The sequence below is a fragment of the Melospiza georgiana genome, chromosome 12, assembly GCF_028018845.1.
Source record: "Melospiza georgiana isolate bMelGeo1 chromosome 12, bMelGeo1.pri, whole genome shotgun sequence".
In the NCBI taxonomy this organism is placed as follows: Eukaryota; Metazoa; Chordata; class Aves; order Passeriformes; family Passerellidae; genus Melospiza; species Melospiza georgiana.
In genome coordinates, this window is record NC_080441.1 from 19,584,124 (window position 1) to 19,719,611 (window position 135,488).

Here is a 135,488-nt window from a genome sequence, read left to right on the forward strand (position 1 = left end):
TCTTCACGCTGCCAGAGGAGGAAACAAAGCAGCAGAAACGCCTCTCTGAAGGGGTCTCAGCCCCACAGGCCTGGCCTGGCACAGGGTAAGGGGCTGCTGCCATCTCCTGGCCATGGCCGGGGCTCAGGGCAGCCCACGGGCAGCACAGCACAGCACAGCCCTGCACAGCACAGCACAGCCCAGCCCAGCACAGCCCAGCACAGCCCAGCACAGCACAGCCCAGCACAGCCCAGCCCAGCCCAGCACAGCACAGCCCAGCCCAGCCCAGCACAGCACAGCCCAGCCCAGCCCAGCCCAGCACAGCCCAGCCCAGCCCAGCCCAGCACAGCCCAGCCCAGCCCAGCACAGCACAGCACAGCCCAGCACAGCCCAGCCCAGCCCAGCACAGCACAGCCCAGCCCAGCCCAGCCCAGCACAGCACAGCACAGCCCAGCACAGCCCAGGTAGCTCCCGGCCGCCCCCTGCTCCCAGCTCGGGCTGGGGAAGGAGCGAGGATCCCACACCACCGCCCCCCGGCGCAGCCGTAGCAGCCTAACACACATCCACTGGGAACTGGGACGGGGAACAGGACAGGGCAAGGCCACTGCGAGCCCTGTTCCAAGGGGCGTATCATAGGGCTGTGCCAAAGGGCAGCCATGGGAAGTGGGTTCAGGTCACCTTTGAGTACCCGAGCCTCTCCAGGGACAGGCAGCCTCACCTCCCCAGGTAAAAGGGACAGCTGGGGCTGCAACACTGAGGTGTCACCTCCTTGGGGACCAGGATGGTCCAAACAGCACCTGAGCCTGAGAGGGTCCAGGCCGCGGCATAGTGCTCTGCCTCACTTTCCTGGCCACCTGAAGCGAGGGCATGAGGCACGCATTGCTCTGCCATGAGCAGAGAACAGGCGATGCTGAGAATCCTGAGAGGGTGCCCTGCTCCTTGTTCCTGGCAATGGTAGCGCTGGGAATAGAGACTCCAGGCTGTGCAGACAGAATTCTCACATTCCCTCAAGTTGCACAAAGTCCACCCCACAAGGGGAGGCACCATTACTTGATCAAAGGGAAGGCCATTTTGCCACAGCTGGTCCCAATATCCCTCACTGGGTTGCATCACACCTCCCTTCCAGCTGCTGGAGCATCCCAACCAGTGATTAAGGGTCCCAATTCCCAGCAGCAACTGGAAGCTTCCAAAAAACTACAGGGAGAAATGCAAGGCTGGTCTGAGGCCAAATCACTAGCACAGGTTTTGCCTCTGTCCAAGGGAGTGTGGTGAGGGCCTGATCCTCTGTCTGAGGACCAGGAGACAAGCACAGCATCATGGAGTCTGCTCAGACCCCTCTCCCAGTGCTGGAACACTGGGGATGAAATCTTCCCAGGTTGAGACTGAGCAGCAGGCAAGGAGCAGTGTGTGCTGTGGCCCAGTCAGGAGCTGGCACAGGTGAGGTGGGGAAGGAAAGCAGTGTGATGGCTGCCCTGGAAGGAGAGGGAGGCAGCAAACCCAAGCAGTAGAAAGGACAGGCAAGAATGGAACAGAAGCCAGTTGGGTACAGAGAGGACAATGCTGCAGACTTGTTAAGGCTGGGGCTCACTCAGCTGAGGACATAAACAGGACAGACCCAGAGCCCTGTTGGGCTCCAGATGCTTTGGTCATACTGTGTGCTATGGTCAGAGATGGTGCGGGGAGCCAAGGGTGCTGCAGGGCATCATGCCTTGACTCAGGGCACAGTCCCTGTGCACAGGGCAGAGCAGGAGGAGTGGGTGGCCCTGGCACAGGCAGGTGAGTGAGCGTCCATGGGGCAGGGTCCAGATGCCTCTCGGAGAGCTTGTTCTGGGCACAGGCAGCCCTGGGAGCCTGGCAAGCGCTCTTCCTCCCTTGGGTGCCCAACTTGTGACACCATGGTCCTATAAACTGCCCCAGGGCTGGCACAACCTGGAGCCAGCTTGGAGCCACCAGGTCCCACAAAGCAGCTCTCCTGCTGCTCACTTGCCTTCCCACGGGCAGGGGCTGGGGAGAGCCCCAGGGCTGGCAAGGACAGCCCTATGGACTGTGCAGGCAATGGAGGGAATGGGGTGGGACACGTCCCTGACAGGTTTTAGATAGGAGGGCAGGCTCTGACAGCCAGTGAGGTTTGCCCTCACCTAGGAGAGAGTCCTGGAAAATGGTGCACCTGCCATACCATGCCCAGGGTGAGAAGCCGCACAAGAGCTGCAGGATCATGTGCTTTCCTGTAGGCTCAGGGCAGACTAGATTTCGACCTGCCTGACACAAGGGAAGGTTCAAGCTTCAGCTCTGGGGACAAACCTGGGACTCCAGCTCTGCTCTGCATCCCCATAGCATGCCCTCCATCCACTCTCACACACTCTGGCCTGACACAAACCACCTGATTTTCTCTGCTCGCTCATGACTGCCACGCACTCCTCGGAAGCCCCTGGCAGGAGCACAAGAGGAACAGGCCAGATGCATATTCCAGCCCACAGAATTTAAAGCACTGAGGTCAGACTCCTGTGGAGCGCAGTCCTTCTCATCAAGGCCCCATGCTCCCACCCACAGGACTCCTCCAAAGCTGTCAAGATGCTCAGTGCTCTGGGCTTTCCTGGCATCAGGAGGGCAGAGCCACCCAGACTGCTCCCTGTGGGCTCAGGAGCAGCTTCCAAAGGCAGGACTTGGCTGGTTGGACATCATAATAGAGGTCCCCTAAGGGATGTGGCTGCTCTGTGCTGAGGAGGAGCAGAGCCCAGAGTGTTTTATTTACCACTTTGCAATCACGTTGCTCCACCGGAGGAGCAGAGCCATGGCCACGACACAGAGTGAGAGATAAGCTATCGCTGCTGCAGCTGGGCTCATCAGAGCCACCTCTGCTACTCCAGGCCTGCAGGTGTGTTTGAGGTCAAGCAGAAGAGAGACTTCTGACATGGAGAGCACTTGTCTTGGTTGCTATCCATGATGGGGGGGGCCCAGCAGAGCTGTTGGCTGTCCTAAGCAAGCTGCTCCTGCCCCAGAGAGCTGGCCTTGCATGCCACAGGAGGGACGGGATGTGCTGGGCTTATGCCGGATCCACTTGACTAGACTCTGTAAATGATTTTGTATATAACTGTTTTCTGGTTGCTTTCAGCACCTTCCAAGTGAAAGCCACAGGCATCCATAGTCTGCATGCCTGGCTGTTATGAATGGGATGAAGGGGTTGGTTCCCTGCACTCACTGTGAGAAGCTGCCCATTCCTGCAGTGAAACCTGGTGAGGCAGCAGCGATGCTCTCAGGTCAGACCCAGGGCAGCAGCATAGTGAGCAGGCTGTTCCCATTACTGCCACACAAGGAGCCTACCAGCTATCCCACAGCTGCGATGGCCCAGGAAGGGGACATGCACAGCCTGGCTTCCCTCACTCTGCTTGTTTTCCCCAGGCTTTGCCAGCCACATCCCTGCTCCCCACAGCAGCAACTCCTGGAAGCCCGGTATCCCAAACCTGCAGTCAGTGGCACCAGCTATACTCAGTATATCAGGAGAAAGCCCATCCTACTATCCTCTGCAGGGGAATGACTCCTGGGGCCACAGGCAGCTGTCCACCACAGGCAGTGGTGGAGAGCATCCTGCTGGTGTAGGGAGGGGTCCCTGCATCCCCACTGGGAGCTTGGAGGAGTGCAGACCTTGGATGTGGCTCAGGAATACAGTTCCCACACGTTCAGCCCACGCAGGCAGCAGCACATTGCTCCTGCCTGCAGGAAACCTGGGAACATGGCTGCCCAGGCTGGCTCCCTGCAAGCAGATCTTATTTTAACTCTCAGTTCCTCTCTCATTTTTGCCAGGCAACGACTGGTTCTGCTGTTGGCTAAGCATTAAAGAGCCCCCTTTTATTTTTCCTCCCCCTTTTATTTTCCTCCTCTACTATTTCTAGGTTATTTTTGGGTTTTTCTCAGTGGGTCTTTGCCACAGACACTCAAAGGGCTGGCAAAGTTGTCTTGTTTTGCCCAGAGGAAGGGGAGCAATGTGCAGGGCACAATCCAGATGGGGAAGCACATGCCTTGGAGCACCTGCTGCCCTGTGTTGCATAGAGAAGCAAGCGCCTCTTCTCCCACCCACCTGTGCTGTGCAAGACTTGGCCTTCCACAAGGCAGTTGTGATGCCCACATCTTCCCAACTGTGGCAGCAGCAGCCTTCACCTCTCCAGAGCCCAACCAAGGCAGCTCCTCCATGTGCTGCTAGTGGGGAGGTTCCTGTGGTGGTCCTGCTGCAGCCCTGGGCAAGGTGGGGTGCAAAGGCATAGAGAGGGACTTCTGCAGAAGGGAAGTTGATGGGACAGGACGTGAGCTTAGGGTGACCCCAGAGAGGGTCACACATGGCCATAGCAGTGCAGGAACTGCCAGATGGAGCCGACAGAGCTGACATCAGCCACTGTCACATTCAGGTCGGGGATACAGACGAGGCCCCATGAGGGGGAGAGAAGAATGTGAGGGACACAGAGCCTGCCAGCACTGTGGAGTACCTGTGCCATGGCCAGAATCCTCCCACTGAGAGTACTGATGGGAGTGATGCTGTTCTCTCCCCAAAACAGAGGACATGAGATAGCACATCCCGAACCCCTTGTCATGTCAATGCTCAGGAGAAGGAAGTGCTCTTTGGGCAGCAAAGAAACAGCCTGTGTTTGCACCAGGCAGGGCCATTCCCGTTTAAGGCTGGGATCCTCTGCATCCCCTCCGCAAAGGTTGTTTCGTCCCTGGGGGCAAAGTACTCTCCACTTGGGGCAGGAGGTGTTACTTTGTGTGGCCCCACAGCCCTTTGTCTCCCAGAAAATTGCAAAACCCTGAGCTTCGCTGCAGCTCAAAGAAGCTCAGAAAGAGACAGAACCTGCTAGAAGGCAGACGCCCATGTTGGCACTGGGCCAGCTCGAACTTTCCAGGCCCTTCCAGAGCCACACAGCTGCTTGGCAAGGACATTGCCGACCCTCCCACATCACAGCCCCAAGCAGCCTGGGCCAGCCGTGTCCAGGCACTGGGCTGCGGTTGCTGTTTTTCTGCTTTATCTCGCTGAGCCGGGCGGTGAGTGGGTCATGTTTGTGCAGCCTCACGGTTATGTAAGCCCTCGGGGTTACTCCGGAGGCTCGGCCGGCCGTGCCTCCCGTGCGCATGCGCGCGGCCGTCGCGTTCAGGGCCGGCGGCGTCCGGGCCCGCGCTCCGCCGAGTTTGGCCGCCGGCCCGGCTCGTCACGGACCTGCACGGCGTGTGCCGGGCTGCCGCGGTGCCCGGTGCTGTCAGGCTGCATGCCAGGGGGCCGGGGACCGCGCCACGCTCTCGGGCAGCGCTGTCCGAACGCTGCAGCAGCCGTGTTTACCCTGCACGGGCTCCCGACGCGGCGCTGCTCCGCTGCCAGAACGCCTGCGCCTGCTCCAGTAACCCAGCTCCTGAAGGTCGCTGGCTGGAGGCCGGGCTCGCGTTCCATCTGCTTGCTTTTATTATTGATTGCTCTTATCGGCACTTGAGAGAACGGCATGTCCCAAACAGCCGGGGGCAGGACGGGGCTCGCTGCCGCTGCTGCTGCCGCCTTTTGCCCAAAATCTGTCTCTCCTGAATGGAGAGGTGCAGGCACCAAAAGCTGCGCTGCCACTGTCACTTCTGCCCACAGGCACAAGCCATGATGGCACAAGCTGGGGCCAAGAGACAGCAGTGTTCCCGTGTGTGCTGCCCTAACTCTCTCTTCCTCTTGCCACTGTCCGTCCAAAGCACAGGTTCCCACAGAGCAGCAGACCCCTGCATGTGCCTGTTCCCAGGATGTGCTCCCAAAAGGACCCTCAGCAAGTGCATCCCATCACTCTGTCACTGTCTCGGCTCCCACAGTGCCTTGGTCCAGTACCCAGTGACCTGGAGGCTGAAGGGACATGGGGACCCTGATCAGTCACAGCAGTGGTGTTGTTCCATCACAGCCCAGCTGGGCTGGGACTGCCACCATGCATAGCACAGGGCAGCAGCCAGATGTGAAATGGTATGAGCAGCCCATCTCTGCTGCTGCTAACCCAGATACCAGAAGGATAAGCAAGGGAGCGCCAGGGTGGCAGCAGAGGTATGGCCAGGTGGCAGCAAAAGAGAAGCAAGGGAGAGAAATAGAAGCGGAAGGCAGGAAGGAAGGCAGGAAGGAAGGCAGGAAGGAAGGCAGGAAGGAAGGAAGGAAGGAAGGAAGGAAGGAAGGAAGGAAGGAAGGAAGGAAGGAAGGAAGGAAGGAAGGAAGGAAGGAAGGAAGGAAGGAAGGAAGGAAGGAAGGAAGGAAGGAAGGAAGGAAGGAAGGAAGGCAGGAAGGAAGGAAGGAAGGAAGGAAGGAAGGAAGGAAGGAAGGAAGGAAGGAAGGAAGGAAGGAAGGCAGGAAGGAAGGAAGGAAGGAAGGAAGGAAGGAAGGAAGGAAGGAAGGAAGGAAGGAAGGAAGGAAGGAAGGAAGGAAGGAAGGAAGGAAGGAAGGAAGGAAGGAAGGAAGGAAGGAAGGAAGGAAGGAAGGAAGGAAGGAAGGAAGGAAGGAAGGAAGGAAGGAAGGAAGGAAGGAAGGAAGGAAAGGATCATCCCACAGCTCTCATTCCCAACATACCATCCTCACAAGAGACCTGTGAGACCTGTGAGCCCCCATTCTCTGCAGGTGTTGGCTGATGTTTCGCTACTTTGCCATTGATGGCACAGTATTTGCAGGCTGTGTTGGGGGACAGGGATACATGTAGCAGCATGCACAGGTGCATTGTCCTGGGCTGTGCTGCCTGGCACACGCTTTTCATGCTTCTGTTGAGAGCACTGTGGGATGGCAGCATGGATGAAAGGAACTGCCGCTCCAGGACACACTGGTCAAATCAAATTGGGCTTTCATATGGTAATTACCAAACATTGGCCAGCACAGGTCCGAGCACACCATACCACAAATCTGCTGGTCTTTGAGGCATTTCCAGCTTGCTAGAAGACACATCTGGGCATAACTTACCCAGGCAGCTTGGAGGGCCCTGTCAAGGGTCACCCATTGCCCTCAGGGAATATGGAAAGAGGACCAGAATCACAGGAAAGCAAGTCCTCGGGACAGGGAATGGAGAAGCATATGGCTCACCCAACTTGGCCAATATGCTTGGAAAGGGGAAGCTAAGAGGCAGTTCATTGCCAGGACACAGGAATAGCCCCATGGTGAAATGGGGGTGGTGGGGTCTCCTTGGGGATGGTGGGGCCCTAACCCAGCCCTGTAGGGTGCCACCAGGCCACCCAACTGCCCCTTGCTTTGCCATGTGCCTAAGGACAGCCCTTGCATAGGGGGTTTATTGAGCCTGACAAGCCAGCTGGGACACCAGACAATCTCTGCCTTGCTGGGGACAGTCCCCCACCAGGGTCAGGCACACTTGCCACAGAGGAGTGGAAAATTCCTCTCACTGTGCTGGCACTCACTACAGCCCAAGCACATCAGCTGTCATCCTGCAGGACTTGGCATGCCCTGGAGTGTTTATCAACACCGTTTCGCAAGAGCCATGGCATACAGCCTGGCAGGGGCACGCAAGCTGCTTGGGCAACCCACTCTGCTGACAGCCTGTGCTCTTGGGAAACACTCCAGGCTGGGAGTCTGGTGTGGATTGATGTCATCTGAGTGGCCATCAACACCTTCTCCTTTCTGGTCTCCTGAGTTCAAGGACAGAGCTGTGAGCTTTGGTCTCGGCCCTCTTTCAGTCCTGCAGAATCCTTCCCTTGGTCTCCCCTGGCAGGGTTGTAAATGATCTCAGCGTGCTGGTTCCCCACTCACCCAGGGCATGCTCCTCCATCCTCACAGGGTATATGGCTTGGGGAGGGAGATAGCCCACTCCCTTCAAGGGGTTTGGAGGTATCAGCTGGAGCAACAGAGTAATTGTGGTGACAGCACATCTGGCTGAGGGCTGCCCTCCAGGCACAGACCAGCGGTTGCATGATGCCTGAGAGATGACACAGCAGGGCTAGCCTGTTCCCAGTTAACTCCAGATATGCACAACTGACACAGGCCCCTCAGTCAGGGAAGAAAGCGGGCACATCCTGGACGACAATGGCTAAACAGGCAGGGGACATGGAGTTGCAGTCAGGCCCTGGAGCCCCTGCGGTTGCCCCAGACAGGGCTGGCTATGCCCACCCAACTCCATGGTGCTGTACATAGCCATCATCAGTGGGTGCAGCAGCCGGATGGCAGGAAGGCAGTGTCGGAGTCTTCTGCTCCGCTGGAGGCACTGTGGAGCCCAGGAAATGGCTTAGCCGCTCTTGTCATTTCAAGATGCACCCCAAAGCCCTGCTTTAAGTGGGGAATGGGTGGTGGATTTGTGAGGGGTGTGTCGCTCCTTCAGGGTAAAGAAGCAAAGCATGTCCCCGCCCAGCCTTTCCAAAGGGGCAGCAGCGCCGCTTGGCACCAAGGGGACGCGGGGCACAGCCGTCTCCAGCAGACAAGGGTCCCTCCAATGGACGGGTGCAGGCACCGGGGACAGATGGGGTGTTCCTGGGCTGGGGACTGTCCCAGGAAGGCCAGCTGGCTCCTGAAGCATCGCACAGACCCTGCCCCAATTCCAGTGCAGCTGGAGCAGCAGCAGCAAACAAGCTGCGTGCAGCCGCCAAGATGTTTTCTGGAGCAGAGGCACGCATAAACATTTTGTTTAATCAAGGACTCGGAGTGAACACAGTGTACCCTGGCTCCGTGCAGACGGAACAGCTGCGGCCCTGCGGGGCAGGGCCAGCGACACCGATCGGCGGTGGCAGAGCGACCTCCCGTGGCACGGTCCCGACCCCGGGGTGCTCAGCAGAAGGAAGGCCCGCGACCCCCGAGTCCCAGCAGCCTGCCCTGCAGAGAGGCTGTGCCCGGCTGCAGGAGGTTCTGGCTGCTTCCCGGCAGTGCGTCTGGCAGCTGTGCAAGGCTTGCTTCGGCCCGGTCCCGCCGCAGACGTGCCGGAACCGAGGACAAGCCGGGAGAGCCTGAGCTGCCCTGCCCGCGCGTCCGTGGGTGCTGATCTCATGGCAGTATTGTACAAGAGAGCCCAGGACCCTGGCAGTGCCAGCTGCTGTGTTCTCACACAGGCAGGATGGGATTCCTTCCATGCCCTCCTGCCCTTCCAGGAATGAGGTGTTGGGGACCTCCTGTGTTCCACCAGGCCCCCTGCTCAGTGAGAGCAAGGTGAGGTCAGAGATCTTTATCTGCAAAGCCCCGGGTGAGCAGCATGGGCGCCCAACATCTGCTATGGATCCCGGGCCAGCATGCAAGAAGACAGCTGATGGAAATGCAGAGCACAGAATCCCTCCGTGGTGGATTTGGCTAAGGGCAGGCTTGGAGGAACTGCCATCACATTCAGGGGTTTTTTTCTGGGATCAGCGAGGAATTAAGCATCTGAGTTGCTGTGTTTAAACCTGAACCTTTAAACATCCTTTCCCACTCCCCCCATGTGCTGCACAAACCCCAGGTTTCTTTGGAAGCATTATTTTAAGGATAAGATTTGAGGGACGCCTTTCACAAAGAATTGTGCTATCAGGTTCTTTTTCTTCTTTTAATTTCCAAAAGGGTATTTTTTGTGCATGGGGGACTAGATTGAGAGGAGCTCTGGAGAACACTGTGAAGGCAGCCAGACTGTGGTATTGCCAATCAGTGCACACCTCTTCTTCCCGCCAGCCTCCCACTCAGCTGCCAAAGCCTGTTCCATGGCTTCCCAGGCAATTAGTGCTTGCAACACATCCACACAGCCAGCAGAACCACTCCAGCTTTCCATGTGTCCTTGATAACCTCTTGTGTTCTTTAACGCCTTTGGTTGTAATGAAGTGACTGAGGATAATGACAAGCATAAACTCCCAGAGTGGAAGACCTGGAAACATGTTTTTCTTCTAAGCAGCTGGTGTTCCTTGGTGGGACAGGTCTGAATGGGTGAGCTTCACTCTGTTGAGCCTCCCTGCTCTTGGCAATCAGACTGGAATTAACTGGCTTCTAAGTGTGCATCTAGAGTGGTGTTCGCTTGGTTGGCTGGTTATGGTAACTGAAAAACAATCCACATCACTTCAACCTTAGGTTTTCAGACCTTACTGCTTTATTTCTAGAGCACCTTGTATCCTATTTTTTCCATTTTTCATGGAAACAGAGCTCCACTGGGCTGTGATGAACTCTGGCAGCCATTCTTTTTGCTCAGCTCCCAGGAAACTCCTCACCTTGACCTAATGGAGGAGCAGCCTGAGCTGCTATCTGGGACAGCACTGGTGAGCAACAGGAAAAGCAGGGACAAGAGGAGCTCACAGAGAGCAGTGCAGCAGCTGATCCAGTGTGAATTCCAAAACTCTGTTCTTGAAAAAAGACAAAGATTAAGGAAGACATTTTCCAGCAAAGAAAATGCCAGAGCTTAGGGAAGGTTTCTGCAGAGCAGCAACACAGGCAGAGACCCATGACAGAAATATTTTGGTTTGTACCCCTATTTGCCAACATTTGGGCAGGATTTGAAGGGGGGAAAACAGCAAATCCACTAAGAGTTTGAGGGAGAAAAAACTGACAAAAGTTGCTGAGATTACATTCAGGAGAGTAGTTCAGAGGAGTTAAACTATTTTAGCTCTGGAAGATAGAGGACACCTGACTTACTCCTGAGCTCTGAGGGAGCCCTTATCAGCTCCTCTCCTCTCCTCTCCTCTCCTCTCCTCTCCTCTCCTCTCCTCTCCTCTCCTCTCCTCTCCTCTCCTCTCCTCTCCTCTCCTCTCCTCTCCTCTCCTCTCCTCTCCTCTCCTCTCCTCTCCTCTCCTCTCCTCTCCTCTCCTCTCCTCTCCTCTCCTCTCCTCTCCTCTCCTCTCCTCTCCTCTCCTCTCCTCTCCTCTCCCTGCATCAGGCAGGGAGCAAAGAAAGTATCCTTGATAAGATTGTGAAAAAAGAACTACTATCAAGATGACTTTGGTGTCAGCTTAGGTTTTAGGGGACAGAGGTCGGCCGATGGCTTTCTAGGGTGTGTGTGTTGCAGATTGTTCTATAAATGCTGATACGTTGACTATTCGGTCATAAAAGATTTTCACAAGAAATGTATCCCTTTGTAGCCTTGCTTTGTGCTGATAATTCAATTGCCAACTGTGTGGAAGGGAAGAGATGCAGTAATGCATACATGCTGCTTAAACCCTTGCTTTAAAAGACAGTATTTTTTTTCCCCAGCATTACCAATTCTTTTGCCCTGAGTGTTGAGGATTATACAGTGCTCTTCCTGTTTTCATAATCAAGCATCTGAACACCTCAGAATGTGTTTAAAAATAAGTGTGATAAGAGCTGTATTTTATAAGGGAAAAGCTCAAGAAAGCGGCTTCGTGTTTGTACCTCAAAAGAACATTATAATTTGACGTCAACCTTAAACTGATAGTTCCTTATGTCCCGTAGCCACGTTAGACACCCAGGAGAGCGTTTGTTGCACAGTCTGACCCAGAGGACAGGCTTCTGGATGGGGACGGGCAACCTCTGCCGGAAAGGGAAGCGTCTCCTTCCCCGTCCGGCACGGGACATTCCCGCGGGCAGCTCCGAGGCATTGCGGCGGCTGGGCTCAGCCCGGCGCCTCGGGCTGCCGCCGCAAGCGGCCAGGTGAGGCTGCCAGGGCAGCCCTGCCCGGGGCGCGTTTCGCTAAGCCGCACACGCCGCCCGTCGGGAGCGCCGCTGGCACCTGGCGCCGGCGCAGCTCGCCTGCCGCGTGCGCCCCCGAGCCGTTGCCTCTGTCCCGGAGCGAGGAGCGGGCCGGCCCGGGCGGGCAGAGCGGGCCTGAGTGCCACGCACGAGGCACACGGCGGGCGAGGCCGCCCTTCTCCCCGCCCCGCCGGGCCTGGCCGCGTTCCGGGGAGGCCCGGGCCGCCGCGGCCCTGGGCACCGGCACGGGCGCCGGGCGGTCGCCACGGCAACGCGGGCGGTGCGTCGCCCTGACGTCACTTCCGGGCGGGGCGGGGCGGCGCGCGCAGGGCCGTCATGGCGCTGTCGCGCGCGGAGCGCTGTCTCGCGTTGCTGCTGCGGCTGCTGTCGCGCGCCTGCCTCGCGCTGCTCGCGCTGCTGCCGCCGCCGCGCGCCGGCCCCGCGCGCGCCGCTCCGCGCGCCGTCCCGCCGCCGCGGCGCGCGCTCCTGCTGCTGCCCGCGCGGCGCCTCGCGGAGCTGCTCCGCGCGCGGCAGGTACCACCCGCGGCCCGGGGAGGGGGAGCGCGGGCAGCGGGGGTGCCGCTCTCCGCGCGCGGCACGTACCACCCGCGGCCCGGGGAGGGGGAGCGCGGGCGGCGGGGGTGCCGCTCTCCGCGCGCGGCACGTACCACCCGCGGCCCGGGGAGGGGGAGCGCGGGCGGCGGGTCTCGGTCCGCGCAGCACCCGCGGCTGACGGCGGGACCCGCTGTGCCCCGTGCCCAGGTGGCGTGCGTGGAGGTGGTGGAGGCGTACGTGGAGAGGATCAAGGAGGTGAATCCCCTCATCAATGCCGTGGTTAAGGACAGGTGAGCTGGAGGCGGAGGCACCCTCGAGGAGGCAGCGGCTCTCCGCCTGCCTCCCTTCGGGCCCCAGCCCGACCGCTGCGCTCCGCCGGGGGCACGGGGATCCCCGCGCCGCCACCGCAGCAGCGCCGGGCCGGGATGCCGCTCCCGGCTCCGGCAAAGACCAGGCAGTCTCACTCCCCCCACAAGCTCCTGCCGCACTTGGGGTCCACCCGCCCTGCGGGGACCCCGCTCCTGTCTGATCCAGCGCCAGAACATCGCCGGGTGCTTTGCTGCAGGTTCGAGGAGGCCCTGCAGGAAGCCCGGCAGGTCGATAAGCTGCTTGCGGAGAGTCCTGGCGATGACTGCCTGGAGGAGAAGTTCCCCTTGTTGGGAGTTCCCATCACCGTTAAGGAGGCCTTTTCTCTTTATGGTGGGTTTATCTTTATGCCTCCAGTGCTTGATGTGCTCCCCAGAGTGGTGGGTGGCTGTGGCAGGTGCTTGGAGGGAAGTAGTCTCCCTTTCCCTGGTTTGCACCAGGCTCTGCCTGGGCTTCTGCGTTTGTGTTCATTTGTAGCACACAGATGCTACAGAGCTTGAGGTGCTTCAGAGGAGCAGCCCTCACTGGTAACCTGCTTCCTGCAGCTCTGGGTCATCTCAGGGCACTGGCCCTGATGCCTCCCTCCTATTGACCTTGGCACCACAGGGATGCCCAACACCTCTGGCTTGGTCAACCGCCGCAATGTGATCGCCACCTCGGATGCCACTGTGGTGGCACGGCTGAAGCAGGCAGGTGCCATCCCGCTGGGTGTCACCAACTGCAGCGAGCTCTGCATGTGGTACGAGTCCAGCAACAGGGTCTACGGGCGGACCAACAACCCCTACGACCTGCAGAGGATTGTGGGCGGCAGCTCAGGTGAACCCCAGCACCTCGGCACGGTCCTGCATGAGTGGCAGGTTACAATGCAGTGAGGGAGAGTTCCAAGTCTCTGCACACAGCTATTAACGTGTCCCTAGGCTCTTGCAGAGCTTACAGGCCTCTTTCCTGCGCACTGCTGTAGGCTGTTGGGAGGTCTAGCTGCTTTGCCTCTTCTGGGTGTTTCATTTGGCATTGCTTCAACCTGCCCTGTTGTACTTGGGCAGGCAAATCCCTTTGGCCCATGGACCCCAGCTATCCCCTACCCATCACTAAAGCCAAGGTGTTGTCCCCCCACCCCTCTTGCTTTTTAGGCCCCCACCCTCCCTGTGAGGTGTTCCTGCTTTCCTGGATGATTTGCACCATAAATCTGTGGGGTTTTGCCGTGTTTTCTCGTGTGCAGGTGGGGAGGGCAGTGTCCTGGCAGCTGCCGGCTCAGTCGTAGGTGTGGGCTCTGACATCGGTGGCAGCATCCGAATGCCCGCTTTCTTCAATGGAGTCTTTGGCCATAAACCCACAACAGGTAAGGTGGGTGCTGGGGTCTCCTCCTCTTCCCCACCAGCAGAAACACCATGAGGTGGAATGGGGGCTGTGGGATGAACCCCGTCAGGACACCTCTACGTTGGTCGCTGGTGGGATTGCTGTGAGGAGTCAGGTAACTTCTTGTGTGGGACAAGCCTGTTGAGGAAGCACAGCTGGGGTTGGCAGTTTGGAAGCCAACCCCAATGGCTGAATGCCAGGCACATGGGAGACAGGCTGGGGTTAACTCAAGTATGGCATCCTCAGCATGGGATGTTTTCACAAGGTTGGGATCTGCTGGGATATTTCTCTGTCTTTCAGTGTCCTGACTTGGGTGCTTTTCCTCCCATCCCCACCCCGTGAACCTTGCCATCAGCACTTGTGGGGTGTACAGTCCCTGGGGAACCGTGTCTCCGTGCACCCCAAGACCCCCCAGCAGGGCTGTCCCCATCTGGAGGCAATACCCAGGGCAGTGTCTGACTTCTCTGCTCTCAGGGGTGGTGCCCAACGACGGCCAGTTCCCCAACGCTCAGGGGGTGCGCACCAGCTACCTGTGCACGGGGCCCATGTGCCGCTACGCCGAGGACCTGGAGCCTGTCTTGAGAGTCATGGCCGGCCCTGGGGTCAGCAAGTGAGTTGTTCCCACTGCTCCAAGCTGCTGAGCTGGAGTCAGCAGCTCTGTGGTCCTCACAGTGTATGAGGCCTTTGAACGAGACAGGTCTTCACCCCGCCCAGTTGCTTGTTTCTGATTTCTTTCCTCTGCTGCTGCCTTCAGCAGGACCTTGGCTTCTGGGACTGCCCTTCCCAGCACCCACGTGCTCCCAGGAACTGGCAGCTGTGGGCAGACTGATAGGTGCCCCTTCACCAGTGAGCTGCTTCCTAGCTCTGTCCCATGCACCCTTCCCAGGGCTGGCCTTGCTCCTGGATATTGCAGCACCTTTTTTCCTGTCGTTGAATGAGGAGTTTTCCATCCCCACATCATGGCCAGTTCAGTTCCTTCAGTTTTTGGTCCGTGCAATCAAGTGCAGCCATGCTGCGTGCCAGTGAGGAGCAGAGCGGAGATGGGGCACATGGAGCACCCCTCCTTTTTGCCACAGCCTGCACACTGTTGCTCTCTCCATTACCACTCTGCTTTTTCCCAGGCTCTTGTGCAATCCCAACCTTGGCTGCAGCCAGGGTTTGTAGTCACAAGGTGCTTCTGGAGAAATGGGAACTTTCCCAACAGAAACTTGATGGGACTGAGGGGGCAGGTGAGCAGCTGGATGTGTTGTGGGCAGTAGGTGTCTGTGTCTTCAGAGCCTCACCTTGCCACTCTGGGGGACAGAGCAGGGTCTCTTGAGGACACATAACAAGCATGTGAGAACCTCTAGCAGCGGCAGAGGAGCTGGGGATGGCTTTGTGACAAAGCACCATTTCTTTCCCAGGCTGAAACTGAATGAGAAAGTGTCGCTGGAGAAAATCAAATTCCACTGCATGGATCATGATGGCGGGTCTATTTTTGTATCACCTGTGGACAAGGAGATCTTGCAGGCCCAAAAGAAGGTAGGAAGCAGCAGAGGATGGTACCCACTGGGGTGAGCCTGAAGACAGAACCTGGGGAGACGAGTCAAAGGAGCCCTGGGGAGGGGAAAGAGCTGCTCTGTGTGTGGCTCCTGCAGGAGCTGGCAAAATGAAGGGCTGGGGAGGCAGCCTTGCATCCCAGTCCTGTGCTTTCAGGGGTTAAAAAGTAAAAAGAACTTTTTCTTCTTCGGGGCTCAAGAAAACACAAGGGGAAGATCTTGCGAGTGGGTCCCCTTACTCTCTTCTCTGTAGTTTCCATGGGCTGATGGCAGGTGTCAAATCTTTATGGAAACCAACCCGTCCTTGCTCTTCCCTTCAGGTGGTGGAGCACCTTGAAAGTGACCTTGGGGTCCGGGTTCAGCATGTGGCAATCCACAAGATGAAGTATTCTTTCCAGATCTGGTCAGCCATGATGTCATCCAAGGACAGTGAGGGACAGGTGTGTCAGAGTGAGTTGGCAGAGGCACAGCTTTGGAGGCAGCAGGGAAGAAACAGCTGTTCGGGGCCAGCTGTGGAGAGCTGTAGGCTTCCCAAACCTACCCAGGGGCTCTCCCTGCTCCATGTGTCCCCCCAGGTCTCCTTTCACCTCTTTCTAAAGTTGCACAGCACCTTCTCCCTTGCTGTCCTGTGGGTTGAGGCCCTTGCTCTCAGCAGAGGAGCAGTGTGGTAATTGGGAGGGGGAAGGTTGTTGTTTTGGCACGTTGACCTTTTCCATGCAGGTTGGTAAGTCAACCAAGCAGGGGGCATCCTGCCTTGCTCTTTGCTGCACACTGTGTCTTCTGACTTGTAGGCTGGGATTAACACCCTTTGGGATGCCAAGACAGGCAGGGGACTAGCAGCTTTCCAGCAGGAGCCTGCTTGTGTAATTTTTCCCTGGCATTGCAGCTGCTGTGCTATATCTGTGCATGCAGGAAAGTACTTTGTAATAAAACAAACTTGTGGGAGTGTCATAACATATGCATTCCTGGCACAGAGGCGGTGATGAAACAGCCCAACCCCACCACACCAAGGAGGGCTTGTCTGGCTCCTCTGCCTCCTTCTTCCAGGTCCAGTCGTCGTATCACAGGAGGAAATGCCTCTGGGACATTATCCCTTGCATTGTGTCGGTTCGGTGCTGCTCTGGGGAGGCTCTTCCATCTCCTTGCTGTCTCTGGGAGGGAAAAATGCTCCTGCTGCTGCCTTGGATCAGTGTCAGCTGTGGAGCACCTGATGGGCATCTCCTGTGTGAAAGCGGGAGCACCTCACATTGGGATGATGAGATAACTGAAATTTCACTGTCCATTGCCAGCCTGTGCCTCCCTGCTGCATGTTGGCTTTGCTGACAGGGGGAGTGGGTGTGTTACAGGAGGCACAAAGATTCACAGACCTGCTGGGGGACCATGGGAAGCCAGTGTGGCCGCTGTGGGAGCTGGTGAAGTGGCTCGTGGGGATGTCTTCTCACACTCTCCCGGCTATCGGTAATGCTGGCAGGGGCCCTGGGAAGTGCACAGGCAGTGCTGGGGTGGGCAGGTTGTTAAATGCAGGTATTGCCCTTCCAATGCCCAGTGAAGGAGCTCGGGGTTTGCCCTGAGCAGCTTCAGCCTAGTTTTGAAGGCTAGCTCAAGAGTCTGGATCTTTGATAGATGGGAGTGGGTACCTTGGAGGAAGAAGTGAGGATGATGGAGCTGGGGGCAGGGTTCACTTCTGCTGTGAGCCACACCAGAACTGCTGGGGCTCAGAGGGCTCAGTCAGGGTCTGCACTGATCCTGTTTTATAGCAGCAGGTACTACAGAATCCTAATTAACACCATTGTGCTGCTGTCTAATGAGTGCTGGGGTCGTTGTGCCAGCTCTGCTCAGCCCCACTGGCTGGAAAAGCTGGAAGGAAGGGGCAGGCTGAATGCTTGTCCCTTGGCAGAGCTGGGGGAATGGTGCCCTCAAAGCTGTGCTAGGGGCAATCTGCTGTGGCTTCTGGCAGGAAGGGGTACTTGGGGGGCCACCCCAGAAGCTGGGGATGTTGCATGTGGCTAGGCATTGTTTCTGCCCCACACAGACCACAGTCCTCTCATATGCTCTTGTCCCCATTTCTACTCTTTGCTGCAGCCCTGGGACTGACAGAGAAGCTGGTGAACCTCAACCTCAGTGGGAAGGCCAAACTGGTGAGCATGGGGAAGAGCTTACAGGAGGAGATGGAGGCACTGCTGGGGCCAGATGGGGTGCTCCTCTACCCCTCACACCCCACCATCGCCCCCAAGCACCACTCCCCAATCTGCATGCCCTTCAATTTTGCCTACACAGGTGAGCAGCCCTGACTCCTGTTGGGTTGCAGCTAGGGCTGCCAAAATGATCTCCTTGTGGCAGCTGGGGTGTTGTATCCAAAGTGTTTGCGTTGCTGACAGTGGGCTGTGCAGCAAAGAGATGTGTCTTTTCTTGGAGTGAGGGTTGTCGTGCTTCATACCATGTGGCATCTTTTACCTTTTGCCAAAGGTGCCTGTCCACAGCAGGGCAGGTGTGACTTTGTGTGTGATATTGGGGTTTAGCAGGAACCTGAAGCCTGCCATCTCTTGGGGTACAGCGTGGGGCCCCTTGTGTGGTTCCCATGTGGTGTCAGTGCTGCCTTGCTTTGTGGAGTGATGGAGAGCTGGTGCCTGGCACAGGAATGTCCCAAATTTGGCATGCCACAGTGTATGCCATCCCTCGTGGATGCTGTTTATACACATGATGTGGCGCTGGGAATCTCTGGCCAGTGCTGTCCCTTGTCACCATGTCTCTGCACTGCTGCATGAAGCACCAGCTCCCAGGATCTTGGTGCTGTGTATGGCAGAGCTGCCTGCCCAGGGTGGGAGAGCCAGGCAGTGATGTATCCCAGAGTTTGTGCTCGCTCTGATCTATCCACCCTTCTCTCTTGCAGCCATCTTCAATGTCCTGGGCCTGCCGGTGACGCAGTGCCCGCTGGGGCTGGGCCGCGAGGGGCTGCCGCTGGGCATCCAGCTGGTGGCGGCCTCCTACAACGACCACTTGACGCTGGCGGTGGCCCGGTACCTGGAGAAAGCCTTTGGAGGATGGGTTTTGCCAGGGGAAGTTTAACCTTGGGCGACAGGGACAGAGGCAGTGACAAGTGCTGATGCTTGATCCCATCATGGCACTGCCTGCTCCCTCTGCATCCCCCTGCACCCTGCTGGGAGTGGCTGGTGGTGTCTCCAGCACAGGAACAGCTGGACCACTGCCACCGAGTCCTCATCCCTGTGGCACCCCCTGTCAGGGAGAGACCTGCCTGCAGTGGGCACCCACCCACCTTTTCCAGACCATGGAGTTGGCCAGCTCTGTAACCTTCCTGCTTTCAAAGCGCTGCGTGAGAGCTGGGCAGAGGACGTGCTTCCAGATTGCGGAGGGCAGCTGTGCAGCACCCCTCAGGGCTGCCTGGGCCCGTGGGGTCCTCCTTGGCCTGACCCTGCCCACAGGGCTGGACTGTGCCTGTTGCACCCAGGCTTGCTCGCCCCCCCAGTCCTCCCAGTCTCCTGCAGGCTTGCCCCCACCCGTTGACCAAAAAGGGAGGGGGGCTGGAGGAGCCATAGGCCTGCCTCACCAACAGCGCTTTGTGCGGTGGTGGATGCTGGGTTCTGCAGTGTGTGCAGCTGTCAGGCACAGCTGGGAGCATTTCAGCACTGGTATTCAGCCAGGTATTAAAGAGCTTGTCCAGTCTACTGTGGCTATGTGTCCTTTTCCTCATGGCTGTCTGCCTTCCAGCTCCTGCCAGGCCCCAGCCCCATTTCTACCAGCGATGTGTCATGGCTACCCAGCCCTGCTGGCCATTGAAGTGGCGCAGGGACAGCAGTGGAGATGCTGGCATTGCTCCCCCGGGTGGCACTTGGCCACTCCAGGGCTCTTGTTTTGGAGTGCCCAGGCTGACAGTGACTGCTGGGCCCTGGGCAGAGTTGAATGGTGCTTATGAGCCCCACAGTGTTGCCCAATGGCTCTGTTAGTCCTGCAATGGTTGCACAGCTCTTGGGAAGCACAAGTTCAGCTGTTTTGTCCCAGTGGGCTGCCTGGAGCTCTTGAGGTGGTGCAGAGCCACGTGCAGGTCCCTCATGGTCACCAGGGCAAAAAGGGGGCCCAGCCCTGTGTGCCCAGCCCGCAGCATTGCTCTTGATAAGGATAAAACCTGCTACTGGTTTGCTGGGATGTCCTGACCTGTGTCTGCCCTGCCATGTGTTACCCCTGTCCTGAGCCCTTGCTCCTTTCTGTCCTCACACCACTGATGGTCCGTGCCGGGCTAGTGCATCTGCTGGGCTGGCGTGCTGGGACAGGCTGTACCTCGGCTCTGGTGTGCAGAGGGCACTGCTGAGCACCCGTGCCCAGCTGGGACGTTGCTAATGAGGAAGCAAGGAAGGAAAAAAAAACAAACCCTGGCTCGGCAAAGGAGGTACAAACGACCCAAGTCAAATCACGCCTCCCAGCGTGGTGGCACAGACAACACGGACTGTCCCCCATCTGGAGGAAGCCTGGCAGCTGATCAGACCGTGGTAACGCTTCCAGTGAACACTCGGAGCCACACGTGAGGTTGCTGAGCTGAGGGTGTTGTGTTTAACAGTGGTTGGTGAGGTAGGTTTCTGATACTGCAAAGGGGCAGAGAGGAAATGCTGGATCAAGGTTGGGGGGAATGCTGGTGCTTCAGGGTAGTGTGATGGGGATACAGAAAAGGAGAGGATGTGCAGAGCAGAGGGGGTTAATCCCCACAATCTCAGTTAATGCCACAATGGAGGGAGAGTTGCTGGGATTTTTCCTCCGGCCGTGGCAGAAGGGGAATGGATGTGCTGGGGTTCAGAGTGGGGCTAGCAGGGACTGGCCTGCAGTCACCTTGATGCTTCAGGGAAGCATTGCCTCCCTTGTGCTGCCTTCTGCAGTGAGAGCAGCCCTGTCCCTGCCTGCACAGACAGCCAGTCCTCGGGTCTCCATCAGTTCTCCAGCTCTGTGCCTCTGTAAGCCCCAGGAACAACCCTGGAGGCTCTTTCTCCCTTCGGGCAGAAATACTGCCTCCTTCAATGGGCTCTGTGGCAAAGCCAGGAGAGTTCTTGTTGGTCTCAGCGAGGGGGGACTAGGCCAACTGCCTGTGCTTCAGCTCTGGTGTTTCAGAGGTCTCGCCTCAGCCCTCACCCACAGTTTGCAGCTGCATGTCCCTGCTTGTTGACTGCTCCTCCTTGTTTCAAGCTCTTGATCCTGCAAGGGACAGAGAAAACATGGGGGCAATGTTTTGTATCCATGTGCTGAGGTGCTTGCGCTTGTAATGGTGAAAAGTTGGTGTGAAATGGGAAGAGTGAGAAGCAGTGACAGTGGTGAGCAGCCCCACTGGTGTCCCATCTGGTCAGGGGTGCTCCCACCCCTCTGCCTCTGGAGGTGGCCCTGGGCTCCCCACCTTCATGGGGAAATGTGTCCCCACAACCACAAGGTTGGTGTTGGTAGCCTCAAAGCCCTTGCAGTCCGCTCCAGGAGAGGAAGATTACCTCCGTGACCAGCAAGGGCAGGGAAAGATTCCTGGTGCCTGAATGGTGGGGCAAGACCAAGGTAAGAAGGGACTGGCCAGGTACAGGTGCCCAGCTGGACCAGCCTGTGCTGTGGTTCACAGTGTGAGTCTCTGCTTACAGCGCTCATTGTGCCCCGTTTTGCTGCGTGGGTGATGTCGCGCATGGTGCCCTCCCCGTACGGGGAGTCTGTGGGATGGCTGGGGGTGTCCTGGCAGTGGTGTCACAGGTTGTGCCAGTGTGAGTCATGCCCAGAGCTGCGCTGAGTCACCTCCCCAGTGGCGTGAGCCTCAGGTGAGGAGCTTTCTCAGACCCACATCCTGGTGACAAAGGCAGTGTGACTTCTCACCACGGGGTGCCAGAGGTGGGTGCAACAGAAGGTTGCTGCAGCACGTGCATAGTGCCATAGCAGTGTGGCAGCTGCCCACTGTCCCTGTGGGTCCACTTACCACCACAGCCCTGAGGGTACCTGCCCTGTGGCACCCCCAGAACGCAGCAGAAGGTCCCCTGCCCTCCATAGTGGACACCCCTGTGCCACAATAGGCATGTGGGCTCCATGGGGCAGTGTCACTGGCTGAAGCTTCTGTTTTCAATCCCAGGTTCCAGCAGCACATTATGTCTGTGGGTAGCAGAACAGCTCCAGCACACCCATCCCTTTCCATGGCCCCCAGCACGGCTGTGGTAGGATGAGCCCTGCCCTGCTCCTGCTGCTGTCCCTGGCCAGCTGCTCCCTGCTCCAGGGTAAGCCAGTGCTGAAGCTGTCACCACAGTCTGGGGGGGGCTGGCTGCAGGGCCGGAGGAGGCACAAGGACACCTCTCAAACCTACTGAAGGTACCTGTGAAGAGGAGAGGCCCAAGTGGTGGTCAAGCAGTGATGAGAAAGAAAACCCCCGGGTCAGCAGCAGCTGTGTCAGGGTGTTGTCTCTCCTGTTTTGTCAGCTGTGTCTCTGCTTTGGCAGAAGTGTGGAGAGGGTGTCCTCAGTGTGTGACCAATTGAGGGGGATACAGGTGCTGAGCACCTGCTTTGAAGTCAGAGTTTGCCTGTGCTGGGATGAGGCTGAGGAACCTGTGCCACAAGGTGACCCTGCAGGACACTGCCTCATACCCCTCTGCTCCCTCCCCAGGGACTCTACTGAGGCCACGGCGCGTCAGGCTGGAGGCACAGAACTTCCACGTCTTGCTGCGCTGGGAGCCAGACCCCAGCTCACCCAGCTCTGCCACCTATGAGGTGGAGTGGAGGAACAGGTGGGTGGGGAGGAGGGGGTGAAGGGGTCTGGTCCTCTTACACCCAGGCAGAGGCTGTTGGGGACACCTGGCAGCCAGAGGACTGTCATCTGGCAGTAAATGCCACAGGGTAACAGAGCAGTGGAATTGGCAGGGATTGGCTGGTCCTACCCCTGCACATGCAAGGTCAACTCAGGAGTGTGTCCTGGATTTTGTACAACTTCAGGACAACACCCCTGGACAGCTTGGTCCCTTTCCTGGTCACTATCCCAGTAACAAACTAAGGAGTTGCTTTTGGACTGGGGTTTTGGATTTGTTTTTTTTTCCCATTATGCTAAATGGGATTTCCTGTATTTCAACTTGTGTCCACTGCCTCTTGTACTTTTGCTGGGCACCACTGACTCTGTCTTCTTCTTGTGTTGCTAAGACGCCCCCCACGCACAGTCACCTTTCTCTGAGGCTCAAGCTATCGCCACTCGCTCAGTTTCCCTTGTAGCACAGAGCCTCAACAGCCCCAACTCCTTGGGGGGCTCTCCCTGCCACAGCTGCGTGGTTTTCCATGGTGGAGAGCACAGATCAGGGCACAGTGCCAGATGCCATCTGTCCCCAGGAGGGACGCCCCTCCTCACACATCCTGGGGGTGCTGTTGGCTGATGCCTGGGCTTCCCTACGCTTTCCACCCAGGCAGGATGGCAGTGGCTGGGCTGCCCTCCCTTTGGGCTGGGAGCATGCTGAAAAGAAGCAATCCCTGTGCTTTCTCCCTGGGCAGAACCTCAAACTGGACCAAGGCAGGTGCCTGTGGGGGAAACAGCAGAAACTCCTGTGTGTGTGAGCTGTATTTTGACAGGATTCATGATATCTACTGGGCACGGGTGAGAGTGGTGGCCGGAGGTGAGCAGTCCGAGTGGGCCATTTCCAGCGAGCTGCAGCTGTACAGAGACAGTAAGGACTGGGGAGCTTCTCCAGTTGGGCTCTTCCTGGGGGGCCAATGGGGAGAGGGGACCTTGGAGAGATCTGATGGGATACAGTGGGAAAGCATATTAGGATACTGGAGGGAAAAGAGTCAAGAGCCCTAACCAGAGGAAAGGGATAAGGCAGAGCTGCTGGAAGATAGCTGGGTGAAGAGCAGAAGGACAGAGGAGGCACCGTGAGGGGATTGGTGGGAGGCCCCCAGGCCAGCAAGGCACCGTGAGAATTTGGGTCTCTGGGGAATGCAGCGAGATGGGGCAGGAGAGAGGATATGCCTCCAGGTTTGGCTTTTGAAAGGCTCATCTTCCTCCCCTGTCATGGTCTGGGATGAAGCACGGGCAGACCCTCTGGTGATCCTTTCATCCTGACTATTGTGTTTGCCTGGTGTGGGAATGTGCCTCTTCTCAGTCAGACTGGCTGTTCTGTCCAAAACACCTAGCAGTCCCCTGGAGCTAGAAAATTTTCAGGACCCTCCTCTGACCTCCATCAGAGAAGTTGTTGTAATAAACAGATGTGGTGGCTGCCATTCCTAGAGCTGGTTTCAGAGCACAAAATGCCATCAGGCAAGACCTGAGGAGCTTCTGTGCTCTGAGAGGGGAATATCAGGCAGGAAAATATAATTCCTAGGGAAACGAGATGTCTGCCTTCCTTTGAAGGCCTTAATTTTTGATTTTTTTTTCCCCTTCCCTACAGCAATTGTTGGCCCCCCCAAGCTGTCTTGGCTGCTCCAGGACCAAATCCTCAGCGTAAACATCATCACACCACCCACTCCCTACCAGAGAAGGACTGGTTCCTACAAGCCAGTCAACCGAGTGCTGCTGAAGCTGTGGTACTGGCTGCACCTGTACGAGGGGGACCTGCTTGTCCAGCAGGTCTGTGTGCTAGCTGGGCAGGGCCCAGAGGTGCAGGGCTTGCGGAAGCTTTCCTGGTGCAGCAAAGCCACCATGTCAGGTTGTAGTGGTGTGGGGGTGCCTGTGCTGCAGCCCTGCCCACACCTGGCTGCAGGTGTGAGGTGCCGTGCACCCCCAGTCTGGGGCTCCCACCTCAGCAAGGCAGGAGACCACCTCCCTCCCCTGGGTACAAAGAACTGGACTGGTTCTGTTCAGATGAAAAGTGATGCAACAGGTGTTTCAGGAGATGCTCTAGGACCTGAACACCTCCTGGGGCAAAGAACTGAGTGTTGGAGGTGCCTGGGAGGAGGGACCATGGGGCAAGTGGGATGTTGAGGCTGCACAGAGCAGTGGAGCCATGCCCAAACCCCACCTCCAGCTTCTATGGCCACCTGTTCCATCTGCTTTCAGGTGCCCTGCAAACGGAGCAGTGAGGAAGTGCCTTGCACCTTTGGGCACCTGAAGCCCAGCACACAGTACTGTGTCCGGACGGTGGCTGCAGACATTGCCAGGGAGCGGAGCCAGGAGGCTGAGCAGTGCCTGGTGACTCCAGCAGCCCCCTCAGGTGGGAGCACTCTCACCAACTCAGCTGGCACAGTGGCATCTCAGATCCTGCTCACAGCACAAACTAATGTGGAGGTGTGAATACCTCACCCCCAGCCACTGTGGTCAGGGTTGTGGCCCGGTGCTGCCCAGTGGGGACCTCTCATGGTGATGCTTTCTTGTCATCTGCCTTGGGCTTGCCTCCTGAAACATCCCAGTGTGACATGGATGGGAAGCACTGACAGAGAGTGGGCGGGAGGGATGTGCTTGAGTGATCCCTCAGCCTGCTGTGATGTCCTGCCAGGCTTTCCATGGGTCCCTGCTGTGCTGAGTGCCTTCTTCCTGCTGCTGCCGCTGAGTGTGGCCGGGATGTGCTTCGTGCAGCTGCATGTCTTTCCCAATCCTCAGGAGATGTGCCTCCCAAAAGCACTGGTGAGTGATGATCCTCCTCCAACTTCCACCTTGTGTGTAGCCATAGCCAAGCCAGGGTTCCCTGTATTTGCAAGGGTTCAGCACCTCCTTTCCTCCAACTCTCACATCACCAAGCCTATTTTGGTACCCAGGTGTCTCCCCTGCCGTCTGAACCACAGTCCCCCAAGAAGAACGTACTGGTGGAGGGCATTGGCCAGCCATGGGTCACAGCAGAGGATGAGGTCTCAGGCAGTGGAGCCCTTGGTGTTCAGCATAGTTTGTCACAACCCCTTAGCTGGCAGGGCTTTAGCCAGCTGAGGCTGACCATGTCACTGCTTTTGTTTTTGCAGGCTCTCCAGAACGGCGAGCTGAATGTGGCCATGCAGGTGCCTCCACTGCAGCTTGAGGAGGACCCACTGGCCCTGCTCCTGCAGACTGTGCTCCCCTCCCACGGGCCATCCACAGCTGTGCAGGCATCAGCCACGGTCCCACGGCTCCTGCGAGGCCTTGTCCAGGATGTGAGTGGCTACTGTGCCAACGGGTTTGGCCCCGACTGCATTGAGGGAAGGGACCCGTCCTGCACCCACAGTCAGCTGGGGCATGCCTTAGGTTCTCAGGTCCCCTCACAGCTGGAGAAGGATGAGGAGGCAGGTGATGGGGATGATTTGCCAGAGCAGCTGGTGCTAATGGGACTGGCTGGACACAGCTACATAGGTGACAGGGACAGCCAGATTCCTAAAATATGGCTCCCCCTGCACCTCCAGCTTTATTCTAAATGCCAGTGCCCAGTTCTGGGAGCAGACAGCCACGTTCCTCTGCCCGTGCCGAGCAGAAGCTGCAGCCAGGAGCGCCTGCAGGAGAGTCTGGGCACGGCTGGGCACTGGATCCGGCTTAGCTCCGTGAGGCTCCTGCCCAGCGCGGAGACGGAGGGAGGGCAGCGCCCCTGTGCTCCCCAGGCCCTGCGGGGCGGCGGGACTGACCCAGAACCGGGGGACAGCACGGTGCAGCGAGGCTCCCCGGGGCAGGCCGAGCCGTGTGCGTGCCCGCTGCCCCCCTCGCCCCGCAGCGGCCTGCGGGCAGCTCCCTTCCCCGGCTACGAGCCCCGGGCCCCGGCGGGCAGCGAGCCTTAGCGGGCCCAGCCGAGCGCAGGCCGCCTGCCGCAGCTCCCCGGCCGGAACGGCGGTCTGTCTGTGTCTGTCCGTCCGTCCGTCTGTCTGTCTGTCTGTCTGTCTGTGTCTGTCCGTCCGTCCGTCCGTCTGTCTGTCTGTCTGTCTGTCCCAGCCTGCTGGGGCGGGCTGCGGGTGGAACCGGGCAGGCTCCAAGGGCAGGCACGGGCGCGTTCCGGGCACGGCCGCCAGGGACGGGCGGGATCCAGAGCTTTCCTCTGGGGATTTGGTGCTCTTGAGACACCTAATAGGGAGCATGGAGTAACGCTGAACCCCCAAAACTCTTATCTAGAGATCTGTCTGTATGTGTGCATGTATGGTACAGTATCTATACTAATGTAACACTCATATATACATGTATATTTGTAAAGCTCTTTAATGAAAAAAATGTTGGGGTTTTTACTTCTGTGGAAATGTTGATTCTGTGCTGGAGTTGTTTTTAAACATCACTAATTTATTCTAGAAAACTGGCTTCTATATTCATTGTTTCTGTGTTACAGACCCAGCACAACCCTTCCCTGTGCAGCAGTCAGGAAAAGTACAGGGTAAACTTGGGGTTTTCCAGGCAGAAAATTGCACGCACAATCTCTGTCTTGGTCTCCGGTGGGAAAAGACTGTTTTTTAGCACCATGGGATACATTTATTATTCCTCCTGCTAGCGCTGGGGTGATTTATGGCTGAGAAGCCCCTCCCTGCGGTTTTCCCCCCCGGGATGTGTTTTGAGGCATTGCCTGAAGCTGCAGAGGTCAGGGGAAACCTCCTTGTGCTGTGTTGCAAGCTGGAATCAGTGGAGTCAAAATGCAGTGACAAATCCAGGCTCTTGGACTCACAAAATTACTCTGGATCTGGGAACAGGTGAGAAACTGGTGTCTAGTGTCCAGGCAGCTGGTGGAGGGGATGGAGGAACAGTGCTGCCAGTCTGAGGGAGCCTTTGGGGCTGTGCAGGGCCATGTTCCAACCCTGACACTCCTGGCACCCCAGCCATGGTCCATCCCTGCCTCGTACTGCAGGCTGGCCCCTGTAGCCCACAAGGGTCCGTGGGGGAGCAGAGATCCACGTGCAGTTCAGGGAGGATCCCAAAGGAGGCCATGACTCCCAAAGGAAGATCATGACTGGAGCAAGTTGCTGGCAGGCAGGACCTGTGGCCCCATGGAAAGAGGAGACCAAGCTGAAACAGGTTTGCTACAGGGGATCAGCACCTTGGAGGGAGAGTGATAGAGCAGCTTTGGGCTGTGTCTGGCATCTGGCCCAGGTCAATCTCTCACAGCCAATGTGAGGACATGTCATGTATTGAAGAAATTTAGCTGAATTAACACACACACACAAAAGAAAAAAAAAAAAGAAAAAAAAAAGGAAAGAGACAGTCCCAAGAGTTGCTTGAGGAATGCATGTATTACCCATATGCTTTTTTCTACCTATGAAGTTGGTGTCCAGTTGCCATCTCCTTTGTCCCTCACAGTCTCTGATCTGCCTCAAGGTCCTGGGGGTGAAGCCCTACATGCCTGCAGCCCTGTTTGATCAACTGCCTCACCCCCATAGCTCACAGGGCCTCCAACCCCACGCTACTCTGGAAGGTCACTGCATGGTCCCAGGCAAGGCACCTCTTAGCAGGAGCATCAGTCAGAGCTGCTGTTTGTGCCACAGGCTCATGGCAGGAGCCACATCCCAAGCAGGAGCTTGTCCAGGCCCAGCAGTGTCCATCATGTTGCTCCAGCCCCGTCCTGGGTGGTTTGCCAGGACGTTGGACCAGTGCAATGGGACCAGACTGGCTGCCACAGCTGCTGTGCTGTGGGACCTGGGCTTGCACTGAGGCACAATCTGATCACAGCTGGCCACAGCTGGCCAGACTTCTGCAAGTCTGAAGAGGACCAGCTCTGTGGCTGGACAAGGGTGCTGGGGTCCCCATGGATCATTTAGCAGTCACTCACTACAGCAGGGGCTTGCCCAGGGGTGGTTGGACAGCTGGAATGTTCCCACTCATATAAAAGAGTTGTTCCTGGGGACTGGAAAAAGACAGAAAGGTTGTGACATTTCAAGATGCCATCAGCAGCTGAAGTTTCCAAGTGGATGCAAGAGGGGGTTTCTGCTTTGCCTCAGAGGTGTGAGTAGCATGTGGGTTTCTGCAGAATCGCAGAGAGAAAGTGCAACATTCGCTGCGGGGTGAGGTCCCAGCATGTCCCAGCAGAGACCTGTCACCACTGTGTGCAGCGTGGGGCCTGGGTGGAGTGTCTGAATTAGATCCCACGTTGGTGCAGGTTGTTGTGTGCTGAACAGGACTGGACTGTGCTGAAGGATGGACGTGGGTCAGGAGTGAGCCCCCAGCCCCAGGCAGGTCTGCGCAGGACCCTGGAGCAGTCCCTCCATCACCACTGCAGCCTCAGTCACCTGCACACAGCAGGGTCCTCCCTCAGCATTCCATGCTCCCTCCACAGCCTGCAAAGGGCTGAGCCAGCGACTGGGCCTTAGGCAGCCAGCCCACCCCAGAGCACTGTCATCGTGGGTCAGGTGCCATCTCTGGAGCTGGCTCGGGCCCTCAGCACAGCGCTGTGCCTGCAGCTGCTGCTGCGGGGGCTGCTGAAAGCTCTGACTCACCACCATCCATCCCCTGCTCCTTCCTTCTCTCTGTGGTGCTTTCAGATTCTGCTGGTGCCAGATCAAAGCAACAAGAGAGATGCCGCTGCAAACAGCTCTTTATTAGAAACAGTGGGTTTAGGACTGTGCAAGAGCGTATTTCTTATTACTAATTCTCAGAGAGCAGAGCTGCCAGCCTATGAAAATGGTGTACACTGGAAAATTGCTCTTCGGGGGCTAATGGGGCTTTCACAGTCACTGAGTGGGAACCATTGTACCTGACAGCCACGAGAGATGTGGTGGCTCTGAAATGATGGGGGAAAATCAAGCTCTTATATTTTGTGGGCTGGCAGTACCCAGGACCATTAGACTTTGAAAACCATGGGAGGCAGAGCTGCAAACAGCAGGGTCTGCTCTGACCCTGTGCCCACTCTGCTCTGTCTGCTTTCTCTCCTGCCTGTCACTGCAACTGCCCTGCCACTTCTCTGGGACAGCCCAGAGCCGTGCCAAATCCTCACCGCCACCTCAAGTGCTGTCCGGCCCATCTGTGTATATGGCAAAGGCCTCAGACCTCGCTAAGGCCCTGTCACTCAGCCTCCCTGTGCAAGTTGCCTTTGTGATGGGTCTGTAGCTCCAGGTAGGTCCCTGAAGCAGCACAGAGCAGCAGCATCACAGCTGGACCCCATCCTTCAGCCCCAAAAGACTTTGTGGGTTGGCAGGTCTGAGCTGCAGCCTCCAGACCGCTGACTCCTGCTGCACCTCCCTTCAGTGGTCTGAGCTGCTTGCCTGGGTTGGGAAGCTGAGCAGGATGGGGATGGGGACTGTGAGAGCCCCAAAGGCTGGAGCCTGAGTGTGGTGTGTTTAGAGGATATGCATGAAGAGGGGTGCAGAGCTGACAGGCTGCAGAGAAGTGAATTTGGTTGCTCACACCTGTGTGGTTTCTCTCCATGCAGGAGCTTTCCTGCAATTCAGTGGATTGGGACCCAAGCAGGTTGGTTGGGACATTCAGGTCACCCCAGGAGACGGTAGCAAAATTGGTCCTACTTCATGTGCTGGTCTGGGTGTGCCCTCACCTGGGGATGTGTGGCAAGTGTCTGCACTCAGAAGGAGCCAAGGGCACCTGACAGACTCATTTACCATCTAGCTTGGTCACCAGGTCCCCTTACTCTGCAGGCCAACCTCCCCTGTCTTGTCCTCACCACTCACCACTGCTCTTCTCAGGGTCTGTGACACAGGGCCAGTTCCTGTGATTCCCATCCTTCAGATGCACGGGGATAGGGGATTTCTGGTCCTGCAGCCTATGGGAACAGCAGCTCAGCTTAACACTTTCTCACCTCCTGACACTGCTCCAGTAGCTCTCTGTCCCCTGGGATCATTCATGCTCCTGGTGACAGACAGGACCAGCAAGCTGCCCTCTGAGTTGGGTGCATATTGGCTCATGATGCACTCTGAGTTTGGGGTGGGGGAGTTGTGTGCTTCCTTCTCGTGGCACCACAGCAAATGGCATGAGCCTGTCTCCAGGATTTTTCATTCTGTGTCATGAAACCTGGCAGGATTCTGATTTTTTTCCATCCTCTATTTTCCAGAGGATGGAAAACAGGCTAGATAAAGTTTTTGTTAGGAGAAAAGTCCCATCTGGGTGGCATGCCCACTTGAAATGGATGATAGATTCATCTCAACTGTTTTCCAGTTGTATCCATGCCTGACAGATGGGTACTGGCAAACAGAGGTAACCAATGATCTCTGGGTAATGCACCTTCAACGACTCCATGAGAAATGAGAGCCTCTGTTTTGTGGTCAGCAGGGTCACAGTCAGCCTTGTGATTAAATAATAGAGGCTCAGGCTGCTCATCATCCTGTCGCGTCTTCCTCAAGAAAGTCCCACTGTGATGTCCAACCCCATAAGATGAGAGGACACAATAGACTGAGAAACGTGGATCTCATGCCAAGATTTCAGAGGGACTTTCCATGTGGCACCTATGGAGCAAGCACTGTTCAACCTGTCTGAGCCCCAGCCTCAGTGCGGGTAGGGAAAGGCACAGAACAAGTTGCCCTGTCTCCTCTCCTCCATGAATAACACCTCAGGATTTTAAGCTCTTGAAAGTTTAAAATGTTCTTCTGCCTGTCAGTCACTTCCCCACTGCCCTTAGGAAATGTGCTCAGTGAGGTAGGGCACGAGCTGCAGTCACAACAAGAAGGGCCTGGTTGAGGTCATTCTGGCTGGATTTCTCTGAATTAAAGCCTTCCAGGGGAAGAGAAGTAATTAGAAGCATTTCTGGTTGGCTGATAGCATGGTAATTTGAAACTGAAGTCAGGGGAAAAAAACAAGATCTCTAATGGGAACTGGAAAAACCTCAACATAGGAGAACTGGGCCAGGTCCCAGCAGACACAGCCAGCGGCTGGGGGCTGCCTCTGTACCTGCAGCTTTGGGAAGAGCGTGCACCACTCAGTGCTGTTCTCCCAGAAAAGCCATCTTTCATGACCCTGTCTCCTGGATGGTGTTTTGGGACGTTGGAGCACCAGCCTCCATCACTGCCTGCCTTTTCTCCAGAGAGCAAGGATGAGTGTTTCCCTCTCCAAAACTCCCCGGAGCCCGGCACTTGCTCTGAATTGTGCCACTTTGCTGTTGCTGTGAAGCCCAGACTGACCTCCCCCGTCTGCAGGGGCATCCACCCCAGGAGTGTCCCCTGATGACCCCAGCCAGGGAGCTGAGGGTTACATCAGCCACCTGGAGCTCACAGACACATCTTCCAGGAGGAACTGCACAGCCAGCTTCTGGGATGAAGAGGAGAGGCTCCTCCCAATGCCAGCAAGGTCCAATACTGCTCCAGCCAGGAAGCTCTTGGCAGCAGAGGACCAGCCTTGCCACTGGCTGAACCCTGTCTCCAGGGACTGGAGCATGCACTGAGAATCAGCTTGGGATGCCCAGGTGCCCAAAGGCTTTGTCACTGCCCTCTTGCAGAGATGTGAAAAGAGCAGAAGACACGTGGTAGCCCTCAGGAAGGAAGATCATGCAAAAAGAAAGCATGGATCCATGTGTTTTGTCCAAACCTTGGCCTCATGTTCTCTCTCTTCTGATCAACCTCCAAACCCCACTGGAGCCAGGGTTAACCTGCCCAGCCTTCCACAGCACTTCCCACTGACACAACACACCACAGTGAAGAGCAGAGCTTCTGAAAAGCCAGACCTTGTGCAGGTCAGCAAGGAGAAGTGCCAAGTCCTGCCCCCAGGGAGGAAGAGCCCCGTGCACCAAGCCACATTGGGCTGATCTGAGCCAGTGATCCAGGCCAGCAGAGTCTGCAGCTACAGCTTCACTTCTGCTAAACCTCAGAGGAGTTTCCACTGCAGGAAAGCCCCCACCACTGCACAGCACCCTCTATGCCAGCAGCCTTCGTGCCTGGCTGACAGCACACCAGAAAGGCATATTAAAATATAGTTTATTGCTATTCTTAGTTTATAAAAAACAACAAACCAAAACCCATTAGTAACAGACCCAGTCCCCAAACCCAGCACTATCCGAGGCAGGCTTGTGAGGACACACATTTAGTGCAAAGAGGAAAGTGGCAGTGAGGGCTGAGGAGGCTCTGCTCGCTTCTTCAGTTCCCACAGAACCCACCATGCCCACTGTACAGTATCCATTTGCCTGGGGCTGGTTAGGGAGGGCTGGCTGAATTCTCAAGGTCTGGTGGGAGTCCTGGGGAAGCTGGAAGTGTCAGAGGGGGAACATAGGATGTCATGGCTGTGCAGAGCAGCTTTGATGCTTCATGTCAGCAACACAGGATGTGAAGGCAAGCTGAGCCAAGGGGCACTGCCCACACCTTTCCACAGACACAGCACTTGCCAAACAGCTGCTGTCTGTTCTCCTGGACTTTCCAGTGTGGAAACCAAACGTGTGCCCTACCCTGTGGCTGCTCCCAGCCTCAGGTGCCAGAAGTGTTGGTGGGAACTAGAGGCTATGGAGCTAGAGCATGGCTGCACCCTCTGCAGGGTTTGGCGAAGCACAAAGACTTCTGAGCTGGGAGGAGCCATTGCAGCTAGCAGCACATGGCCCTGGGTGCTGGCAGTCATAGGAGGGATGCCCTGATCCTCAGCCCTTCATTCTCAGGCCCTTTGCAGCTCCCCTGACCCTTTGTTTCTGCCCATAGCAGGTCCTGGCACTGCTGCACCAGGCATCACCCCCAGCACCCACCTACCCCCATGTCTCATTGGGAGTCAGACCCATGTCACAGCCCTCAACAGTGAGCCCAATTTTTCAATGTGATGGGCAAAGCCTTTCCGTGTCTTCAGAGGGAGCTGATGTCTTGGAAGAGAGGGCTGTCCAAATGCCAGCCCCAGGTGCTGAGCAGGTTGGCAAGAGGCAAATACAAACAGCTCCAGCCCAGGGGAAGCACCGGGATCCCGCGACAAGCACAGGATGGCTGGGACCACGCAGGGCTGACAGATGGGAATGGGGAGGCTGGGCTGGCCTAGCTATTTGGGGGTGTCATCTCTTGATGAGGAAGCGCTACTGCAGGAGGCTAGTCCTCAGCTTTTCCCATGACACATAGTCACAGGCTGTGAGAAACATTTTCGGGAGTAGGGATGCAGCTACACCCAGATGGGAGCAGTATATACATTTGGTCAGCACTGCTGGTGCCCAGGGGCTGCAGCCAGCAGCACAGAAGGAGGAGGCAGTGGCAGGGGCTGTGAAGCAAGGTGCTGTTTCTGAAAGGCAGGAGCTAGCGATGTTGTAAACCCTCTCCAGTCTCTCCATCAGCTGGTTTTGGTTTTGTCAGGGCTGCAGAGTTGGAGGGCTGAGCCAGGGCAATGCTGCCACCCCACGCCTCCCTATGGCTAGGTCATCTTCCTGGCAATGCTGGCATATGTGTGCTCGATCTCCTCATCTGCAGGACAGGTGTGACTGAACTCCTCACAGGCATAGGCGTTGTTGAGGTACCGCCAGACGCCCGTCATGTCCTCTGGGATCTCGAAGTCACGGTACTTTTTGGCTGCAATCTAGAAGAGAGTGAAGGAGGAGGAGGCTGAAACTTCCAAGACCTGGGGGAGACTCACTCTCTGGCTTTGGCATGGGGACTCCCTGTCCACTCTTCTTGGAGCAGGTACCCCCCCTAGCCTGGCCCCGGGGGCCAATGGTATTACCTTGATGATGTGCAGTTTGGGCAGAAGGTTGCAATCAGCCAGAGTCAGATGGTCTCCATCCAGGAATTTCCTCTTGGAGATGGTGATGTCCTCCACGCTATCCTGGTCAATCTCCTCTGGGAGAGGAGTGTTCAGGTAAACATCCAGGCGCTGAAACTCCCGCAGCAGGGCCTTCTCAAAATCTGGAAGAGTGGGAAACCAAGAGTAGTGAGTGTGTGCCAGGCAAGCTTTAGGCTGTGCTGGGCTGCCTGAGCCTCCCACAGGTTTTGCAGAGAGGGAAAAAGCCCTCAGGGCCACACTATCAGGACACAGCATTGACCCTGGCCCGTCTCTGATCCCAGGGGACTACAGCAGCATCACCCTATGCTCTGCTGTTATCCCTGTGCAGGGAAAAGAGAACTGCCTTTATCCTTCCCCTCTGCCCCTCCATTTCCCAAGGAGGTTTTGGTGAGGCAGGCAGCAGGAACCTTAAGCCCATGGCAGGATTTGCCAGCAGACAAAAGCATTTCTCGTGCTGCAGCATGGTTGATAAGAGTCCAACAACCCCAGTCCTTACTGATATTTGCTTCTTTGCGTGAGTTCTTGATGTATGCTGAGAACTTGGCAAAGATGTCACTGCCCACATCAAAGGACTCCTTGTACTTGGGGCTCAGGTGTGGATACCTTGGAAAAGACATTTATGTCAGTGCAGGCAGGAACGGAGCAGGGATGGAGCTGGGATACAGCAGTGTCAGTTCCTGGGCCACAGAGCCCAGGGCTGGTACTGGAGGATGCAGGGGATGTTCATCTGTCTGTGGGAGAATCATGATGATGTAAATTACTGCAGCTGCCACCCTGTGAGCTGTGTCTTCTGTCTGGGTTGTTTGCCAGGACACAGTCTCAGGGCAGATACTCCACAGTTTGGGAACACTGGTGGCAATAGGACCCCAGGGCAGAGCTCTGCCTTCAGGCAGTTCTGGCCCAGCCCAGAGGACACACATTGGCACAGAGGGGTCTCAGGAAGCCAGGAGCTCCCCATGACTTCCTCAGGAACTGTCTTCTGTTTGCTGACATGTTCCAGGGTGTGCTGCAAGGCAGACACATTCAAGGAGGCAGGTGACAAATGTATTTGAGCTTCCTCTGCAGCAGTGGGGGGCCTGCAGCCACCCAGGGCATGGGGGAGGCTGGTTTGGAGGGCTCCCCAGTGGGCTCAGGGAAGACCCCTCCCCAACCACCCTATGGGTCACCTGCATTGCTGCTGTCAAGCAAGGGCATTTGCTTTCATTAGCTGAGTGCGCTGAACATGAACAAGCAATGTGGTCTCACATTCCCCTCTACCTCAAGACCAGCTGCCACAGCCAGTGGCAAACCCACCAGTGCCAGGGTCCCTGCAGGGACCTCCCCATGTTTCCCCTCTGCCCCCAGAGCAGGGGTGCAATGGCTGGTGCATTTCCTCCCCCTCTTTTCCATTCCTGTTGTCCCCGTGCCCTGCCCAGGGGACCCAGCCCCTCAGCACCAAAGGGCTGCCCTGCAGAGCAGGCTCAGGGGCTGGGGGGAATCCGCCTGCCCGGGCTGCCCTGGGGCACCTCCTGGCACCCTGCCTCAGTTCCCCAATCTGCCATGCCCTGGACAACACTGTGACAGGCCCCGAAATGGGGAAGGAGTGAGTTTGCAGTTACGTGGGTGGACCCAGGGTCTGCTCCAGGAACTCCTCAATCTTGATGAAGTCTGTTTTCAGCTCCTTGTTGAACAGCAAGAAGGGTGGGTTGGTGCCTGGTGCTAAATCTTTCAACTCTTCAGGTTTCCTGGAGCAGAGAAAACAAGCTGGCTCAGAGCCTGTAGCAGATCTGCCTCCACCAGTCCCCAAGGAAAGCAGCCACAGCAGAGGTGGGGACTAGGAGGTAGCACAGGACCAGGAACATTCCCAGCTCTGCTGCCTTCAGGGAGCTGACAAGTGCTCTCCAGCCTCTGGATCTGCCCAGTGGTCCATCAGTCATCCCCACATCCAGCAGGACAGGGAGTCCCTGGGCCATGCACACTGGCAGGTGGCCCAAGTCCGTGCTGACCCACACTTGCCCAAGTGAGGTGGGCAGTGTGTGGGCAGTGATTGTCCCTGTGCAGTGACACACAGGCTACAGAGCAGGCAGGGGGAAGAAGTGCTGATGGGAGAGCTGAGCAGGGCCTATCCCACCCCAGTGCTGGCCCAGAGCTTCAGTGCCACCTCACCTGGTCATGTCCACCGTGGTGACATTGAACTTGACCCCTTTCAGCCAGAGCACCATGAAGAGGCGCTGGCAGAAGGGGCAGTTTCCAATGTTTTCTCCATCCAGACCAGCCTGCCAGGAAAGCAGAAAAATGAAGATTTAACCCTTTCACAGACCGGATGCCCAGACCTGCAGAGCCACTGGGTACAGCACACTGCAGGGAGCCCCTCCCGACTCCGGGGGGCTCAGCTGTAGGACCCACCCTGAGCCAGGGCCCTGAGGGCCACCAAGAGCATACTCAGGATGCAAGGGGTTGGATCCTTCCCTGAAATGTGAGATCAAGCCGGGAGGAAGTGGAGAAGGAGGCAGAAAGTGTTTGCTAATGGATGGGGAGGAAGGGAGGGTCCTCTTGGCCAGGACGCCAGTCTGGAGACAGTGGGAGAAGGGAAATGAGCTCATGTTTGCCAGGAAAATAGCAATTTGTTTCCATGTGTTGATCATGTCTGCCTCCCATCTCGTGTGTGGTTAACAAACCCTGGCACTATGTGGCCAGCCCAAGAGCCACCCAGCAGCCTGCCCCAGGCTGGAGGATTGTGCCAAAGAGAATTTGTGTTGGCATCCCACACAGCACTGGGAGGAAACAGAGCGGACTGTCAGCTGCTAAAGGAACCCTTTGCAGCCCCTCTGCATGAGCACAGACACAGGCAGAGTGAAGCACATTGCCTTGCTATGTAGCAGCTGAAAATATCCTTCGCAGAAACAACTGAAACACCTTATGAGGAGTTTGATAAGAGGATACAGCAAGTTCTTCCGTTCACAAAACCTGGCTGAGATGCTGCTGTGAGACGGAAGTTGTGCTGTGGTAAGAGGTAAAATGGCTCACAGGAAACTCAGCTTCTTTAAGAGAATTACCAGGTTCCTAAGCTGCATGTGAGGTGTGGTGCTCCAGCTCATGGCCACCCTGCCCTGGCAGGGAGGAGCAGCACAACTCATGCCAGCCCTATTACAGAAGGATGCTGCTCCCTTGGAGCCGTGTGTGGTGAGACATGAGCCTTAGTGGGCAGCTCTGCACTCTGCTTTGATATATGATAGTGAGCTGCAGCCCTGAGGTTAAGCAGGAGGGCAATGAGATTTAAGAGGATCTGGCAGAGTCAAGTAGCAGCAAAAACATCCAGGGTGGGACATGGCTCCAGAGCTCACACCTCTTTTGGGACCATAAGACAGGATGGCTGAGAGACAGAGACCTGAGCCTGGTTCTCCTGGGCTGGAGGTAGGTGCTACAATTCACCACAGACACTCAAAAACCTGTGGAATATGGAGTGCACGGCTTCTCCAGGAAGAGAACACTGACATCAAACTCACCTTTAGGGGGACTGTAAAGGATCAAAACAATCTTCCAATACTCCAGGTAGTAAGCTGGAGCAGGGGTTCTGTTTTTCCATCATGCCAAGACCTTTCAGTCCTTCCAGAGGACCAAAAATTACTTTTAATAAGTATTTTTTATGTCATGAAATCTGAGGAAGGAAATGGGAACTGAGAAATGTTGATTCGCTAGGACGTGTGCCCAACAGTAAAACTGAAATCTACACATGAGGCTGGTCAGTGTGTATTAATAGCAAATACTCCCAGAGGGGCTACAGCTCAGGAACATCCTGTGTCATTGATAGCAAATAGAGCTTCTTTGGAAAGGAGTGAAACTGGGTCTCAATCTTCCTTTGAAGGAGCTGGAGGGGAGAGTCAGAGAAGAGCCTCAAGGGCTGCCCATGGGTAAGAGCACAAGGCATCTCTGCTGCCCCTCCCCAGCACCTCTGCCACCTACGACACAAACTACGGCCGTGCTGTGGAGCATCTCCAGAATCAACAGCACAGCCAGTGCTTTTGTGGCTGCCTAGCATGAGGACCAATCCTTTCCTCCCTGCTCTCCCTGCCAGCTGCACTCTCTTTGACTGCCCTGGCCTGTCACAAGGCTGGGAATCAGAGGGCTTAATTTGTCCTGTTGTGCCCCCAGGAGCTGTTGTGCTCAGCCATGGCAGCACACAGCCCTGGTGGGCATCGGGACAGCGGTGGGGCAGGGTGGGCTGGGGGTCACTGAGGGGAGGGGTGCCTGTCGCACGGCCTGCTCTGGGCATAGACTCTGGTCACCTGCTTCAGGTTTTCCCATGCTTGTCTGGTAGCTCCAGTCTCCAGTCTGAGTTGGTCAGGCCGGTCTTCCCCCTTCCCTTTTCAAAAGAGAGAGGTGAGGAGTTTCGGACTAGAGTGGAAAGAAAATCAAAATGGCCTCTGCCGGAAGAAAGAATCAGGCCTGTACCAGGATGCTCAGAGCCAAAACCCTTATCTGGAGGAACTGGAGGGGAGCTCCACCAGCTGCTGTGGTAGCATCAGGCTCTGGAAGGGCCGTGGGGGGAGCCTCGGGGATCCAGGAGCCCTCAGAGGAGCCTTGCAGCCATGTGCTGTCCCTCGCTGCCGACCGCAGAGCAGCACGGAGCAGGGGGAGTCATTGCACTTCCTTCCCCAAAGAGCCTCGGCTGCTCCTCCCGCGGCCGCAGGAACTGGGCGGGGGGAGGGCACAGACTGACATTCCTCAATCTTTTACCCTCAGATGATAGAGAAACCCAGCGTGGACTAGCACAGAATCTCTAGGAGGGTTGCAGGCTTTTAGCCCCAACTTTCTGAGGCATCACTAGGCTGCATAGGGCATTGAAACCCCAAAGCTACTTCACAGTTCCTGTGGTTTCCCCATGGTGAAACAATCTTAAATGCAGTGGGAGGAGGAAACAGCTTTGCCTGCTTGGGGCACTGCTAAATATTCAGTCCCCATGGAACCTACCACAGCTTCCACAACCACCCCGAGAGCCAGAAAGCAGCTAAATGCCTGGTGGAGCTCCAAAGCAGAGTTTCCTCCCAGGCAGGGAGAGCCTCCCAGGCAACAAGACAATGCTCTTGCCAGGGACATGGCAGGGTGAGAAACTGCCAGCCCCTTGGAAACCACCCACCCCAACCCCAGGGTAAAGTGGGACTTGCTCTGCACCTGTCCATCCTTACCATGGTAACTCCAGTGTGTGCCAAAGTGAAAGTTAGGCAGGGTGCCGTGCCATGCCATGCCATGCTGTACCAGTAGGCGCTTGTGGGAGCACCAGCTTTCCCCATGATTTACAGCTGCCACTGCTCACAGCAACAGCTGTGTCTGGGGCATTCCCAGCCTGGGGAGGTGCTGAAGGCAAAGGAAGGTTCCTGTCAGCAGCTGGAGCCACTGTGTCTTTAAAAGTAAAACTAAGTCCTGAGTGCTGGGAGGGGGAGGCACAGCATCAACTTTTCTGTGAACAGACAAACCGGGACGGTTTTTTCATGCTGAATTACAGCACAGGGGAAGTCCTGATGATGCTGCTGGTTTTCTGTTTCACTTCCCTCTGAAAATCCCCTAGAATGTGCCGCTGCCATTGCAGCCACCTCATGTGTTTTCTTTTCCAGCCGTCTCAAGGAAAAGTGTTAAGCAGAGAATTCAAGGCAGATTACTTTTACCAAGAATACACTTGTCCAGACCCAGCTCAGCAAAGCTCAATGTCCATCAAGAAGTGCTGTGGCTACAATTTTGGCACAGGGGAAGAACTCTCCAGGGAAGGCTCAGATAATCCTTTCTAGCAAATATGTCTAACTACTACCCAAGGAAGGCACCATTCAGTGCCTAGGACTGCTGGGTGCCTGTGCCAAGGAAGCTGGTGTCTCTGACCTTTTGGGCACCAAACTGCCCCAGGAGGAGAGCAATGAAGCCCATGGGCCCGACTGCCTACAGAGAAACCACCCTTAAAACCTTGATGAGGTGGCACAGAGAGGCATTGCCTCCTTCTCATCGTCAGCAGGGCCCCTGGCATCGCTGTGGGCAGACACAGTCACCGGCCACCAGCTTTGGCTCCTCTCTTTGTGCACTGCCCATGGCCACTGCAGATATTTTGAACTTGAGAGTTAAACTATTCCAAGGAAAGGGTTCAGCAAATTGCTTAACAGGAAAAAAAACCAGAAACCATTTTCAGCCAATACCCCTCTGTGGTGCTGCCCCATCTTGCCCACATGTGGAGTCCCGCACCAGTTCCCCAAGCCAGCCATGCTTGTTTCATAACTCTGCCCTCAGAAGAGGCTGAAGTGGCTGCTGCCAGCCCTCCTGCTTGTTGTTCCCAGGCTGGGGCTTGTCTTATCTGGGTTTTGAGAAGCATGTGTGTTCCCACTCCTTCATCATGCTGCTGCCAGCAGTGCCACTTCTCTGGGGTGCACAACCATCACAAGACCAGGGCATCTCTCAGACTGCTGAGTGTGACACCCACAGTCCCCACAGTCCCCACAGTCCCCACACCACCGTGTAGTCCCCCTGTTTGGGCAACCATTTAGCCCTTGTGGCGAGTGACACTGAAATCGGTACCCATCTCCAGCCTCACAGAACATGAAAACCTGCACCCAGCTGGATCTTGGTGAGGGTGAGCCAAAGAGTCACTGCCCCCCCTGAGACCCACCTTCACGAACAGCTCGATCTCAGGCTCCTTGGGGGTGTTGTGCTGCCGACTGTCCATTCCTGCAGTGTGGGGAGAGACCGCCGGCCGCACGCTGCTGTGTGAGTGGATCTGTGCCCTGCAGAGCTCTGATGGGGGGAGGCTTTCAGAGGGCCGGTGCCTTGGGCCTCTTGGCTGCTCTTACTCCGCAGAGGGCTGGAGCTCACACTTTTCTTCCTTTTGAGAAGGGAGGAGCAATGGGGTGTGTGCCAGGACCCGCCAGCAAGGGAGGAAGCTGCAGGGCCTCAAAGACGTGACTCAGCACGGGTCTATCTGGTCACATTCAGAGTCTATCGCACCCACCCAGGTGCTCCTCCAGTGCCTCTGAGCAGTGGGCTGGCATCCCCAGCAACTCTGGTCCACAGCACTGCTGCTAAGTCTTCCCAGCTGGGAGCAGGGGTCTATAGAGGAAGTGTCTTGCCTGTTGCTCCTCCTGCTGCTCCAGTCCTGGCCCTTTGCCACTCTCCCACCCTCATGCTGGTGTCCAGTACCCCAGGGCTTCTTTATCAGTTTGGGGTGAACCTGGCTGACCTTTTCGCTGCCTTCTGCAGCTGCATTATGACAGGCAGCCACCCGGAGGAAACGTAGGGCTCCTCTCCCAGCCCGGCACCCTCAGGGGATCCCTGTGTGGCTTGTCTGAGCACCCCTTGCTGCAAGGAGCTGGGCTGCACAGGGCAAGTGCTCAGGGAAGCTGAGTGGAGCAGTCTGGGCACATGTCACTGACTTTTTGAAGGTGGGGCATAGCCCTTGGGTGGGAAGGACTGCAAAATCTTAAGCTAGGCAGGAGATAAAAGATGCTGAAGCATGCCGGGGAGCAGTGGGGAGCCCCACAGTGCCCCCGGCAGCTGCCCAGCTATGTGGTGCTTAGCAGGATGGTAGGATGGGAGGTCTTCAGGGCTGACCTTCAGCAGGGCCCCATTCCTGGAACTGGGCTGTTTTGCAGGAAGGATGAACAGCTTGCTTTCCTCCCAGGATGGGAGGGAACTGTTTGCAGTCAGATCACCCTGGCTGCAGAGACAGCAGAGACAGCTTCCCAGCACACACAGGCTTGACTCTTAGGCAAGACCTGTCTTGCACCCTAGACCACATAGCTGGTACCATTGCACAGAATGGGGATCCCCAATGCTTGACTCAGCCGGCCCCCCCCAGCTCAGATAAGCTCCAGCTTTCCCCAAATAATCAACCCCTGATCAGACAGCAATCTCCCTCAAGGCAATTAGAATGGGAAATTATTTTGCAGACCCCTGGAGCTGACTCCCCAACAAAGATGTTTCCCCTGGTCCTGCTACACAGCCCAGAGTGGTGCTAACACTGGGGGTTGCAGGGGGTGGGAAATTTTTTTCTGCCCCATCAAAACTTTGGGAGAATTTGGAACTCTACTCAATGGGACAGGACACTCTGACTCATACTCCCATAATCAAGAGGTATGTATTGATAGCACTGTGAGTGTCCCCCAGGGCCATGGCATTACTTCCACCACAAGCTCAACACCCACCACGCAGCTCGTGCTGTGCACCCCAGGTGAGGTGTGCCAGCACCCACTGCTGCCACAGCCTCCCCAGCTACCCCTGCCGGGGCAGTGCTGAGCCTCTGAGAGCTGTGATGGCTCCTGACACTGCCAGCTGCTGCTGTCTCTGCTGATCTCAGCCGGGAGAAGAGCCAGCAGCTCCAGTCCACGGCATTTCCCTCCAGCTGAAGCAGCAAGCAGGGATCTAAGTCCTGCAGGTGGGAGGCACAGTATGACACGGAGCCCTCCTCACAAGGTGCCAGAATGCCCAGTACCTGGCCCCACAGAGACCGGGGGGCAGAAATGTGGCAGCAAAGAGGTCCCTTCCCACATTGTCGGGTGCAGGGTGTTTGTCTTTTCTGCAGGAACAGCCGCCTGGGAGGCACTTCAAGGAGCCTTTCCCTTCCTCCTCACAGAGTGAATGGCCGGACATTTGCCGAGATTGAGATTACAGCACACATTTATCTGGATTTCTGTCTCACCGTGTCTGGCAGAAAACTGGGGGCACTTTGGAAACCTTGTCAAGCCCTGTTCCTGTGCCCAGGGGGAACAGGCGGGAGGGAAGGGGCTGTGAGTTTCTTTGCCATCACTGGGATGCCAAGGCACGGCTCATCCGTGACAGGGTGCCCTGGGGGAAGTGTTCCTGCGCTGAGAGTGACCCAGCCGTCCCGAGCAGCCTCTGGCCCTGGGCAGCAGGCTAAGGGCGAGTGCCCATGTGCCCGCCGAGCGCCGGGACGGGCAGGGCAGAGAAGCGAGCCATTGTCCCCTGCAGCGCCAGCCCCGCCCGCCGCCGAGCCCCGGCTGGTGCCAGCGGCCGGTGGGACACGGCGGCCGGGCCATGGCCGGGCTGCTCCGGCGGGCGGTGACCGCCGTCCTCCTCTGCTTCGCTGTGCGTCTGGAGGCCAGCCCGGAGCTGTCCGGTGAGTCAGGGCGAAGGCGGGCGGGAGGGGGATGCTGAGAACTGCGCTGGTAGGATGGGAGAGACAAGCGACAGCACTTTGGTGGGGCAGGGACAAGTGAGGTATAAACTATGGCAGGCCAGAGTGAGTTTCCCCAAAATGCTAAGAGTTCTTCATCTCCGCACCGCGGTGTTCTCTGAAAACACACTGCACACATCCCACAGCTCTGGGGTGCGTGAGAGTGGCTCCCCAGCTCCGCTGAGCTCTCTCGGACGGTTTGCAGGCAGAAATTCAAAGAAACAAACATCAAGCCAGTCCCTGAGCTTTGCTGAGCATCCCCTCAGCCACGCTGCTCATGTCCTCGGTGCTGGGCAGTGTGTAGAGCTGAAGGAGCATTCAGGGCTACCCTGCCAGCCTTCCCTGCTCGGAGGAGAGGGAAGAGTTGGGTTGAAGCTGTACCTGGTCCCTAGATGGAGCTGGTGGCTGTGCCCCAGCTAGAGCACTCATGAGCAGGGGTGCTGCAGGGTCCCCTGCCAGAGGATACAGCATGGGGCAGAAGCTCTCCCCAGGGCTGTGCCGGTGAACCTTATAGGTGTAGACAAGGCAGAAATTTGGGATCCCTTCTGTCCCAGCTCTTTGAACAGTCAGGACAGGTGCAGGCAGGCTGGGCACCAGGCATTCCCCAGGGATCATCTGAAAACAGCCACGCACGCCTTCCGTCTCCTCAGCTGAGCCCAGGTGGGTGCAGGGCTGATGCTGCAGTGTGGGCTGTGGTGAGGAGGATGTGATTTCATCGGGGCAGAGCTAACGGCACAACCACAGCACCGGAGATTGAGTCAGCTGTACTGGCAGGAATCACTCACAAAGTCTGCCTACAGCCTCCTTGACATGGCTCCACCCAAAAACCATCTTCACAACTGCTCACTGACCCAAAAGAGTGTGATGGAGAAACCTCTGTACCCATGGCAATGTTTGAGCCTCAATTTTAAAATACAAACCACTGGTGCCTGCAGCTGGCATGACAGCAGAATAGGGTGGCTGCCTCAAGGCTGGATTTGGGGAAACCCATTTCTTCTCATATTTCTCCCCTGCCTTGCCTGCCATCCCTAGGATTTGTCTGAGCCCTCTGCATCCAAGGTTGCCCAGCAGTGGGGAGTTTAGGCAGCCCTACATCCAGCAGTGTTGGGTATGGGTTGGGTTTGGAGTCAGTGCTAGGCAGAGGTCAAGGCCAGGGTGGCTCTGAAACCTTCAGGAGCATCTGACTGCTGCCAGGTATGGGGCTGATGCAGAGGAAGGGGATGGGGGCTGGCAGCCTGGGCAGGGTCCTGTGCCCCTCACAGGCCCCAGCATCCAGTGATATGGGGCAACCAGAGGAGAGGGACAAGACAGTTTGTCCTGTCCCCTCTTCATGAGCTCTGCGCTCCAAGGGTCTGATCCAGCTCTGTGCCATTCAAAGAGCATCTTTGCATCTGGAGCTTTGACCTGGCTAGAGCACCTTGTCTACTGCCATCTACCCTCCTGTACTTCTCCTTTCCTCTTTCCTCCATCATGCAGAGAGGCAATTGAGGGCCTGCTTCTGGGATGCTGTGGCCACCCACTTGCTCATCCCAGTTTGTGAGGGATAATGCCAAGGGAGAGATTCACTCCAGGCTGGAGGCAGCTCCCAGCTGCACCCGCTGACATCCCAGGGAGGGATGCTGACTGCAGATGCTGAAGGGTTAGTGGCAGCACTGAAGGTGAAAGGGGCCCTTTGTGCTGCTGAGCCTGGCACCAGTTTGCAGGGGTGGGGGGGGTGCTCCCACCTTCTTGTCTCGGTTTGGAGGAGTTTGACACACTGGGGGCTGGGGGACAGGGTGCATGTCCTGCCCTAGGCCCCAGCACTGGCCTGGGGCTGAGCTGCAAGTTCCTCCAAAGACTCCAGAGCTGGGGTCTGGGGTCTGTGATCTGCTCAGCAGCCCCATGTTGCCCTGCTGCAGTCTCCCAAGCCTCAAAATAATGCTTCCCCTTTGGTTATGATGCTTCCTCTTTCGTTTTGTTTTATTCAAAGATGCAAAGTGCTTCATTCAGGGCCTACACATCACATTTTGTCAGCTTTTCTTGCTTCCTCAGTCTTCTCCAGCAACTGGTGTCTGCTCAGAGCACCTGGCAGCTTGAAAAGCTCTTACTAAAACAGACTCCTTGCCCATCCAGTACAGCCAATGCTAACCGGAGCCAATGCTGCATGTTAAGCCCTTGGAGAGACTGCACAGGACAGTCCCACTTTGTTGTCCCCTGTAGGGAAAACAACAGGTGCAGTAGTTTGGGACATGAACTAGGCAGGATTGAAAGGAAGAAGCATTCTGTGATGGGAATTCAAGGAGGGAAGGGCCAGTTCCCATTGAAAGGGTTGTGGGCCAGGAATAGTTTGCAGCAACACACTGGGCTTCTTCAGCAGAGACCTGAGGTCAGCTGGGCTCAAGTGATGACTTTGTGGCTCACACTCATCCATACTGACCCAGCCAGCTGTGGGAGCTTGCAGCAGCCCCTGGACCCTTCTCTCATCTGGCTCATGGCTCAACTTGTGACAGACTTGTGACAGAGAGCATCCTCCTCACCCGGACTCCAGGGATCATCACTGGGGGACCGTCTCTGGCTCACTCTTGTTCTCTCCTCACCATGGCCCCATAACAAGCCTAATTTTCTCTAAACACTTGACAACTCCTTACAGGATTTGTCCATCTTCTCTGACTTGCTGTGCTGCCTCCATCTTTCCTTTCCTGTTGCTAACCAGCTCAGCTATTCTGTGCTGCTTTCCAGGCTCCTAGCAGCAATGCTGTATGCAAGGTTTGCTGCAAGCCCATCTTCTCTGCTGTTCTTCTCTGATCTTGTTCACTTCATAAGTGCCTCATCCCAAGATATACTAACTGCCACCAGCACTTGGGTGCCCAAGTGCCACCACTGTGGCCCTGGTGTCACCTCTGGACAATGCCACCCCTGCTTTCCCCTTCCAGGGTACCTGCGCAAGGTGCTGAGGAACCACACTGCCCACACCTGTGATGGAGAGCAGCTCCTCATCATCTGCCCTCGCAAAACCACCATCAGCATCCTCGGGGCCTTCTATGGGCGCCGAGTGCCCAGCACCAACCTCTGCCCCAGCCCCGGCAACGCCTCCCAGGAGAGCACCGAGTGCACGTCTGCCACTGCCCACCTGGTGAGGGAGAGATCCCGGGGCCAGGCTGCACAACCCTCTGTTTCCACATCACTGAGCTGCCTGCTTGGCCTGGGGGGCTGCAGGCAATGCAGCCTCACCATTCCCTCAGGAGGTTTTCATCAGCATCAGGATTATAGAATAATGGAATCAAAGAATCACAAACACTTCTTGGACTTTGTTAGGTTTGGTGCTGAGACCACTTCTCTGGGGAGCCTGTTCCCAGCCACCCTCTGTGAGAGGAACCTTTTTCTGACATCCAGCCTAAACCTGCTCTCACACAACCCCAGCCCGTTCCCTCGGGTCTTGTCACAGGTCACCACAGAGGAAAGATCAGTACTTGCTCCTTCTCTTCCCTTCATGAGGAAGTTGTAGATTGAAATGAGGACCCCCTCAAGACTCCTCCAGGCTGAACAGGCCAAGTATCTTCAGCCAGTGCTCATAAGGCTTCCCCTCAAGGCCCTTCACAGTATTTGTTGCCTTCCTTTGGATGGTCTCTAATAGTTTCATATCTTCCTTATATTATGGTGACTAAAACTACACACAATATTCAAAGTGAGTCTGCCCCATGCAGAGCAGATGTGTACAATCCCCTCCCTGGCCTGGCTGAGCCTGATTCCCCCCCAGGACAAGGTTGGCCCTCCTGGCTGCTAGGTCACTGCTGACTGATATTGAGGTTGTGGTTGACCAGGACCCACAGCACACACCCAGTCCATACACCCAGGGTTGCCCCTTCCCAGGTGCAGAATCCAGCACTTTCCCTTGTTGAATTTCCTGTGGCTGGTGATTGCACAGTCCTCTAATTTCTTGAGGTCTCTCTATGGGACCTCCCTGCCTACAAGGGAGTCAGCAGTTCCTCTCAGTTTTGTATCATCTGTCATTCACTGTGGGGCCCTTTTCCTAGACCATTTTTGGAAGTTAAGGGTGAAAGAGATGTTCTGCCATGCATTCCAGAGTAGAGCCTGGCACAGGCGGCACTGCTGCGTCCTGAGATGGCTTTTGGAGCAATCCCACAGGAAGCAGCAGGCTCAGAGAATGCCCTGGAATCTGGGGCTGGCCTCTGGGAGAGGGGCAGTGCCATAGCCAGGCTGTTGGGTTCATGAAATGAGACAGGACCCCCTGAGATGCTGCAGTCACCCCTGTGGCTGCATCCCCTGGGGTTGGCACACACAGTAGGCAGCTGCCAGAAGCAGCTCTCATCTGTGCTGGCAGGTCCCAGGGACTGGATTAGTGAAGCAGACCAAAGGGGTGCCAGTTTGATGGCAGCAGTTGGTGCAGGGAAAGGGTAGGAAAGCAGAGGCTGACCGAAGAAAAGAGATGAAACATCCCCAAAGCTAATGCCAATGTCCCTTGATGGGGACATCATTTCATATGCTGCTTTTCTAAGACCCTGCTCCAGCTCCTTGCTAGGGCTGGGGCAAACCTGCTGCAAAGCCAGTGACTGCAGCTGCCAACAAGAAAAGGGAAAGAGCCAGTGCCCTACTTAGGAGCTCACAGGGCTCTCCTGCTTGGTCCTGCTCCAACCATACATCCCCTTCTGGGATTCTGCATGTTCCAGGAGCTCTGCAAGCACCAAGCCAGACCATGCTGGCACAGCACCAGGCTGGTCCTATGACCCATCCTGCAAACACGGGTCAGGATCCCCCTCTCTGCAGGATGGAGAGTATGGCCTGGCAGAGGTGCTTGGAAACTGAAGGGCAGGTCTGAGAGCAGGTCTGTATAGCTCAGGTTTATACTGGGTAAAGGTAGGGTGGCCATGCTGGCACAGGGCTGGAATACATGCTGCTGCTTAAGGAGCAGGGATGTCTGGAGCAGAGAGCAAAGAGAGCAAAGCTGCGGCCAAAGCTCAGCTCTGCTTAGGCAGCAACTGGGAACAGAGATTGCTTGTATTTCCTTAGTGAATTTCCGTTCTGGCAGGCAGTGAAGACCAAGCGGAGGCTCAGTCCTGAGCTGGGCGGGAGGGTCAGGGACAGAGGAGGATAATGAGAGACGAGAAGACGCTCCGTTGTGGGCGCTGGAATCCCCGGGCTTGATTCACGAAGCAGCAGCAAGGGAATAAACCTCTCCCTTCTGCCGGCAGCCTCTGCTCCGCTACGGAGCCACTGCTGTGGGACTTGTGGGGACAAAGAGGGGAAACGGAGGGGCAGGGAGCCCCACAGCCACCCAAGGCCGGGCTACCCAGGGGCTCCCGGCAGCGCCCAGGGCCCGCCTCGGCCGCTCGCGGGCCGGCCCCGTGCGCGGGAGGGGAGAGGGGCCGCGGCCGCCTCGGGCACGGGCGGGGCCCGACCGGCCCGTGGCTGAACGCTCGTCCCCACCTTGCGGCCACGCGGGGACATTGCACGGACCGCGGGGACATTGCGAGCCCAGGGAGCCGCGTCAGCGCGCGCCGGCACGGGTGTTAGAGACGCGCGGTCCGTTATAGCGTGGGACGGTGTGGTATCGCATGGCATGGCATGGCATGGCATGGCATGGCATGGCATGGCATGGCATGGCATGGCATGGCACGGCACGGCATGGCATGGCATGGCATGGCACGGCATGGCATGGCACGGCACGGCACAGTATGGCACGGCACGGCACGGCACGGTATGGTACGGTACCGTACGGTATGGTATGGTACAGTACAGAATGGTACGGTACAGAATGGTACGGTACAGAATGGTACGGTACGGTACAGTAGAGTACAGAATGGTACGGTACGGTATGGTACGGTACGGTATGGTATGGTATGGTATGGTATGGTATGGAATAGTATGGTACGGTATGGTATGGCAAGGTACAGTACAGTATGTTATGGTACGGTACGGTATGGTACGGTACAGTACAGTATGGTATGGTATGGTACGGTATGGTATGATATGGTATGGTACGGTACAGTATGGTATATTACAGTACGGTATGGTATGGTATGGTATGGTATGGTATGGTATGGTATGGTATGGTATGGTATGGTATGGTATGGTATGGTATGGAAAGGTATGGTACGGTACGGTATGGTATGGAATGGTACAGTATGGTACGGTACAGTACGGTACGGTACGGTACGGTATGGTATGGTATGGAATGGTACGGTACGGTACGGTATGGTATGGAATGGAATGGTATGGTATGGTATGGTATGGTATGGTATGGTATGGTATGGTATGGTATGGTATGGTATGGTATGGTACGGTACAGTACGGTATGGTATGGAATGGTACGGTACGGTACGGTACGGTACGGTACGGTACGGTATGGAATGGAATGGTATGGTATGGTATGGTATGGTATGGTATGGTATGGTATGGTATGGTATGGTATGGTACAGTACGGTACGGTACAGTACGGTATGGAATGGTACGGTATGGTACGGTACGGTACGGTATGGTATGGTATGGTACGGTACAGTACGGTACGGTACGGTACGGTACGGTACGGTATGGAATGGTACAGTACGGTATGGTATGGTATGGAATGGTACGGTACGGTACGGTACGGTACGGTACGGTACGGTATGGTATGGAATGATACAGTACGGTACGGTACGGTACGGTACGGTACGGTACAGTACGGTATGGAATGGTATGGTATGGAATGGTATGGTATGGAATGGTACGGTACGGTACGGTACGGTACGGTACGGTACGGTACGGTACGGTATGGTATGGTATGGTATGGTATGGTATGGTATGGTACAGTACGGTACAGTACAGTACGGTATGGTACGGTACGGTACAGTACGGTATGGAATGGTACGGTACGGTACGGTACGCTATGTTACTGGGATGCCAGCACAGGTAGTAACAGCTGTGTTGGACACACAGATCAGTGGGTGCAGGAGGGGAAATGGCTCAGGAACAGGCACTGGAATTGGGATGTCTGCATCAGGCGTGGGCAGGAGCAGCTATGGGACACTTCTGTAGGGTGAGAGGCCACTTCCCTGAGCATGGTGATGGAAGTGATGCACAGGATGTGAGAACAGCCTCAGAATTTCTCACCCAACTCACACCTGTTCCACTCTGCTCTCCAGAAGCTGCTGGCTGAGTGCCAGGACCAGCAGTGGTGCCAGTTCTCAGTGCACAGCCAGGTCTTTGGGCCAGACCCATGCCCTGGGACACACAAGTATCTCATCGCTTCCTACAAGTGCCGGCCAGGTGAGGTGGAGCACGGTCTGGGCATGGGCTCTCCCTGACCTCAGCTGCTCAGAAAGGGGCAGGGAGGAGAGCATGGCTGCTCCTGCACCCCGCAGCCCTATTTCAACCCTTCCCTTGGCCTAAGAGAGGTGATTCAGGATGCATCAGGGCACTCAGCAATGTCACTCCCTAGGGAACCATCGGGTCAAGACCGTGTGCGAGAATGACAAGCTCAGGCTGCAGTGTCGACCAAAATCCATCCTGGCCATTTATTCTGCAAGTTATGGACGATTCCTGCGGGGCAAACCAGAATGTGATGTCTTGAACACTGGAGAACCCCATATAGGTATGCCAGAATGGTTTGAGACAGAAATGGGGCAGGAGTCATGCAGAGTGTGGCCACTGGGCTGTACCTGTGTCCCTTGGCCTCTGCTGGCTGATGCCCAGCAGGGAGGGGCAAGCAGCTCTGCCCATGGGTCCATGCCTCATGTCTCTGCAGAGTGTGTGGCTCCAGATGCTCTGCGCAGGGTCTCCAAGAAGTGCCACCGCAAGGGGAACTGCACTGTGGCTGCTGACAAGGCCACCTTCGGAGACCCGTGCCTCCCTGGCATGAAGAAGCAGCTGCGAGTCTCTTACACCTGTGGTGAGAACTCCCCACAGAGCCAGGGGCACGGGGGCCACTGGTGGAGTGTCTCTGCCCACCCCATGCCAGGCAGGCAGGGGTATGGGACCCCCCAGGGAAGCAGGGACTGCAGGGGAGGAGCAGGGTGGTGATGCTTGGTGTGTGCTCTCCTTGCAGTGCCCAAGCAGCTGCTGGAGGAGGTGGGCCCTGACACCTCAGACCCTTTCCTGCTCTCGGACTACATACACGGTAATGTGGGGGGAGGAAGGTTACACCACAAGCAGTGTGGCACCATGTCTGTGCTGGGGTGAACCAGCCCTTCCATGGTTTGTCTGCATCCCTGGTACCAGCCTAGCATCCCTGTCCCATGGTGGAAACCATCCCTTGGTCAGTGCCTATTCTGAGGGGATGGAGGTGGCATCTACTGGGAGCAGGGGAGAGGAAGACACACAGGGTCATCCCTGTGGACAGCAGATACTTGTGCAGGAAGGATGGAGTGTGGTATGGGGAAGGACAGGCAGGAGCAGGCACCCGGGACACGGGGCACTGAGAGCACCTCGTGCCTGAGCCTGCACCCCCTTGTCACTGCAGGTGGCTGGTACAAAGGGCCCAGGTTCTCCAGGCTCCAGGAAGACCGCATGATTTTTTCTAGCTCTCTGGCAGCTTTTGCTCACCTTTGGGGTATGTGCCCTCCCTGGGTCTCATGCAGCACCTGGGGAAACAGGACAGGCTGGGGGGGTGGCTGACATCACGGATGGCCCCAGCTCAACCCAGGGCTCATCTCAGAGGCAGCCAGACCCCAAACCTCTCCAGCAGGGCCAACAGGCACACAAAGGAGCAGGGCACCAAGCACCCATGCTGGGTTTGGGGTGGACAGGTAGGGTGGGAGCTCAGAGGCGGAACGAGCCTCAAAGACCCACAGCATCAAGAGTCACGGTGTGGCTACAGTCCTGCCTGTGGGCCTTCCTTTTCCAACAGGCCGCATTACCCAGTGGGTCTTTTCCTTCCTGCCCTGTCTGCAGGCCCTGATGGAGACCACCTCTCTGCAGGCAAAAAATTCCCTTGCCAGAGGAAATTACTCATTTAATCCCACAAGGAATTATTCTTTCCCCTGCTCTGCCTACCCCACATCCCAGTGGAGGTTTCCTTTGGGGAAAGGCTCATTTCAGGACTGGTGGATGCTGATGAGGGTCTAGGTGACACTTCCATGATCACTGGGGCAGGGTCTGTCCTATCTCTGCAGCCTGGGTGGTGAGGGCATCCCTGCTCCCCTCCTCTTACTCCCGTATGCCTGGCAGAGGGGCTTTGCAGGCACTGATACCCCGCAGACTGCAGAGCAGTTTGTACCCCGGTGTCTTTCTTTCCTTTTCCCTTCAGGTGTCCCAGAGAAAGTTGCCCTCTACTTTCTTTGTGGAGTCTCAGGAGGCCTCATGCTGCTGCTGTGCATCATCAGCCCCAAAACAACCTTCCTCCAGGAGGTGGGGGAGGCTCTCAAAGACCCAGAGCTGGGCAGCAGCTCAGAGCTGGGCAGGACCAAGCTGCGGGATGAGCAGGATGAAGACATCCCTGATGACAGCTCCTCAGACTCCTCCTTCCGCCGCCTCACCCGCACCTACCGGGCCACTGACAGCATCTTCGGCCCCGAGCTGACGGCAGCGATGGAGGGAGCAGTGGAGCACCAGGGCCACAGTGGGGAGGAGATCTGGATGCCCAAGGAGTCAAGCCCATATGCCATACACAAGATCAAATCGGCCACCAAATAAGAACTGGAAGAAAATGGCTGGAGTGCAGCAGAGGGGTGCGGGCTCCGTGGGATCCAACATCAGAGAGACATAAGAGTTTGGGCTCCTTGGGGTGACTGGACATCCTGAGCAGCAGCAGGATGGCAGCTCCAGTGTGTCCATCAATCTACTGCTCCACCAGCTGGGTGTGACATGCAGACTCTCAGTGTGATGAGGGGCTGTGTAATGGTTCTGTGGGCCATGGGCTTCTTTGCCACAGATGCCACTAACCCTAACCTAACCTCCCTGTTCTCAGCTTGCATTGTCTGGCTCTAGAGTTTAACCCTGATCAGCTGTGCCAAGCCTATCCTGAGCCCTTTGAAGCTGCTTGCTCCTATTTCTCCTGGGGTACTGGCTTCCACTCCTGGTGCTGCAAACACACCCTGCACTTAGGCACTATGTCAGCAGCAGAGAGGCAGGAATGGCCAGGACATAGGAAGAGGCAGGTGGAGTGGGTGCGCAAGCACAGCGGGCATCACCAGCACAGCCCCCCAGGGTGCGTGCCATGCAGCCCTCTGTGCCAAGGGAGCTGCTCCCCAGGCTGGGGCCATTGGCAGCTCAGCATAACCACAGGCTCTCACTACCTGCAGGCATTCAGGAGCTCTGTCATCCCCTGTGGCTCTGTGCTTTCCTCTCTATTTTCCCCTGTGGCAGGAGACCCCAAGTTTTAACTTGCTGTGTTTTTTTCCAGTGAATAAATGCAACAGCTCTTAGGCACAATATCTCTCCCTGACCTTGGTCATTAATAATGACAAGGGGAAAAAGAACAAGGCAAAGTTCAGCCCTCCCTGTGCAGAGAAGTACCTTGCCTCTCATCAGCACTTCTGGCACTAGGCCATGGAAGGCAACAAGCTGGGCCTGTTTTACCACAGGAAAGAATAAGGGGAAGGGAAAGGGGAAAAGCAGTCCATCTGGGACCCAGGAATTATACTTCCCTGTCCTCGCTGCTCTTCTTCAGCCTGGGGCTTCCTCTCTGGCAAGCAATCCTGGAGCAAAGCTCCCCAGATACCGTGCAGAGGGGCTTCTCAGCAGTCCTGCGGTGCCAGGAAGCCACGCTGGGGCTGGGGTCTGCTCCAACTCGAAAAGGCAGCACAGGCTCTTTTAGTGCTGTGGGAAGAGTCTGGATGGAAGCAGAAACCCAGCTTTCCTCACGAAAGGGACATGCCAGGCACAAATGCTCTTGAGTCAGCACACAGCAGGAGTCTAGCGAGAGGAGCCAAGGATCCTCCCTGCATTCTCCCTGATCTGGGGGTTTGCTGGGGGAATGTCGGAGCTTGTGGAGGTCTCACCTCCAGCTGCCCCCCAGCATCCATAGATTGTGAGCAGGACTGAGGCCACAGCCTTGCCTCAATACTTGGACAGCTGGCACAGCTCCTGCTGCACACCCATGGCTTCACCTTGGCACTTCTTGCTCTCCTCATCTTTTCCCCACACACCCCACGTCCAGGGGCAATTTCAGCTTTCATAGTGGGAGTCATACCCCTGAAGCAGGGCTGGGATTCCCAAGAGCTTTTCCAGGAGCACCAGCATGGCAGTGCTTTGGAGACTGGAAAAGCCTGCTTCCCAGGGCCAAGCCTGGGCAGGATAGGCAGATGTGAACCTGTCCCAAAGCAGGCAGCTCATCCCAGCCTCCACAGGGCTGTGGGCAGACTTGGAGGGGAGTTTTGGCTGAGGATCTTATCCCACAGGATAACCACTGGCAGTGGGATGTGTCCTGGCTCTGCCTGGCTAGTATGCACCCAATCTGTATTTCTGACTGGGCTATGCACTGCTTTAACATGCACAGGGAAAGGCAGGCTCCTGGATCCCACAGGATCCCAAACCAACAGCAAGCAAGCGCCAGGGAGCACCCAGGCCAAAGAAGGAAGCAGTAACACAGGGGGAGCTGGGTCTGGAGAGGACAAATGGCCAAGGAGGGAACAAGGTGGGCTGGGGCTGCAGCAACTCTGACCAGTTTTGGGGACTGAAGGGACCCAAGATGTGTGGGACCCAGGTTTAAACCTCCACTTAACCTGTGAGCAGAATTCTGCTCCTGGCTGTCCAGGTCTTTCTGCTGGAGATGTGTCAGAGCTGCCTGCATGCAGCCAAGCCATGTGCCTGATCCTGCCCACGTAGCCCTTGGGCAGCAGGTTTAAATCCCCCCAGATGCTGGCACTGCTGTATTTCCCTAGCCAGGGGTTCATCAGCTCCACCCACAACAGCAGCACGTGAGTGTGCATTTATCTGAAAGGATTTTCTTTGGTTAAACGTAGGAATTTGAAAGGTTTTTCTGGGAATCTGGTGGCCAAAGGAAGCTCTCCTCTGCTGCAGTGCTGTGCTCTGCTGAGTTCACCTCAGCGGGGGTTCACTTGTGCTAGAGCTCAGTGTAGTGCTAAAGCCCCCAGGAGCTACTGAGGGCACAGGACCACTGCATGGTGGTGGCATGAAAGCAAAGAACTGTGCTGGAAACTCGCAAAGGAGCAGAGTGATACACTGAGCATCAAGGATACAAACATGGATCATGCGTCTCACCCATGAAAAGTGGGTGGCTTTTCCAAGACTAGTTTATCAAGGAACAAAGCAAGCTGTGGGTGTGAGTGACAGTCTCCTGCATTCCTTTCCTGATACATGAAGTTGACTCCAAGCCAACTGACAGCCTGAGCAAGCCTTTTCCGAGCTCTCCCTGCCCGGCAGCCAGGCTGCATGGCACGGCTCTCCCCAGGAACTGCAATGCCTCAAGGCTGGTCCTTGATAGAGGTACAGCGCTCTTACCCTCAGCAGATGTTCGATGAGCGGCCCGTATCTCGTACAAGCCCATATCACAGTGACTCTGGCGTGTGCCTTGGTAACTCTGACCCTGTCGCTGCGGATGATGGGGCAGTCCCAGCGAGCCTCACCCTGAACTTGGTCAGTCATGCCCGTACGACACCACATGAACGCTGCTCCTGTGCTACCTCAGACAGTGAAAGTAGGGTTAGACGAGACATAAGAAAAATATCTTCCCTGTGAGAAGTGAGGGTGGGCAGGCCCTGGCACAGGGTGCCCAGAGAAGCTGTGGCTGCCCCTGGATCCCTGGCAGTGTCCAAAGCCAGGCTGGACGGGGAGCACCCTGAGCTCGTCTAAAGTGTCCCTGCCCATGGCAGGGGGCGGAACGGGTTGAGCTTAAGCTTAAGGGACAGTTTGGTCCCTTCCCACCCAAACTGTTCTGTGATTATCCGAGCGATCCGAGCCCTCTGTTCCCGACGTTGGGTTAGGAAGCTGCACGGCCAGCACACCCTGTCCCACAAAACACCCTGTCCCCCAGCCCAGTGGGAAAGGGCAGCCCCCGAGGCCTCGGACCCACGGCTGCGGACGGGGGCGGTGGACGCAGTGGAGCCAGCCGCCCGCGGAGGCCGCTCCACCCGCCCCGAAGGACGGCAAGGACGGCAAGGACGGCAAGGCCGGGGCCTTGCTGCGGCCCGGCCGTCACGACGGCCCCGCAGAACGGATTTAAACGGCGCCCGCTCCCACCAATCGCTGCCCGCCCGGCTCGGCGCTCGCCCCGCCCCTGCCGCATGCTCGCCGTTCTATTGGTCATCGGCGTTGAATTTTAAACCCTGCCGCCCTGCCCCTTAGCAACTGCCTCCCTCTGAGCCCGCCGATTGGCCGCCGCCTGGCATCGCCTCGCACTGATTGGGCGAGGCTCGGCCAGTGCTGGCCGGCCGCTACCGAACTGCTACTTTCAAAAGCGCCGGGGCCGGAGGTGCGGCACAGCGCACCGGGCATGGGTGAGTGGGGAGGAGGCATCCCGGGCATGGGTGAGTGGGGGGATCCCCCCCGGCTGCGGGAGAGTGGGCAGCGCTGGGGCCCGTAGTTGATGGCAGGCGTGGGGACCCTGGAGGATGCAAGGGAGTAAGGGTTTCCCAGCTTCCCTGGGAATTCCGGGAGATGCAGGAGAGAGGGGAACTTTGGGACTCCCGACTCCCCCAGGGGATCCTGAGGGTTGTGGGAGAGTGGGGATCTCCAAGACCTCCAGCTCTCCGAGGAAGTGCAAGCCCTTGCATCCTTCTCTGGGAGGCAGGAATCTGGGAATTGCCTGTCCCCCCTGCCATCTCACCCAGCAGAGTGCTTTTGGTGGGGGTCTTTGGGGTCTGTGTCCCTTCTTCCCTGGAAGCACCTCTAGCCAGATTTGTCCCGAGCCTGAGCTTGTCTTGGGGCACCACCCACCTGCCGTGCTCAGGAAAGGGATCAGTACTGATGTGCTAACCCCCAGGAGGGATAAACCTCCCCCTGTGCTGCCCCAAGCTAGGAGGGTGTCCCTGGAGGCAGGTGGGCAGTAGCCTCCATCACATCATGCTTTGCCCCCAGCTTGCTCACAGAGACCGAGGGAAAGGATGCCATTGCCACGCAATGCCAAGGTGCTGAGCACCAAGCAGTCCCGAGCAGGCAAGGCAGGGCCTGCTGCAGAGAACGTGGATCCTGAGAAGGTGAGCACGGAGCCAAGCGAGGGCTGTAGGGGGGGCTCCTGTGGGGCAGCTGACCACCAACTTCTAACAGCCTCTACTGCAGGAGGAGAGCTGTCATGCCAAGCGGTCTTCGTCCTCACCCCAGGGTGGGCCCAAGAAGAGATCAGCGTTTGGAGACATCACCAATGTGAGTGCTTCTGTGAGGGTGGGGGCTCTGGTACCCCCTGTGAGCTCCCCATGGTGGGGGGCGTGCCCCATGCCCATTAGGAAGAGGAGAGGTCTCCCTGCAGGGCATACCTTGCTTTCTGCTGTGCAGCCCCCGTATGCCCCTGTTCTGACCAAACAGGCTCGCAAGAACCAGGTGGTGGCAGGGAAGAAGGAGTCTGCGAAGGTTGCTCCACCCAAGGCACAGAAGGCACATAATACCTTAGGGGTGGCCAAGAACAATGAGATCAACCTAAAAAAGTGAGTAGCTGGGGGCAGGGGCTTGCTGCAAACTTATCCCATGGGGACAAGTAGTAGGGGCTTCCCTTGGGTGATGGAAGCTGAGCCAGATGCAGGAGGGAACTAGTAGATCTTCTATAAATGGCATCAGGTTGTGGCAGGAGAGGGTTAGGTTGGATATTAGAAAAAATTTCTTCCCCAGAAGGGCTGTCCAGGCCTGGCACAGGCTGCCCAGGACAGTTGTAGAGTCACCTTCCATGGAAGGATTTAAAAGTCATGTGGATGTGGCCCTTGGGACATGGTTTAGTGGTGGGCATGGCAGTGCTGGGGGAACTGTTGTCCTCAGTATCTTTAAAGGTCTTTTCCAACCTAAGTGGTTGTAGGAGTCTATGGGGATATTTCAGGGGTGGTTTTGCCCCTTCCTGAAGCAGCAAGAGTCTCTGGAAGGCCACTTTTCAGCCAAGAAATTTGGTCTTCTCCCAGCAATGATTTATGCTCTTTTCCTTCCCAGGTCAATGAAGAAAACTCCCCCAACAGCTCCTGCAGAGCCCAAAGTGGATCTTGTGCCAGAGAAGCCGGTGTCTGTACAGGAACCGAAGCCCCCTGAGCAGAGGGTAGGGACCCTGGGCTGCAGCATTGCCCCAGGCCCATGACAGCACCGCTCTGTGGCTGCCACCAGTGGTGCTCTGGGCCTTGGAGAGACTCCAGCCAGGGTGATGGAAAGCAGGGGAGGGGAGGGCAAAGTGCACCACCATCTTCCTTCAAGAATCATCTCCTGGGAAAAAGTGAGGCAGGGACTGCAGGGTGATGAAGGCAGGTGGAAAAGAGGTGTGCAGAGGAGCAGCAGCCTTGCCCCAACAAGGTGACTGGCACTTGCAGGGCCTCCCCCTTACTGCTGCCTCTTCCATACCAGCAGGTGCCAGCAGTGGAGGACATTGACAAGGAGCAGCTGGGTGACCCCTACGCCAATGCAGAGTATGCCAAGGAGATCTTTGAATACATGCGGGAAAGAGAGGTGGGTGATGCCTGTCCAGGGGGTGACAGCCCTGGCCAGGGAAGGAGTGACTGCAGGCAGGGCCACTGACTGCCCAGAGGCTCTGACCACTGCACAGGGTGAGAAGGGGCTTGTTTGAAGGTGGAGATATTTGCCCTGTCCCTGACAGCTGGCTCTTTGGCAGGAAAAATTCATGCTTCCTGACTACATGGAGAAGCAGACAGACATCAGTGGGGACATGCGTGCTATCCTCGTGGACTGGATGGTGGAGGTGCAGGTGAGAGGGCACAGCTTTCCGCAGAGCAGCCCCTGTGCTGCCTTTGGCATGTGTGACCTCTGTGCTAGCGGAGGTTCCTGCAAGCATTCCCAGTGTGGAGCTGATCCTCCTCCTGTGTGGGCTAGGGATGAACATACATCCCTCCCTCTGAGCCTGGCCCATAGCCACCCCTGGCCTCTGTGAGGCCTGGAAGGGGCTGGCCAGGCCTAACTTCTGTCTGACACTCTGTTCTGACCCCCACTCTCATTCTTGAAGGAGAACTTTGAGCTGAACCATGAGACACTGTACCTGGCTGTGAAGCTAGTAGACCACTACCTGGTGGAGGTGGTGAGCATGAGAGAAAAGCTGCAGCTCATCGGCTCCACTGCCATCCTCATTGCCTCCAAATTTGAGGTGACTCTTTGTGTGCTCTCCTGGGGTGCAGACTCAGAGGGGCTGTGCCTCTATGGTCCCTGGAGGGGGTTTGGGGAAGGCCAGGTTACTGCCCTGAGAGCTGCCAGGGTGGCATGTCTGTCATGTTCCTCCTTCCTGTCCCAAGGGCTGCAAATACAGTCATGATGGGCTGAAACCTGTGTCCTGGTGTCCCTGGAAAGCCAGCTTCTCTCTGCTCTGCATAGACCATCAGGACACCCTAGTTTACTTAATGCAGGCATGGAGCTCAAGCCAAGGGCTGGAGGAGTATGGACATGACAAAAGTCCCACAGGGTGTTAACAGTCCTTGCTGAGTCCAGCAGCGTGTGAACACTCACAGGGCCTGCGGGGTGGCTGGGATCTCCTGAGTGAGGCCAGGATGAGCTCCCACTGGGGTGCTGAGCAGCTGTGCCCCTACAGGAGCGGTGCCCACCATGTGTGGATGACTTCCTCTATATCTGTGATGATGCCTACAAGCGAGAGGAGCTTATTGCTATGGAGATGAGCATCCTCAGCACCCTCAAGTTCGACATCAACATCCCCATCCCCTACCGCTTCCTGCGGCGCTTTGCCAAGGTGAGTGCATTCAGAGGGTGGGCTGGGTGTCCCCAGGCACCCCTTCTGTTGGCTCCAGGGGACAGTGACTCATCACTGGGGCTTCAGGCTCCCAGCTGGCAGCAAGGAAACTTCGTCCAGGTCCCCTCAAAAGAGTTCAGGGTGTGAGGATGGTGGTCTGTGACAGGCTGGGTGTGTGTAATCCCTGACCTGTGCCCCAGAGGCTGTATTCTAGATCCTAGAAAGGCTGGGAAGGGGAGCAGCGTTGCTCAAAAGGCTGAGCCTTTCCCTGCCCTCCGGCTGCAGTGTGCCCGTGCCACCATGGAGACGCTGACGCTGGCCCGCTTCCTCTGCGAGATGACCCTGCAGGAGTACGACTATGCCCGCGAGAGCCCCTCCAAGCTGGCTGCCAGTTGCCTGCTGCTGGCCCTTACCATGAAGAACCTTGGGGGCTGGGTGAGTACTGTCCCTGCCGAGGCACCCACTGCAATGGAAAGTGAGTGGGGTGATGCACTAGGGCCATGGTCAGATCTAGATGCTGATCAGGGATGATGATGACTGTCGTGTCATTGAGGACACAGCTTAGCCCCTGCTGTCCCCTTGCAGACCCCTACACTGGAGTACTACAGTGGGTACAGTGCCCAGGACCTGCACCCCCTGGTGAAGAGGCTGAATTTCCTGCTCACATACCAGCCCCGTGACAAGCTGAATGCTGTGCGCAGCAAGTACTCACACAGGTGAGAGTCATGGGGCTCTGTCTCAGGCCTGTCCCTGCTGCAGGGAGTGGCACCACCGGCGTGCACCCCGGGCCTCTGCAGGGATCTGGGAGCACTGGTGGATGGGTGTGGGTTGTGCTGGAGCTCTAAGCCAATGTGTTCCTTCCAGGGTCTTCTTTGAGGTTGCCAAAGTCACCCCCATGGACATGCTCAAGCTCGAGGAGACACTCACTAGCTCCTAGCCCTACTCTGTGAATAAGCCTGTAAATAATGGGGTACCCTCAAGCAGGGTGGTACCATGTACATAAGTAATAGTAATTTTAACTGAGGAAGAGGCGGGGGGGGGGAAAAAAAGTCATGTGTAGCTGTTAATAAAATGTGTTTGTTGTACATGCTGGCACTGGAGCCCCAGCAATGTAACTTCCCTGTGTCGTGATGAGACAGAGGGTGAGAGCACGGCAACTGGTGGGGAGCAGGAAGCTCAGGGGGGAAGGCTGGAAAGGTATTCTCAATTCCCTCCTCCCCACCTTCCCCTTAGTAATGACACTATGCAAGCAGCAGCCATCAGTATCTTCTCTCCAAATATTTACACAGCATAAATACCCACATGGGGAAGGGAAACTTTGCTTTGGCTCCAGCTTGAGCACACAGAGGGTGGCCCCAGGTGACCATCTGACCCTGATGGGGCGGGACTGGTGGTCAGACCACACACCTATCAGGGTAGACCTCTGCTTCAGTGTCTCCAGCCCCACAGGCTGGGGGAGAAGCAGTGGCTCCAGGGTCACTCGGGACAGAGTGGTAAAGCGAGGCAAGCGGGGAGGCTCCATACATATGGGGCAAGGGCAGGGACCTGTTCCCCTACCCAACCCCTGTTCCCTGGGGGCAGCACCCACCCAGCACCTGGACTGGGCTGCTGCCCTGCTGTCAGCCTAAGGCAGGTTGCTGAGTTCCTTAATGGCCTGAAGGATCCTCTTCATATGGCCCACTTTGGTGATCCCCAGGTCCTGCAGGAAAGAGAAAGAGGAGGTGATGCATTTGCAGGGGGCAGCTCTTGGCCCTTGCTGGTAGACAAGCCACAGGGTGGAGGATGAGGCACAGTCCAGCTCCCCATGCTCTCCCTTGCTAGAGCATAGTGCTTGCTTGAAGCCCACTGTCCTCTTGAAAGCACATCCCCATGCCTGAATGCAGCTGAGGGTCGGGTGCTGCTGATACAGCGGGAGGACCAAGGCTACCCTCCTCCCCTGCTTCCCTTCCCTGTGCAGAAGCTGCACAAGCTCAACTCTGCAGACCAGATGCAGGGCCAACCTGCCACCAGGAAGGATAGGGAGAGGAGGGATGGAGGACACCATGCTCCCCAGGGGTGGGAGTCCCTGAGGAGGCACAAGGGGGTTGTACCTTAAGGTCTCTCCTCTCCAGCAGAATCAACTCTGAGCCCTGGATGTCATGCCGAACAAAAATGTCTCTGTATTCCCCTAAACCAAGCGTTTCCAGCCAAGCTGCCACCTCCTCGGAGCCCCACTTGTCTGCTAGCAGGGAGGAAAACCACAGTGGTGGGCTGCTGGGGCCTGTGGAGGCAGTGGGACACAGCAGCGCAGGCAGCAGTGATGGCAGCCTGTGGTCAGCAGACAGCATACCCCCTCCCACCCCTGACTCCAGCAGGGCCAGAGGCCACAGCCTGCTCGGGCTGCAGAGGTCTCTCCTCTCCTTGGCTTACTTATGGAGCACCTGAGCTGCTCCCCCGCAACCAGACGCCCAGCTGTGGACAAGGGACTTACCCAAAGGTCTGAGCTGTACCAGAGCCCCCTTCTCCCCCTAGCCAAGCAATTATGGGGTTGGGGTGCTCTGCATGTCTGATAATCAGAAAAAGCTTTAAGGGGCTCTTGGTGACAAGGGTGCCACTCCCAAGCAGCCCCGTTCCCCTTTCCTGAGGATTCTTCCCCAGCATTCCCGGAATAGGAGATTGAGGGATAGGACAGCACAGGGGGGTCCTTTCTAGCATGGACTGCACCACCTGTCTCTCCCTGGCACACTGCTCACTTTACCTGGGAGTGCACTGTTGGCTTTCTGCTTCTGCAGCTTGTCCTTCTCCTTCCTGGGCTTGGGGATGTTGAGGCGAAGCTTAAAGCTTCCCTTGCTGGCACCTTCCTGTGAGAAGCCAGGCTTGGTGGGATGCTACAGCTCCCTGAGGCTGGGCTGTGCCAGACCCCGGTCCCTGTGCACCCACCTCCTCGGCAGGGTGGGCAATGGGGCCCAGCCAGTGGATATCCAGCAGCCGCTGCAGCTCCTGGCCCAGCACGCTCAGAGGGCCCTGAAGGGCCTCCTCCTCCTGCGGTGAGTCCAGCTGTGGGGGACAGGGCCCATACCCAACCCTGCTGCCACCCCCAGAGGTAGCAGCCTTGAGGGGCTTTGGGTGCTCTCCAGTCCCTCACTCACCGCCTTCCCATCCAGGAATGCCCTGGTCTCAGCCCACAGCTCTTTGATGCTCAGCACCATCTCCACAGCCATATTTCTGCTGAGAAACTGGGGCACAGAGGAGGTAACCCCTTGAGCAGCAGGGCCCCATGGGGCCTGGGTAAAGGCTGCCTTACACTCCCAGTCCCCACTCACCTCTGAAGTGCCAGCAGCTTTGTGGGAGAGGGCTTCACTCAGTGCCAGGGAGCTGGCATTGACTGCATGCGCCAGCTCCTGCTCCATGGCTTTGTGAGCCTTGGCTGCCTCATGGATCCTGTGGGTGACAGGGGCTGGAGCTGCCAGGGCTTCCCTGGGCTGGGCACAGCATGGCCACAGCACAGTTCCCTCCTCCCTGTGCCCACTATATTCCACTTCCCACAGTCTGACCTGGCAATGAGGGTCTCAGCAACCCGTGAGACCTGCTGCAAGAGGCTGCTCTCCTCCTCGGTCAGGTACTCCATGGACTGCTGGGAGCTGAGCCGTGGCCGTGTGGCTGCTCGGTAGCTCTCCCCTTTCTGCTTGTCCTCCCAAGACTTGAGGGTGCTTTCAAATGCCTGCGGGGGACAGACATGGCCCCTCTGAGACTGTCATACCTCCCCATGTCCCTTAGCATGGTTTTGCTGAGCTCCTCAATCTCACCCGGTCCCTTGTCAGCATCTGGGCTCTGTTCTTGTGCTGGATTTTGATGATGCCAGGTGGCTGGATCCAGGCCTCTCCATCCACCTGCACAGGCACGCCCTCGTCGCCCCGGATGGTGATCTTCACCACGCGGCACTGTGGGGCACACAGCCCAGGGGTGGCATCAATAGCTGCCAGGCTGAGCAGAGCCACACTGCTTCAGGCTCCACTGCTGCCCCAAAGGTGTTCAGGCATTAGTTGTGGTCCTGCAGGGTACCTCACCACTACCTGTGCAATGCGATGGTGCTGGAGGTTGATGACCCGTGACACGGCCATCTGGATGCTGCCAAAGACTGCCACCACCTCCAGCTTCTTGTCATCAAAGGATGGAGCCCCAAAGTTCTGTAGAGGATCACTACACATGAAGACATCCATTTTCCCCCATGTGTGCCCAAGGCAGGGACACCCTAGCCCTGGGGTATCTTAGGACTGGGGAAAGGACATCACGCCACCCAACTCATCTCATGGTACTAACACTCACATTGTCCTCCTTGGTGCCTCCCCAGAAGTTGATGCCCCCAGCATAGCTGGGGATGTTGAGGACCGCAATGCCCTGCAGGCTGGGCAGTGAGATAGGCACCCCGTCACACTGCAAGAGAGGGCTAAGCCTGGGGATCTGCTGTAATGCTGCCCCTCCCACCCCTTCCCTGCTCTCCCAGCCCTTTACCTCCAGCTGTACCCGCTGCTCCAGGTTCTTGTAGGTGCGCTGCAGGAGCTCCTTCGTGCCCAGCACCCCATACCACATCATGTTCTTGGTGCGGCTGCTGTGGGGCAAAGTGGAACAGATGAGGGGCTGTGGGCTCCCCACTGCCTGTCACAAGCTCCACACCCTTCCTGGGGCACTGTGCTGAACAGTCCCGGATGGCTGGCCCCACCTTAGTTTCCTCAATTCTTGCTACCTCCCAGAAAAGCCAAAGGTGCAGCATGTTGCACCCAGATTTCAACCCTTCCACGCCAGCATGGCAATGTCCCTCTCTCCAGCTGCAGAGCAAGTAAATCCCACCGAGTCCTCAGGTCTTCACCCTTTCTGAGGTGTTTGCAGCCTGCCACCAAGGGGTGCTCATCCCAGCAATGGATGCAGGTACAAAATCTGCTGCAGGAAGGATCTCCAACACAGTAGGCCTGAGTCAGCCCCATGGCTCCCAGCAACTTGATGGCACTGGAAAGCCAGGGGTACATGTTTTTTCCTGGGGGAAATCTAGGGGTTCCAGCCAACCTGCACTTCTTGGGGTGCTCATCACGTTTGTTGTTGAACTCCAGGGAGATCTTTGCATCCAGGCCAATGCCAAAGTAGTTATTCATGACACATTTCTCCAAGAAGTGTCTGAAATCAGCAAGAGGGAAAGCAGGTTGAGCAGCAGCCACACATCGGTGACTCTGGGCTGGCACCAGAGGATGTGCTGTAACACCCACTGGAGCAGAGAGGCTGGCACTGGGAAGCCTGAACAAAACTAGCAGGGATGGCTGCTAGTTTCCCTCAGTCATCATGGCACAGCCAGGACCTGCCTGCAGGTGGGAACACCAAGCTCAAAGCATCAGCCAGAGATCCCACACCATCCACAGGCAGGATCCCCCAGCATGGGCACTGCTTGGCCAAGGAGGGCCTGGTACCAGGGATGCCACACCGGTGAGCAGCAGCCTCCTCAAAGGGGCAGCATGGTACCAGCTCTGCTCCTGGGCAGCAAGAGTGGGCCAGGGTCTCCGGGGCAGGCAGAACACCTGACTCACAGGGTGCTGGGGTCTTCAGGGAACTGCAAGCTGCCAAAGGTGTCTGGCCGCTCCAGGACGATGGAGGAAGATGCAGAGGTCACCGTCACCCGCCGGGAGCCTGGCCAGGGTGACAGGGAGGTAGCTGCCACATGGGTTCTCACCCTGAGCCCATCCCACAGCTCACCCCCATGCCCCCACAAAATGCCACATGCCCTGCTGGGATCTTACTGAGCTTCTCCTCCTCCTTGTTGAACTCCTCCGAGCTGTCCTTGCTGGGGCCCACACTGCCCTGGTAGGCTTGGGTCTGCTTGTTCTGCTCATCCACAGCTGGATACAAAGAGGGGCATGACAGGGAGTCTGTGCAGCCCTGTAGCCCCTCCTCGTGTCAGGCCTGTGGGCTCGAAGGGCCCAGGGTGGGGCCACTGCTGCCATCCCAAGGATCCCAGGGGAGAACAAAGACATGGGTCCAGCACCAACCCAGTGTGGCTTCACAGCCCCTGCCGGGTTGCTGCAGCAGCAGGGAAGCTGCCAGGTCCCACCACTCCCTCACCTCTCTCTGTCTGCTCAATGATTTGCCGCAGGGCTTTCTTCAGGCTGTTTGCCCGCAGCATGAGCTGCTCCTTGGATTTGAAGATGCGAGGCTGGGGGTTGGGATTGAAGCTGCCAGCTTTCTCCTGGTCCTTGACATCAGCGTGGGTGGCCTGTGCCATTTCTTCAGGGACCATGATGGCCTGAGCTTCCTCATTCAGCTCCCGCACCAGTGAGTCCAGCTTTTCATTCAGCATGGCGCACTGTGGGACACTCACCCCACTCAGTACCTGCCACAAGCTGCTGCCCCCCACCAGTGCTGGGTGCTTCCCTGGGCACTATGAGTGCCTGGATACCCCCAAGCACCTGGACACCCTATGCCTGGGCATCCCAAGCATGGCACACCCCAATACATGCTCAACAAGGGCATAGGCCTGCGGAGCAGCCCATCCCCTGTTCACAGGCTGTGCCACCAGCTTGACCCAACCCTCCAGCTCCCCTGCAACACACCTTCCGTGCCATCAGCTCAGCCTCCTGCTTGTTCTCCGTCGCCCTCTTGTAAGCCCGCCCAACTTCAGTCACAAAGTCATTGACAGTGCCACAGAGGAACCTGCCAAGGGAAGTGGCTGGAGGTCAAGAGGGGCACAGCATGGCCAGTGAGGCACAGATGCCAGCCAGGGCGCCTGCTGGGGTAACACCTGCTGCTCCAGAAGGCCAGCACAGCCAGCATTATCTGCCAGGCACCAGCACAGCCGGCAGCTGCTGGAGGCCAGTTGAGACAGCCTGGCCGAGGGGGGTGCAGTGGTCCTGAGGACAGGGCCCAGCCCAGCAAAAGGGGCTCCTGGCACCCCCATCAACAGCCCCCTCCTTACTTTGCAGAGGAGATCACCACTGAGTGCTTGTCTGACTCCAGGATCTTGGCCAGGTGGAAGGCAACAGAGTCCGCGTAATGGGAGATCTGGACCTGGGGGACACAGGTGGAGACAGCTGGACACCTGCCACCTTGCCGTGTGCCCCGCTCAGGGATGGAGCTTTGCCCAGCCAGCCTTGAACTGGGGATGATCAGCCCTTATTCAGCCCACTCCCCACCACTGCTGCTGGGCAGAGGCAAGGTCAGTCACATCAGGAGGGAAACTGGGGCAAGGGGCTGAACAGGAGCACACAGAAGAGTCCAAAGCAGCTGTCCAGAGGCAGGCTAGCTCTACCTCGCCTTCTGCCTGCTCCCAACTGCATATGCCAGGCTGAGACCTGCCAGGCTCATTTCACTGCATGCAGCCAACTCCAGCCCCCTCAGAGCCCCAGTTCCCAGGGACCCCCCTCTTCCTGTGCCATGCCTCCCTGTGTCCCCGAATTGGGTTGAACAGGAACCTGCCCTCCAGCCTGCCCTCCCCATCTCAAGCCCCCAAATGCCAACAGTTCCCACCTGGATGTCGGAGTCCCCATTTTCCTCCTCCTTCAGTGCTGAGGGGGACTGCTTGGGGGCCTCATAGGTAAGCACACTCCACCTGCCAAACAGAGACCATGGCTGCTTGTCATCTCCTGGCCCCCTAGCACAGGACAGGCAAGGAACTGGAACAGGCTTCCCAAGAGATGCCAGGGTAGGAGGGACAAAGAGGCATGTATTCCGTGCCCTGCTCACCGGTCCAGCATCTTGGTGGTGGCCCTTTCCAGCTTCTCCAGGATCTGCAGCAGCTGAGTGTCATCGTCACATAGGCTGCCCCAACCCAGGACCCGTGCAAGGTCATTACCAGTCCCCAGCGGCAGGACACCCAGCTGACACTGCAGGAGAGAGGCAGAGTGGGGGCGCTCAGAGCAGCCCCCAGGGGCACCTGTGACACCCCCAACTCTGCTGTGCCCATTGCTTGGCAGCACCTGGGGAACACAGTGTCCCAGTGCTGGGGATGGTGCCAACCTGCACTAGTAATGCCAGGCACTCGCAACTCACCTGCTTGTGGAGGCCAAGGGCATCGATCTCAGAGAGCACCCAACCCACACTGCCATCCCCACCACACACCAGGATTCTGAAGGTGGAGAACTTCTGGAAGAGGCGCAGCCTGGGTGGCGAGCAAGGAGAGAGGGAATAGGTGCTGTGCCAGGTGCCCACTGGGATCCCAGCAAGGCAATTCCAGGGTGCTCAGGCTGGTGCTTACCCCAGGTGTGGGCCCCCATTCATGAGGTCAAAGACTTGGGCTGGGTTGAGGAACTGCTTGAACTTGCGCAGAAACTTGACACCTTGGTTGTCCCCACTCTTGGAGTTGACAAAGGCCAGGAGAGGGCTGGAGCAGGTCGAGGGGCACGTGGCTTTCCAGAAACCTGCAGTAAGCCCAAACACGAGCCCCAGCTCTCACTGCCCACACACACTTCAGGAGAGCAGAGTATGAACACTCCATCTGTGCCAAGCCCAATCTGTGGGGTGCTGGGGCAGGAGGGGCAGGGATGGGGATGCCCGGGGGAAGGTGAGGGGCAGAGGCAAGAGGAAGCACTATGCTTTTAAAGAAATGAGATGGGGAAAGAAATGTGCCCAAGGCAGAGCAGGATTGACAGCTGGCCCAGAGCCCGCACCTGCCTCAGGCACATCTTGGCTATCCCAGTTCCCTGGCTGATGTCTGCAGGCTTCTTCCCTTGGCAGACCAAGCAATGCTGCAGCAGGGACCATATCAGCCATCATGCCACTGGCACCAGCCCCACAGCTATTGCCCTTAGAGCCCCATGGGCTGCCACCAGGAGCACCCCCACCACAGCAGGAGCATGGGGGTAACATCCCCACAGCCCCCCCCTTCCTGCCTGGCCGTTGCTCCATCTCCACTCCCAGCCCAGCTGAGCGCAGCAGAACACAAAGCACTGAGAGCTGCTGAGTCAGAGCGTGGGCTGCAGCGGAAAAGCTTGCTGCCAGCAGCACTCATATGCTGCAGCAGGACAGCATGGCAGGGCAAGGGGGGACTGAGGCCTTGCTAAGCTGTTCCCAGTCGGGTGGGCAACAGCCACAGCCACGGATGGCTGTGCTGCTGGAGAGGGACAGGGCAGAGATGCTGCCAGGGATCAGCCACCAGCAGCCGAGGCTCTGGAGCTGAGGAGCAGCCGCGTGATGGTTACCCTGACAGCATCCCAATTAGTAACAAGGCAAATGAGCCACCGGCTGAGCTGAGTGGTGAAAAGCAGTAAAGAATGAAGAAAGAAATATCCGGAGGAGAAGAACAGATTTTACTCAGCGGAGGCCAGCTGGGCCCCTCAAGAGAAGGAGACAGCTGGGGTGGTCCCCCCACGCTCCAAATGGCTTCTCCCTGCAGTGTCCCGTGCCAGGGCAAAGCTGTGCTCTGCACTGCCAAAAAACAGCTGAGCTTCAGACACTGAGAAATAACCCAAGCAAGAGCTTTATCCTGCCTTGAGAGATGCTGAACCATTGAGGTGCAACAGAGGACAGCCCACCTCAGGGGTACAGGGTCGGCACTGCTGATCCCAGCACAGAGGCACCATGTCCTCAGCCACTGCAAGTGGTGACCTGGCAGGAGCAGCTAAAGCCACATGCAGGCAAGAAATGCCACCCCAGAGCCCACAGAACACCACCAAGCCCTGAAACAGAGTGCAAGGCAACAAACAGCCTTCAACTAAGGGAAGGGCGTTGACTCTGGAGCCTACTGAAGGTAGTGTTCCTGCTGCCCCACAAAACAGGCACAGTGCAACAAGTCAAAGTCTCCAGAAGACCTCAGAGAGCACAGAGCCCTATCCCAAACAGCCTGTCCCCCCCACCAGAGCAGCCCTGTGCCCTCTCCCCAACTCACCATCAGAATCGATGCTGTTCAAGGCAGTTGGCGGGATGATGGACACTTTGTACTGGCCCAGGGGGCACCTCTTGCCAAGGAGCTCCTTGCAGGCACTGTGAACCTGGGAAGGCAGGAATGCCTGTATCAGCAGAGCAGGGGGACGCAGCACCAAAGTCTCAGCATCGGCTTTCCCAGAGACGCACACAGGAGGGGCAGTGCTGTCTGTGCTGGGAGAGGGGTGGGGACAGGGTGTGTGGGTATATCCTTACAATGGCCTTGCACCAGAGACAGCGCCAGTCCTGCAGTCTCCGGACACTGCCACAGGTGCGGTCACAGACAGCACAGCGTGCACTGACAGGCAAGTTCCCCTCCAGCCACTGATGGGGCATGGCCACCTGCAGAGAAAAGCAGCTACCAATAGCATCCTTCACACTTCAGGGAAAGATCATAGGCCACCTCTTTCCACAAGCACCATGGAGGTAGTGCCATTTAGCAGGGCAAGCTGGGTCTGGGACCCCTCCCATGTCCTCTCATCCCTGCCCACCTGGCTGCTTGAAGCCATCAGCATGTTAGGCAGGGCAGACGTATCCCCAGAAAATGTCTGGAGGTGACCCCACTTGGACAGCAAAAAGGGATCCTGATACAGGGTTCCAGAGGAGGTGTCCCCAAGCTACGCCCCTGCAGAGCCAAGCCCAGAGGCCGTACAGTGCAGGGGACAGCTACAGTTTCTTCCTGCTTCCTGATTTGGGCACAGCAAGGCTAGTTCTGATGGAGGATCTGTCCTGCCAGGATGCCTGACAGGGACTCCCCTGCTTACCCCGTCCTCATCCTCGATGATTTCAATGCCGATGGAGGCCAGAGTCGTCCACTTGCAGTTGTTTGTGGCTCTCACGGCACAGCGCTTATGTGCCTTGAACTTGCAGACTGCATGGGGAGGAGCAGTGAGGAGCAGGGAAGGTCCCCACAGCATGCACATCCCTGGTCCCAAACCTCTCTGCATCTGGGCAGTGGGCATCACCCTGCACCACTCCTGCTCTGACCCAGCCTTGAGAGGCTGCCCTGCCCTGATGCCAACCCCTGCCCACGTCCCAGCAGGATGCCAGCACTGACCTTCGCAGGAGAGGCCATGGGAGGTGACCCCTGGAAGAGCTTCACGGCACACGTTGCAGAAGGTGGGGCGGGCGTGAGAGCAGGCGTACCAGTTGTGCATGCCCGAGAAGTGCTCCATGTTGAACTGTGTGGCCTGGAGACACAGCCCTGCCCCATCAGTGCCTGGAACCCTCAGCCGGCACTCCCTCTCTCCCGGCCTCCTGAGTCCCCCCAGCTCAACTCCTGTCCTCCTTGTGGGGCTATGGCAAGGCCAACAGCTCTTTTCTGGCAATCAAAGGCACACAGAGGGAAACACACTCCACACAGAAATACAGATCCATTCAGCACCCTGCCCACATCACCTCATGGATCTCCCACTTCTGGACAGATTTCAGGGCCGTGATCCAGTCCTCCATCTCCTTCCGGTTCTCCGCACATAAAATGAGCTTCCTGAAAGGCGTGATCACCTGCAACAGCCACCATCCCCACGTTCTCTGGCAAGGCCACTGCCAGGCCAGCCAGAACCCAGCACAGACCCCAGCAATCTCTGGCACACCAGTGCCGCCTCAAGCAGCAGGAGGCCATGCCATGGAGTGCTCCGTGGCTCTAGGGGGATGAGGGAGATCTGTAGTGCCTCCCCACACGGTTCCAAGGTCTCCACAGGGTGCAGTTGGTAGCCCCACACCTCCCTCACCGTGAAACTGTTGTTGATGTTCTTGGTGCTGGTCTCGGCCACACTGGCATCAGACAGGTCCACCTCATCAAAGATCAGGGACTGCGAGGGAGGAACCAGAGCCCCAGTCCACCAGGCAGGGATCTCTGTCCCCTCCTGGGCTGGCAGGCTCGGGTCCCCCCCAAACTGGGCATGTTGGAAGCACCCTCCAGCCTACCTTGGCATCCTTAGCATAATAAAGTGTCCTGCCTCGCAGCTTGAAGTATCGTCTCTTCCACCTCTGGAAGGAGCTCGTCTGCTTCAGCAACAGCCCCTCCTTTACGCTCTTCTGCAGAGACCACAGTGTCCTGAGCTCCTGTAGCCCCCCAGGATCACCAAAGCCACCATTTTTCCCTGTGACACCAGTCCCCGGGTCCCCAGGAGCACAGATTGGACATTCTGGGGCTCACTCTCTGCTGCATGTAGCAGGGCAAATTATGTTCCCTGCCTACCATCGCCTGGGCACTGGGCACTGCCTGTGTGATCTGGAAGGAGGCTGCTGGGCATGGCAGGACTAGAAGATGCAGGTCTCCAGCAGTGCAGAGGCTCCCCTGTTGATTCTTCCTCTCCATCCCCAGGGTAGTGCCTGGAGATCCTCACCCTGCTGCAGCTCCCTAGAAGCCAAGGGCAGAACTGGAGCCAGCAGAGCTTCCTTTAAGAGGAGACTAGTGCCCCAGAGATAGCAACTGCATCCTCAAAGTGGCATTACCTGGGCACTGCGGCCCCAGCCGGTTTGGAGAGCAGAGCTGGAGCAGAGCCGGAGCGCAGCCAGCTCTGTCTTGCCCCCACAGCCCCTGGAGAGGACAACCTGGGGTTGAGGGTAGCCTGCAGCAGGCAGAGCATCCCCTACAGCCCAGTGCATCGCTGCAACCTGGCTGCCTGTTCTCTGCCCCCCCCGAAACAGAGCACCTGCCAATATTTACCCTTCTTGCAGTGGTGTTTACAAGACTCAATTAATTAGTGTTTGCAACATGGCTATGAGCCTGAAAGAGGTGGCAGAGATGCTCTGGCACTGCCTCATCTATGATTGTATCTTCTTTAAACACCACCGGCAGCTCTGTTCAGCTGCTTCTCTGCAATTAGCTGCCACAGTGGTTGTATCCAATCCAGGCACATGATGACAAGCCACATTTAACAGCAAATTAGCACTGGGCATGAGGGCACAGCAAGGGAAGCATGGCGGGGCTCTGCACTCCTGTGCCAACCCATGTGCTGCAAAAGGTGGCAGCCAGGCACCCATCAGCCTGCAAACACACCAGCCCCAGGTCTCAGCCTTAATCTACTGCCCCATGGGTCTGAACCAGATGGCCAAACCACCAGGAATAGCAGAAGCCTTCACAAAGAAGCTAAAACCCCACCTGGGGTGCTCCCTGAGCTTCAACTATCCAAATGCATAACCCTCCTGAACCTCCCTGGGGCACCCACCACATTGTTCCCTGCTCTCTTCCAGCTTGGAGTTTGAAGAGGGATGTTCTAAGCCTTTATCACTCCCCAAGACTGCTGCAGAGTTTGGCTGTGGTCAATCAATCACCGTGGTGCCTCGGAATGTCAGTGCAGGCTCACCGCGGTCCCGGTGCCAGCACCCCACTGAGTCCTTGTCCTGGCCTCTCAGCTGTGAGAGCACACAGGGATCCCTCCAGGGGGGTCCAGCTGTGACCTCAGACCCGCACACAAATCATGCACCCAGCAGTCCTTGTCCCACACCAGGGGACAAGCCAGGGTCCTGCCATAGCCCGGGGGGATCCACCACACCTGGCTGCCCTCATCAGGCACAGGTTCCATGTTTGCTGCAGTCATCGCTGTTGTTGCACAGGACAGGCAGTGTGTGACAGCGAGCAGTGGTGTCAGGAGCTGTGACGGTGAAGGGCGGGGAGGCCATTGGAAGAAAAGGATGACAATGAGAAGGAAGAAGGGGCGGGTCCATGCTGGCGCCTCAGGGCTATCACAGCCGGGGCTGAGGCCAGCTGGGCATGGGCACTCTGCCTGGCTCCAGGGCCACGTTGGGGGTAGGACACAGCAAGGACGGGCTGCCTAGGAGGGTGGCACCCACTCCTGCGAAGGAGGGTCAGAGCCGAAACACCCCCAGCAGCAGCAGCAGCAGCAGCAGCTCCTGACAGTGGCAAAAAGTCATCACCCAGCCCCAAGATGTCACAGTCCTGGCCGTCCCAGGGACAGAATGCAGCTGCCCTGACTCGCCCACCTTCACCACCACACCCGTGATAGCTCTCCCACCTTCACCACAATACTTCCAATACCCCGGCTGGGGAGACTGTGCCTCAGTTTTCCACCAGTGCAGACTAATCCCTAGCCAAACCAACACAGGGCAGCAAAATTGGCGCAGAGAAGCTCAGGGGGCACCTCTCCCCACAGCCACCCTTTCAGGCTGCTTTGGGCATCAAAGCCCAAGCCCTCTGTGTTGCCATGTGCAGCATTTTGCTGCACAACTCCTCAGGTAAGCAGCTGCTCATCCAGGCTCCATCATCCCTGGTGTGTGATGCCACGTGGTACAGGTTCCATTGGTGCCCACACGGGGCCAGACAACCCCTCCCAGGGGAAAACAAGGCAGGTCCCCTTTCCAAAATAAGCCCTGGAGTCCAGCTGTCCCACGCTGCCTGGGCAGGCACACAAGTCTGGGGTGACGGAGGGCTGTTTTGGGATCTCACTGTGGTAAGCCACCCACCTAATTCATTTTTTGACCATGGGTCTCAGCCAGATGAGACCTGCTCCAGCTGTTGGGGCAGGGAGCAGCTCCCAAGTGGCTCCATGGTTTTGGACCCCTGCTTTTGCAATGAACAACAGAAGGACACCTGAGAGGCACCTGATGGCCAGGGCCAGCTGCAGGCCCAGCCACACAGTGGGAATGCATGCTGCACAGCATTGCTGGGTGAGCCCAGGGTTTCCTCTTTGCAAACAGCAAAGGGGTGACAATGGCAAGGGCAGACAGGCCATGCCAGGGTGGCATCACCCCTGCTGTGCCAACTCCCCAAAGCCCTGTCCAGAGCACCAGGGTCACCACAATTGTATAGTAAGTGGCTATTAGGTACCCTAGAGCTCAAAAGAGCTGGAGTTGAGCACCTGTAGCACAGGGACTGCCTCTTCTTCCTGGAGAGTTTTGGGGACAATGGGAGCACTGGCTCACTGGGCTGGGAGCTCTGCACTAGTCATTGCACAGCTGTAAAGCACAGTGTGCCACCCACACCCTAAAACCAACCCAAGCCACTCCACTCACCCCAGCCACAGCTTTTCTTTCTGGAAAGCCCCAGGCAGCACTGCAGGGAGCCTCAGCAAAGCCGGAGCTGGTCTCACCTCAGCAACCAAGGCGGCACACCCAGAGCCACATATAACCTGCCCAGCAGCAGCCAGAGGCCAGCTCCCCTGTCGGGCTCTGTCCCAGCACTCCACTGCCCCATCCCGAGGTCCCTCCCTGCTCTCTCCAGCCCAGGGGGCTCAGCACCAGCACTGGGGGAATCCCAGAGGCACAGGGCAGGAAGGGAAAGGTGAGAATTAAACCATACAGTGTCTGCAGACAAACTACCACCTCCAGGTCAGATGCAGCTGAAGTGGCAGCAGAGCCTCAGAGAGGACACAGGTAAAAATGGCCCTGGGAGGATGGCCAGCCACGTGCTGTGCCAGGACTGGGCAGGTTTCCAGAGGCCATCATGCCACAGGCTGCCTGTGTGCTCAGCACAAGCAGGGGGTTTGAACAGCAGTCCAGGGATTCTTCCAGGTCAGGTTACAACCCGAAATGCCAGCCCTTGCTTCAGCCCTAAAGCAGAGCCCCAGGATGCTGCTTTGTTCCGTTACCCCCCTCTCCCAGCTCTGTCACCACCATTCCTGGCAAGAGCCCATTGTGAATCCAGGTCGGACCACAGCTGGGGCAGGAGGGTTTTCCTGCTGGGATCGGCTTGGACAGCGAAGCGGTGCCTGGAGAAGAGCCAGGAAGGTTGTTACCCAGGAATGCCATACATGTGGCTCCTGAGCACCACACTATCTGCCCACACAGCTGGCCACCCTACACCACTCCTGAAGGGACATACTTGTCCCTGTGACCACACGATGCCTCACCCAATAGGAGGAGAGGGGAAAGAGGATAACTTGTCAACACACCGACCTGCATTGCACCAGCATCATTCCAGGCAGCCACCCTCCTGCTCCAAGTGCAGCAGCCCACTGGGCACAAGCTGGGGTCCAGTTGCATAAGAGCTCATCCCCCAGCTGAGCCAGCAGGCACCAGGACAGCAGAGCAAAGCTGGCAGACTTCAAACAGCCCAGCTGCAGGGCTTCCACCAGCTGCTAGGCACCCCACAGGCGGGAGTCAGTCGGAAACCTTATCAAGCTTTGTGACACAGCAGAGCTCTTCCGGCACTGGGCAGTCAAGGGGCTCGGTGCCTGACAGGTGCTATGGCCCCACAAGTTCAGCTGCTCCCAGAGGATGGAGCTTTCTGCCACTGTAGGACCAACCACAATATCCCTTCCCTGTGCTGGGTGGATGCTTAAAAAGAGATTCTAGCACCAGTCCTGACACGCCCTCACATTGTACCCATAAGACCATTAAAAGGCAGCAGACAATTAACAGGAGGAGAGGAATGAGGAAAGGAGCCCCTAGAAGAAAGGCGACCCCCCTAGAGCACATTATCCAGCAGCTGCTTTTTAGAAATGAGGTCATCCTTCCCTATCTACAGCCACATCGGTCCCCAAGCATCATGCGTGCAAGCATCCTGCATCAGGCCAACCTTTACTAGTTCACCCCCACACCTTGTGCCCCAATGCTGGTGGGAACAGCCCTCCCACTCTGCCCAGCAGGAGTGGGAAAGAGCTGATGGACATGAACGACATTCACATAACAGAAAAAGTTAGCATGGAGAGGGCAGAGTGCTTGAGTAACCTCACAAACATCCGGCTAGTGACAGTGGGGCTATCTTCACACCCCAGGCACCAGCTTGGTGAGCCCTGATTAATGACAGCAAGCCCAGCCTCTCTGGTCTCAGACAGTGTTTTCTTGTGTTGAGGTGCAATTTCCTATTTTTTCATTTCTCTCCATTGGCAGACACCATTGAGAAGAGCCTGGTTCCCCCTTTGCTGCACCCTCCCTTTCAAAAACCAGGGACTCCGTGGTTACAGTCTCCCCTCCGGGCTGAACAGTCCCAGCTCTCCCAGGCTCTCTCTGTATGAGAGATGTTCTAGTGTCCCACCAGCGTCAAGTCTAGAGGGTGCACTGCCAGGAGCTGTGGTCCACCCTCCTGCTGCAGAAGAAAGGTTTCCAGGCCTGGCCCCAGCCAGCTCAACCTTCTTTCTTCATCTTTTGGCCAGGATTTAGCACTCAGTGGGCAACATTCCCCACAGCCTGGCTCTATAGCACTGCCTCACCAGGCTCCCTACACCTGCCCAACACCCCACTATGCATAGGTACAGCCTGCCTCATTCCTGGGGCACTCTGAGCCTGCAGGATGCTCAATACCTGCAGCAAGGACAGGGGCACCAATAACCCCACTGACCTCCCTGAGCCCCATGGGAGGATTCTGGTGGGTCCCTCAGTCCCACCAAAGAGCTGTGATGTACCTCAAGATCAGGAATTCAGGAACAGGATTCCCCTTTCCAAACAGCAGACAAGCCATGGTTACCCCTGCTCACCACGGCCATGAACATTGTTCCCATGCCACGGGCAACCCTGGATCCCTGGCATGCACCCCGCTGTGTTCCCCTTGATACCCCTACCTCCCAGCTTGGGTGCAATCACCCCAGGACCTGTCACTTGCTGAGCCAAACAGCACTGCTGGGTCACTCTCTGCCTCCACTCTGGGAGGCAGCTGCTGGGAGAGCCTGTGCTGAGGCAGGGCCGGGGAATGAATGCCCCAGACACGTGAGCAGGATGTGACCCACCACCCCTATCAACTCAAATGCGTTGGTGAGCCCCAGAACCAGGCCCTCTCTTCCCTTCACCTCCTCTACAAGCCCAGCCCTAAGGGGACCAGTGCTGGGAAACAGCATCACATCCCCCTCCCACTCTGCACTTGCACTCCTAAAACCTGGTACAGGCAACTGGCAGCCCCCAGATGCATTGAGGAGGATTGGGGGGAGTGGGGGGAGAATGTCAGCAAGACTCCATCCATCCTGGAGCCTTTCACTCCAGTAGGGACACCTGCATCTGGCAGTTGTTTTTGTCACTGAGCACAACGACCTCGCCGCCCCCACAGCAATGCTGGCACAAAGCACCCCACAGGGTGTGCACAGTTCCAGCCTGGAGGTGTGGAGTGGGGGGGATGTGATTGATGTGGAGGCTTGACGAAGGGATGTGATCATGAGCTTTCAGAGTGCAGAAGCACTGGAACTGGGGAGCAGCAATCAGAAGGATTCAACAGATCCCAAAATGATCCTCACCTATTCCTGTCCCAGGGGCTGGACAACACCCTGGAGTGGGAGAAGCTGCCTGCTTCCATCACCAGAGACCAAGGCCTCCCCAGTCAGTGTGGATGGGGTGGGGGTCCTGACCTTTCCCAGCCCCGCAACATGGCAGGCTCCTATAGACCCTCTCAAGCACCCCACCCACCCCATTTGACCCAAAATATGACAGTGAGCCCTGACACCCCACCACCTGCTGTCTCAGGAGCTGCCACTCTGGCACTGAACTCTCCCTTATAAACTGTGTTCTTTAGGTACCTGTCCCTGGGGTGCAGGCAATGATTCCCTCTCCCTGCCCCAGCCCCACCTGGGTGCCCAGGATGTCAAGACAGGGGTGTCACTCAGGAAGGTGCCTGCCATGGCACACACCCCGTGGCTGTGGCTGGAGTGACAGGCAGCACATGTGCCGTGTCAGGGCTGTAAGCCTGACCTGGGTGGCAGCAGCAATGTTGTTGTATTGCACTAAACAGGAATTTAGTTACACTGGGTGTTGGGGAAAAACGTTTTTGGGTCACGTGAATGGCATGTTCCCCCTTTCACATGGGTTCCCCTCACATAACTTGGTTCTGTATGCCTGCGGTCTGTCCCACGGATGGTCCCTCCCCTCACCCCTCCCGGATGTCGCTCCCATTGACCGTGGTTCTCTTTCCCCGCCCGCACCACCTGGGGCACAAAACCCCACTGCAGGTGAGGCACGCTCTCTTTGCTGCCTGGGTGGTCGCCGACACCAGAGGTGATCTGTCCCACACTAATAAATTGGACACTTTGACCCACGTGGCAGGGAGCGCTTCTCGTCTCTTATCTCGTTCGTGCGGTTCCGTGTGGGCTTGGGTCCTGAGTGAGCCGGGTTTGGACTCATATAAGCCCAGAGATCCACGGATACTGCACAATGTCATCCAAAAATCCTCATTTCCGTAGGAAAGGATGGAGTCCATCCAACCAGATGCCAGGCTGGCAAGTGCAGTCCTGCCCATCTGGACCAGGGCAAAGGCATCCTCGGGAAAAACACTGAACCGCAACACCGAAAACACAGAAGTGGCAGGGGAGGCATACACAGCTCACTCTCAGGCCCCTTCAGCTCCAGCCCTGCCAGCTCTCACTCTCTCCCCTAGCTCCATGGGCTGTTAACCCAGACATGTCATTTCCACCTGCTCATCCATCATGCCACCTGCCTCCCCTGACACGCTGCACAGCATGACCTCCTGCATGGCTAATTGCTGGTGCCAAGCAGGATATGGGCAGCAACCACCGCAGGCAGGGAGACAGCCTCTCCCCACGTGCAGCCTGTCAGCAGTGAGGCCAGAACCTGCTTGTGGTATGGGGGGCTCTGGCGATTGGGCTGTGGCTCAGAGCATGCTCGTGTTCCTGTGCTGCTGCTGTAGGACATGGGCATAGCCCAGCCATCTGCCCCTTCCCCTCAGACTTCCTGGCATTGATGGCTCCCTGTGATGTCCCTGTGACCCACAGCATGGCAAGTGCTTCATGGCAAACTCCAGCACCCTTCCAGAAGGGTGCTGAGGGCTCCTACACAGAACTAAGCATCCCCATGATCCTGCACACTGGCCTGGCTTCCCACTGTGCCTCCTCCCCAACACCCTGCACCAGCATAGCCCTCTTCACCCACTTGGCATCCAACTTGGAGAGGGCAGAGTTGATGCCAGCCCACTTCAAAGAAGGGAAAATTGATGTATGTTCCTTGAGCAGCCAGAGGGACTCAATAAGAGCCCCTTCAGTGCCCCCTGCCCCAGAAGTCTCTACTGCCAAGTGGAAAAACCCCACAGTGCTAGGTTGGGAGCATGCAATTTCCATACCCTTGAGCAGGTATCCTCTGCCCCACCTCATGCCAGTGCACCAGGCTTGGCACAACAGCCAAGACAGGGACAGCAGGAGGGGAGCCTGCCCCAGCTCCAAGCATCCCCACAGCTGCCACCAGACCCACACTGCCTCATTCCCCTTCCTTCATGCCCTCAGCACCCAACACCAGAGTCCAGTAATAGCCCTCTTTTCTACAACTACATTCCTATGCTGTGTTTTCAGAGCTCTCCCCCGTGCCAGAGCAGCACAGCCACCACTGAGGAGAGGCTGGCACGGGAAGCTGGCTGTAGGGGGATTTCTAGCAGCCCCCGTGTGCCGCCCAACACTTCAGGCACTGCCTTGACTCATTCCACCACCTCCTTCCCACAGCTGAAAGGTGGATGCAAAGGATAAGCATGTCATCCAGAGCATCCTCCAAGCACTGTGTCTGCATCCTCCCTCCCCAAAATGTCCCCCCAAACCTCCTTCTCTCCTCACATCCTACCTAGCCATTCGGCCCAGGTTATTTCTGCCAGCATTGCATTTCACTGTCCTGACCTGGGACCTCTGACCACGCACTCCTGTCTGGCTAAAGGCACCACACCTCGTATTTTGTAGGGGTAATCTTGTAAATTTTGTAAGCTATCAAAATAGCTTTTTCTGAGCAAACTGTGATACACACGCACACATACTCCAGCTGCTGTCATGCTAATGGCTGGGAAATACGAGTGTCACGTCTGATCTCAAAGGTGCTCCCATCTGTCCAGCAAACCACCACTGGGGACTAGATCTGTGGGAATGGCACCTGCAGGGGAGCTGGCACAGCCAAATTGATCTAGGGCACTAGGAAAGATGCATGGTTCCATTTTGCCACCCACCAAGCCCTACACACACAATGCCTGCAGCAGGGTGTGGGATCCGAGGAGCCTACAAAACTGTCATGACCCTAAATCTCAGTCCCAGAGCATCCATGGAGCATCCTAAAAAGAGTCCTCTTCTTCCAGGGACAGGTAAGGGGAACCCAGGGGATACAAATGCAGCATGAAGGCAATGTGGTAGGGGCTCTCTGGGTATGGGAGAGACCCTGTCCCTGAATAGTGGGATGAAATCCATGCTTCACAGCCCCATGGGACCAATGCTGACACTACCACTGTGAGGTTTGCATGTTTCTATGTGCCCTCCCACAGGACACAGAGGGCCAACATCCTCCCAGCTGTGGCTGGGTCAAGCCTGCCAGCAGCAAGAACCTGGTACCCATTTACACCCTGATAAACTCCCCTGCCTTGTCCTCAGCAGTGACCCCACACCCAGCCAGCCCCTCACCACCGGCATCCCCCACCCCTGACCTTGCTTCTCATCTGCCCCGAGGTGGAAACCTTCCGGATGAGCTTGTGAGAACTGTCCTCCTGCTCGCCCTCGCTGTCGGATGACTCCTCACCACCAGCCTCGGGTGAGATGGGTGTCAACTTGTCCAAGTCCAGAGACGACACCGATTCCCGGGTCTTCCTCGAGAACAGGTCCCCAGGCACCAGCTTCTCAGCCATCTTCCAATCTGGCTTGGCTCAGAGCTCTGCAGCCCCTGATGACAGCCCTGAGAGGACAAGGACACATAGGAATGGAGGAAAAGCCCTGAAGAGACATGCATGCCCCCTCATCCTGTAAGGCTCTGATAGCTGGGAGGTGCAGCCCTGGAAATCAAGAGAGATGGTGCATCCTTGCCCAGAAATGTCACTCAGGGTGGCATCCTTGCAGGCAAAGTTTTCCTTCCTTGCCTTTTTTTTCACTGTCCCAACTATTCCTCAGCCTACCTGGCATCCCAACGTTGTCCCTGACTTGGGCACAGGAGACTGTGGTTGCCCCATGCTCGGGCATTGGTACGTTGGTGCATAGAGGGGTGGAAGGCATTCCCACAGCCTGTGCTACTTCTCCTTGTTGCCCACCCCCGAGGTGCTGGGCTGCGCTGCGTGGCCGGGGACAGCACAGGAATCTCCATGAAAAGCAGCAGCCGGACCCCGCCATCCGTCTGGCTCCGGCAGCTGGAAAGGGATGGGTGAACCTCCTGCGCCCGTGGCTCGCGAGCCCCGAGCAGGTGCCTGCGGCTGGGCTGGGATGGATGGGGGAGCGCGGGGCTCCCGCATGCGGGGGAAGCCGTCCCCATGGCATCCCTGCCGGCCCCGAAGGCTGAGGAGGGACTGGTGGGGGCACCTACCCCGACAAGCGAGCCTGGACGGCAGCAGGGCTGCCGTGGCCGGGTTGGGGGTGGCAGGGGCCACCCCACGGCGCCGTGCCGGGCCCCACGCACCTACCACGGGCCGGCTCCGCCGCGCCCTCCCCCTTCCCCGCGGCTGCCGGCAACCGCGGTGCCGTCTCTCGGCGCAGCAACAAGCGTTGCGGGGAGAGGGAGGGAGCGAGGGCAGCGCTGCGGCCCGCCCCCCCCCCCCCGCCCCGGGTGCATTGCCTCCTCCAGCCCCGGGGCTGCCGGGTGCCGGATCCCCGCCGAGCATCCCGCAGCACGCCCGGGACGGAGAAGGCGGAGCGCCCCCCGCCCCGCACACACCTTGCACGACCCGAGCCGCCGCCGCCGCTGGTGCAAGGTCGCTCCTTCTCCGGCCCGCCGTCCGCAGGCCCCCCGGCCCCGCCAGGACGTGCCTCCGCAAGCGGCCCCGGCCCTGCCCCTGCCGCAAGCCCCGGCCTGCTCGGCACGGCGGGCGCTGCTGCGCGGCGCGGGCGGCCCACGCACGGCCCCGAGCATGCGGGCACAGCGGGCACCCGCGCGCCCCCGCGCGCATCCGTGTGCGGCACCCGCGCGGGCACGGGAGAGCACGTGCACGCACGTGTGCGCTGCCCGCCCACGGAGGCGCGGCGGGCACACCGGGTGGGTGTGCTCACGCACATACGTGTGCACAGGCTCGCACACGCACGGGCAGACACGGCTTGCACCGTGCACAAACGGATGCTCCCCTCGCATGGATACATGCATGGGCCCGCGAGAGCACATGCACCACTGCAGTGCACCTGTGTATGCGCCACCCACGTGGGCAGGGCCAGCACATGCATAGGCATCACAGCCGCACATGCGTATGTACCTCCACACAGGCATATGCACAAGCAGTCACAGACCGCACAGGCCTGCGCGCCCCGGGCACGGGAAAGCACATGCACCCCGTGCCTGCACATAGATTTTTGTGGGCATGGGCGAGCATGTGCACTACCACTGTGCACATATTTGTGCATTCCCCACATGGACAAGGGCAGGCACACGGCTGGCACAGGTGAGCATTTACCCTGTGGCCACGCACATTTTTGTGCACATACCCACACGCACACCCCACGCACAGGTGAGCGTGTGCACCATTGCCATGCAACCATATGGGCATATGGCGTTACATGGAGGCACGGCCGAGCACATACACAGATGCTGCCACACACTTCCACGCACACACAAATGTGCTGGCAGCCCAGAGGGCTGGCCATGTCCTGAGTGCATCTCCAGCAGGGTGGGCAGCACAGTGAGGGAGGGAGCTTCTCCCCATCTGCTCTGCTGTCCTCTGGTGACATGCCCAAGAGTGCTGGCTCCAGATCAGGGGTCTCCAGCACAAGGAGGATGTGCTGCTGTTAGAGGGGGTCAAGAGAACACCACAGAGATGCTCTGAGGGCTGAAAACAATCTGCTGTGGAAACAGACTATGAGATATGGGGTTGTTCATCCTGTAGAAGACAAGGCTTCAGTAAGACCTTAAAGTAGCATTTCAGTATATCAAGGAGGTTCCAAAAGGAGAGATTTTCACAGGGCATGTAGAGACAGGACAAGGGGCATCAGTTATAAAGTGACTTATGGTGTGTTTGGATTACACAGAAAGAGGAAATAATTTATCATGGAGGTGGTGAGGCACTGGCACAGGCTGCACAGAGAAGCTGTGGCTGGCCAATCTCTAGAAGTGTTCAGTGACAGGGTGGATAGGGCTTGGAGCAACCTGACATCCCTGGAAGATGTTCCTGCCCTAACCCTAACCCTAACCCTAACCCTAACCCTAACCCTAACCCTAACCCTAACCCTAACCCTAACCCTGCCCGTGGCAGGAAGAATTGGACAGAATATCCTTCAATAATCCCTCCCACCCCAAACCTTTCTGTGATTCTGTGGTGTGCATGCATGCAGATAGCCCCACAGAGGTGTGATTGCATAGAGCATGCCCTGGAACATGTGTTGGAGCACACACACATGCATGCACACAGGAGGTGTGCCACCAAACATCTGGGGAGAGAAGCTCCGGCCTCACTTTCCATGCCACAGTGTTGCATGGGCTTCTGCACTCATCTCTCACCCACTGCTGCTCTGGGCTCTCCATGCTGGCAGAGCCCCATATCCCTTCCTTCCTGCTGGGCCATTCTGCCTCAGTACAGGGACAGGAAGCGCTCTCTTGTCCCTTCCCAATGCATGGCTTTCCTTTTTGGGCTGTAATGGACTGTGGGAGTGAGGGGGGTCTACTATGTGTACCATACTATGGGGTTTGGACTTTTATGCTCCAGGATTCCCCATCTCCCTCATGTGGCAGGGGTCTCTCATTAAAGCATCACTACCTGCCATATCCTCATCCTTCCCCAGCTCAGGTCTATGGGACATTGTGGGACAGATCTGGGATCTGTATAATGGAGAGATCATCATGATGGGGAGACAGACACCAGGGCCAGGGGCTACCCTACCTTTGTGGGTTCTGTTTGCAATTCTGGAGTCTCACAAAGGAATCCCCAGGACACCCCATGCCATGGCCACATCCAGCATTGAGGGTCCCTGTATCCAGCAAGCCAGCCATGCTGCCATGCTGTGGGCCGACGGTCATACCTGGCAGCAGTTGGAGCTGCATGGAGGGACAATGGTGTTTTGAATGGGTCATGGGGCACAGTTTCCCTGTGCCTGCAGTTATCCACATGCAAGGGCTTGCACAAGTAGCCCTATGAACTCGCACTTATAAACATGGGCATGCATTCACACGTGCACATCAGACATAGGACAAGTTCCCCCGTGCATGCATTCACCTGCACGTGCAGTCACTCGCCACTAACACTTGTGTGCAGCCGCATGGATCCGTGCCCTGTACATGTGCACTCACACATATGGCATGTGTTCAACTATGAGAACATGCATGCTCAGAGGTGTGTGCATGCATTCACTTATGTAAGAGTTCAGCTGTGTGTGCTCACGTGTATGTGCACACATCCAACTGTGCGTACATGTTCACTTGTATGCACTGACGTGCATGTGCCGGTATCCCCTGCATTGCCATATGCTCGCACTCCACACGTTTCCGGCCACTCGCCAACACGCTGCTGTGTGCATGCACGTGTGTACACCGGTGTGGGGGTGTGTACCCACTGTGGGGGTGTGTAACCCACTGTGGGGGTGTGTGCGCACTGTGGGGGTGTGTAACCCACTGTGGGGGTGTGTGCGCACTGTGGGGGTGTGTAACCCACTGTGGGGGTGTGTACCCACTGTGGGGGTGTGTACCCACTGTGGGGGTGTGTAACCCACTGTGGGGGTGTGTAACCCACTGTGGGGGTGTGTGCGCACTGTGGGGGTGTGTACCCACCGTGGGGGTGCGTACCCACTGTGCGGGTGTGTACCCACTGTGGGGGTGTGTACCCACTGTGGGGGTGTGTAACCCACTGTGGGGGTGTGTACCCACTGTGGGGGTGTGTGCGCACTGTGGGGGTGTGTACCCACCGTGGGGGTGCGTACCCACTGTGCGGGTGTGTACCCACTGTGGGGGTGTGTACCCACTGTGGGGGTGTGTACCCCACTGTGGGGGTGTGTACCCACTGTGGGGGTGTGTGCGCACTGTGGGGGTGTGTAACCCACTGTGGGGGTGTGTGCGCACTGTGGGGGTGTGTACCCACTGTGGGGGTGTGTACCCACTGTGGGGGTGTGTACCCCACTGTGGGGGTGTGTACGCACTGTGGGGGTGTGTACCCACTGTGGGGGTGTGTACCCCACTGTGGGGGTGTGTACGCACTGTGGGGGTGTGTACCCCACTGTGAGGGTGTGTACGCACTGTGGGGGTGTGTACGCACTGTGGGGGTGTGTACCCACTGTGGGGGTGTGTACGCACTGTGGGGGTGTGTACCCACTGTGGGGGTGTGTGCGCACTGTGGGGGTGTGTAACCCACTGTGGGGGTGTGTACGCACTGTGGGGGTGTGTACCCACTGTGGGGGTGTGTACGCACTGTGGGGGTGTGTACCCCACTGTGGGGGTGTGTACACCGGTGTGGGGGTGTGTACCCACTGTGGGGGTGTGTGCGCACTGTGGGGGTGTGTAACCCACTGTGGGGGTGTGTGCGCACTGTGGGGGTGTGTACCCACTGTGGGGGTGTGTACCCACTGTGGGGGTGTGTGCGCACTGTGGGGGTGTGTACCCACTGTGGGGGTGTGTACGCACTGTGGGGGTGTGTACCCACTGTGGGGGTGTGTACCCACTGTGGGGGTGTGTGCGCACTGTGGGGGTGTGTTTGCACTGTGGGGGTGTGTGTGCACTGTGGGGGTGTGTACGCACTGTGGGGGTGTGTACGCACTGTGGGGGTGTGTACCCACTGTGGGGGTGTGTACCCACTCTCCTACACTCACACTGGCCCCGTGCACTTGTGCTCACCCTGGAGCATCCCCGGCCCCCCCCCCCCCACCCCCGCTCGTGTTCGCGCGCACCTGCGCTCCCACACCCCCCCCCGCGCCTGCACGCGCATGCCCCATCCGAGCACTGGCGCCGCCCAGCGGCCGCCGGCGCTCCCGGCGAACAGAGCAGCTCCCGGGGAGGGCAGCGGGCACCCCCTGCCGGACCGCGGTGAATCGGGGCACCCCGGTGAATCGGGGCACCCGGAACAGGCTCAGCAGCAGCAGCAGCACGGGGACATCCCCCCGGGCACGGCCACCCCCTCCCTGGGGCTGCCCCAAAAGTTCTGGCAGCTATGCCCCGAGAGATTGCCAGGGAAAACCCTGTATCCACTACCCAAGCGCCGTGACTCCTACATGCATCCTGGCATGTAGGATGAGTCCAGGCACTGACCCGTGCCCCAACTCAGCCTAGGAGCACTGGGAGCAGAAGAGACCCTGCCCACAGCTGCACTTCAGGTGCCCCCTGTGCCACGGGGGAATTCAGCTTCCAAGAGCTTGCTAAGCCTTGATTCATCCCAGCTGGAGCAATTACCCTCTCTCTGCTCCAGTGCCACTTGTTGGGGCGCAGGGACAAACCATGCAAGAGACAGCTAGAACAGAAGTGCAGCTCCTGCTGCTGCTTTACTGTTAGAGATACAATGGCATGCAGCAACATGCAGGCAGGGCTGCTGAACCCCACCACGAGAGCAGCATGGCCCCCAGGGGGTGCAGTCTTTGGTCCTAGCAATGATTCTGGGGTGGTTGAGATGGAGGGAATGTTGAGGACCCCACTCCTGCCAGGCACCATCCCACAGTAGAGCCAGGCAAGTGTGAAATGTAGTGTTTAACAGGCTAAAGGGTAGCCCAGAGCAGGGGTAACAACACAGCAGGGCTGCTGCTGGAGCTCACAGGCAGGCATGGATGCTGCCTGAACCCTGGGCTGGGTTGTCCAGCTATGGGGCCACACCAAAGCGCTGCTGCCTACATGCCTCCCCAAAACGTTTACCCCCCTGCCCCAAGCTCCTGCTGGTTGCATTAAACCCCTGCGCAAAATCAGTATGAAGGCACCTGCTCATGCCCTGGAGACAGATGGACAGTGGCAGGGGTGACATCTAAGTGCTATTTGTGGCTGTTGCAGCAGAAAGAAGGGGACAGGTACCCTGTTTTGTCCTTAATGTGGTTTTTCCTCTATTAATCGCTCCTGGTGTTGAGTTAGAAGCTACAGGTGAGGGCTGGTTGAGGCTGGGTTGTCTCCATGCCCACAGCATTGGTGACAGAGAGTAGCGCAGGCCTCAGTGTATTTGTCCCAACATCCGTGCCCTGGCAGGGTACCATCCCAAGACACAGGTACACAACACCTACTGGCACTCACCTCGGCCCCCTGTGGTCTCTCAGCCAGCAGGGAGTGGGTTAAGAACCTGCTGGCCATGACCATTGTTTCTGACACAATGAGGAGGAAGAGGATGCTGGGGCTGAAATTCCTTCAGCTCCCCCCCCCCACAGATGGACAGAGCTGGGCAAACAGACAGGACAGCTGGTGAGTGTGGTTTAACCCTTTCAGATGCTGCATGAATAGTAGCTGGGGGATGTTTAAGGCATGTGGTGCAGCACCAGATACAAGACAGGCACTGGTGTCCAGGACAAGCTGGAGGGACCTCATAGGCATAGAAAGACCCATGAGAGTGGTGGTAGCATCCATCCATCTGGTCTTGCTGGGCCACAGGCTGCTGAGTGGCCAGAGCCCATGACAGCTCTGTGGCACAACAACTCCTGTCAGCACCTGGACTGGCAACCCCCTCCCCTGCCTGGTAAATCAGAAAAATAAATAAAAGGCAGGGGCTGGACAGATGAACAGACACTGGGAGAATCCACAAGGGGCTGGATCCTCTTTGGTAGCAATCTGGGATCACAGCCAGGATCCCAGAGGGAGACTGGGTAGGGGGGCTAGCAGTCCTTGGAGGCCTGGCCAAGGCTCTCACGCAGGCACCTGAGCTGTTCCTGGCCCAGCTTGATCTTCTCTTCCAGCTCTCTCTGCTCAGCAATGAGGGCTGACTTCATCTTGACGAAGTGCTGGTAGTCCTGAAGGTGCTCAGGGGGCAGGTACCGTGCCACCATGGCACCCACTGCCTCCTCACGCCGCCCCACATGCTCCTTCAGCTCTTTGGCATCCTCCAGCTGTGCCACCAACAGCCGCTGCTTCTCCCGCAGGGCCAGCTGTGGGAAAGACAGCTGGCATTGGCAGGGCATCCCGCAGCCCAAAACCTTGTGGGCGAGGGTCCCCTCCCCCATGCCCACCTTGTCCTCAGCAGGGGCGTGTGGCCCGAGGCTGCCCAGGGCACTTTCCACCCGGGCCAGGCGACCCGAGAGGGAGAGCAGGAGGTTGACCACCTTGTCCAGGTCACCCACGAAGAGGCGGTACTTGTCGAACTCCCCTGGGGTGCAGAGGGCTTGCAGGCGAGCAGCCACATCTTCACCCAGTGCCCCATTGGCACTAATGTCCTCCTGCAGCCCCCGCTGTGCCTCCTGCAGCACCACCAGCTTGCGGCTCAGACTCTCGATCAGCTGCAGCTGCCAGAGCAAAGGGGTCAGGGGGAACTGGGGCCACTCCCCATGGGATCAGGGGACTGGCACGGAGGCGTAGGGGCGCTGTGCTGGGGCCGACAGTACACAAGAACCTTGTGGTACCCCAGGTTCCCATGAGCTACTGGCAATTCCCAGTCCCCACAAGAATCTGTCCATGTCCCAGAGTCCATGTGCACCTAATGGATGCCCCTGTCCCTGTGGGTATCTGGGAACATCCCAGCCCCTGCAAACATCAAGCATCTGTAGATGCCACTGGTCCCCACGAGCATCTGGTGAGACTCCCTGGTCCTGCAAGCACCTGACAATGCCCCTGGTCCTTGGAGACATCTGGCAATGCCCCAGGCCCATGTGAGTATATGGCAATGTTCCTGGTACCCGCACGTGTCCAGCAATTACCCCCATGCCCATGAGTGCCTGGTGATGTCCCCAGCTCCCAGGAACAACCAGTGATGCCTCAGTCCCCGTGAGCATCCAGAAATGCACCCAGTCTCCATGAGCACCTGGCCAGGACAGTGGGGAACCACAAGGGAATTGTTCCCAGCAGGGTCTTGTACCTTCTTTTCCACCAGCTCATGGTCCACCTCCTCCTCCTCATCCTCCGAGCTCCCCTCCACTACCTCCGGCAGTGCCTTTACCTTGTTGAGTGGCTCAGTTTTGCCCACTGCAACACCAAAGTGCACTGGGAAGGTGCTGGAGCTGGCAGCACTCCTGGGAGGCAGCGAGATGGGCTCAAACCCTTGCCTGGGGAGACAGAGATACAGCGATAAGCACTGGGGGGTGTCAGCCTGCCCTTGGTATGGGGCCCGGTGGTGTGACAGCCCTACCTGTCCTGTGCCAGGGCCTCCAGGTGCCAGTCCTGCTGGAGACACTTCCGCCAGGCCGGTCGCTCCCCAGCCACCAGCAGCTCACCCATCACCTCACTGGTGGTGCCAGGGGAAGCCAAGGGGGCGAGGACACTGGCCAGGGAATGGTCCCTGACAGCCACGTCCCACAGTCGTTCCTCAGAGTCCATGCAGCGGGGCTGGGGCCAGCTGCCCTGGCAGCTCACCCCCTCCACTGCCCCAGAACTGGGCTTAAGTGCCTCCGGCATGGCAGGGCAAGAGCCACAATGCAGGGACAGGGAGCACTCACCCACCCCACGGGGACTGGCACGGCCCTGCTCCTGGTTCTGGATGAGCCTTTGGGGCTGCTCCTCCATCTCCCCAGACCGCTTCATCTTTGTCCGCTTCTCCCCGGCTCCTGACACCCTGTCAACACCCACCCAGGGCATGTCAGCTCCCCTCAGGGCTATGGCCATGCCAGGGAAAGAGGTCAGGGACAGGGACAGTCCGCAACACAAAAATCCCACACGGTGCTCTAAGGATTAGGATGCTCTGATACAGGGTACAAGAGCCCACCCCCATGCCATGGCACCACTTGCCTGCAAATTTCAGCGTTGGCAGCATCGGGCCCAGGAGTCCTGCGGAGTGATCTGGGGGCCTCAGGTCGGGGCCAGGCACCTGACAGAGCAGGGGGGCAAGCAGTGTGCCCCCAGGACTGGCCTTTCTGCTCCCCAGTGAGGCTCTGTGACCGCTCCCTCACTGCCACAGCAATGCTGCGGATTGGCATTGGGGCAGCAGAGAAGGCAGAGCCATGCCCAGCACCATCTGGCGGGTGCTGGGATGCCCGACGCTGTCTGTACTTCTCCCAGTCGGGCGGAGGTGGGCGGGGAGGTGGAGGGCCCTTCTTTTTGGGGATGCTGGGAGGGTCCAGCTTGGCACGGAAAAGGTCCTTCTGGTCACAGCCCCAGGGGCTGGAAGGTTCCAGGTTGAGATGGCTCTCAGAGAAGGCTCTGCCCCTTAGTGGGCGGTGCAGCGGATCCGGGGGGCTCTCAGGGGTCTGGGCCAGGTGGTCACTATCCCACAAGAGGTCATGCGTGGATGTGGCCCGGTAGCAGGGTGGCCACTCTGGCTCGGTGCTCTCAAGGCAGGTGTGGAATGGGCCAAGCCTTGGGAAACCGGGTGGGCAGCTGGAGAGCTCACTAGGAAGAGAAGGAGGCACCCATCCTCCCATACACAGTCACCCATCTGGCAGTTCAGGCCCATTTCATGCCCTGCCTCATTTACCCCAGCTAGTCATCCAGTCACACTGGTGGGAGAAGCTCAGGCTTATCTGCTGGGCACAGTTCCCCAGAGATGGCCCCAGAACCCTGGGGAAGGGTAAGGAGGGACCACCTTTGCTGTGGACACCTCCTCACACACTCTTGCCCTGCGTGCCTCCTTCTGCCTCAAAGAGCACCAGCCAAGGATGGCCAAGGAAGTACGGGAGGCACTTTCTACATCCCAGTCAAAATCATGGCAGTCCCCACATCCCCCAGGCAGTTCCCACATTCCCTGAGGTCCCCACTGAGTGGCACACACATCCCAGCACCGTGGCATTTGGCATGGGCTCACCTGATGGACTGGCTGACTTTCCTGGTGATTGAAGGTGGTTCCCACTCACCCTGAGGAAATTCCTGTGTGAGAAGGAGGCAGTGTGAAATCCATCCCCCAGCACCGCTGTCCCATCCCCATTCAGGCACAGAAGACTTGCAGGCAGTCTGCAGGGCAAATGGGGGAACAGTACCCCCCACCCCAACCCAGGGTCATAGTCCAGGGGTGCAAGGGAGTGTCAGTGCTGCTCCCCAGCACAGTCCCACAGGGCATTACTCACTGGGACGAAAGCTCTCCGGAGGGGCCAGGCATCACTCTCCTGTCGCCCAGGATGGGTAGCTGGGTAGCAGCAGTCAGGGCAGCGCACCCAGGACACAGGGTGACAGCGGCATGTGTGGCCACGGGGCCGTGGTGGCGGGCACAGGTCCCCTCCACAGTAGCGGCAGGGCTCAGGGTGCAGGGGAACCCCGTAGGGGTAGGAAAAGCCCCGCAGGTAATCCAGCTCCCCTGGCCTCCCCAGTGGCTTGTAGCAGTGGGGCTGCTCCCGGCAGCACTCAGCATAGGGGCCAGCGGAGCCAGGGCGGCTGGGTGAGGGTGGGCTGTAGGGCTGGTCCACAGAGAGGCGGCGGACATCCCGGTGCTCAGGGCCAGGGGGCTGGAAGGTGCTGGGATCACCTGCTGGCGGCTTGCTGTGCCGGGGTGGTGCCAGTCGGCTGCTCTCCTCAAAGAACCGGCGGCGGTCGGCAAAGGGCAGCAGGACTGCTTCGTCGCTGCCCCGTGGTGGTGGGGAGCTGCAGGCCGCCGGGCCCTGGCCGTAGCCCTCCAGTTCACTGTGGCTGGGCGAGTGTTGTGGCTGCAGCTTGTTTTCCGGGGACCAGCGCCAGCGGCCCCTGGCTGTTGGCACCACCCGCTCAGGGGACAAGGGCCCTTTAGGGGCTGGGTCAGGAGTGGGGATGCCCCGATCTGCAGAGCGGCCAGAGTTCCTGCTCTCCTCACTCGGTGCGGGGCTGAGACACTCAGACGGGGCAGGCTGTCGCTCTGCCAGTACACTGCCCTTTGGGGGCTCCTCAGTTTCCTCCACTGGCTCCTCACCAGGCAGAGGTGCACCAGGACCCCGGCTCTTCTGCAGCTGGGCCTTGCGCCGCTGGATCTCGTTGCGCAAGCTGGTGGCAAAACGGTCGCTGCGGCGGCGCATCTGAGCAGAGCGGTGGGGAGGACCCCCAGCCCGCCGGGCCCCTCCACGGCTCTCCTCCTCCACTGGCCCCTCAGTGCTGAGTACTGGGCTTGCCCCCCGGCCATCCTGCCCGCAGGCTTGCTGCAGCTCAGGGCAGCAGTGGCAGGGCGGTGGGCGGCAGCCAGGCTCTGGGCAGTGCGGGGGATCCTGGGCAGCCCCTGTGGTTCCCCCTCGGCTGCCCTCAGGATGCAGCGGAGACAAGGTCCAGTGTTGCCCACTGGGGGCTGGAGAGGCTCGCCCACTGTTGGTGCCCAGTTGGAGAGAGCGGAACTGGGAGGCCAGCAGTTGCTCGGGAGCACTGTGACGGTGCGACACGTGGCCCTTGAGAGGGGACAGCAATGGGTTGTCACCTGCTGTTGTGGCATCAGGCACTTGGTGCATGCTGTCATCCACGTATGGCTGGTTGTCAGACTCCATGCTCTCCCCCAGGAGTGGCTCAGCTGGGCAACGGTCCGGGTGGGAGCTCAGCATGTAATACTGGTCAGCAGAGAGACAGTCCTTTGTGGGGTATGGCGCCAGTTTCCTCCTGCCCACTATTTCTGCCTCCCCATCCCGCTGGCAGAGGAAGGTGTCAGAGATCCACCGGCCCTTGGCATGCAGCATATCCGCTGACATTGAGGCCTGGCACTTGTCCCCTCTGCCAGCTGGGGCTGCTCGCAGGCTGTCCCTCCTGACAGGGGGCTGGGGGGGCACTGGTGCCCGCCAGGCCTCAGGGTGCCAGCTGGCAGATGGCTCAGCTCCTGTGGTCAGGTAGTGCCTGTCAGGGGCTTTGCGGGGGCCTTGGAGGCTGGAATCAACGGACACGGCCTCTTCAGGACGGAGAGAGAGGGCGCAGTCAGAGGCAATGGAGCTGGCAGAGAAGGAGCTGTAGGCCGAGTCCCGCTTACTGTGGTACATGCCCTGGTCAACGGGTGAGGGGTCTCCTTCATAGCAGGCCTGGCTGGGATGGTCCAGGCTCTCCATGCTCCCGATGGAGCTGCTCCGGTCAGTGCTGCAGTGCCAGGACAGTGGGTTCCACTGCAGGGACAGCTTGCTGCTGCCTAGCCCCACATCAGTGTTACAGGCACCTGCTGCCCCTCATCCAGCTCCACAGAGATTCCAAGGAGCCCATCCCCCCACACACACCCTCCCTGGGACAACGGAGCACAGGGCAGCACTACCCCAACCTGCCCTTCACCCCCGGGTTGGGGCCACCACCAAGGTTGCCTGGCACTGGCAAGGGGAACAGGCACAGGGAACACAGGGTGTGTGTGACTCCAGCCACTCGAGACCTCCCAGCTCTGGCAGCCGGGACAGTGGGACTAAGCAGCTCCTGGCTGTCTCCAGCAGAGCCACCGCCCCTTCCTGCCGGGAGCTGGGAGTAAACAGCCAGGGGAAAGGGTAGTGCAGGATGAGGAGGAATGCCCGAAACTACCGTGGGACCCCCTATGCCACCCCCACTGCCACAACCCAAGGGGTGTCCTTGTCTGCCCTCTCCCCTTGCACAGTCTCATAACTGCCCCCAGGGTCTCACCTGACATCACACCCCGAAGGCCAGGAGAAGCTGAAGGCATCAGCCGGGCAGTGCATGGTGGGGACGTCTGGGCGGCTTTCGGCAAGTTTGGCCACATGCCAGGAATGGGGCCGGAAGACGGGCACGCTCCTCCTGCCAAGAGCAACAGCGGGAAAGGACAAGAATGGGGAGGAAGCCAGGCCAAGGAACCGGGGCTGAAGTCACTTCCTACGGGGTTTCCTGGTCCCCCCCAGGCCAGTGCCCGCCCAAAGGGGATGGCAGCAAGGAGGGTCCAGTCCTGCAAGCACCCGGCACTGGGCAAGGGGATCTCACAGCTCACCCAGCTGGCCAGGGCTCCCCAGACTGCAGCATCCCTGTTGCCGCATTAACAGGAGACCTAGGACACAGCCCCTGCATAGCCCATAGGCAATGACCTGAGCAAGGCAAGCGTCTCTGCTGGGACTGGATTAGCTCCACCAAGGGACACTGGGGCCACATCTGTCTCCACTGCAAGCCTGACCTTCCCCCTTGTTCTTTTGTCCCTCAGTATCTGCAGCAAGCACCAGCCACGCCATGTCTCTAGGAAGGGTCCTGTGCTGGTCTCTGTCCCACCCCTCACAGCATCCACAGGAATCTCCAGCCCACCCAACAAATGCCACTGCACAGACATGGTCAGAAGCCACCTCCTGTACCTCCCAACTGCCAAGTGCTGCCACATTTAATGACTGGATAAGAGCGGCAAGCTGTCAGGTCAGCACAGGGACTTCCCAGAACCCCCAAACTCACCATGGATGATGCTGAGCCCCAGCACAGTCCCGTGGGATCCCTGCCCCTTGGGCAGTGCCCTTGCGCCGTCCCTGCCCCTGAGTGCTGCTGGAGCTGGACTCAGTCAGGATGCAGCCAGGGAATGGATGCAGTTGGAGGGGCTGGGGGGGGAAGGGACTGCAAGGCCCAGCCCTGCCTCTCCTTCCTTTCCCAGGCAAGCAGGCAGGCAGGAGGCAGGCAAGCAGGCAGGAAGGGAGAGGAGCGGCCACGCTTGAGGATACCGCCCAGTGAGGGGGTGGTGAGCCCGATGCACTACCCTGGCTCTGCTGGATGTGGCACCCCCACTTAGCGGGAGTGCTGACAGCAGCAAAGGGGCTGCTCCCCACCCTGTCCCAGCAAGGGGCACCTCCAGGTTCCTGCCAGTCCCCCAGGCAGGTGAAGCCCCACTGGCCCTCCCTGTGTCCCTTCCACAGCACTGCCAACCTGCGAACAACCATCTTCAGAGTGCGGTAGGAGCCCTTGATGAGGATGAGGGCCTCCTGGCGGGATCCGTACAGTGGGGTCCCGCTGATGTTCACCAGCTCATCACCTGGCTGCAGCCGGCGGGACAGTGCAGCCTTGCCCCCATCCTCCACCTGGGTGACAGAGAGTGGCATCAAGGGGGGCAGGGGCACAGCCCCCAGAATATCCCAGGGGATGTTCCATGGCCACCGCGTGTCAGGGGAGAAAGAGGCTTCCGAGAAGGTACCTGAGCCCCAGGCACCACAGAGGGATCTGTGGGGCCAGGCTCTCCCCCTTCTCTGGTCGCGTGAATTTCTGAGCAAGGGCATCAGGGAGGGGAGAGAAAGAAAAATGTCCCATCCCAGCAGATTCCCTCGCAGGCAGCACAAGGGCCCTTTGTCCAGCATGGATGCCAGCCCCCTGCTGCTGCTTCCAACCCCACATAGAGCCTGTCTGGGCACCCGTGGTGATTTCAATGCCCAAAGGATGCTATCCCACCCTATGTGCACATAGGAGACAATAGTAGAAGTGCTGAGCCCTGGCACATGCCTACCCTCCCTGACACCCACGGCCAAAATGAACCTGGCACCCTGTATTGCTGTGCTTAGAGGAAGTATAGCCATGGTGCTGTCAGCACATGAGATCCTGGTCCATGCCCTCTGCCCTAGCTGGTAGGTGCAGTCCTGGCAGCCCTGGGACAAGCAGTGGCCGGCTGGGCTAGGCAGTGTCCATTGCCAGCACTGATCTCTGCCCATCCTGCCACTGCAATGGCCAGGGATTGCCAACTCCACACCACAGGGCTGGCAAGCGACTGGAGCTGCTTCTCTGTGGTGGAAGTAGCACAGGGCATGCAGGTGCATGGGGCAGGACCTGGGGTGCCCCATGCCCAGTGTGGATGTGGCAAGACCCTATAGCCACCTGCACGGCAGAGCTAACCTGGCCCCATGCTGGGACTCCTGCACCCACCCTGCCCATGGGCTCTTCACCCTGCCCAGTTGCTCCCAGGCCTGGCCAGGGAATGACCTCTGCTCAAAGTGCCTGCACGACCAGTTTGGGCAGCAGCCAGACCTCAGTGCCAGGGAGCACACATGGCTTCCTAGCAGGTCAGTCATTGTACATGTGCCCCTGGGCACCACTTTCCAGCCCTAATGCTGGGCAGGGCTCAGGAGGTATTTCACTACCCCTGGACAAAATGTCACCTTCGGAGGGAGAAAGGCAGGGGCAGCCAAGCCTCCTTCCCAGAGCACCACTGCCCTATGGCTTTGCCTGGCATAGCTGTGCCCAGAACCAACAGCTCTCCCATTTTTCCAAGGATCTTAGCACTGTAATGCCATACCCAGGCTGGGCACAGCCCAATGTGCCTGCCTGTGCAGGCAGGCTGCCCCCCTACCCAGATGTCAGCCATGGGGCTGCCTTCCTGGCAGGGGACCCTGACTGTCTGTGAGGGCTCCCAGTCCTACCATGCAGTCAGTGGAGCACCTGGGTTTACCCCTTGCCATGCTGCTGCCCACCACCAGGCACCAGCAGAGCGTGCAAGGCAGGCTGCACCTTCACCTCAGTCCAGTCCTCTGTCCAGATGCGTGCCCACCAGTCCTGCCTGCCACCGCCATGGGGATGAGCCAGAGATAAAAGGTGTCCCCACTTGCTGCAGGACACCACTAGGTCTGCACCTATGTCTGGGCCATCACATGCACTAGGATGGATAGGCTCAGCCCTGGCATCACTCACAAGGAGCTAAATTTGGCACAAACAGCCCCTTGTTCTGCCTTTGCCACCAGTGAACTCAGCACTGGCAACCAAACGCCACTGCCTGCTCCCTGCCTGGCTGAGCCAGCCCAGGACACTTCCCAAACACCATCCCTGGAGTTCACTCTGGGCCCCGATGGTGGGCACCAGATGGCTCACGGGAATGTCTGCCTGTCTCAGGAGAAACTTGTCTTAGGACTCACAAGCAGAACAGTGCCAGAGCTGTGCTCACCCTGCGCCACACCAACCTCCCGCCTTGCCCCTGACGTGCTCAGGGAAGCCTGTGCCGGAGGGCGTTTGCAGCCCCATGGAAGGCTTAAGACCGCATGTGAGCACCGCCGTGGGACTCTGCCACAGAAAGGGATCCTGCCCGGAGTGGGCTCAGAGGCCAAACTCAGTCATCGCGTGCGGGGACGCCCTTCCTCTTTCCGGCCCGCACCCCCCGCACCACAGACGAGGGCTGCCCCCTCTCCGCACACACCTCGGCCGGCCGCAGCGGCGGAGCGGTGACCCCGGGGGGACCCTCCCCTGAACGCACAAAGCGCTGGAACAAGCCCCTTTTGTCTACCGAGCACACGCGGTGGCTGCGTGTTCGTGGGAGCGCGGGGGCCGATACCCCGCGGCCCGCAAGCCAATCCCCTTCTCAAAAGTGGTGAGTGAGGAACATCCCTCCTCCGGCGGACCCACGGGGACCCATCACCCCGAAGGCCAGCAGCGAGTGGGGACGCGGGCAGTTACTCCTTCGGCGCCCGGCTCCCCACCCGCCGGCGGTGCCACCTCAGGGCGCAGGGCTGGGACCGGAGCCACTTTTCCAGCTCCCCCAGCCAGACCGCGCTGGCCGCGTCCCGCCGAGGGCGTGGAACGCCCCGGGGGCGCAGTCGGCCCGGCTCGAGGCACGGAGCAGCCCCGGGGCCGCCAGCCCGGCCCGCCGCACCTCGGCTCAGCAGGACGGCGACACCGGGCGGGCAGGCGGCCAAATCGTCCGGCGACAGGACCCCGTCCGGGCACGCCGGAGGGGTGGCTATTGGAGTTCCCCTGGCCGCTGCCTTGCGGGTCTCCCCGCGGAGCGATGCGCTGGCGGGGGCCGCAGGAATCGGTGACCCTCTGTGTGGCGAGACGTCGGGGCCGCAGGGGTCACCCTCACCATTTGCTCCCGACTGCGGCCGGGCTCCGCTCGGCATCGCACCCCGGCGCCAACCCCGTCCCGGGCACGGTCCTGCCCCTGCCTTCCAGAGCATGACGGGACGGACTATGGTTCCCCCACCGTGGCACTAAACGTCCCGCAGAGTCTGGTGCCCGGAACGCCCGGAGGCGCGGCACCGACGGATGGGCACACAGGGGGCTGACCTCCCCCGGCTACAGCCCGCGGGACGGGACCGGGAAAGACGTGAGGGAGAATGTGGGGGCCGCCCCCGCCAGCCCAACGGATGTGCCAGAGGAATTTCTTCCTGCCGCCGGGCCCGGGCTGTCCCTCCGCCCCTCTCGCTCTCACTCTTCACTGCGACTCTAAGTGGAGGGCCGCGGAGATCGTAGGTGCGAGTGGCCGTCCCCGTCCCGCCGCGCCAGGATACAAGTCCCCGCGGCCGCGGCTCCCCGCACCCCCGACGCCGCCGCGCCCCGGGTGTCCTCCCATCTCCCGCGCCCCGACACGGGCGGGAGGCCCCTCGCGGGGGGATGTCGCGGAGCCCACACGGGGCTCTGCCGGCTATTCCTACCTTGGAGACGATGAGGGGCTCGCCGTGCTCTAGCCCGCCGCGCAGCGTGAAGCCCCAGGGCGCGCCCCCCTGCAGCTGCACATGCACATACTGGGGGGCGCCGGGCCGGCCCTCAGCCCGCTCCATGGCGGCTACAGCTACAGCCCCATCCCGGCCCGGCCCCGAACTGTGGAGGAAATTGCACCCCCGCCCGCCCGGGCTGAGCGGCGCGGGGCGAGTGCGGGGCGGGGCCGCTCCGCACCGGGACTGCTCCGCCGCCGCCAATGAGGCGCGGGGGGACGGCGGCGGACAGTTCGGCACGGCACAACACGGCGCGGCTCAGCACAGCTCATGGCATGGCTCTGCACACAATGGCACAGCACAGCACCTCTCTACTCAGTACCTTGGCATGCCGTCCTTTAGCTCAGGGACCTGAAGTGAGCTGCTTGGCTCAGCTTGGTACAGCCCAGCCGGCGTATTTCAATTCAGTCCAGCTCAACCCAGCATGGCATGATATGGAAGGCTGGCAAACTTCAGTGCAGCACGATACATCACAGCTCAGCTCAACGTGGGATGGCAGGGGGGCCAGCATGGGTTAACTGACCCAGCATGGCTCAGCCTGGCATGCCTCGGTGTAGTTCAGCTGGGTTGGCACATTCTGGCTTGTCTCAGCTCAGTTCAACATGACACAGGGCTGCCAAAAGTTAAGTTTGGTACAGCACAGAACAAGCAGGGGTCTCATCTGGCTTAGCTCCACTTGACCTGGCCCAATTTTGTTCAGGGCAGTTCAGCTTGATTGACTTTGATAAGCAGGGCTGGCAGAGTTCAGTCAGCAGAGCCTGGCCTGGCTTGACTTAGCTTTACCATGCACAGGTTCAGCTCAAAATGACCCAGTTCAGCACAATATGGTGCCACTGGGAACGCACACCAGCAGGGACTGCTTAGCACAGTTTAGCCTGGCACGGTGGCAGTTCAACAGCACTCAGTTGGGTACGAGGGGGTGGCAGTAGGGTGATGCAACCCCCCTGGCTCCCCACCATGTAGTCACACTGGTGCCCCAAGCTCCATTGCCTGCAGGCCAGCACATGCTGCTGGCTTCTGTCTGACCTACCCATGCCAGCCCCCACCCTGTCCATATCCTGCCGGGCACCTTAGGGCATACCTGGCAGTTTGGCCGTTCTTCACCCTTGTCTTTTCCCTGCTACACCCAGGAGAGGCAGCTGTACCACCTGGGGGAAATTGAGGCAGGGGGAAGAGCCAGCAACAGCAGCCAGGGATGGTGGGAGTGGATCGGCATGGATTCCCAAGAGTCCTGCTCCTCCCTTCCCGCCTGGGGCCATGACTCTTACTCATCTCCTTCCCAGACAACCGGCCTGGAAAGCTCTGCTCTGCAAGCAGCGCCTGCAGCCCTGGTTGCCCGCCACGGCCTGGGAGGGTCAGCTTGCAGTGCCAGGCTGGTTCATTCAGTGCTGGAAGGGTCTCAAGTTTTTCTTGCTAGTCCCTGTCCACAAGCACCTCTCTTGAACTCTGCCTGCTCCCTGTGCAGCCCAGCTTCAGCCAGACCAGTACAGCCAGAGTGTCACAGGGCACAGGGGGAGTGGTACCTGGGCTATTTGTAGTGCTAGAGCCCACCCAGGAGAGATTCATAGCTCCCCCCATACAGCCTTGACATGTCCACCACTGACATGTCCACCACCCCAACCCCACCTGCCTTGTAATGCCCCCAAATCACGACTGGCTGCTGCCATGCCCAGACTTCCCAATGTTCACTGGCTCGTCTGCCCCTTGTGCGCTTTCCCAAATGAGTAACAAGGGCTGCCTGGCCAGGCAAGAGGGCTCTCGTGCCCTGGCTCTTCACTTGGCCCCATAGCACATTTAGCACCACACACACCCCTACACAGCCCTTCCAAGCCCTTAGCACTGTGCCCAGCTGGCACCAGAAACAGTGGGCAGCAGACACCAGTACAATCCCTCCAGCTCTCCCCATGTCCCTGTGCCTGCACCAGTGATTCCCAAGGAGTGTGCTCACCCCCTGGCCACTTCCATCCCAGCAGGAGAGCAACAGTGTACTGTGGGTCAGGGCACAGCACCAGGGGCTCTGGAGGTGGGACTTGCTGCAGCTGCCCACACCACACTGTGGTGTGCCCAGAGGGTCTTTCCCAGGCAAGCACTGTCCCCAGTACAGAAAGTGACTTGAATGGCCCATGCCAGCGAGAGGGTGAGCACCACGCTCACCTCTCAGCTTTGAGCAGGTGCTGGCAGAAAGACCTGGAAACTGGTCAAGGTAGGCAAAGTTGCAGGCATGGTGATGGTGGTGGCAGGATGATGCCTACAGTGGGGTACTGCTGGCTTACCCAGACATACCGCTGCTGGGCTCAGGGTCACTCTGCTCACCCATGTGTCAGTGTCAGCTGGATAGAGTGAGGCACTGGGCAGCCTGACTGTGCTGCGGGGCTGTTGGGGAGCAGAACTCCAGGCTCTGTGCCTGCTTGGGGCAATGCAGACCAGCATGCAGCAATGGGCACAAAGGTGATGAGCCGCTGATGGAGTGTCAGCACAGAGTGGAGGTAGCTGGAGGGACTCTCATTGCATGAAAGCACCCTCTCAGGCTCTGTCTGGCCCCACTCCCCTGGGACCCAGGGAGGTTCTGCCTCTTTAAAACCTGATTGAGTCCATGCCTTTAAAATGGGCCTGGGCAAGGACCTCCTACCCTGTAGGAGGAGGCTGAGCCGAGAGCAGGTGGGCTGAGTGAGCTGGTTCTCCCACCCCACTTCACCCCACGCCCCTACCCCAGCACCTTTACAGCTCCCATAGCCAGGCTCTGTTGGGCCAGCTTTGCTCCTGGATTTTAGTCTGGAATTTGTACCCCTTTTTGCATACAGATTCCCCCCACCTTTCTGTTCCTGTGCCAAGCTGAAGCAGCTGGTGTGGTTGTCCTGTCTTGATAGGAGCTGGAAGCACGCTGGGATCCTTTTGCTGGTGCCCACAGTCAGCTCTGCCTCCCAAGTGAGGAGAAGCACGATTGCAGGTTCTCCCTAATTCTTCTGCTGGCCAGCCCCACCCACCCTGTCCCTCTTACCTGCTCCCTGCCGACACTCACCTATCATGGCTATGCCCTACCCTTTCACCAGCCTCCTCCTTCTCCTTGTTTTGCCCCTTTCCCAAGCTGCGAACCAGTCCCCACTGCCCCTTGGCTCCCTGCCTGCTGTCCCCACCCTGCCCCTCCTGCAGGCCCTGCAAACGCGGGCTCCAGGCAGCCTGGGCTGGCAGGCGGGGCCAGCCAGCGGACAGCCCCTGCGCTACATGCTGAATCTGTACCGGCGTGCTGCTGACCGCGAAGGCCGACCCCGCCGCAGCCGCAGCCTAGGCACCAACACCATCCGCCTGGTGCAGGCCAGCTCCCATGGGGGTCAGCCCTGGGCAGGTAAGGAACCGGTGAGCACTAAGGATGGTATGTGTGCTTAGCAGAGCTAGCAGGGTGGGCTTGAGCTCTGAAGGTGAGGTCTCTTGCCTGCTTCCTTCCCCCTCTCTACAGTGTCCTGGCTGGGGTTGCACTTGGCTGTGGGGTTCCACTTGGCAGGAGTCCAAGGCTGTGCCCCAGGGGTGAGGTGGGCAAGCGCATAGCTGGCCCTTGTGTGCCCTTCTCTCCTTCCTACTCTGCCTGATGCTCTGCCAGGCTAATGGTGTTGGTGGAGAGGATAGGAAATGTTGCAGACTCTTTGCCCTTCATTCCACCAGCAAGCCTTGTCTCATGGCTTCTGTTTGCTGCAGCTTCTGCCTTGTGCTGGGGCAGATGGGTGTCACAGGCTCTGCTGTGCTGTGTGGGACTGTGGCAGCACCATGACAGCAAGGGGTGCTCCACAGTGCCTCCTGCACTATGCTAACAGGGTACTGGTCACTGCTTCCCTGCAGGTCGCTGGTACTTGCAGGCCCTCACCTACCACATGGAGGGCCAGCCAGAGGTCGAGCACCTCCTCAGAGCTACTGTGGTCTACCTGCCCAGTCTGTCACTGGCCCACGGTCGCCTTCTCTGTGCTCTGGAGCTGGTGATGGCTGGCGAGCCGCCCAGGGTGCTGCTCAGCCCTACTGCCCGTTCCCATGATGGCTGGGCCGAAGTTGATGTCACCCCTTACCTGGTGCTGGGGAACAGCAGCATGGGGAGCCTGGCACTGCGGCATGTCTGTGTGCGTGCTGGCCGAGCAGGAGGCCACGATGCCCCTGTGGCCCCCGGCCACCCTTTCCTCCTTCTCTACCTTAACGACACTCAGGCAGGGTTCACACCTCTGGCAGCAGAGCCCCACCGACACCGACGTGATACAGGGACATTGGCTCATGACCTGCCCAAGTACCTGCGGGAGCAGGGAGGGGAGAAGAGTGACTGTTCCCTCCGCCCCTTCCCTGTCAGTTTTGCACAGCTGGGCTGGGACCACTGGATCATCGCTCCTCACCGCTACAACCCACGCTACTGCAAGGGCACCTGTCCCCACCTGCTCCGCTATGACTTCCACGCACCCAACCATGCTGTGGTGCAGAGTTTTGTTCATCAGCTTGTGGATGCCAATGTGCCCCGGCCCTCCTGTGTGCCCTATCGCTACAGCCCCATCAGTGTCCTCATGATTGAGCGCAATGGAGGCATCCTGTACAAGGAGTATGAGAACATGATTGCAGAGTCCTGCACTTGCCGGTAATTTCCACTGCCCCAGCACATCACCCCTGGGCTCTGCCTCTTCCTGCAGATCTGGACTTTAGGGTTTATCTTGCTCTGCCTGGGGCTCACTTGGCTCATCTCCCCTCCCCATGCAGTGCTGCTCAGTGGGGAGGTTTTACAATGACAGTTTTATGTAAATTGTGGGTTTTTAAAGGCAGGAACCTGTGCTGGGGTGGTTGCCCCGTGGCATCTGTCCTTCTTGCAGCCCCCATGGCTGCTGCCTGGTTTTGGTGGGCAGGGGGGCTTGGCCTGATGTTCTCAGATATGAGCTGTGTCCCTAAACAGGAGTACCAAGCTCTTGGGAGGTGGCTGGGAGTCTCCTGGTGGAGGGAGGGCAGGGAGGGTAGGAAGTCCAGGTGTCTGTTTTGCATCTGACACATTGGTGGTGTCAGGATCTGATGTGACCCTGCCTGTGGCATTCCTTCCCAACTCACGTGCACCCCGTCCCTATCTAGTCTCAGCTGCAGAGGCATCTCACCAGGCTGAGAATTTGGGCTGGAGTGAGGAAGCCTCTCTCCTTCCCTGCAGTTCTGCTCTGGAAGGGCTGTGAAAAACTGGAGGGACCTGAGCTGCCATCTCTGCTTCCGGTGCTAGAGGCAAAGGCAGCTGCCTGTGCTGGGCTCTGCCTGCTGTTTCCTCTGACACACCTGTTCTTCAGCTCCTTGGCTTGCCCTCTAGCAGGGCTCAGGTCTTGTTCCCAGAGGTCAGATTCCTGTTGCAGATGTCTCTCTACCTTCTTGCACTCTTGCTGTCACACAGGCCTTGGGCTCTGCTGGGCTCCTGGCATGTCCCTGTTTTCAGAAGGATCAGTCCCACTCTCAGCACCCCTGCTGCCTGACTCTTCTCTATTTCTTGACTGTGAATAAATAAATTGATTGATTTTGCTAAAGACCATCTTGGCCTGTTCTTGCACTGCCCCTAGGGTGCAGCAAGTGCACCCTGGGATAGGTTGCACTAGGCTGTATCCCTGTGCCCTGCCTTTGTGCTTTCACTGGAGGGGGCGGGTGTGGGGGTAAATCCCAGCTGGTTCAAGCAGGGCCTATGAGAAGTGCCTCCCCTGGGGCATTGACCTGCCCTAGTGCAGAGGAGACCAAATGTGGCTGCAGGCAGCTGCCTCCATGGGTCTGGGAATGAGAGATGCCCCGCATCGCTCTGTATGGGGCAAGTCCTAGGAGACCATGGAAGAGCAATGAGCCAGGTCTCCTGGGGCTGTCTGTCACCATGGCCAAGGCATTTCTCTGCTGTTGCTATTGTGGGTAGGTATCTGCAAACAAACCTGACTGTTGCTGGATATGATGCCCTGTCTGCAGTGCTGGAGCAAAATTTCCATTCTTTGAGCAGCAAGGCATAGGTGGCAGCCATCATCCTTGGCACCAGCGCTGTCACCTGGGTGCTGTTTCTCCACAGCTCATGCTTTTGCCAGGGTCTCCTCTTGCTTGGGGTCCAGCCCCATCTGTTATTGCTGGCCCAAGCTCCATGGGGATGTTTCAGCAGTTTTATTTTTCCCGTGTTTGCTGTTGGATGGGCTGCTGTCAACTCCAATCCCTCCCTTTCCTGCCAGTCTCAAAGTTTCTTTCCCATCCTGGAAGACTGAGAAACCACAGAGCCCCAGGTTCTCTCTTGCCCCTTGTCCCCAGCTAGCCACGTCTTGGTGATGACTGGGGAACATCTGCTTTTTTGGAAGCTCACATATCTGAGCCCTATCAATCATTAACCATGTTCTGTTGATTCATGCAGACAAGTGATGATAAAAGACATGGAGAGGGGCATGCTCCCAGCCCTGGATACCCCTAGATGCCAGTGCCCCCCTCACCCCCAACCTGCTGCCAGCACCCCTTGGACCAAGTGCTCACCTGGGTGAGCACTGGCGTTTGTCACCCCAGCCCCGTGTCCATTTATGCACTGTGCCAACAGGCTCTTGAGTCTTTTGGGATGGGCCCCTTCCTTGAGTACCCATGGGTGCCTAGGGGCTGCTCCAGCATCAGGATCACCTCTGTGCTGATTGTGGGAAAGGTGCTGCCACAGAGATGGAGGAGCAGTGATTCAGGGAAAGATTCACTGTCCCCAGATGACCCCAGCTCTGTGCCTGCATCATTGCTGAGACTGCCAGGCGCAGGGTGCAGTGACCCTGGCCTGTTGCCTGGGTGCACCTTGCAGGGATGATCTTCCTGCAGATCCCGAAGCTATGTGAGCCCCTTGGGCACAGCCTGGCATTCCATTGGGGACCACCAGGAATCCTGGCTTTGGGGACATGCGCCCCAACCCACCCTCAGGTAGGGATCTTGCCTGTGGAGCTGCTGCTAGCCCCTTTCTCTCCCCCAGGCCAGCTAGTGCATCCCTGTTCCCTTCTGCCTTGTTTGAGCTCCTTCCCCTGCCCCAAACCCCACACCCCACACTGAGGCTTTGTTTTGTTTCCACAGGGTGCCCATTCACTGTCGGTTTCTCGGCTGTTTAGGTGGCCTGGAAAGGCCCAGAGTGGCCTTGGGCAGCCCGGCGCTTCAAAGGACGAGGAGAGACTTCTGATCTTTTCTCGGTCTCGGTGTTTATTAATTGTTTATCTAAAAGATTTTCTTTCAGCCCAACAGAGGTCTGCACAGCAAGCCAGCCATGAGCACACTGAGAGCCCCCGGGGCGGTCACCTATCTTTATACTCGAAGTTACGTATACAATATTTATAATTTTTCCCCAATACCTTCTACCCTTATTAACCGGTGCTCTTCTAGTAATGACCAATCCCAAAGTGCCACCATCACCACAGAAGATGGAGGCCAAGAAGAAGAAGAAGAAGGACAGGACACGCCCCAATTCCTCCATCTTACTTCTTTAGACCCCCCTGTACAGAAATCCTAAACCCTGTGTCTTACACTCTAATTAACTTATCCCTTCACCATTCACCCAGTGAAATCCTCCTATCCTCATACAGGTGTCGTCTCCTGTGTAGGGTCAAAGTCCAGCCACCAGACACTTCTGGCAACATTCCAGGACTCCCGAGCCCCCCAAGGGTGTTCTCGGCCTCTCTGCACCTCCATCCTGAGGTGCTGAGATCCCACAATTCACTATCCCTCCTGCTGCCCCTCCTAAGTGGGCATGAACACCTCACACCCCACATCCTGCAGGCTGGCACTGGGCAGAGGGGGGATGTGTCCCACGTGCCCTTGCAGTGCTGGGGTAAATCTAGGCTGGGCACAGTACAGGGGCACCAGGATGGAGATCACCCAGCTGTGGAGAACAGGTGCTCCCCAGGCACCTTGCCAGGACTGTAGCTGGATGCAAACGGTGCTAGCCAGAATCCAGATGCCTTGTGGGTGCCCTGCAGAGATACTGGCAGCCCCCAGCTGGGGCTGTTTCTCTGCCCAGGGCCACTGAAATATTTGTGCAGAGCCATTACCTGAGAGGAGCAGTGCCTGAGAGGAGGCACCTGACAGATGGAGTTTGCAAGACTATGGAAGCCTCAGCAGTCAGAATGGTGATAGGGCCAGTGCAGTCCCCACTACCATCCCCAGGAATCACCATCAGCCTAGCACTACTCCTGTCCCTCCTCTTGCTTCTTTACAGCACCCTCCAGGGGGGTCTTGGCATGAAGGGCAGGTGCCAGGTGACTCAGGACATTCCTCACTTCCCCATCTGCCCTTCTGGGTGTTCCAGGAGCCCCAGTGGGTGGGAGGCATGTGGCCCCCCAGATGGCCCATGCAACACCCTTCTAGAGGATGGAGAGCAGCAGACCCCTGGGTGCCCACTGCTGGCACAGCACTCAGTGTGTCAGCAGGGCCTGTGGTAACTGGGGACCCCTGCTCATCCCCCACATCACCCCCTGCCTAGGCTTGTGTGCATGACTGGGACTCTTAATGTGTCTCATCCCTACAAGCCCTGTGGCCTGCTCCTTGTACTCTGATGTCCCCGGCCATGGGGCCTCACAAGTAACCCAACCCCACCAACTTTGGGAGTTCTCGACTCTAGGACCCCCACCCCTACATTATTCCTCACTGCCCACCAGGGACCTCCTGTGCCCACCATTGTGGTGTCCTCCAGTTCCAGTGACTCCAGCCTAGGCACCCCCCAGCAGAGCCCAGCTTTGGCCCCCCCATCCAGCTGCCTCCAGCTCAGGGATGCTCTCCCTCTGGACACCCTGGCATAGTGCTCTTGGCTGCTCTGCCCCACAGGGCTGGGGGTGTGCCCCACCACAGTATGAGTGCCGACAGCCACTAGCATCCCCAGGAATGTCCACTGCGCACTAGAATCCCCAGAGACCAAGGGACAGTGTGCACTCACTGCTGGGACAGGACTCTCCAGCAGCCGTATGTCCTGTGGGCTGGGCCAGGGGGAGACTGTGCTGCTTAGCTCCCTGGGGCCATGCCGTGGCTGGGCTGCTCCAGATGCTCTGTACAGAAAATAAACCTAATGCACCCTGCCCACGTTCAGCACCTTCTTGCCTCTGCCCAGCTGTGCAAAGGCAGATTACATGGATGACAGGATCATGTGTGCCTCAGGGTGGCACATGGCACCTGCGGGGTCCTGTCTCTTGCCCAACAGCTGCAGAGTCCAATGCAGCACCCACTTGGCCCCCAGCTACCCAAAAGGGTCCCCGGGATGAGGCGTGCTGTGGTCTTCAGGAACCCACTGTGTGCCCAAATGCTGCTGGTGCACCTGTGTGGGTGCACATCTGTATGATGCACGTGTCTGCCCACACCTGTGCATGCAGGTGTATGCAGTGTAAGCCTGTGTGTGCCCATGTGCATGACTGTGTATGTGCATGGGAAGTGTGACTGTGTGCTTATGCATATGTGTGCTTATAGGTGAGGGTACTTGTGGGTATCCACAGGTTTGCACACCTGTGAACGTACATAGGTGCACAAGTGTGTGTGTATTTCTGTGTGCTATGGACACACAGAAAAGCAAAGCATAGCTGTGTACACATGTGTGCGTGTGGAGGTATGTGTGCACACGAGTCTGCCTGTGCATGTGTTCCAGTGCAGGTAGGTGTGTAAGTGCACACCTGTAAGTGTGCATGTGTGTGCATGGCCATGCTCCTACGTGCACGTGCACACCTATGGACGTCTCCATGCCTCTATCCACATGCGTGTCTTTGTGTCTGCACCTAGCTTACGTGTGCGTGTCCGTACAGACGCACACTGGTACGCGTACCTATCGGTGTGTCCGCCTGTGTGTCGGTACAGTCTCACACCAGTACGCGAACACATCCTGCGTCCCTGCGCCACACCACACACCAGTCCGTGTATGTGTTCCACACCGGCACAGGTATCCGTGCGTCCGCGCGTCCGTCCGTGTATGCGATTATCCGTGTGTCCGTCCGGGTGTCTGTCCTTGCAGCCGCGTATCCATGCTCAGCGTTGCTCGGCCTTGGCCCGGCAGGGGGCGCCGAAGGCCCCCGCCGCCCCGCCCTCGGGGCCTCCGTGTCCTTCAGGTCCTGCCCACTCGGCACTGAGCGCCCCGTGGACCGAAGCCACCGCCGGCGAGGAGCGCCGGGCGGCGCGGGCGGGGCGGCCGCTCAGGGGCTGTAGCGGTGCTCGGGTAGCGCCGTCGGCGGCAGCGAGCAGGCGGTGCCGCGGGGCGGAGCGGGGCGGGGCTTTGACAGGACCCGTGCCGTCCCGCCGGTGCCGGTTCCCATCCTGTAGCCGCCGTCATGAGGAGCCGGAGCAACTCGGGTGTACGTCTGGACGGCTACGGGCGCCTGGTGCAGCAGACCATCCTCCGCCACCAGGTGCGGACCCTGCCCGGGAATGGGGAGCAGACCCGGGGCCCCGGCGCGCCCCGCCGGCCGCTGGGCCAGGGAGTTGTGTGTGAACGGTGCGTCCCCTCCGCAGGACGCGGTGACGGGGCTGCTCCCCGCCAGCGCCGACCACCAGGACGCCTGGGTCCGGGACAACGTGTACAGCATCTTGGCGGTGTGGGGTCTTGGCCTGGCCTACCGCAAGAATGCCGACCGCGACGAGGACAAGGCCAAGGCCTACGAGCTGGAGCAGGTAGGAGGGAGCAGGAGCCGGGGGCGGGGCTGGTGTCACTCGGGGACCGCAGTCACCCCGGTCTGGTCAGCCACAGGTCACAGCTGGGTCAGGGGCAGTGCAGTGAGGACGAGGACGCGGCTCTCCCCCGACACGGGAGGCAGTGGGAATGGATGTCAGAGCCTGCTCTTCCCAGACCACACTGGAGCCCAACCAGAGGGTCTAGACCTCTGGCTCTGGGGTGATCTGGGGCCACAGACGTTTTCTCAAGGGCTGGGGAGCCATGTCCTGCAGCCATGCCCTCTGTCCTCCTGCACAGCATGGCAACCTGGCCTTGCTGGCAGACCAAGAAATCTTCCCTCTGCTGTCACCCAGGGGCTGTGAAAATGCGAGCAGGGGCTCTGATTACGGACACTGAGCCCCACAAAGGTCAGCGGCCAGCTGATCCTGAGTCAGGGCTTCTCCTGGAGATTAACAAACCTATTTTCCTTGTTCCTGCAGAGCGTGGTGAAGCTGATGCAGGGGCTGCTCCAGTGCATGATGAGACAGGTAGGGGCTGGGGAGTACCTCTGAGTGTCATGTGGTCTCCTTAAAGCCCTGCTGTACCACAGAGGCTGTTGTCCTAGCTCCCCCAGCCTTCCTTGATGAGCAGAGGGAAGGCTCCCTTCCAGCAAGTCTTGAAATAAGTTCTGAGTGAGCATCTGTCATGGGTGTGATTGAAGTTCCTGAGTTGTGGGCTGGCAGTCAGTGGAGCCTTTGCCAGCTGCTCCCTGTCATGAGGCCTGGCAGGATTCTACAGCTCCTCCTCCCTGAGGGCATTTGGGGTAAACCCTTTTCTCTCTGCATGGTGCAGTTGTGGCAGTGGGGCTCAGCCCAGGGGTTGCAGAATTTCTGCCCTGCCAGGTGTGACTCCATGTGTTCCACTCATGGCATAGGGCAGCCCTTGGCTCAGGAGCTGTCAGTTCTCTCTGTAGACAGGGTTCAATGAATGCCTGCATCTCTTTGCCCTTCTCAAGGTGGACAAGGTAGAGGCCTTCAAGTACAGTCAGAGCACCAGGGACTGCCTGCATGCCAAATATAACACCCACACCTGTGCCACCGTGGTAGGAGACCACGAATGGGGTCACCTACAGATGGATGCTACCTCCCTCTACCTCCTCATGCTTGCACAAATGACGGCCTCAGGTAATGCTGGCGGCTCCCATTGCAGCTTTGAGCATGCTACTCTTCAGGTTCTTCAGAGTCTCAGTTTGGATGCAGTGTCCTGGGTACCAAGCTGTTGCAATGGCTTCTGTGACCCCCACTGTTTCCTTATGCTCACAGTACCTGAGGCGGGTTTGGGCCCCTTGATGTTGGTCTCTCCAAAAGCCCGTTTGTCTGAAGTCCCAGTGCAGCCCAGTAAGGGGTGGGAGTGGAGATGGAGTCAGCTAGGACATAGCTCCCGTTGGGCAGGCATGCAGTGGGGAGGAATCGTCCCTGGGTTACTGCAGCCCCATTCTGAGTATGCCTGTGGGCTTGGAGCATAATGTGAATTCTTCCCTCTGCTTTAGGTCTTCACATAATTCACAGCTTGGATGAAGTCAACTTTATCCAGAACCTTGTGTTCTACATCGAAGCTGCCTACAAAACTGCGGTGGGTAGCATGTGCTGGGGAGGAGGGGTGTGCTCCGATGGTGGCGATACTGCACTGGTGTCCAGGAACAGCTGTGGGTTCCACCTGAGCCACACCAGCACCTTCTTGAAGCACCATGGATGGGTGGGATTCAAAGGCTTTCTGGGTGTGTTCTGAAACAATGCCTGCTTCACAGGACTTTGGCATATGGGAGCGTGGGGACAAGACAAACCAGGGCATCACCGAGTTGAATGCCAGTTCTGTTGGCATGGCCAAGGTGAGCTGGGAAGCAATGCTGGCTGGTGGGATGAGGAGCACCAGTGGCCCTGAGCTGCTTTTTGACAGGGCAGGCTGGGCATGTTGAACTGCTGAGGCTCAATGCAGTGATAGGTTCCCCAGGAACCTATTTTCTTGTGCACTGGGATAAAACTGTGCCCTTCTAGCCTGGATTTTGCCTGAACTGGGAGTGAAAAGTTAATTGGGGGTGTGTGGCAGAAATGTCCCGGACCCTTTTGATGTCTGGAGATGTCCCATTTTGACCAGAGATGTTCTGCAACCACAGCAGGGTTCAAATTCCTTTAAATTTGGGCAGTGCTTTACACAGAGGGACTAGCATGGAATGAGAGCTCTTACAAATGAACAGCAAGGTAAAGGACATGTCTCTTTGTGTCTCACCCTGCTTGCAGGCTGCCCTGGAGGCCCTGGATGAGCTGGATCTCTTTGGAGCCAAGGGAGGCCCGCAGTCAGTGATATGGGTGCTGTCAGACGAAGTGCAGCACTGCCAGGTGAGACCCCCTTGGCCATGACACTGTTGCCAGAGGAACTGTGATCTACTGGGTTTGCAGTGTTAGCCTGACAGCCTAACCACCTTGCCTTCCCCTTTGCCCAGTCGATCCTCCACTCAATGCTGCCCAGGGCCTCCACATCCAAGGAGGTGGATGCCAGTGTGCTCTCTGTCATCTCCTACCCAGCATTTGCTGTGGAGGACAGCGAGCTGGTAGAAATCACCAAGCAGGAGATTATCACCAAGCTGCAGGTGAGCATCTCTGCCCTTGTCTCACTGTTCCCAGGAGACAGCTGCAGTCCAGACTGTTGTAGCCCTTTTTTTCCCAAAAACGTGTTTTGTGGGGAGTTGCTGGGGCATGTCCTGTCCCAGTCTCCATGACCTGTGGCAGGGGTGTGCGAAGAAGCAGCCCTGTGTGCTCTGGCCCCAGGCTGTGATTGTGGCACCTGAGTGCTGGATGAGTGAGGGAGGGGGTGTTTGGCTGAAGGAAACACCCTGCCCCTGCTTCTGCATTGAAAGTACAAGATGCCTCACACTGTGCCTTCTGCTCAGCCAATCTTTCCCTCCCTTCCAGGGCCGCTATGGCTGCTGCCGCTTCCTCCGGGATGGATACAGGACTCCCAAAGAGGTGAGGCTCCTCAGCCCTGCTGCCTGGCACAACTTGACTGCCAAGCAGCAGCCTGCCTGGATGCAGCACAAAGGCTGTGTTAGGGAGCACTGGGAAGACAGGAGCCCTGAGAAGCCCCAGGCAGTGTCATGGGTCTGGGCAACACTTCCCAAAATGCCAGAGCTCATTGGGAAGGTGGTATGTCCCACCCACGCCCATAGCAGATGGCCAGAGACTGGCTTTGCCTGTATCCTGAGACCCGGTGGTGTGTCTTTCTTAGTCTGGTAGAAGGTGGGATCAGTGCCCAGCATGGGAGCCCTGCTGAGGTGGGCTCTTCCAGGGCTGCATCAGCCCTGAGCGAGGTACCTCTGGAGGTCACGAAGCTAATTCTGTCTCTCCTAGACCAGCAGTCAGCTTGGGTACTGTCAGAATGGCCCTGGGAGCAAGTGGAGAGTTAGCTGCTTTGGGGAGAGATAACAGGAAATTTTTGTAAGCAGCAGTCTCATTTGTTAACTGCTGATCTAGGAAATGATATTTAGAGGCTCTTAAGTCATCACCAGCTGCTGGGCCTGTAACCTTTGGTCTTGAGTACTTCTGAATGCTTCTCCTTTGCTGCACCTCTGCAGACCTGCCCATAATAGGCAGTATGTGTGGCTGCCTCTCCTCCAGAGCCAGAGCAGCATCTCCAATCCAGTGTTCCCAGTGCTTATGAGCTTTGGCAGCATGCAGAGTTGTGGATTACTTACTTCTGGGGAGCTGTGAGGCATGGAAAGGACAGCAGGGCCTGCAGAGGCATACATCTAGCTGGAGTCAGATGGGATTTTGGAAACTTATGGCTGGAGTCCAGGTAGAAGATATCTGTTCCTTCTGTCCTGTCTGCCTGAACAGTCTGCTAAGGCAAACATTCTCCCTTCTCTGCAGCAGACAGAGCAGTTAGCAGGGAAGGTTGAAGAAAGGGCACTACACCACACAGAACACTACACCACACAGCCCTCCTGCCATGTGGTGGGAGGGCTCTGGGCAGGCAGCTCTTCATCCTGACAGGTTCCCTTGTGTTGGGCTCACAGTGGCACCACATGGCAGGAGGGCCATGAAGGAACCTTTCTGGCCCTGTGTCACCAGGCCAAGCCCTCTCACCTGGCTGGGCCAGGTTGATGATGCTGGAGGAGACAGATGCTGAGAGGCTCAGGCAGAGCAGGCAAGGCAGAGGGGACCCAGCATGGCACAGGGGATGTAGACCCCAGAAAGGGTAAGTCTCTCCATTATCAGTGCAGGGGGCTCAGGAGGGGGTAGTCCAGTGGAGAAAACAGAGGCTGGAGGTGAAATTGCTTTTCAGCTCTTCCTTGGCTATCTGCAAATAAGGGCTGGGAGGACATTTGAGGCTAGGGTCTCACAGGGAGGAGAAGCCCTGTCAGTTTGAGGGGATCCTGTCACATACCACCTGCCTTGATGTCACTTACAGGACCCCAAACGCCTCTACTATGAACCTGCTGAGCTGAAGCTGTTTGAGAACATTGAGTGTGAGTGGCCTCTCTTCTGGGCATACTTGATGATTGATGGGATTTTCAGTGGAAACATGGAGCAGGTAAGAGAAGTGAGACCTGCTGGGCTAGTGGAAAAAATTCCTTGGCAGGAGCAGTGTGTGGAGGAAGGAAGCAGGTAGCTGGCAGCAGATTTCCTCTCCTCTCTTCTCAGGTGCAGGAGTACCGGGAAGCCCTTGAAGGGGTTCTTATCAAGGGGAAGAATGGGGTACACCTGCTGCCAGAGCTCTACAGTGTCCCACCAGATAAGGTGAGTGAACCTGAGCTATGGTGGAAAGCAGGAGTGTCTTACAGAATCACAGGATATTCTGAGTTGGAAGGGACCCACAAGGATCATGAAAGTCCAGTGCTGAAACTCCTGGTCTTATTATCAGATAATTAAGTTTTAAGTTTTAACCCAAATTGTTAGTGAAGGGGCACACGTAGTGCATGGAAACCTCATGTATAAAAAGGATGGCTTGGAGCTGTTATGAAACTGTGATAAAAATTGGGGTTTTTTTCCCAAAGCATTTCTTGTTCCCACACACAAGAGTTCTTTGCTGACAATCTGCTTGCTCAGAGACTGAGTGCTCTGAGAGCTCAGGACAAGCAGACCTGGGCTGAGTAGGTGGTGCTGAGCTCCAGATCAGTGGTGAGGGAATTTGTGTGGGCCTGGGCTAAGAGCAGTAGCCTCCTGAAGCTCAGGTTATCCAGGAGAGATTTGCTCCTCACCAGTATCAGAAAGCATCTCTGGGTGCTCCTGGGGCATGCCGGCTCTAGTGGGATGGCCTGAGCTGAGAAACCAAACATGGCTTGAGCAGCTGCTCTGTTGTCTGACACAGATGCCCGGGGAAGTCATAGTAAGAGACGAGGAATGTAACCTGGCTCTGTGACAAATGCTGTTGTCAGGCCTTGTTTTAAGCCTTGAACTGCTGGACTTCAAGATGCAATGAGGATGCTTCCTTCAGCATCCTGTGTCTATAGATCCCTTCTTGACCTCCTGACTTGTCTTCCAGGTGGATGAAGAATACAGGAATCCACACACTGTGGATAGGATACCCATGGGCAAGCTGCCACACATGTGGGGACAGTCCCTCTACATCCTGGGTTGTCTGATGGCTGAGGTAGGGTCACCCTGGGTGCTGGCGAGGGCTGTGGGACCAGGCTCTGAGCTGGGAAGGTGCAAATGCTGCCACCCACCATGGGGAAGTTGTCACCTCCACCCCCCAGGACCTCTTAAAGGTGAGTTGTCCATAGGCATCGTCCATTCTACCCTACCCATAAAATGTTAATCTCTTTATACCTTTTTTCCCACAGGGGTTTCTAGCTCCTGGTGAAATAGATCCCCTCAACCGCCGTTTCGCGACTGTCCCTAAACCTGATGTGGTGGTCCAAGGTGAGGGAAAGGAGCCAGTCCCAAACCCCTGAGTCTGGCAGGTGGGGAGGACTCTGGCTGGGCAGAATTCAGAGGTGCCTCTGGGGTGACTCTGCTTGATGGGTTGCTGCCAATACAGCCCAGTCTCAGCCCTTGCAAGGCAGGTGGAAGATGGGGTGCAAGTCCTTCCGTTTCATCCTGTGTTGACCCATAAAACTATCATCTGCTGCAGCCTCCTCTGCAGAGAGGTTGAAAATTGTCTTCCTGCCACTTGGTGAGGAAGACTTGTGTGTATAGAGTGTTAGGAGGAGCAAAGCAGACTTCTTCAGTGGGAACTGGTTCCCAAGGGACCCCAGACAGCTTCTTCTCTGTGGTATGGTGCCTTGTATGTGTCCCCAAAGGCATGGGGCACTGTTGTCACACACCTTTGTGCCTCTGTTGCACTGAGACTGTCTTCCATCCACAGTGTGTATCCTGGCTGAAACAGAGGAGATCAAGGCAATCCTGCAGAAGGAAGGCATTAACGTGGAGACTGTGGCCGACGTCTACCCCATCAGAGTGCAGCCTGCTCGCATCCTCAGCCACATCTATGCCCGGCTGGGTGAGCTGGGCTCCCTGCTCCTGCAGCAAATGGGGTGCAGAAGGCTCTGTCTCACGCCTGGCACTCCTGCTCATAGACAGTCATGTCCTGCTCTCTGCTTGGCTGATGAGGATTCTGCTGCCCATTTCTAGGCCTGATAACGCCGCTGATGCCAAAGGGGAACAAAGCGGCAGACAGTGCTGTTTAGTGACAGGAATAGAGCTTTGGTTTGCAGTTGCACAGTCACCCCAGGAAGAGACAAGAGACTGGTAGATGTTGAACCTTATGTGGGCAGGAGTTGTCTTCTGTTCCTGTATTCAGATCTGGACAGGGGAGGCTAGCCAGACCCCGGGAAGCGTCCTCTGGCTGTCCCTGGCAAAGAGGGCCCAGAGCTCAGGCAGTATGGCTGTTGTTGGTGGGGGGGCAGGGCTGAGTGTGAAGGGAGGATGTGCTCACCTCTGCATGCTTGCTCCTTGATGCTGCAAACCCTTGGGCATGGGGTTTGTTTTGCAGGAGCCAGAGATTTAGCCTGGGCCAAAGGAGACACCTGATCTGCTGTGATTTTATTTGGCAGCTAATTTAGGCCACCAAAAGGCCAAGTGTGACATGGGCAGGGGGAGCAGCCTGGCAGCTGCCAGAGCTGACAAGCAAGGGGTAATGCTGTTGCTGCACCATCCTGGGCCTTGGGAGTCATCCAGGAGCAATTGGAATGCTGATAGAGCTGTCAGCTTAGGGGGCCCAGCCCTATGCAGACGGGCACCCCTAGCACTGCTCCTGCTTCGGATGTGCCCGAAGACCAGAAGCTGTGACACTGCAGAAGTCAGGACAGGCTGTGTGTCGCTGTTTCACCATGTCTCTACTCCTCTGGGCAGGTCTGGGGACAGAATTACTGTCCCTTAGAACTGTACCAGCTTGACACACAGTTCTGGGATATCCCAACTTCAAACCAGCATTTCCCTGCTGGCTGGTAACAAGATGCTTGGCACTATTTGCTGCTGCAGCCCTTTCATGAGAAGGCTTGTACTAAAAACTCCTCTCCCTGCCTTCCCAGGCCGCAACAAGCAGATGTGCCTTACTGGACGGCCCTACCGGCATATGGGTGTCCTTGGGACCTCCAAGCTCTACAAAATCAGGAAGAGCATCTTTACCTTTACCCCACAGGTGAGTGACATTGCAGAGGCTCATTCCTAGCTATTCTGTGATATGAAACTGGGCAGAAAGTTTCTTCAATGGCTGGGTACTCGTTCTAAGATACACTCTCTAAACAGCCTGGCAGTGTGGAGTAGTCCAACTCTGTAGCATGAGGCAGCACAGTTGGTGGTCCTGGCTGTGTGGATGTTGGGACAGCTTGAGCCTTTTAATGATCAGTATTGGATGAAAATCCCTGCTCACCCTGACTAGAACACCAGGAAGATGCTGCTGGCAGGCCAGGGACGTGTGTCCAGGGAACAAGCAGTAATCCAAACCTAGCACTATGGGGAGTGCATATTCACTTGAAACAGGCACAACATGGACTCACTGTGTGGTGCTGGATGCTGCTGCTGCTGAGCTATGGTGTTAGTTATGTCCCCCTAGTTGTTAGTGGCCAGTAGCTGCCCTGGGGTTTGAGGGTCCCTTGCTGGGCTGTACTAGCTGATGACAAGTAAGGGATGAGCTGTTAGTGCAAAGGCAGGTGCCCTCTGGGGGCACAGCATGGCTGGCTTGACTGTGTGCCTGTGGGAAGATATAGGTGGCACCATAAGGACCTAGTGACTACATGTAGGGCTGATCATGTCTCTTGCTGTCCTCACAGTTCATAGACCAGCAGCAGTTCTACCTGGCTCTTGACAACAAGATGATTGTGGAGATGCTGAGGACAGACCTCTCCTACCTGTGCAGCCGGTGGAGGATGACTGGGCGACCAACCATCACCTTCCCCATCTCCCACACCATGCTCGGTATAGATGCTCCAGCGTGACAAGGCATTTGCTTAGAGCAGCCCTGGGAAATGGCTCTGCAGGAGGAAGGGGGTGGGCAAATATGTGACCATCTCAATAACAGGGACATGGTGAGGCTGCAGCTGCCAGTAGTGTCCTGTGCAGAGCTTACTGCTCAGAGGAGCCATGTTGAGTGGGCAGCTGGCCTGGCAGCTAACAGGGTTGTCTGTCAGGCACTAGTACCTGCAGCTCAAGGGCTGTTTGCTGGCATTGACGTATCCAGGCTCCAGGCAAATAGGCTTGTGGAAAGGCCTTTTGGGAGCAAGACCAAAACCACAATTTCTCTGTAGAAGTGTTCTTGGTGCTCTTTCTGTGTCTTGACTCTTCCCTAAGACTGAGCACCTGCTAAAGGCTTTCCTAGTCAACAGAGAGGGGAAAACAGTAAACCAGAAGGAGCAAAGGCACAGAGTAGAATTGGCTTGCCTGCAGCAGCTCACAGGTTCCCTATGAGCCCGGTGTAGGAAAGTGACTTTGTTCTGCTCTAAGGCCTTTCTGTCTCTCCTTGTGTGTTTAAAATCCCCTTAATTTCTGTGCCTTTTGCTGTGGTGTCTCCTGACCTCGACAGCAGCCCACTCCTCTGCTTCATTATGTGAAAGGCAGAGACAGAGCAGGGGGCTGTTAGGGGCTGCTGTCTGGTACTGTCTGCTTCAGCCAAGGGTGAAATCCGTGGAGCCTGGAGTGCATCCTGGCATGGTTTTCCTTGAATCCAGCCTGGACAGTCCAGAATTTCCCTTTTTGGGTGGTGCTTTTGGTACCACAGCCTGACCACATACCCCAGAGTAAGGGTCTGGCCATGGTGCCTTGGGTGTCTGAATGCTCACCTAGTCCTGGGTTACATTCTGGGGGTGAGTTTGAGCATGAGGGCCTGACTGCCTGTGCATCTTCCACACAGATGAAACCAGCAGCAGTGTGCATCCCACGGTGCTGGCAATGCTTCAGAAGCTGCAGGATGGGTATTTTGGTGGTGCAAGGTGAGTGCAGCTTCCTGCAGTGCAGTAGGGAGAGGGCTCATGGCCTCCAAGAGCCTGGTTATGAGGATACCTGCTGGGCAGAGCATAGGGTGTGGGGGAGCAAGCTGGGGAAGATACACTGGGGTGTGCTAGGCTATCAGCGTTCCCTAGGGCTACAGTCCCAACAGAGGAGATGAAAGAGAGGACATGGCTCTTCATGTCATCAAATCCATGGCTACAGGATTTCTCTAATAGCTTTTGGGCACCCCTTCCATGCCTACCCACAGCTGAAAGAGTTGCAGGCAGCTAAAGTAGACACCAGTGTGTGAATGCTCCTGGTGAACATGTCTCTCCCCATCAAAGGGCAGGAGCCAGGAGGTAAAGCCAAGGGTATCACCTCCCCTTTCCTCTCCATGTGACCTTCCTGTCTCTTGCCCAGAATTCAGACTGGTAAATTGTCGGAGTTCCTGACAACATCATGCCGAACGCACCTCAGCTTTATGGACCCTGGGCCAGAGGGTAAGGTCTTTGCCATGAGTTACAGGCTCAGCAGTGACAGCTTTGAGAAGCTAGACACCTAGGAGTGGCTGCATGGCTTGCAGATAGCAGAGGATGGTAAGGGAAAACAGGCCAGTCACTGCTGTGGGGTGGCAAATGCCTAACTCACCCTTACAACCATAACACCCAACCTCCCTGCCAGCATACACCGCTGTGTTATTCATGTGCTTGGGTTTTCACCATGTTCCCATCTGGCTCTCTGTCAACCTTGTCTGGAATGAGCAGCTCTGACCTTCATAAGCTGCTGTGTGGAGAAGAGATAAAGGATTGGCAGCCTGCCTCAGCTTGGGAGATGTGTCTGAGGGTCTTTGATGCATAAATGGCAGTGCAGAAGGTGATAGCACATTGACCAAGGTGGTGGGGAAGAGCCACCTAATTAATCTCTGTTTTTTCCCAAAGCCTTTGCCACTCCCCTTGGCAGAGCTACTCCCGTGAGTGCCAAATTGAAGCCTCACTGCTGTATAGAGAGTACCTGAGAATGCTTTGGCCCATCACAGCATAAGGGACCCCCACCTTGTGCTGGGACCATGCAGGGTGCAAGTTTTGCTGTTCCCCTTTCAAGCAGGCCTCCGGACATCTCCTGTGTGACCTAGCACTGGTCATCATCAGCCTTCCCACTATCTGTTTTACCTCTGCAGCTCCTGCAGCCAGTGAATGCACTGCTGGGACTCTGAATGCTCATTTTTCTTGCCCTTCTCTCACTTCATCGCAGCCTCCTTACAGGCTGCATCAGGGTTTGTCCAAGGTGTCTGCTTTGCCTCCCAGCTCCAGCGCGAGGATCTGCCTGGCCTTTCAACAACATCTCAAAGATGCTAAATTTTAGATTTCCTGTGGTCAGATGCTGCAGCCAGGTTAATGTTCTCAAGGGTGGTGCTTAGAGGACTTTTCCAGCCTAGCCTTCAGGCACTGTCACAAGCCATGCTGTTGAGGGGTGGAAAGGGGATGCCATGCTGCTTCAGGTGCAGTCAGCAGCTTGTCTCCTGGGCCCAACACATCTCTGAGCTTGCCAGTTGGAGAGCAGCATAACTTTGCCCTGGCCCACTGTTAGTGCATTGACATCTGTGTTTTATCTGGGGCAGTTCCCCCCCAGGGGCATCCCCTCACTTTTATCTCCTGACTGAGCAGAGACCTGGCCTCTGAGCACCATCTTCCATGTTGCTGTTAGTGCATGGTGCCTCTGGTGATCCTGATGTGGTGTTGGGAGCTGCTTGAAGCTGGGCAAAGAGCAAGGCAGGAACCATAACTCTTCCTGTAACTCCAACTTACAAATAACTGTTGCAAACCCACCTTGCCTTGCTCCCTTGCTGGAGTCCTACTTGGAAGATGCCCTTGCTGTGCTTGGGTGCTTGTAAGTGGTCTCTGCTTGGACAAGCTGCCTCTGGCTGTACCTCTCCACTTCTTCCCTGGAGAGAAGGAGTGTGAGGGTTTTCCTGCAGGGTTTGAGTGGGACGTTCCTGTCCTTGCACAGGCTTGGATCAGAGACATGCTGCAGCAACATGCTGTTGCTTCCTTTGTCAACGTGGGACATGGAGAGAGCCCCAGTTTAGGGCAGGCAGTGTCCTAGGCAGGAGTCATGCAGGAACAAGGGTGCTTTGTGTGTCTGGCTGCTGGCACTGTCCATTAGTCTACCTGGCTGCCAGCACTGGCCCTACATTGTCACTTTGTGCAGCCAGCAAAGCTTTCTCTTACAGGTGGGAGCTCTCTGGGCCTTTGGTGCTATGACTCAAAGTGGCTGAACTCCTGCTCTGCTGCTTTCCCTTCCAGAGGACACCGACGATGAGGTTGCTCAGTATCTGGATCACCTGCTGCAGCGCACGACTCCGCAGTCAAACCTGCCTCCGACCACCCAGCGGGGAGGGCTGAGCCGCTTCAGGGCTGCTGTCCACACCACCCGTGACCTCATGTCCCTGGCATCCAAGGCCAAGGACCTGCATGTCCAGAGTGAGTAACTCCAACACCCTCCACATCTTCCCTTGAGCCCAGGGGTGAGGTTGAAGTGCTTTGGGAGCTCTCACAGCTGTATGATGCTAGGGTTCCCGTGGGTTGCAGAGAAGCTAAGCCTTCACCTGGGCAGAGGCGCTTTATGTTGATCATGTTAGTCCTGGCCATGGACTGTCTTGGAGTTGGTGCCTGGGCAGCCCCATGAAAACTCAATAAAGGATGGCAGCTCCCTGCGGTGTTCCTCTGAATGGGTGGACAGGGGCTCCTTCTCCCATAGCCAACTTCTCTGCAAGGACTGGGTGGGGAGCAGTGTCAGTGTCTGAGGTAGTTTGAGGCACCGTAGTGGTGACTGGGGCTAGATGTGTCTCTGCCAACCTGTGGGGTTTTTTTTAGATGTTGGGATGTATGTCCCCAGCAGGATCTTCCAGGCATCGCAGCAGTCAGTTAAGCTTCTGAGTTCACTCCACCAGCATGACTTGGATGGCAAGGTGAGTTCTGTCTCTCCCAGACTGAGCTATCCTTTCAGCTATAGCCAGAGTGTCCTTGCAGGATTGCAAGGGGAAGTCCTGTTGTTTGATGAGGGAGAATATGCATGGGTCCATTTGGTGCAGGGTGCTGGTAATGCTAATCATCAGCACAGGTCTCCCTTCCTCCAGAGCCACGCGCTCTATGCAGAGATGAACTTGCCACGTGATGAGGACGGAAATGTGGACTGCAAGGCACTGGTGGACCAGCTGCGCATCTGCCCCACACTGCAGGAACAAGCAGACATCCTTTACATGCTCCACATCCTCAAGTAGGATGATCTCTGTGTCCTGAGGGCTCACTGTGCATAGAGGAGTTTGGCACAACCCAGGGGGCTTGCCAGGGAGCTGCGACAGACAAATTGCTGGACATAACGCAGCACCTCCTTCATCTTCACAGGGGACCCGAGTGGCACACAGGGCTTGATAGTGAGCCTGGCCCCACCATCAAGGAGCTCCTCACTGAGTTGTATGTGCGGGTGGGGGAGACACGCCAGTGGGCCCTGATTCGCTACATCTCTGGTATCCTCAAGAAGAAAGTTGAAGCTCTGGATGAGGTAACAGCTGTACAGCCAGCCTCTAACAGGTTGAGGTCTGTCAGGGAGGAGGCAGCAGAGTGAACAGGAGAACCATGGCTGCATCAGCTCTGTCTCCCTCTGCCTTGTGCTGACCCCCAAACCCTCAGCTGTTGACAGCAGCTGCCTTTCTGTCCCCAGGCCTGTACTGACCTCCTGTCTCACCAGAAACACTTGACAGTGGGGCTGCCCCCAGAGCCACGTGAGAAGACAATCTCCACGTGAGTGTGGCACCTCTCTCTCCCGAAGCATGCTGGGCTGGGTCTGGATGTGAGCCTGCTGCTCTGGGGTCCATGGGCAGGAGTGGTCCTGGGCGGCTGTCCCCAGCCTATATCTCTTCTCTTGGGGCTGTACAGACTGGGGGTATGCAAAGTTTGCTCTGCTGCCTCTCACCTGCTCTGCTGTTTGTCCACACCCCAGCCCGATCCCCTATGAGGAACTTGTTCACCTTATTGATGAAGCCAGTGAGAAGAACCTCAGTGTGTCTATCCTTACCCAGGTGAGGGGCTGGGGTGTCAGGGGAGCCTAAAGCTGGCTATCTGCCCTGGTGAGCAGCAGTGAGGTGATCTGCCTTTGTCCCTCTAGGAGATCATGGTGTACTTAGCCATGTACATACGCACACAGCCTGCACTGTTTGCTGAGATGTTCCGCATCCGCATTGGGCTCATCATCCAGGTGATGGCAACAGAGCTGGCACACTCCCTGTGTTGTTCAGGTACATGTGGCAGAGACAACACCCTTGCTGGGGTAGGTGCTGTGATGCTTAGGGCTCTGTCAGCCAGAAAGTAGTACTGTTAAAAGTGGGCAGCTCAGGCTAAGACAAGACCCTGCATGGAAGTGCCAGTGTCTGCAGCTGGACATGTTCTTGAGCAGTACAAACAAGTGATTGCACTGCAGTCTCCATCCCAGCATGTGTTGGGCTGGCCATGGGAAGATTCCATTTTATAGGCAACATCAGGAGCCTAGTGTATGTCCTTGCCAGATGAGCTCCTGTACCAGTGCTCCCCCTGGTCACAGAATGGCATGCAGGGTAGAAATGTCCTAGGAGGACTGTGAGATAGGCTACAAAATCACAGTTCTCTTCTTTCCAGCTGGAGAAGCCACGGAGAACCTGATGAATCTCAGCCCATCAGACATGAAGAGTCTCCTCTACCACATCCTTTCTGGCAAGGAGTTTGGGGTGGAAAGGAGTGGTGAGTTGCAGCAGAGAGCATCTCAGGGCAAAGCTGAGTGCACAGCATGGCCAGATCTACGTGTTCCTACCTTTGAGCGCTGTCCCTGTTCTCCCCCATGTTCAGCACAGATGCTTCAGTACTGGAGGGGTCCAGCAGGAAGTTCTGCCTTTCATAAGGAATGAGGCTGAGTGATTTCTGGGATCAGTCCCGAATCTCGTGGCTATTTGAGTTTTGCTTAGTTTGACACTTGACCTGGTTGGATCTAAATTGAAGCAGTTCTGTACTGTGCTCATGGATCTGTGATGCTATCATGTTTGAGGGCAAGGTCATGCAGAGGTCCCGGTGCCCGGGCAGCAATGAGGGACGAGGGATGGCCATGCCTTGAGCAATGTTGCCCACTCTAGACCTCTCTTCCCCACCAGTGCGTTCAGTGGACTCGTCGCTCACCACTGCTGTCTCCATCTGTGACATGGAAGCTGTCGGGACCACCAGGCCTGAGCGCACTGGCCTCGTCAGGCTGAAAAGTGAAATCAAACAGGTGAGGGCAGGTGGTGCAGGCCACTCACGACAGGTCTTGTGGGTGAAAACCAGCTACAAACCAGACAGAGCTGATGGAAGAGTGGGAGACACAGATGCTTCCAGGAGCTAATTTTGTCTGCAGTTCTGTCCTGAGGGGAAAGTTGGGGTGAATCTGGTAGTGGGTAGGGGTTGCTCTGGCAATTCAGTGGGAGCACAGGGGTGCTTGAGAAGGTGCAGGGGTGAGGAGGACCATGTGGTGTCTCAGGTGTGGCCAGCATCTTGGTGGGCATCTTCCAACAGCAGAACTTTCATTTTGTTCTCTTGCAGCAACTGGATAAACGTAGGCAATCTCTGCCTGGGAGTAAGGTGAAGCCTCCCTGGTCCTGCAGCCTCAGCTTTTGCCCCTCATGCCATGCACCAGGGCAGCTTCCCTGCATGCACAAGTCAATAAGGTTCCCTCAGCTACAAATACATTCCATTATACCCACAAAATCTGCTGAGCAGGATGGCTTGATGCTGCCAGTGCCATGACCAGTAGTGACTCTGCTGGACAGTTCACTGGGTCCTGCCTGCAGCTTCCCCAGCTATTTCTTCTCTGGGGAAGGAGGCCTGTGGTCAGCTACAAATGTCAATGACCTCCTCTTGTGCCTATGTCCAGGAGGAGTCCTGAGCTCTAGAACATGTCTTGTCATCAAAGAGACAGAGGACAGAGCTTGCTGGGGCCAGGCTGATGCCAGCAGCTAGGGCCAACTTGCTGCAGTGTGAAACCTGACATCACACAGGGTTGTCTGTGGGCAGTGACCTTCCTACTGGTCCTTCTGTCTGCTCAAGACTAAATCCCTGCCCATACGAGCAAGCCAGCAGAGCAGTAGCAGTCCTATTCCTGTGTGCAGGCCAGTGCAAACCCACTGCTGCTGTGGCTCTGGCATGTGCAGCCCTCTGCAGCTTTCCTTTCAAAACTCCCTCTGTCTCCAGCCAGCCCTGGCCCCTGACCGTGATCTGTGCTGCTGCTGCTCTGTTTGCTGTGACTGCTGCCCTGCTCTGGCATGGTCTCATTTCCGTCTCTCCCTTTCTCCTTCAGCCCCTCAGTTTGCAGTCCGGAGACACCACCCTCAGGTCCTCTCTGGTAACTTATGTTTGTTGGCTGCACACATGGGGTCTGTCTTGTTTGTGGTTGCAGGAAGGAGCTGTGCTCTGGGGGATGCTACAGGGAGCTGGGGCTGTAAGGTGGGCTTTGCTGGGGGCAGGGGGTAGCAGCTCTGTCTTGGGAATGAGGCTGGAGAACTTCAAACAACAAACTCTTGAGCAGCAGCAGCAGGCTGCATTCCTGTGGGATATTTAACTTTGCAGCAGTCTCTGTGGTTCTTGTTTTGTCTGCCCAGTCTGCTGGACACACAGAGCTGCTGGGCAAGGACTCCTTTTCAAGGGTGCTAGAAGACCAGGGCACTACGGACAGCCGGCAGGGCCAGTGGCAGCGGAGGCGCCGGCTGGATGGGGCCCTTAACCGTGTCCCTGTGGGCTTCTACCAGAAGGTCTGGAAGGTCCTGCAGAAGGTGAGTTAGACTGGTGCCTCTCCATGCATGTGAGCCTCTGGTCGCAGGCACCAGCCTTGCCAAGGGGACTTAGGCACTCGGGGCTGGTCCCTGATGTTGTGTAGATATATGCTTCAGGGACAAGGCCTGCAGCTGACCTTGGAAAGCTGTAGAAGACGTGCACTTGCCTTGTAGTCTTGTAGGACGTGCCTCAGCCTGTACCTTGCAGAGGGCAACTGCTCAGGTGCTTCATGCATCAAGCAGACAAATGCATGGCTGGAGCCACAGCTGAAGGTGATCTGGGCACAGCTGATCCTCAGCATGGTGAGCCAGGAAGCAGAGCCCCATGCAGGGGGCTCTGGCTGATGCTGAACTGATGGCAAAGGAGTGATGCTATATGGAGTCAGGAGGCGGCGCTGAGGTGTATGGGCAGCATGCCCCAGTGCTCAAGTGGGAGCAAATTCGTGGGCTGGACCTATGTATCTTAGCATGATGCTTCTCCAAGCCATAACCATGATCTCTCCTTCTTGTTCTGCAGTGCCATGGTCTCTCCGTGGAGGGCTTTGTTCTTCCCTCCTCAACAACCAGAGAGGTAGGAGGTTCATGTGAATGGGGGATGGGGCACATGGGTTGCTGTGTGCTGGTTACCGTGGGTGATTGCCCAGCATAACTCAGGAGTTCAGCAGGTGATACAGTGCTTTAGGTACACTTCTTTCTACCTCCTCACAGATGACCCCAGGGGAAATGAAGTTTGCTGTGCATGTGGAATCTGTCCTCAACCGTGTGCCCCAGCCAGAGTACAGGCAGCTGCTGGTGGAAGCTATCTTAGTGCTCACCATGCTGGTGGACATGGAGGTGCACACCATTGGTGGCATCATAGCTGTGGAAAAGATCTTGCACATAGCAAATGACCTCTTCTATGAGGAGCAGGTAGGGGCCAGGCCTCACCCAGGGCTGCTGGCTACATTCCCCATACCTGTGCAGGGCTCACCCACTTGGAGAGCCCTGCGTGTTTTCCCTGTTGTGTTCATGGGGCACAGCAAAGCAATAGTGTCTTCCTCCCACTCCTCATCATCATTGTGTCACACTGAGTGCAACAGAAAATACTTGGGATGGAAGCTGATAATGGGATTGCCCTTTTTCCTAATGATGTCTCTCTGCTTCTCTGTCCAAAATCCAGAAAGCCCTGGGTGCTGATGAGCACATGCTGGAGAGGGATCCTTCGACAGGCATCTGCAGCCTGCTGTATGACAGTGCACCAAGCGGCCGGTTTGGCACCATGACCTACCTGTCCAAGTCGGTGGCCTTGTATGTGTACGACTTTCTGCCCACAGATGGCTGCTCCATGCAGTAGCTCTTGCAGCTCCTCACTGGGTTGCGGGTGCTCTGGGATGGTTGTTTCATACAGCTTGTAAAGATGAACACTAGGTTAGTTTGCAAGGCAGTCTGCATCTCTCCTCCTAGCCCTGGCCTCTTGGTGGGTGAGCAGCCCTCTGAGGAACTCCACAGGAGGCATGTGTCCTAAGCTGACCTGTGCCTGTGTGGCCTGCAGAGCAAAGGAAAGGCTGAGCTTTGAAGCGTGCTTGTGTTAGAAGGTTCTGTCTGCATGACTCCTCCTGATTCATCATCCCTGGAAAGACCTCTGTTTGAGGGAGTTGGAAAGGGTTCCCCTGACCAGACTCTTGTGCTCGGCATTACAATGCTCTCTGACCAGCTCAAACTCTCCCTGTCTCTAACAGGTTTGCAGTTTTTAACCTCTTCTGTGCTGCTTATTATTCCAAATCTGCAGGATTTATGCTAGTGCAGGCTGAGGCTCTTGCTCTTCCTGCTGCCGATGGAAAAGTTTTGCTAGAGGAATAGGGGATGGTGCCTGAGCCTTTCTCCCAGCACATCCAAAATCAATATGGTCCAGCCCAGCCACAGCTGTGCTGCTTGGTAGCAGGCAGCCCATCATCCCCTGCTGGGTGTCCTGTGTGCAGAGCTGGGGAGGTTATGGTAGCCAGGATCCCTTTTACCTCCAAGCTGCTAGTACAGGGCTTCTGGCTAGCTGGGACATGCCAGTGACAGCCCTTATGTGCCATCTACTCTATCCCTGGCAGTGGTTCTAGTGGCCAAGTGACAGATTCCTGAGTTCTCATGCCCTGTGTAGCAGCTCTGAGCTGGCTACTCAGTGTTAGCTCTGCAATCAAAACCATGCTTTTAATGCTCATCTCTGGCTTCCGCTCCATCTCCCACAGCCTGGCACAGAGAAGGATGGGGACATAGCAGATCCCTGCTCTAATCTACCATGCAGGTCAGCCCCCACTCAGGATGGTGCAGTTGGACTAATGAGGATCAGGCATACATGCCAGAAAGTGGTTTTAGGAAGTGGGGTTTCCTTTTGGCTCCCTAGTTCACCTCCCTAAGACTTCAGGTGTGCTCCAGTACACTCAGCATGTTGAGCAACAGGCCAAGAACTCTCACTTGCACCCCCTGACCTTGCAATGTCCCACGGCTTGTCACAGGCCAGCCTGATATCATCTATGTCCTCCTCCAAGACTGGTTTACAGCTGTCTGTGAGCAAAGCTCTGAGCAAAGATCCTCTTTCCCTTTGGGAAAGGTTGATCCCATCTAACCGCAGCATGCTTTGTTAGAAAAAGCATTAAAAAACCTGAAATTGTGGCAGTGACATCGGCCACCAAGCCATATATTCAGCAGACTGAGTCCATCTCTTTCAATGTCACTGATCACAACTGGAAGGACAGAGGAAAGAAACTCTGTTCCAGAAACCATCCCCAGGCCCTGAAGTCTCCTTTGATTGCCCTTGGACTGTGTGTTGCAGTTTCATTGCCACCCACATGGAAGAGCAGCAGTGGATAACAGTCTGAAGCTGAACCTGGCTGGGAAGTGTCCTAGTGCTGTGCTTAACCTGGGCCCCAGGAAGGCAGCAGACTTCCCTAAGAGGACTGTCTGTGTGGCACATTGGACCCTCAGAAAGGAGTCACCTACAACTGTAACCCATCTTTCTTGTAGAGGTGGACATGGTCTGGGGGTATCACAGCCATGGCAACACCTCTGGTGTAGATGGACTAACATCCGATCATCCATTGCCTGGCCTTCCACAGGAGAGATTCATACCTGCTGTACAGAGGCATGTGGGGAAGCAAGGTGGGCAAGAAGGGGGTTTGCCTCCACCCACTCCTTTTAAGTTACTGCTTTCACCTGGCAAGGGAGCATACAGGATCCCCTTGAACCTGTGTATTCTGGGGTGGCTGTTCCCCTGTCAGGCAGGGCAGAGCCTGGTTCTACGAGTCTTTCTCAGACTCCCTTATGCCCCTTAATCTTTCTACATCCTCTCATAGCTGAGCCCCGAGGGTGGGCAGATCTTGGCCACACTGAACACAGTTGTTCTCACCACTGCCTTGCTTCCCAGTGAAAGGCTCTGGCAGTCCCTGCACCCAGAGGCTTGGATGGCTGTGTGGTTTCATGGGAGCTCTGTCTGAGGAGCCACATCCACTCTAGGAAGCACAGAAGATGTGGATTCTGCCAGGTAGATGTCACAGCCTGAGCTCCTTCTGAGAGGGTGATGGACAGCAGCTGTACTTTTCTCTCGAGCTGGCAGGGTGACAGTGCCCGTGTCATGCGCCACTCTCAGCCCATGTAGCCTGTGGTGCACCCTGGGCTGGCTGTGAGTGCAGGAGTGGCTGCCAGGCAAAAGTCGGCCACTCCACTGTGGATATGGCTGGCTCCGAAGCCAGATGTTTTCCTCTGTGCCTGCCTGTGTTTTTTGATGTCCAGGTTGGTTTGGCCTCAAAGCCAGGTGGTCTCTTGGGGCAGAAGCTCTTCTGTACATGTGGTTGTAGGGAAGATCATGCTATGAAAAGCCAATGTCCATAAAGGAGACAGAGGAGTCCTGCAACTTTATTCAAATAAAGGGAGAGAGTCCACTGGGACATCAGCCTGTGGGATATGCTCTCTCTAGGTTTCAGAAAGTGCAGCTTCCTGTTATCTTAAACTCCCAGGTGCTTGTTGCCCTCCTTCTTAGCCCATCTGCTGAGATACTGGGAAGGTACAGCCTTCCCAAACGGTCTACCACATATTCTCCCCTCGAGCCTGTCTTTTTCCCCCAAAGTTCAGAAACTCAGGCTCGTGTGGACCCATTTGTCTGTTTCAGGAATCAAACTGTCTGCGTTTTGTAACAAACCTGTGGCTTGAAGTGGGTAGAAACATTAAGACCCATTTCTAAGACGTTAACACCCGTACCCTCACCCTTGGAATTGTTTGTAAAGACATTAGCACACATCTTTCTTATCATGGCTAATCCCTCCCTTGGTGATCCCTGCTCCCGTCAGGGGAGCCTTAAAGGGCCCGAGCCCCTGCCCGGCGCCTCCCTCTGACCCGAGGGACCCGGTGGGAGCTGCCTGGGGTCGGGGGGCCCGGGCATCTCCTGAGCTGCGGCTCCTTGAGCAGGGCTGGCGCCACGTGGGGGGCTGCGTGCAGGCCACGGGCTTTTTAAAATTACATTCTTAGAGAATAAACACCACCCGAGCTGCGTGGAGACCCCAATAAAAATGCCTCTAACACGCGTAGGCTGCCTGTTCTTACGCGGCAGGAGGAAGGATAATGGCGGGGCGGGCCTACAGCTCCCGGCACGCCGCGGGGCCGGAACTGCCGGTCGTGGCGTGCCCTGACTAGCGGCGTTGCGGGCGCTGGTCCCGGCTGTGCCGGCTCCCATGGCGGCGGTGCCGCCGCCGGTCTACGTATACAGCCCGGAGTACGTGACCCTCTGCGACTCCCTCTGCAAAGTGCCCAAGCGGGTCAGCGCCGCGGCGGGGGCGAGGGGGCGCGGGGAGCACAGCGGTGAGGCCCGGGCGCGGGCAGCCGGCGCCCGGCACGGCGGTAGGAAAGGAGGAAGCGGGGGAAACTCCCGGCGAGAGGAGTGTGGGGTTAGAGCGGGGATGGCTCGTCTGTGCGTTGACATCGCCCCTGGCACCGCGGGCTTGGACACTGAAGCGACAATTCCCTTTCCCGGGAGGCCGTGCGCGGCTGTGCTTCTGCCCGGGACACCGGAAGGCCCTTTCACACGGTATGGGCACAGGCCGGAGAAGGGACCCGGGCAGGGAAAGTCGCTGCTGGGAGGAGTCTGAGCCACACCTCGTCTGCGAGTCCTTGGGCCCCTGGTTGCTGGCTTTATGTTTCCTGCTCTCACAGTCTTATTCTTTTCTTTAGGCCAGCATGGTGCATTCACTGATTGAAGCATATTGCTTGCTTGACCAAATGAAGTAAGTGCTCCCGTTTCTGTGAAGGAATGTTTTAGTCTCCACTAAGGTTTGGAAGGTGCTGAGTAACTTCAAGTTTCACACTGTCCCTGCTGGTGGTGTGATTATAGGAGCCCTCACTGTGTGTATTTGCAGGATTAAAGGAAAATGTTTGTTTTGCTACATGGACACGATTACAGTAATTGTGGCAGGTGTAATTTATGGTTACCTCCTGGTTTGGTGGAGCACTTATAGCCTTGTGCTTTCTCTACAGAGTGTGTATCACCCCCATGCTTGAGACTCCTGAGTAGGGTGACAGTCTTGGTGCTGCTCCAGATCCACTGATCAGTCAGTGCTGATGCAGAGAGGGACCATATTGTTTAGGTGCATTGTAATATATCTGAGAGACTTTTTGTGAGGTCTACGTGCTATTCAGGAGAGAAGACCGGATGAGATCTGGGGCAGAGAAGTGAGGTACCTGCTGCCTCATTCAGCTCTTGACGCTGGGGCGTCAAGGTGAAGGGAAAAATAAGAAAGGCAGAGCTCAGTCCCTCTTGTGAAGCTTCTCCTAAAATATTAGAAAAAATGTACTCCAGTTCAGCACAACCAGAAGGTTTTTTTGAGACTTCTTTTTTAAAAGAATTTTTTTTTCTGGTAGAGTGTGCTTGGGAAATGACTGCAGGCATCATTATAGAGCAGACCTGAAGGACTGTTTGCCCTTGCATGGGATCGGAAGCATCAGGGCCAGCCTGGAGCTGGGAGCTTCCTATGTTCTTCCTGTAGCAACGGAGCTGTGCTGCACTGCCTGTGCGTGCTACCACTGTCCAAGTTTTGGGGAGGGTTCAGTGTGTTGCAGGATTTGTTTAGGCATACTGCAAAGCACCCAGACCCAGGAAGGTGCTGTGCAAGTTGCTTGGAACAGTGACAGTCTCTGCTTTGGTGCAGGTTACAGCATGTGAGAGGCATTGCACAGCTCCTGATCTAGGCTGAGGTCCTGCCACAGGGCTCTGCTGGGCCTGGGCATTTCCCTCCATTAGTTCCTCTGTGTTAACTGAATGTTGGATATGCTGGGGAATGCACAAACAGAGAGAACATGCAGAACAGGGAAAAAAAACTTGAAGCAAAGTGGGAAGGTTAATACAGGCAGCACCTGCAGTGTTCTTCACAGGGGTGGGCGCCCCAAACCAGGGGCATGGCCTGCTCCAGCTCAGCTGGGTGGCTTTCTAACTTGAGTGACAGCCCAGTGCAAGAAGAAGAGGGAGTTTTGTTTGCTTTTACAACAGTAACAGCCAAAAGAAGGCTCTTATTGTAAAGGCTAAAGCTGGATATTCCAGCTGAACACTGGATCCTCTTGCCTTGATGTGATCCCTTCTTCCTCTCTGCTTAGGATAGTCAAGCCAAAAGTGGCCTCCATGGAGGAAATGGCGAGTTTCCACACAGATGCTTACCTGCAGCACCTGCAGAAGGTCAGTGAGGAGGGGGATGATGACCACCCGGAGTCTGTGGAGTATGGACTGGGTAAGGATGCACATCTTAGGCAAGAGATTAATTGAGTGCCAGGGCCAGGATGCTTTTTGCTGGAGCTGCAGTTAGAGGGGTGAGCTCAGGGGGATGCTGGACTTAGTTTTGAAAGGAAACATTCTTTAACGGGGTGTTGCTGAACCCCAGCAGTCATCTGACAGGCTGGCACTTTCCCTGGTGCCAGCTGAGGGTAGAGCTAGCCTCACTTTGCTGCTCTGTATAGCTTGGCCTGTCTCTTGCTGACTGGGTTGCTCTGCTGCTCTGAGGCTCTGGAATGGGATGGAAGACCCTGATGCTGCCCTCGGGCTGGAGCTGGGACTGGCTGCTGCAAGCCTGCTGTGGGGAGGGCATGTGTGAACAGTGGCCTGGAGCTGTAGTGACCAGAGCAGCTGCAGAGCAATCTGGTGACTTCCGTGTGGAGCAGAGGGCTCTTGCCCTCCTGGACCTAAGACAGCTTGAGAAATGCAGCAGGTAAAGCAGGTGAGATGGCTATGGGCAGTTTTGGTATCAGGAATGGGAAGAGCGACCCAGAACTGAGGCAGAGTTGCAGATTCTTTGCTGCTCTCATGAGTGTGCCTTAGACTTTACATTCCTGAAGCTGCTCTGTCTACAGGAAGACAAGCAGCCCTGATATCAAGCTTTGTGGGCAACAGCTGCACGGAGGCTGCTGTAGGACTAAGTGGAGATCGTATTACAGACATAGACCTACAGTTTATCTAGGCTTGGCTAGTTTGTGGATGTCCATTTTTAGGGAAGAGGTATGTCAGTGACCATGCCAGGGTCTGGTCAGGTAGACAGAGACTTGAAAGTAGTTTTTTTTGTGAGATTGGTGTGAGGAACCAGTAGGTTCAGCAACCCAGGCACACAACTCAAAGTTGATTCAGGACACATTTTTAAACGAACTGAGTGCAAGAAAACATTTGGATTGTTGCTTTTTGTAGTGGGTTGATTTTTGTAGTGTGGTTGGGGTTTTTTTTGCTAGGTGCTTACCAAGATACAGTCTCTCTCCCCCTCAGTGGGGGGGGAGGGAAGAAAATCCAGTGGAAAAGAACATGTAGAGATAATAACAGGGAGGTGAGTCTCCAGTTACTGTCACCAGCAAAAGCGACTCTACATGGAAAAATTAATTCAATTTATTGCCAATTAATAATGGAGTAGAATAGTGAGAATTCAAAATAAAACTGAAATCACCATCCCCCTCATCCAGCTTTCTTCCCAGACTCAGCTTCACTCACTGCTCTTCTACTTTCCCCCTCAAGCAGTGTAAAGGGACAAGGAATGGGGGTTGTGGTCAGTTCACACCTCTCTGCTGCTCCTTCCTCTTCACTCTTGCCCCATGTGTGTGTGGGGTCCCTCCTGCAGGACACTCTCTTCCATGAACTTTTCCAGTGCTAGTCTTTCCTATGGGTAGTAGTTTTTCAAGAACTTCTCCAGTATGGGTCCTCCATGGGGTCAGTTCTTCAGGAACAGGCTGCTCCAGCCTGGATCTGTCTTGAAGACTCCAACAAAAGGAATGTGCTTCCCCTGGAGGAAAAGGCCTGTTGTGTCTGAGGTGCAAACTCTTACATGGACTCTTACCTGCAGGTTACGACTGTCCAGCCACTGAAGGGATCTTTGAGTATGCAGCGGCTGTGGGAGGAGCCACCATCACTGCAGCCCAGTGCCTGCTGGATGGCAAGTGCAAAGTAGCAATTAACTGGCCTGGAGGGTGGCATCATGCAAAGAAGTAAGAAAGCAATTCTTCCGTTGCGGTTTCTCATCTGGTGTCTGAACCCTGCTTCCCAGCTCCCAGCTTCCCTGAGAACCCTCAGGGCACAGTGATCTAGTTGGGAGAGAAAGCAAGGTGTGAGGGAAGGCAGGAGATAGAGAGGAAGGAAACAGGGGGCAGGGCAGAGGCCTGAGAGGAGGCAGGTCACTGCCCAGAGCTGGTGCTGTCACTGTCATGTGCTGCAGAGCAGGTCTGGGGCAGGTGTACTCACACAACATCTCAGCCCATTTCCTGGTGGGCACTTGGCTGCAAATGGCTTCAGCTGCAGCTTGCTGTGGAAGGAGACTTGCACTCAGCAGAGCTGAGCTCTCGCTCTATGCAGAACTGATGTCTTTTGGGAAATCTCCTGTTATATTCTGTCTGGATTGCATGGCTTAAAAAATGCCTGCAATGGAAAAAGTCTTAGCAGTGTTGCTGCTGCTGAGCTATTAGCACTGTTCTGGGAAGCAAAGAGTCTGTTTAAAAATAGGCATTTAATACTCACCAATCCCAAAGGAGTCTTCCCAGTCACCCCAGTAATTTGGCGTGTGATGGTTCAGGGTAGATGCCAGTCCAATGTGAAAGTCCAGTCAGACTGACTCCAAACTGCAGGTGCTTGATTCTAGGACCTGTGTCCTAGCAAAATACATTCCTTTTGTCAAAAACCAAAATACATTCCTTTTGTCAAAAACACCTGCTGTCTGGTGGTTTAGTTTCTTTCCAGGGTCCTAAAGGTAGGAATGACCTGGAGCTTTGGAAGCTCTTGGTTCAGAGGATGCCTTTGGGGTTGAGAGTAAGATGCTGAGTAAGTGCCTTTTCTCAAGGCAGCCTCACCCTCCGTTCTGGCAGTGATACTCAGAACTTTGCTGGGTGGATTTAGGGCAGCAGAGGGGAATCCCAAATGCTGGTCCTGAACTGCAGCTCCGACACTGCTCTGCTTTTGACTGAAGTGGTGTCCTGCTCTGCTTTGAGTTTCAGAGATGTGTATTACTGCATGGAGAGAGGGCTCAAGACAAGCTTCCTTGTGGGCTGTGAGGGAGGGGAGAAGTACATAATCACAGTTGAGTCAGATTTTCAGGATACCTGTTAACACCTCCATTTTCAGCATTACCATAAATGAAGAGAGTCACTGGAAAACACATGTGCTCCATGGCACTTGCAGAGAGTGAAAGCGAGTGTGGTTGTGCCACTCCTGGCTTGCTCCTCACTGTTCCCAGCTGTTGCTGAGCAGGAAATATCAGAGAGAATGAGCTGAGTGCTGTGACTGGAAGTCAAGAGGAATTTCCCAGAGGTGCATTTTGTATCCTGATATAATTTGTGGAAAAGGAATTTGGGTACTCCTGTTGCCAAGTATAAAGCTTCGCTTTAAAATAGCTATCCAGAGCAGATTTAACTTAGCATGTGGACTGGTGCTAAGTGGTGAGGGAGACTTCACTTTGGAGTGAGGCTGGAGTAGCGGTCAAGAAACT

At 57.2% G+C, this 135,488-nt stretch overlaps 9 protein-coding genes and 1 non-coding gene across 19 annotated transcripts in view; 6 read left to right on the forward strand and 4 right to left on the reverse strand.

Moving 5' to 3' along the window:
• Window positions 1–11,887: 11,887 nt before the first annotated feature.
• On the forward strand, window positions 11,888–19,046 carry FAAH2 (fatty acid amide hydrolase 2). Its single transcript, XM_058032899.1, has 11 exons — window positions 11,888–12,085; window positions 12,314–12,396; window positions 12,672–12,805; window positions 13,079–13,288; window positions 13,692–13,811; window positions 14,303–14,438; window positions 15,232–15,349; window positions 15,687–15,806; window positions 16,713–16,824; window positions 17,449–17,643; window positions 18,257–19,046. Exons 1-11 carry the CDS (start codon window positions 11,888–11,890, stop codon window positions 18,430–18,432), a joined length of 1,602 nt encoding a protein of 533 aa, XP_057888882.1. The 3' UTR covers window positions 18,433–19,046.
• A 13,013-nt stretch (window positions 19,047–32,059) lies between these two features.
• On the reverse strand, window positions 32,060–41,056 carry LOC131088711 (chloride intracellular channel protein 2-like). Its single transcript, XM_058032957.1, is given in 10 exon segments — window positions 32,060–33,634; window positions 33,779–33,960; window positions 34,335–34,441; window positions 35,437–35,562; window positions 35,984–36,093; window positions 40,464–40,630; window positions 40,633–40,683; window positions 40,686–40,730; window positions 40,733–40,743; window positions 41,031–41,056. Coding segments are annotated over 10 exon segments (987 nt in total). The 3' UTR covers window positions 32,060–33,472.
• Window positions 41,057–42,719: 1,663 nt separating this feature from the next.
• On the forward strand, window positions 42,720–53,318 carry LOC131088554 (protein eva-1 homolog C-like). The gene is given in 9 exon segments (XM_058032701.1): window positions 42,720–42,771; window positions 42,774–42,926; window positions 45,896–46,095; window positions 50,102–50,225; window positions 50,398–50,550; window positions 50,704–50,847; window positions 51,004–51,075; window positions 51,418–51,507; window positions 52,204–53,318. Coding segments are annotated over 9 exon segments (1,374 nt in total). The 3' UTR covers window positions 52,590–53,318.
• A 2,981-nt stretch (window positions 53,319–56,299) lies between these two features.
• On the forward strand, window positions 56,300–60,818 carry CCNB3 (cyclin B3). Its single transcript, XM_058032754.1, has 12 exons — window positions 56,300–56,353; window positions 56,934–57,052; window positions 57,135–57,218; window positions 57,378–57,496; window positions 57,987–58,089; window positions 58,392–58,490; window positions 58,654–58,746; window positions 59,002–59,139; window positions 59,578–59,733; window positions 60,019–60,168; window positions 60,319–60,449; window positions 60,598–60,818. The coding sequence occupies exons 1-12, from the start codon at window positions 56,350–56,352 to the stop codon at window positions 60,668–60,670; spliced, it is 1,269 nt and encodes a 422-aa protein (XP_057888737.1). The 5' UTR covers window positions 56,300–56,349; the 3' UTR covers window positions 60,671–60,818.
• Window positions 60,819–60,983: 165 nt separating this feature from the next.
• DGKK (diacylglycerol kinase kappa) lies at window positions 60,984–82,215 on the reverse strand. Of its 4 annotated transcripts, none has more exons than XM_058032505.1 (30): window positions 82,108–82,215; window positions 80,897–81,141; window positions 71,536–71,646; window positions 71,340–71,420; window positions 71,008–71,112; window positions 70,667–70,799; window positions 70,374–70,480; window positions 69,826–69,951; window positions 69,575–69,677; window positions 67,946–68,108; window positions 67,741–67,849; window positions 67,435–67,574; window positions 67,219–67,300; window positions 66,668–66,759; window positions 66,306–66,405; window positions 65,818–66,058; window positions 65,496–65,594; window positions 65,286–65,385; window positions 64,774–64,881; window positions 64,225–64,318; window positions 64,039–64,146; window positions 63,786–63,899; window positions 63,519–63,653; window positions 63,267–63,433; window positions 63,036–63,153; window positions 62,862–62,948; window positions 62,653–62,769; window positions 62,471–62,573; window positions 61,824–61,954; window positions 60,984–61,432 (listed from the first exon to the last, which is right to left on the reverse strand). In XM_058032505.1, exons 2-30 carry the CDS (start codon window positions 81,092–81,094, stop codon window positions 61,358–61,360), a joined length of 3,447 nt encoding a protein of 1,148 aa, XP_057888488.1. In that variant the 5' UTR covers window positions 81,095–81,141; window positions 82,108–82,215; the 3' UTR covers window positions 60,984–61,357. The 4 variants fall into 4 exon arrangements, with proteins under 4 accessions (XP_057888488.1, XP_057888490.1, XP_057888489.1 ...); XM_058032507.1 differs by having other exon boundaries at window positions 62,653–62,754; window positions 64,225–64,321; XM_058032506.1 differs by having other exon boundaries at window positions 61,824–61,951; window positions 64,225–64,321; window positions 82,108–82,214.
• LOC131088744 (small nucleolar RNA SNORA17) lies at window positions 79,557–79,653 on the reverse strand. Its single transcript, XR_009115161.1, has one exon. It is a non-coding gene; the product is annotated as a small nucleolar RNA SNORA17 (small nucleolar RNA).
• Window positions 82,216–88,035: 5,820 nt separating the features above from the next.
• On the reverse strand, window positions 88,036–98,765 carry SHROOM4 (shroom family member 4). The gene is made up of 11 exons (XM_058032958.1): window positions 98,640–98,765; window positions 95,064–95,312; window positions 94,699–94,838; window positions 93,934–94,065; window positions 91,467–93,411; window positions 91,208–91,269; window positions 90,196–90,795; window positions 89,600–90,022; window positions 89,330–89,516; window positions 88,488–88,760; window positions 88,036–88,406 (listed from the first exon to the last, which is right to left on the reverse strand). Exons 1-11 carry the CDS (start codon window positions 98,763–98,765, stop codon window positions 88,137–88,139), a joined length of 4,407 nt encoding a protein of 1,468 aa, XP_057888941.1. The 3' UTR covers window positions 88,036–88,136.
• Window positions 98,766–101,723: 2,958 nt separating this feature from the next.
• Window positions 101,724–103,306, forward strand: BMP15 (bone morphogenetic protein 15). Its single transcript, XM_058032921.1, has 2 exons — window positions 101,724–102,042; window positions 102,531–103,306. Exons 1-2 carry the CDS (start codon window positions 101,724–101,726, stop codon window positions 103,304–103,306), a joined length of 1,095 nt encoding a protein of 364 aa, XP_057888904.1.
• Window positions 103,307–108,888: 5,582 nt separating this feature from the next.
• Window positions 108,889–130,079, forward strand: PHKA1 (phosphorylase kinase regulatory subunit alpha 1). Of its 4 annotated transcripts, XM_058032508.1 has the most exons (33): window positions 108,889–109,045; window positions 109,149–109,307; window positions 109,788–109,835; window positions 110,303–110,471; window positions 110,837–110,919; window positions 111,095–111,175; window positions 111,585–111,683; window positions 111,788–111,934; window positions 112,257–112,310; window positions 113,752–113,874; window positions 113,985–114,080; window positions 114,826–114,933; window positions 115,127–115,205; window positions 115,651–115,785; window positions 116,816–116,925; window positions 117,557–117,701; window positions 118,633–118,711; window positions 119,130–119,209; window positions 121,013–121,189; window positions 121,583–121,677; window positions 121,846–121,985; window positions 122,114–122,270; window positions 122,430–122,509; window positions 122,709–122,787; window positions 122,874–123,003; window positions 123,380–123,481; window positions 123,886–124,001; window positions 124,310–124,348; window positions 125,064–125,108; window positions 125,365–125,535; window positions 126,053–126,106; window positions 126,244–126,444; window positions 126,695–130,079. In XM_058032508.1, exons 1-33 carry the CDS (start codon window positions 108,968–108,970, stop codon window positions 126,866–126,868), a joined length of 3,633 nt encoding a protein of 1,210 aa, XP_057888491.1. In that variant the 5' UTR covers window positions 108,889–108,967; the 3' UTR covers window positions 126,869–130,079. The 4 variants fall into 4 exon arrangements, with proteins under 4 accessions (XP_057888491.1, XP_057888492.1, XP_057888495.1 ...); XM_058032509.1 differs by lacking the exon at window positions 124,310–124,348; XM_058032512.1 differs by lacking the exon at window positions 111,788–111,934.
• A 101-nt stretch (window positions 130,080–130,180) lies between these two features.
• Window positions 130,181–135,488, forward strand: part of HDAC8 (histone deacetylase 8) — an 18,938-nt gene continuing 13,630 nt past the window's right edge. Inside the window, exons 1-4 of one of the 4 annotated variants that reach the window (XM_058032516.1) lie at window positions 130,181–130,267; window positions 130,723–130,775; window positions 132,139–132,269; window positions 133,857–133,998. In XM_058032516.1, the coding sequence (XP_057888499.1) occupies window positions 130,729–130,775; window positions 132,139–132,269; window positions 133,857–133,998 (320 nt within the window). In that variant the 5' untranslated portion in view covers window positions 130,181–130,267; window positions 130,723–130,728. Of the gene's footprint in view, window positions 130,311–130,495; window positions 130,580–130,722; window positions 130,776–132,138; window positions 132,270–133,856; window positions 133,999–135,488 lie in introns of those variants that run through there. The other 3 variants (XM_058032513.1, XM_058032515.1, XM_058032514.1) reach the window with 3 other exon arrangements.

Bases quoted from the DNA above. Each gene is read 5' to 3' on its own strand.
- FAAH2 (XM_058032899.1), top strand. From the start codon at position 11,888: ATGGCGCTGTCGCGCGCGGAGCGCTGTCTCGCGTTGCTGCTGCGGCTG. The intron at 12,806-13,078 runs GTGGGTTTATCT...TTGGCACCACAG, and splicing joins GGAGGCCTTTTCTCTTTATG to GGATGCCCAACACCTCTGGC. The intron at 15,350-15,686 runs GTAGGAAGCAGC...TCTTCCCTTCAG, and splicing joins TCTTGCAGGCCCAAAAGAAG to GTGGTGGAGCACCTTGAAAG.
- CCNB3 (XM_058032754.1), top strand. The intron at 58,491-58,653 runs GTGGGTGATGCC...GCTCTTTGGCAG, and splicing joins AATACATGCGGGAAAGAGAG to GAAAAATTCATGCTTCCTGA. The intron at 59,734-60,018 runs GTGAGTGCATTC...CTCCGGCTGCAG, and splicing joins TCCTGCGGCGCTTTGCCAAG to TGTGCCCGTGCCACCATGGA.
- DGKK (XM_058032504.1), bottom strand. From the start codon at position 81,094: ATGGCTGAGAAGCTGGTGCCTGGGGACCTGTTCTCGAGGAAGACCCGG. The intron at 71,647-80,896 runs GTCAGGGGTGGG...TGGTCTCTGCAG, and splicing joins CGGGGCAGATGAGAAGCAAG to AAGAGCGTAAAGGAGGGGCT. The intron at 66,406-66,667 runs GTAAGGAGGGGG...TTCCCTTGGCAG, and splicing joins GTGGTGATCTCCTCTGCAAA to GTTCCTCTGTGGCACTGTCA.
- SHROOM4 (XM_058032958.1), bottom strand. From the start codon at position 98,765: ATGGAGCGGGCTGAGGGCCGGCCCGGCGCCCCCCAGTATGTGCATGTG. The intron at 88,761-89,329 runs GTACAAGACCCT...TTGCTCTGGCAG, and splicing joins ATGAGCTGGTGGAAAAGAAG to CTGCAGCTGATCGAGAGTCT. The intron at 88,407-88,487 runs GTGGGCATGGGG...TCTTTCCCACAG, and splicing joins ACGCCCCTGCTGAGGACAAG to CTGGCCCTGCGGGAGAAGCA.
- BMP15 (XM_058032921.1), top strand. From the start codon at position 101,724: ATGGCTATGCCCTACCCTTTCACCAGCCTCCTCCTTCTCCTTGTTTTG. The intron at 102,043-102,530 runs GTAAGGAACCGG...GCTTCCCTGCAG, and splicing joins TGGGGGTCAGCCCTGGGCAG to GTCGCTGGTACTTGCAGGCC.
- PHKA1 (XM_058032508.1), top strand. From the start codon at position 108,968: ATGAGGAGCCGGAGCAACTCGGGTGTACGTCTGGACGGCTACGGGCGC. The intron at 122,510-122,708 runs GTGAGTGTGGCA...TCCACACCCCAG, and splicing joins CGTGAGAAGACAATCTCCAC to CCCGATCCCCTATGAGGAAC. The intron at 122,788-122,873 runs GTGAGGGGCTGG...TTGTCCCTCTAG, and splicing joins GTGTGTCTATCCTTACCCAG to GAGATCATGGTGTACTTAGC.